This window comes from Somniosus microcephalus, chromosome 4, assembly GCF_052327205.1.
Source record: "Somniosus microcephalus isolate GS21.2 chromosome 4, FLI_Smic_1.0, whole genome shotgun sequence".
Taxonomy (NCBI): domain Eukaryota; kingdom Metazoa; phylum Chordata; class Chondrichthyes; order Squaliformes; family Somniosidae; genus Somniosus; species Somniosus microcephalus.
Window position 1 is genome coordinate 289,058,261 of NC_140990.1, and position 123,423 is coordinate 289,181,683.

Genomic DNA, 123,423 nt, shown 5'->3' on the forward strand with positions numbered 1-123,423 from the left:
GGCAGCCTTTTATACTGCAGGAGGAGTGCCCTTTAATTTGCGCCCCCCGCGCCCCGCATCGACTGAGCACCGTTCCACTCTAACAGTCGCTAGGGGCGCCAGGCGCACAATGGGGCGTCGCGACTGAATTTCCGGTTTGGGGCGCACAAAGGGCGTTGCACGAGGAAATGATGTCATGATCTGCGCGCACAGCTGAGCACGCGCAAAGACTTTGCGCCGCCGCTAAATCTTGAGTGAAGTTGGGGCGAGGCGCAGATCGCGCTGCGCCTGGCCGCTAGCCGCCTAGCGCCCGACATCTACTCCTCCTAAGGCGCTACCAGCTGGCGCAACCAACTGAATTTCTAGGCCTAGATTTCCTAAATAAATGCAAGTTCTTTCTTTTTTTCTTGAAAGAATTCTAAAATTGATTTGCTGAATCACATTTATGAATACAACTCAAAAGCATCCTGCATATATAGTGGTCTATTATTTAAAATTATAACATTTTTCCCACAGCTTTATTGTTTTTAAGGACTTTACAGTAAGGTAAGTTTATTTTTAGACCCGATTTCTTAAAAAATTATTTTTTTCAAAAATTTGATTAATTGTTTAAAATAGTTTTTAAAAGTTATTTATAGTTTATTTAATTATTGGGATGTTTTTTAAAATTTTATTTAAAGTTAAACTAGTCTTTTGGGCGCCCGTACTTTTCATGAGTTTGACAGTTCTTACTATCAAACTCATGAATGAAGTTTCCCCTCCCCTGATTGGCTGCACAGTGCTCACCTGATCCCAGCCGGCACATCGAACTAACTACGCCGCTGGACCAGGTAAGCACAGCGCGCCGACAGCTGAACCGGGCCAGTGACAGGAATTCCAAGCAGGCCCAGGCTTCCGATGTCGGCGTGCCGGGTGAGTGCACATCGGGGGCTTGCACGCGCGGCAAGCCCCCGAACCTAATTTCTGGGCCATAAACTACACCTACAGTGGAAAAGATCTCACTCCAATCCATCTTTGTCTTCACATGAATTTCAAGTTAATGTAGGCAATGCATTTACTTATTACCCTACTCAGCTCCCAGAACCCCTTAAAAATATGAATGGCATTAATTAGAGGAGATTATTATTATTCATATGGTAATGTGTAAATTATACTTTTCAGTACAATGTCTTAAGTGTTGACTTTTGTGTATTTTCCAACTGAAGATCCATTACGTTAGGACTGACAATGTATTTTTTGCATTGTTACTGTTTCCATATATTTGACACAAAAAGTTTTTTTTAATAGTTGCTTCAGTTTTGAAATTATTTACAAATAGCCACATGACACAGAAAACATTAAAATGACATATTTTGAGGAGATTAACGCATTCTTTTTTGCACAGTCAATTTGCCCCTGGGGTTACCATTAATAACGTAAAAGCAATAATAGAGCTGTTTAATTATTAACTCAACATTCTGCTTTAGGTGTTGTTCATATCTTCACTCTCATCCATTAGAGAATAGTGTGAAGTAGTGGAAGGATTTGCAGGCTGATTAATAGTCTGACAAGCCATAACATGAACACTCCTTCCATGGCCATAATGCTCTTGACAGCAGCCATTAGGGTGGTTAGCCATATATGGCAGATGGGGTTTATGGGCTCCCACAACCCATAGAATGAGGAGGAGGCCACCCACTCGACATGCGTATCTCACTGGATGTCATCCCAGAATTCAGAGCCAGACCTCCTGTCTACTCACAAGGATTTTCTGGAGCAGGGTACAGACCCTGAACCCTCTGACACAGAGGCAGGAATGCTACCATTAAGCCAAAATGCACAGAGATAACTTTGGCCTAGAAATTGGGTATAGCCCCACTTGAGGCGTTAGAACTGGCGCTGCGCAAAGTTTATAGCCAGACGAAACTTATCACTGCCTGGCGCGATATTGGGTTGCATCGCCCCCAAAGGTGATTGAGGCGCAAATTCAGACGTTGCACGGGCCTCCTAAGGCGCAAAACTTCCAGTGCTACCCAATATCGGCGTGGACGGGCGCAGCGCAGGTGATCTCAATTACCGATAACCACGAGACTTCCAGGCGCCGGCCGGCTCTTAAAGGGGTGGGTCAGTCAGCCTCAGCTTCCACACTCATCGCCCTGTAGGCCTCAGAATCGGCGCACGCCCTTCTCTGGTGCAAATAATTTGGTCAAGATGGAGAAGGTGAGACAGAGAGCAGAGCGCTTCAGCACTGAGGCTCTGGAGCAGTTGGTGGCCGCAGTGGAGCGCAGCCGAGATGTTCTCTATCCTGACAATGGCAGGAGGCCGAATCAAAAGGACTACCGCCAAGCTTGGAGGGATGTTTGTCAGAGGGTCAACTCCAGCAGCATGGCGACCAGGAGCCCTGTTCAGTGCAGGAAGAAATTCAACGACCTCACTCGGGTCGTGAGGGTGAGTGGTGTTTATGCAAACTTCTGATTCCCTCCATCTGCACCTGACTTCATAGCTACAGGGTGCGCGATGCCCCAATGGCCATGTGTCAGCAAGCACCCATGGCCCTTTCTGGGCACACACATGCACATTTGACTCAAGGCATCATGTAAGGGCTCTTGCACCATGGGGGGCATGAGATGATCACTCAGAGAATCATGTAAGGGCTCTTGCACCATGGGGTGTTGTAACCGTGTGTTAATGGAGACACGGAATGCAGGAGTTGGTTTACAGGTGTTTACTGAACAAAGTCTGGAGGTGAACTAAAAGATACAGGGCTAGATTTTCAGTCGCTTGCGCCAGCAGTTAGCGCCTTAAGAGAAGTGATTTCCGGGCGCTATGCGTGTAGCGCCCGGGCGCAGCGCAGTTTGCGCCCCGCCCCAAATTAAGTTGCCCGTTAGCGCCGGCGCAAAGTTTAGCGCCCGCCCGGATGCGCGCGCAGAAAATGACGTCACATCCTCGTGCAACGCCCTTTGGCCGCCCCGATTGCAAACTTCAGTCGGACCGCCCCATTGTGCGGCGGGCGGCCGGAGCGTTTGGAAAAAGGAACACAACACAACCAGCGCGGGCCCCGGGGGGTGCTAATTAAAGGGAACGTCCTCTCCAGTATAAAGGCCATCCTTTTTTCAGAAAACAGTCTTGTGCAACGCATTTCTGGAGACACAACAAGGAGGATAGCTAACTGGTTTCAAGCAGCAAGAGCCAGGTATTTTTGGACTCAGGCAATAGCGCTGCAAGTGGCCATTTGGAAATTAGACTGTTTGCCAGGATTTGATGGGGGCTGCATGGGGTGCCAACGCGCAGCTGCAGCGCCATGTCCGTAGGGCTCGCAGACGCATTGTGAGAGGGGCAGCCCTGGCGAGAGGCAGAGGGGGCTACAGGCGTCGGCCACGTAGGCCTTACCCAGTCAGGCTATACCGCCAGCAGCGCTCCTACCTAAACATGAGTGCCGCGCGATGTGTTAGAAGGCTCCGATTCCGAAAGGAGGTGATTGCAGAGATCTGCCACCTGCTTCGCCGAGATCTGCGGCCAAAGCTCAGGTGCAGGACGTCTCTGTCGGTGGAAGTGAAGGTGACGGTGGCATTGAACTTCTATGCCACCGGCTCCTTCCAATACGCTGCTGGGGACATAGCAAACATCTCCCAGTATGGCGCGCATCGCTGCATCCGCCACGTGACCGAAGCACTGTTCAGAAGGAGAAGCCAATTCATCTCCTTCCCCATGGCCCTCGAGAGCCAGCATCAGCGCGCATTGGGATTTGCCAGACTCGGGGAATTCCCCTTGGTGCAGGGCGCCATTGACTGTACGCATGTGGCTTTGCGGGCCCCTCTGGAGCATGGCGAGCAGTATCGCAACAGGAAGGGCTACCATTCTTTGAATGTGCAGCTGGTATGTGACCACAAGCAGCGCATCATGGCAGTCAATGCCAGCTTCCCAGGCAGCAGCCACGATGCCTTTATCCTGCGGCAGAGTACTGTGCATGACATGTTCCAGGCACAGCCTTCCCCAAGAGGATGGCTCATCGGGGACAAAGGCTATCCTTTGTGCACCTGGCTCATGACCCCGCTCCGCGCGCCCAGGACCGCTGCTGAAGAGGCCTACAACGAGAGCCATCAAACCACCCGCAACATCATCGAGCTAACTATTGGGGTCCTCAAGCAGCGGTTCCGCTGCCTTGATCGCTCCGGAGGAGCTCTCCAGTATTCGCCGGACCGGGTCTCCCAATTTGTGGTGGTTTGCTGCATGCTACACAACCTGGCTATCCGCAGGACTCAGGCACTGCCACCTGATGTTGGACCAGCACCTCAGGAGGAGGAGCAGGAGGAGCATGAGGAGGAGGAGGAGGAGGAGCAGGAGTACGTTCCCAGGAGGGAGCGACCAGGGCCAAGGGCCACACGACGCCACCTTATTACACGGTACTTCTAAGCCCCCTGTCAGGGAATGGCCAGGGGCCGTGAGGGAAGATGAATGCAGCCGCTCCGCAAGCCCTCAGCCGGCGAAGCCAACAAACACTAAGAAGAACAACCATGGAGACTGCATGAATAAAGATAATTTTTTATTGCACAAAAATGAAAAGCCCTTCCCACATGAATCCCCAAAAACAATAAACGGGCCCCACAAAAAGCCCAACAAACGACTCACTCCCACAAACTGGGGAGGAGCCACTCCACCTTTATTCAAACCGGGCCTCAACGTCGGCCTAACGCAAAAAATAAGCCCTCCAAAAGCACAACCATGGGCAAAATAAAGATGGCCACCGCCATATTAAAGGAAAGCTGCCCACACCCTCTACTGAGTGGCCCGCGAGGGCGAGACCTTGGCCAGCATTTTGCCTCCCCTGCCCTGCCTGCTGCTCCTTCGCAAGCTCTGCCCAGTGGCTGCTGCGAGGCTGGGGGAAGGCGCCTGAGGCTCAGATGCCCTTCCGCCAGATGCCGCTGGGGGGCGGCCTACACGGCATTTGGGCCTCGAGGGGCCGTCTGCTGAGTGGCGCACCTGAGCCTGGCCACCATCAGCTGCAGCCGCTTGCCGTTGACGCCCCAGAGGGGGAATGGCGGCGACGGATGGCGCAATGTGGGCCAGCTGGCGTCTGGGATGCGCTGGCTGGTGCTGTGGCGCGGTGGCACTCGGCCGGGCCCGCACTGCAGGATCCGCAGCAATCAGCCGACGGGCGGCTTGCTGGGATGGTCCAGCGCGGCGCCTGCCCTGGCGATGCCTGCCTGAGACAGCGCGTGTGGCAGCAGTGAGTGGCCCTGTGGTCCTGGTGTGCGCGCGCATCACATCCGCCAGGGTCTTGACGGCATCAGTCAGCATGCGGCCACTCGCGGCAGTTGCTGCCCCGAACTCGCGCACACTGGTCGCCAGCGACTCGATGGCCTCAGGCATGCGCCCCACCACGCTCATGAGCTCCGTGTGGCGCCGGTCCGAGTCGTCGGCCATCTTATCCAGCTTCCGCACCTCCTCCGAAGTGAAGGTGTCCGGACTGGAGTCGCGACTCTCCCGCTGGGGAGGAGGGGGCCGAACTAGGGGACCCTTGCCGCGTTGGTGACGGCGAGTGTGCCGAGCAGCAGCACTCCCCTCTGATCCTTCCCCCCTTTGGGGGGAAGGCCGCGGGCCACGCGCACGGCTGCTGGGTGGCTGGACGCCACTGGTCCCAGAAGCTGCATTGCCCTGCGACAGTTCCTCCAGGCACTCGTCCAGTGAGGAGGTGTCAAGCATTTCCTCCTCTCCTGCGGGACGTAACTGTTCCCCCGAAGGTCCGGCTTGCTCCTCCTCCTCCTCCTGGTCGGAGGTGCTGTCACTGGCAGCTTCAGGGTCCTGGTCGTCACCAGCTGAAAGCAGGAATGCACAAGAGTAGCTTCAGAGTGAGGAGACGGCGTCAGCGAGGGAGTTAGGACTGGTGGGATTCAGCGCATTGGTGGGACAGTGGCAAAGGAGGTAGCTCGGATGGGCCAGTGCGACGCGAGAGGGCCAAAAGGCGAGGTCCTTACCATTGCCGGGCAGTGGAGGGTCGGATACACCGCACGCTGTGGGGACAATCACACGGGCTCCCATGAGCACACACACGCGCTCCTCCAGCCGAGTGAGCTTCTGCAGCTTGGCGCGGCCACCCCTGGCACGGGCCTGGTGATTAAACGCTACTTTAGCCTGCAAGAGAAAGGACGGGCTGTAAGTGCGCAGTGAAGCCCTGATGTAGTGTGCACTGCCTCCCATGGTGGAATAGCTTGGACAGAGTGAAGCCCTGATGTACTGTGCACTGCCTCCCATGGTGGAATAGCTTGGCCAAAGTGTAGAGTGCCGAATGGCCATTTGATGCTCATGACTGTCCCAATGCTGCTGGCTGAGGGCTGGCCAATAGGACTTTCAGGTCCCTTTGGCCATCATGTCAGGTGTACATGCAAGAATGAGGAGGAGACTGGAAAGGCTACTCACCTTCACAATCCTGGTCAGATCGTTGTATTTCTTACGGCATTGTTTGTGGGTCCTGGGGGCCTCGCCGGTGAACGTCACCCTCTGGGCGATCTGCTTCCAGGCTTTGGTGTAGTCATGGTGGGTTGGATTCCTCCCACTCTCTGGAAACAAGATCTTGCGCCTCACCTCCAGAGCTGTGACCATTATGTCCAGATCACCCTCTGAGAAGCGCAGGGCACGCTGACGGGCCTTCTCTGGCGTTGCCATGACTCCCTGGGGCTGAGCAGCAGTGTTGAGGCCTCTTTGCAAGGCTGCAGTGTGCAGGGCGTGGCAGCAGACCAATTCGTCCCTTCCCCCTTTAAGAGCTGGTCGGCACCACGGGGTCTGCTGTCAGTGCAAAAATGACCGCACCCGTGCTGTGCCCCGCCTGGGCGCTATCCCTCTGGACCGCCGGCTTAGCGCCTAAAGGTAGGAGTGGAACGCCTCTTTTAGCGCTCCACCACTCTCTTAGGGCGAAGCCACTGAATTTCCGGCAACGGGGCGCTACTTTGGGGCGGGCGCTAACTTCGGGCGGGCGCTAAGGTTAGCGCCCCAAAACTGTCTATACTGAAAATCTAGCCCACAAGACATTATACAGGCTTATATAGCCCGAGTGGCCATTACCGGCATTACAGTACACAGGGGCTCTTAAAGGCACATACACCACAATTCCTCCCCTTTTAGACAACCAGTACATAACATTTTAAGTAATCATTAACTAACATGTTTACAAGAACAATAATCTACACATTTGCTGCAGGTAATCAATTATAAGTCAGTCTCTCTGGAGGCTTCCTGACTCGGTCCGGATAACGCCTCGGTGGTGTAGTAGTTTTTGGTGGTGTAGTGGGTTCTTTTGGCAAGGTCGATTCGGCTTGAATGCCAGTGTCGGGTTCATCTGGTTCCAGTATCACCAGATCGGAGGTAGATACTATGGGTATCTCTGCTTCATCATTAGGCGTATAGAGTTGTGGTGTAGGTTGTCCCTTTTCGGATGACTCTATGATCTGGTCAGCATGGCGCCTTATTATGCTTTCTCCAATGTCCACGGTATACATCAGCGGTCCTAGTCGTGTGCAAATAGTTCCAGGCTGCCATTTCTCGGTACGGTAGTCCCGGGCCAAAACTTGTTGACCTATCTGGAAGGTTCTAGTTGGCCTTTCATTCATGCCTTGAAATTGCTGGTTCTCCACGTCCCTTCTGATGTTTGGCTTGATCAAATCCAGCCGGCATCTTAGGCTTCTATTGAAAAACATCATGGCGAGAGTTTGGTTTGTAACCACATGTGTTGCATTCCTGTATGCAAACAAGAAGTTATCTACCTTATGCTGTAGATTTATGTCTTCATTACCCATGGCCTTTATGGCCTTCTTGAAGGTCTGGACAAACCTTTCAGCCAATCCATTGGTGGCGGGATGGTATGGGGCGGACGTGTAGTGCTTAACACCATTGTTTTTTAAGAACTTCCTGAATTCTTCGGACACAAATTGCGGTCCATTATCAGAACAGATCTGTTCAGGCAGCCCATTCCTGGCAAATATGGTCCTTAATACTGTGATGGTTTTTTCCGTGGTGGTGGAGGACATCTTTATTACCTCCGGCCACTTGGAGTGTGCATCAACCGCGATTAAGAACATTGAGTCCATAAATGGACCAGCAAAGTCGATGTGTACCCTTTGCCATGGAGATGAGGGCCACTCCCATGGATGTAGAGGGGCTTGTGGTGGAGCGTTTTGGACCTTCTGGCATCCTAGTCAGCTCTTGGTCATTTCTTCGATGTCTCCATCGATACCTGGCCACCACACAAACACTCTGGCTAGGTTCTTCATTTTCACTCCACCCAGATGCCCCTCGTGAAGCTCCTTTAGCACTTTATCCTGGAGTTTGGGTGGAATCACCACTCTGGATCCACACATCAAGGTTCCTCGGCATACTGACAGCTGTTCTCTTCTTTGCGAGAATGCTGGCAACAGTGGTTCGCCATGTGCTGGGCGGCGGGCTGGGGCTCGATCGGCTGGCTCTGCAGCGGGGCCGAGCAGTGAAGGCGGAGGCAAACAGAGACAGAGGGTGGAGCACTCGGGAGATGGCCAGCGCTGCAAAGCAGGTCGGCGTTCGGACCAAGCAGAGGGAGGGAAAAGTCCCAGAGAGTCCGGCGGGAACGAGTCTCCAACTATTAAAAATATCTGTATAAATAAAAACCACGGAGAACAGCGTTGTCAGCAGCGGCAGCGGCGGGAAAGCGCGGGAGGCGCCATTTTTTCTCGGCAGGGAAGAAAGGAAAGCGCGGGAGGCGCCATTTTTTTTCAGCATGCCTAAGACTGGCAATATTACTGCTTTCGATAGTGATGTGGAGGATTGGACCACATATGTGGAAAGAGTGGAGGTATATTGCACAGCAAATGAAATAGAGGATGATAAAAAGGAATCGGTACTTCTAAATCTAATGGGCGCAAGGACATACGGGCTGTTACGAAACTTAATCACTCCAGCCAAACCGATGGACAAGAATTTTAAGCAGATTGTTGATACCCTACAGGAGCACTTAAACCCAACACCGCTGCTGATAGCGGAACGATTCAAATTCTTTAAGAGGAATCAGCACAAGAATGAAAGTAATGCTGATTACCTCACTGAATTAAGGAAGCTATCAAAGCACTGCCAATTCGGGGCAGGACTGGCAGATTCTCTTCGAGACAAATTCGTCTGTGGTCTCCTAAGTGAAGAAACACAGAAAAGGCTACTTTCTGAGAAAGATTTGACACTGGACAAGGCTTTCAGTGTGGCTGTATCATACGAAGCAGCAGCAAGAGGAGCTGCAGAGATACAGCAAAAGCCACAGGACTTCGGCACCCATGAAATGACACAGGGTTTCGAGAGATGTTATCGCTGCGGCAGATCCACCCATGACCAGAGGGACTGCTGGTTCAAGGACAAAGCATGCAGGCAATGCGGAAAGATGGGACACATTGCACGTGTATGCCGATCTGGAAACAAAAAATCCACTGACAGAAAAAAAATCAATAAGGAAAAGTACAGAAAGGTACAAATGGTGACGGACAGTAGCTCCGAAGACCAGAAGAGCGATAGCGACTCCGGAAACAAGAGACTAAGCTGTCTCAAATTACATAATGTAATTGCCAAAGAAGATTACCAGACCATTTGGGTTACCCTCACGATAGCGGGGTCCCCAGTTAAAATAGAGCTAGATACAGGATCAGCTCTGACCGTCATAAGTCGATGGGATTACGAGCGACTATTTCCGCATATACCTTTGAAAGACACATCCATTATCTTGAAAACATATACGGGCAGAAAGTATACCCCAGAGGGAAAATAAGGGTGCCTGTTGTATACAACGGCAAGGAAATACAGAAGTTGTGTTTATACGTTCTGCAAGATGGTGGTCCACCGCTGTTGGGACGTGAATGGATCAGGAAGATACGTTTAGACTGGCACTCCATTCAGGCACTGACGGTGACCAGTAAGAAAAAAAATGATGACGCCATACCTGAACGATTAAAAGACATCTTGGCCAACGCCAAAGAAGTGTTTCAACAGGAACTAGGAACCTTGAAAGGCGTCACCGCCTCAATAAAAGTGAAAGATGCGGCAATTCCCAAGTTTTTTAAGGCAAGGCCGGTGCCATACGCAATTCGTCCAGCAGTCAAGGCAGAGCTGGCGAATTTGGAAAAGGCAGGCGTCAAAAGGACTACTGCCAAGCTTGGAGGGATGTTTGTCAGAGGGTCAACTCCAGCAGCATGGTGACCAAGAGCCCTGTTCAGTGCAGGAAGAAATTCAACGACCTCACTCGGGTCGTGAGGGTGAGTGGTGTTTATGCAAACTTCTGATTCCCTCCATCTGCACCTGACTTCATAGCTACAGGGTGCGCGATGCCCCAATGGCCATGTGTCAGCAAGCACGCATGGCCCTTTCTGGGCACACACATGCACATTTGACTCAAGGCATCATGTAAGGGCTCTTGCACCATGGGGGGCATGAGATGATCACTCAGGGCATCATGTAAGGGCTCTTGCACCATGGGGGGCATGTGATGATCACTCAGGGCATCATGTAAGGGCTCTTGCACCATGGGGGGGCATGAGATGATCACTCAGGGCATCATGTAACAGAACTTCCCCTTCTTTCCCCTGCAGTCCAAGCTGGCGACGATTCACAAGGACCAGCTTCGAACTGGTGGACGACCTCCACAAGTGGTCACTCTGACGGATCTCAAGGAGAGAGCGCACCAGATTCTTGGAGGACATCTGAGTGGTCCTGTTACCACTGCAGCTGCCGACCCCATTGTCGACAGCGATGGTAAGGATCTCACCTTTTTCAGCTGTCTCCTTCCACTTGGTCCCCCCGCCAGCATGCTTTCTCACTGTGGAGCCATGTCAGAGCCTTGCCGCAATCTGGCATGCCTTGCTGCCAACCTGTCCTTTTGCTAAAGTCACTCTTCCACCTCCCTGCTTTCAGATGCTGCATCACCAGCTCGGGATCCGGGCCCTGAAGCTGCCAGTGCCAGTGCCTCCAGAGGCAAGGATCAGGAGGAAGCCGCACCATCCATTCCAGCCGCAGGGGAGCCAACACATCTGCAGACTGGGGATAGTAGCTCCCTGGAGGGGAGGGGGGGTGCTCTGATGAGGAGCCAGTTGCCGGAACAAGCAGCCTGCATCAACGCAAGGGGGGTAGGCAAGTTCGGGCACCGGCTCCCCGGAGGGCGAGGCAGGGAGCGATGACTGCTGCACAGAGTGCAGAGGAGGTGCGTAGCCTGGCTGAAATGTGCACCCAGGCCCGGCTCAGGCACACTGAGCTTATGGCTGCAGTGGGGAGGATGCCTCAGTCGATAGAAACACTGGCAAAGCTGGACTTTGGCGCTGCAATGGAGAGGACTGTCCAGGGCTTCGGGGCAGCAATGGAGAGGACTGTCCAGGGCTTCGAGGCCACTATGGAAAGGACTGTTCAGAGATTTGGACAATCCCTGGAAAGGTCTGTCCAGGGCTTGTCCGAGGCAGTGGAACGGACTGCTCCGGCCTTGTCCGAAGCAATGGAGAGAACTGTCCAGGGCTTCTCCGAAGCACTGGCACCTGCCACACAGGTCCTCACTGCTGCCACGCAGTCACTTGCTGGCCTCGTCCAGACCCAGATTGAGGCAACGCGAACTCTCACTGCTGCCACCCTATCTGCATCAGCTAGGATCACCCCGGGCCCTTCCAGTACCACACGAGGCCAGGAATCAGTGGAGCAGTCGCTTGTGGTGGTAGAGCCGAGCCGGTCCCCTCCGAGAGCCAGTGTGTCGTCCGACCATGGTGCAGGTGTCCTCTCTCGGCAGGTGACCATTGCTCATGCCACCGCTGGTACGTCTGCAGTGCAGCTGCCACCACCTGCAGTGCACACTGCTTCCAGCCATGGCCAGATCAAGCAGCCAGCCTCCGCACCCTCCAAGCCCAGAGGTCATCTAGGCTGTCCCTCAGGGGCTTCTGCGCTTGCAGACAGGCATCAGGCGTCCCCCATCCTTGACGCCGCCACTGGGGTTCAACTACGGAGGAGCAGCAGGGAGGGAAGGGGCCAACCGCGAAAGAGAAGTTGGTCACCATCAAGGGGCCAGCAGTAGAGGGAGGTGCTGAGATGTTTCTTTCCCCAAATTCAAGGACGCCCTCACCTGTTCTGATTGTTGGTGATGGTTTGTTTAGTTTTGCGGCTTTGCCAGAGAGTTAACTGTTATTTTGTTAGTTATGGTTTCTGTTGACATGACGTTGTTATGCTGGAAGGAAGCACTTTGTTGAAAATAAAGATTTTTTTAAATTTACAATGGTACTCGTAACTATTTACACTCATGGTGGCCTTCATAGGCTTTGAACGATCAGAAGTGCGCAGGACGAATGAGACCCATCATTCCGTCAGAGGGTCCTCGAACCGAGTCCTTATGAGCCTCTGACGGACGGCCCTTCCAGTTTCAGGAGCCCTCCCATCTTCCTCCTCCTCGTCCGCATGCTCCTCCTCCTCCTCCTCATCCGCCTGCTCTTCCTCCTCCTCCTCCTCCTCCTCCTCCGCCTGCTCTGCTGGACCTTGAGGGGCAGCTGGCATTGGCTGGGTTCGTCGAATGGCCAAGTTGTGGAGCATGCAGCAGACGACAACGATGCGACCCACTTGCTCCGGCGAGTACTGCAGGGCTCCCCCCGAATGGTCTAGACAGCGGAAACGCTGTTTGAGCACACCAATAGTGTGCTCCACAATGTTCCTGGTCGCCTGATGGCTGCTGTTGTAAAGCTCTTCTGCCGGGGTGGCGGGCAAATGGAGTGGGGTCATGAGCCATGGGCAGAGAGGATAACCCTTGTCGCCAAGAAGCCAGCCTCGTGGGTGAGCCGGCCCCTCAAAAAGGTCAGAAACTGAGGTCTGCCGCAGGATGAACGCATCGTGGCTGCTCCCAGGGAATTGCGCGTTGACTGCCATGATCATCTGGCGGTGGTCACAGACCAGCTGGACATTGAGGGAGTGGAACCCCTTGCGGTTGCGGAACTCCTCAGGATTCAGTAATGGCGCCCGCAAAGCCACGTGTGTGCAATCAATTTGCCCCCTGCACCATGGGGAAGTCCGCAATAGCAGCGAAGCCCTGCGCGCGCTCCGCCTGCTTCTCCAGGGTCAGAGGGAAGGTGATTAATTGACGCCTTCTTCTATAGAGGGCAACTGTCACTTGCCGGATGCAACAATGCACTGCAAATTGAGATATATTCGCTATGTCCCCAGTGGCTGACTGAAAGGATTCGGTGGCGTAAAAGTTGAGGGCAACAGTCACTTTGACGGCCACCGACAGAGAGGTCCTGCACCGTAGACACGGCTGCAGATCCTCAGCAAGCAGGTGGCACAGCTCAGTCACAACCTCCTTACCAAATCGGAGCCTTCGCAGACACTGCTCCTCCGACATGGTAAGGTATGACACCTGCTGCCTGAAAACCCTCGCAGCGTATCTTCGGAGTGGCCGACCTCCATTGCCCCTCCTCCTTCTGGCCAATCCCGGCCCTCTCTCCCGCCATCTCTGTGCCCCTTCAAAGTGTCCGGCCATGAGGACGTTCCCCTCCAAAGCAGCTCCCATTGCTATGCCAGACGGGCAACACGCTGTAATGTCTAGCGCTCCAACTGCTCCGGACAGGGCTGAAGTTCCCAAGTATTCGAAGGCTAAATCCGATAAATCCTGTGCAACAGTAGCTCACCAACTCTCTCCAGCAATGATCAGAATGAACAGGCCAAGTGGCTGCAGCTTTTATACTAGAGCTGTCCCCTTTAAATAGCGCCCCCCGACTCCGAGAAGGGCCTGGGAACATTCTGTGGTGTATGTAACCTGTTCCACCTTAAGAGAATTTAAGCCTGTTCCACCTTAAGAGATATACTACTTTCTCTGGCTGCTGTATACGTAATACCGGTGGTGACCACCGGTATATAAGTACCGTGTAGTGATATTGCTGTTAGTATAGCCCTGACCTCCAACTAGTAAAGACCTGTTGAAACGTTATTCTTGTAGTCTGTGTCAGTAATTAATCTTAAATACAACTAGAACACACAGACTTAACAGTGGTGACGAGTCCGATTCTTACCCTGCGGCACGTCCACAGAACGGGCGTCGAAGAGAGGCATCCACCCTCATCACCCTGCTGGAAGACACGTCGCGCGGCAGGCATCGAGAACCCGGAGTGCAGAAGATATCCTGAACTCGAAGCCTCCATCAGCGGCAGTCAGCTATCTTCCTTCTACCTCGGTGGTGGGTAAGCCGGTCAGCGATGCGAGCAGAAAGTCGGCCGCGTTGGCTGTACAGACGGGGAGGGAAGACGGAGGAATAAGGGCGGGGACATCAATCGCGGCTGGTGATAAGGGCCGGGCCGCATTCGGGCCAAAAAGGCGCAGCGTCTGGGGCGACTGAAGGCGCGAGAGCCGCGGTGAAGGCGAACGCAGCCGGTGCTAATAACTGGGCTGCAAGAAGGGCTGCGAGGCGCGACATCGGGGAAGCGCGAATGCCCGAGGGAGCCGCGGTGAAGCGGAGACAGCGTCGGGGGAGTTACTAACCGCTGGGAAAGGGGAGCAGCAGCGGCACGCCAAACGCCATTGCAGCCAGCGGGTGAAGAAGGCAAGCGCGGGAAAGACCGCCAAGCGCGGGAAACCGCCATTTTGTAGGCGGAGGACGAAGACAAGAGCGGGAAGCCGCCATCTTGGAAAAAGGGAAATCACTAAAAAAAAAGTGCAAAATGCACCTCCGATCGCACCGCTACACCCATGGGAATGGCCTTCAGCCCCATGGCAACGCGTACATATTGACTTTGCTGGTCCATTCATGGACTCCATGTTCCTAATTGCGGTGGACGCACATTCCAAATGGCCAGAAGTGATCAAGATGAATACCACTACTTCAGAAAAGACAATTGCGGTGTTAAGAACAATATTCGCAAGGAACGGATTGCCAGAACAGATATGTTCGGACAACGGACCACAGTTCGTGTCGGAAGAATTCCAAAAATTCTTAAAGAAGAATGGGGTGAAACATTATACCTCTGCCCCATATCATCCGGCGACAAACGGGTTGGCCGAGAGATTTGTCCAAACATTCAAAAAGGCAATAAAGGCCATGAACGATGATCAGATTCCGCTACAACACAAGGTGGACAATTTCCTAATGGCATATCGAAACGCCGCTCATGCAGTGACTAACCAAAGTCCTGCCATGATGTTTTATAACAGGAGGTTGCGGTCCAGGTTGGACTTGCTAAAACCAAATGTGCGGAGGGAAGTGGAAAACAAACAGTTCCGGCATATTAATAACAAGACCACTTGAAGTTTCGACGTAGGACAACCAGTGTTGGCAAGGGACTATGGAAACGAAAAATGGCAGTCCGGAACAATTCGGGCCAGACAAGGACCTCTGATGTACACAGTAGATATTGGTAACAATGTGATAAGGCGTATTGCGGATCAACTGGTAGAATCGAGAGCAAGGGTCGAACCCATGGTTGCGACAGAGACAACTGTGGAAGACGTTAATGAACCTGAAGCATCTACCTCGGCAGGGAATGTACCTGATGATGATGTCCAATACATAGGAAACCAACTAGAGGAGTCACCTCAGCAACAAGAATCAGAGACCACTGAAAGGCGTTATCCAACCCGAATCAGAAGGCCTCCTGAGAGACTGAACCTTTGAACTGTTTATACCTGAAGTTATATATGTATATATGTTATTATGTTATGTTAAATGGGGATACGACTGTTAAGCTAAAAAGGGAGGATTGTGGTGTATGTAACCTGTTCCACCTTAAGAGAATTTAAGCCTGTTCCACCTTAAGAGATGTACTACTTTCTCTGGCTGCTGTATACGTAATACCGGTGGTGACCACCGGTATATAAGTACCGTGTAGTGATATTGCTGTTAGTATAGCCCTGACCTCCAACTAGTAAAGACCTGTTGAAACGTTATTCTTGTAGTCTGTGTCAGTAATTAATCTTAAATACAACTAGAACACACAGACTTAACACATTCCTTCGAACTGTCACTAATAGCGCCAGGCAGAAAGGTTCCGGGCGCCACCGAATATCCGGCCAAAAGGGCGTTGCACACTGAAATGACGTCATGATCTGCCTGCGCACGCGGGCGCGCGCTAACAGTTAGCGCAGGCGCTAAATGGATAGTCAATATGGGAGTTGTCGCGATCCTCATTGCGCCCGCCCGAACATTGGGTAGCGCCCCAAATCTCGAGCTCATTAGGCGCTAATCGCTGGCGCAACCAACCGAATTTCTAGGCCTTTGGCCTAGAAATTCAGTCGCGTTTGCGCCCACTTATTGGCTATAGAGTGGTTTGCGCCGGAAGTTTTTTAGCGCCCGAAATTCAGTTGGTCCCTAACATCGGCGTTAGCCGGTAGCGCTACGCCGGCACCGATGACGTCATCGGTGTGCGCAGCGCCCCGGTTCCAATGCTATTCCGTGCCGATGGCCAAATTCAGTTGCGGCCGCCTCGCCCGTAGCGGCCGCAAACAGTGTTTGAAAAACGGTGCCTTGCAGCTCCGAGAGGCCGGCGCATAAAGGTGGAGGGGCGGCCGGCCACTTTCCCGGCGGCCGCCTGGCCGCACCTCCCTCCCTGGACTCCTGCACCACCCCCCCGCGGCATTGGTGTCTGACTCCCGCGAGCCCGGCACTTCTCCGTGGTGCCGGGCTCATTTGCCGGGGGAATCCAGCGGCGATCTCACGGCTGCAGGCAGCTCCTCCTTAAGAGAAGGAGGAGGCCTGCAGTACCCCAGCCTGCCGCACCGCATCGGGTGCCGCAGCGGCAGCTGGACGCCTGAAACTGACTTTCATCGCCCCAAACGAGGCTGCCAAACCCTGCAATAGCGCCCGCCTCCGTCTTGGGGCGGCGCAACTGAATTTCAGGCGGGCGCTACGGGAATCCGGGCGAGCGCAAAATTTCGGGCACTAAAGACCTGGCGCGGCAATACCGAATTTTTAGCCCTTTGTCTTTTATTCAATGATCAGTTCTGCTGAAAAGCATGACGTACGTCAGCGCACAAGACAGAAGCAGTCTACTTAGCCAGATTGTTGCTGTGCATAAACCTCTGCCAGCTTTCTTATATTACTATGCAAGCACAAAGGTTTATTTATTAGTGTATACCAAAAGAAACACATACTTTGACCTTATTAATTCTGAGCCTTAGTAGTAAATTATGACATAGAAATTAGGGGTTTCGCGCCGGCCGTTAAGGCCTGTTTTGATTAAAAAATGGCGGCCGACTCGCTTCTGCCCACTTCCGGTGGGACCTGTGGTGGCCTCCATTTTTGGCAGGATGGCAGCGCTGTTGTTGTCAGCGCTCGCTGGAGAAATGGAAATGAGGAAAATCGTGCCGTCAATGAGTGTGCAACGCTCATTTGACGCACGATCTGCCATTTTCAACATCGCCGCTCCACTTACCGCCCTTTCTTAACCTCGACCAGCTGACCAAGCGTTCAGCAGCAGGAAGGAGCCTCCAGCAGCGCTACTTAAAGGGATCATCAACAACAACTTGCAGCTGACATGGTTTCTCAGTTTGACTGGCTCTGTCTAAGTTTCTGCAACTCTTGCAGCTTTCTAAACTTGTTTAAAGTTGCTGCGGTCACAGGGAGTGTTGCCGCAAGTGGAGGACACCTTGATTCTCATTTAAAGGCATCTGCTCACACCACTTGCTCACAGTCATGGGGGCTCTCCTTGCAGTCCCCCTCATGTTCGAGTATCTTTGGGAGAGGGAGCGGAAGCAGCGAAGAAGAGGAGAAGATGCTTGCTGAGGGAGTAGGAGGAGGGGTAGGAGGGCTCTCAACAGGAAGCCTTAACCACCTAGGGCGTTTCGAGAGCACTTCTATTACCTCCACTTAAGTGAGGAGCAGTGTATTAGGAGGCTCCGCTTCACCAAGGAGGTGGTCTCAGAACTCTGCAAGAGTAAGAGAAGTGTGTCAGTGAGTGTAGTGCAATGTGTTTGGGTGATGTGCCTGCCATAGTTGAATAGCTCTCAGTGTGCAATGTGTGAGATGTGGATATGAGTGTTGCAGCATTGGTAAGGTTGTGAGGGTGAAGTGAAGCCTGATTGTGAGGTCTGAGTGGTGATAGCTAGAGATTGTTGGTTGGTGAGTCATGGGGGTGTGGTGCATTGAGCAGTGTGTGAGGCTTGTGGTGCAGATATTTGCTGAAGCCTTCACTCACCTTGACCTGCTGTGTGAGGTCATTAAACTTTTTCGACATCAGATCCAGGTCCTTGGGACCACACTGCTGGCCATGACGGAGTCAGCTATCTCCTCCCACAGCCTTCTGCAAATGGCCTTGGATGGCCTCCTGACACCCTGCGGGTACAGGACAGCCCACCTTCATTGCACGGCCAGGACCAAGGCATCCAGTGCAGCATCTGAAAACCTTCTTGCTCGCTCCCTTGGTTGCTGTGCAATGGCTTGCTCTACAATGACAATGAGGTGCTTCTGAAACAAAGCACCTCCCCTTTAAGAAGTGCAGAGATCCTAGCCCAAACATTACTGGCCATTAGACTGCACCCAATATTGGCCCCCGCTGTTGAGCGCTAAGCCAATCAACAGCGCGTTTAGCGCTGAGATCAGCGCTCCAATCATTTTAATGAGCAGGCAGCACAAATTTTGTACGCTGCCTGCACCACTTTGAACAGGTGCCGGCAAATAGCACTGGCCTGTGACACAGCCAGTTTTCGGGCCATATCCAATTTCTAGGCCAAAGCCTTTAACATTTAGACTTGAATGCACCCACAGTGAACAACTGTTAGATATGTTAATGTTTAACAGAGGAATCCCTTTCTTAAGGATCCCTGGACTACCTGAAAAGTACAGCTGCAAAAAGTATGAAAAAGTAGCTTTAAAAGCTGCCCTTGTATGAAATAACTCTGTAGCCGAGAGACATTCCATTGATTCCAGTGAGCAGCACAGGTGTTGGGACATAAGACTAGTTACTGAAACATCACATGCTTCAGTTCCCATGCCTGAGAAATGATAACTCCAATTTGGATGCCAGCTAAAAGCAAGTTAATTTTTAATTAACTTTTTGAAATTAAAAGATGTTCCATAAGAACATAAAAAATAAGAGGAGGAGTAGGCCATATGGTCCATCGAGCCTGCTTTGCCATTCAATACGATCATGGCTGAACTTCTACATCTACTCCACTTTCCCGCCCTATCCCCACGCCCCTTGATTCCTTTAGTGCCCAAAAATCTATCGATCTCAGTCTTGAATATAATCATCGACTGAGCATCCACAGCCCTCTGGGGTAGAGAATTCCAAAGATTCACAACCCTCTGAGTAAAGAAATTTCTCCTCATCTCAGTCCTAAATGGCTGACCCCCTAGTTCCAGACTCTCAAGCCAGGGGAAACAGCCTCTCAGCGTCTACCCTATCAATCCCTCTAAGAATTTTATACGTTTCAATGAGATCACCTCTCATTCTTCTAAACTCCAGAGAATATAGGCGTATTTCACTCAATCTCTCCTCATAGGACAGCCCTCTCATCCCATGAATCAATCTAGTGAACCTTCATTGCACCCCCTCTAAGGCAAATATATCCTTCCTTAGGTAAGGAGACCAAAACTGTACACAATACTCCAGGTGTGGTCTCACCAAAGCCCTGTATAATTGCAGCAAGACTTCCTTACTCTTATACACCAATCCCTTTGCAATAAAGGCTAACATACCATTTGCTTGCTGTCCTGCATGTTAATTTTCTGTGATTCATGTACAAGGACTGGGTGACCGCTTTGCGGAACACCTCCATTTAGTCCGCAAGCGTGACCCCGAGTTTCCAGTTGCCTGTCACTTTAATTCTCCACTCCACTCCCACTCTGACCTCTCTGTCCTCGGCCTCTTACACTGTTCCAATGAAACTCAATGTAAGCTCGAGGAACAGCACCTCATCTTTTGATTAGGCACTTTACAGCCTTCTGGACTCAACATCGAGTTCAACAATTTCAGACCATAACCTCTGCCCCTATTTTTTTCAGGTGGCAGCTGTTGATGATTCTGATATACCCACTTACACCTCTTCTGTGCAGGAATTGTGTAGGAAAAGGTGTAAGGCTGGAAGAGGTTGCAAACATATGGAGTGAAGCAATGGAGTGATTTCAAGAAAAGATGAGGATCTTAAATTTAATGCATTGAACGATTGGGAGCCACTGTAAATCAGTGAAAATGGAGTGATAGGCAAATGGTAGCTAAGGAGAGATGATAGGAAGGTGAGTTTACATTTGAGGTGAATTGTCAACACCTGCCTTTACCCAACCACTAGTGTCTACAGACCAAGGTACAGCTAGCTAGAAATGTCTGATGAGAACAGTCTTTATCACTTATTTTGCACCAGGGAGCCAGACACCAAATTATGCCATCTACTTGAAGGTTCCGTGATAAGAATGGCTCTGGCAGTGCTGTCAAGATGGCCACACAATTGGACTTTTATGCTTTTTCATTCATTCAAGCAAATTTCTCAATTAACAATGCACAGTGTACAGAACAGGTGCTCAGGCAAACTCCTTCATCACTTTCCCCAGTATTTTTCCCATATTTACATATTTTTTTCAAGTGTTAGCCTTGGCTCAGTGGTAGCAGTCGCGCCTCTGAGACAGACGGTTGTGGGTTCAGGTCCCAGTCCAGAGGCTGACATTTCAGTGCAGTACTGAGGGAGTGCTGCAGTGTTAGAGGTGCCATCTTTCGGTTGAGACATTAAACGGAGGCCCCTCATGGCACAATTTGAAGAAGAGCAGGGGAGTTCTCCTTGTGTCCTGGCCAACATTTTCCCTTAACCAACACTTAAAAACAGATGATCTGGTAATTTATTTCATTGCTGTTTGTGCGACCTTGCTGTGTGCAAATTGACTGCCACATTTCTTACATTTCAACAGTGACTACACTTCAGAAGTACGTCATTGGCTGTAAAGTGCTTTGGGATTGCAGTCATGAAAGGCACTATATAAATGCAAGTCTTGCTTTTTTACATAGCAGGTTTCCTCAATGTATAAGCCTTGATCCTAATCCCACAGCCTTTTTGAAAAGGAAAGAGTTAATTCCAAGAACGTACAGCTGGTCTGCAACCTTTTGCACAAATTATGCATACGCATCATCTTGGTAACAGTCATGACAGCTTCATTTTACATCAATCTGTGGTGCCACCATTAATTAACAGACTAGAAAGGCTTTATGGATGGCTCCTTGGAAACCAAGGATATTCGCTCCAGTCCTGACTCATTACTCCCTTGAGATAGTCATGAACAAAAGCTGAGCAATATAATTACATTTATCTGACCACGAGGATCATGGTGGAACAAGCCATCAGAATGTTAAAGAAAGGCTCTCGGCGCAAAATTGGGATCAGTAGCACCCAGGCTGCAGGTGCCGCTTGGGTACCAAAATGGCATCGGATGCACGCGCGCACACTTGTGGGGCACTTGTGATGCCAGTGGTGCCATTAGGAACTCAACGCTCCAGCCAACACCCTCGCTTAAGCTCGCACAGCTGAACATGCGTTCACAGCAGGAAGGACCCCCCCACCAGTGCTATTTAAAGGAATCATCAACTACTTACACGTTAGTTGCTGGTTGATTTCTTCTGGCTGTTGCTATGATTCTACAAGTATTTGGTGCTTTCTATAGTTGTTTCAAGTTGAAAAGTCTACAGGGAGTGGTCTGGCAGGTGCCGAAGGACTTCGTCCTGACTTCAAGGCTTCTGCACAGACCACTTACTGCCAGACATGGGTGCACTAGTAGGCATTCCCCTTGGAATACAGCATGATTTGGAGAATGAACAGAGGCCACACAGAGCAGGACAAGCTGCTGAAGAGGGAGGAGGGAGAGAAAAGCTCTCAGCAGGAGGCCATATCCACCCAGGGTGTTCAGGGGGCAGTTATCCTAGGATCCTCAGCGAGGAACAATGTGCGAGATGTCTGCGCTTCAGTAAGGGCGTCCTCACTGAAATATGCCACCTGCAGCAGCCACAACTAAAACCTCAGAGCAGGGCAAGGACCGCATTGCCAGGAGCTGTTAAGGTGGCCGTGGCCGTGCACTTCTTTGCGTTTGGCTCCTTCCAGGTTGGAGCTGGAGAGATATGCAAGGTCTCACAGTTTGCCGTCCACGGTTATGTAAGGGAGGTCACTGAGGCTCTCGATTCAAAGAGAGCTCATTACATTTCATTCTCTCTTGCCAGAGACAAGCAGGTGGAGCGAGCATGCGGCTTTGCTAGGATTGCAGGCCTCCTCATGGTGTAGGGTGCTGTTGACTGCACGGACATTGATTTGTGAGTGCCACATGACAACTCTGCCCTATACCAGAACTGAAAGGTATTCCACTCCCTCAACGTCCAGCTGGTGTTGGAGGACGCATAGGCAACGCATCATGCAGGTCAATGTCTGGTATCCTGGTAGCAGTCATGATGCCTTCATTCTGCGACAGTCCGCTGCGCAGCTGCATTTGAGCCACCATGGCAAACCAAAACGTGGCTACTAGGCGACAAGGGCTATCCGCCGACGACATGGCTCATGACTCCAGTGCGCAACTCACACACACGTGCACAGCATGCATACGATGAAAGCCGTGCTCCCACACAAAATGTGATAAAGCAGACCATTGGCGTGTTGAAACAATGCTTGGACCATTCTGGAGGAGCCCTGCAGTACTCGGCAGAGCGGGTGTCAAGATTCCTGGTGGTCTACTGCATGCTGCACAAACTCGTCATCATGAGGACACAGCCCTTGCCACCAGCTATATGGCGAGCAGCTAAGCAGCAGGAGTAGGAGGAGGAAGAGGAGCAGGAGGAAGAGGAAGAGGAGAACGAGGAAAGGAGGAGGCAACCTAGACAGCCCCTTTCTGACGGGCTGTCCATGAAGCACTCATCGAGTGCAATACCAGTAACCACAGCCCCAATTCCACATTCACCAACAGTTCCACACCTTACCTTCCCTCTGCCACTGACCATCACGGTGCAACAATGGCCACAATGCAAAAATAAAAGCCACCACAAAATGAACATTCCAAACCAAATTTATGAATCAAATCATGCCATATTGCATACAAAAGTCAACTAATCACCCTTGTGCATTCCCTTAGTGCCTGTCTTCCATGTGCCTTTGCCAGTCCTAGTTCTCCTATGCAGTGCAACCCTGTGACATAGAAACATAGAAGATAGGAGCAGGAGTAGGCCATTCGGCCCTTCGAGCCCGCTCTGCCATTCAATGAGATCATGGCTGATCATCCAAATTCAGTACCCTGTCCCTGCCTTCTCCCCATATCCCTTGATCTCTTTAGCCTTAAGAAATACATCCAACTCTTTCTTGAATATACTTAATGAGCTGGCCTCCACCGCCCTCTGTGGCAGAGAATTCCACAGGTTCGCCACTCTCTGGGTGAAGAAATTCCTCCTCATTTCAGTCCTAAATGGCTTACCCCTTATCCTTAGACTATGACCCCTTGTTCTGGACTCCCCGGCCATCAGAAAAATCCTTCCTGCATCTAGTCTGTCCAGGCCTGACAGAATTTTATAGGTTTCGATGAGATCCCCTCTCAATCTTCTAAAATCCAGTGAGTATAAGCCCAATCGACACAATCTCTCCTCATACGTCATTCCTGCCATCCCAGGTATCAGCCTGGTGAATCTTCGCTGCACTCCTTCCATGGCAAAAACGTCCTTCCTCAGGTAAGGCGACCAAAACTGCACACAATACTCAAGGTGTGGTTTCACCAAGGCCCTGTACAACTGTAGCAAGACATCCTTGTTCTTGTACTCGAACCCTCTTGCTACGAAGGCCAACACACCATTTGCCTTCTTAACCGCCTGCTGCACCTGCATGCTTACCTTCAGCGACTGGTGCACAAGAACACCCAGGTCTCTTTGCACTTCCCCTTCTCCCAATCTATTGCCATTCAAATAATAATCTGCCTTCCTGTTTTTGCCACCAATGTGGATAACCTCACATTTATCCACATTATAGTGCATTTGCCATTTTTCTGCCCAATCACCCAACCTGTCCAAATCGTACTGGAGTTTCACGACATCCTCCTCACAGCATACCCTCCCACCCAGCTTTGTGTCGTCTGCAAATTTGGAGATATTACATCCAATTCCCTCGTCCAGATCATTAATATATATTGTGAACAGCTGGGGTCCTAGGACCGATCCTTGCGGTACCCCACTAGTCACTGCCTGCCACTCGGAAAACGACCCGTTTATTCCAACTCTTTGCTTTCTGCAGTGACTGCAATATGGCTGATGGAAGGCTGCTGACTTTCAGTGGAGGAGACTGCAAATGGCCTTGGAGGACAACATCGAGCAGCTCTGGGCCTAGAAGACTCGGCTACGGACTGCACCATCTCGGCATGGGCGGCAGCAGTCTGGGCTAGCTGGCTGACAGGTAACAGCAAGAGCACTGGTGGTGTGGCAGGGGTGGGAGGACGAATGTTGTCTTCCTGACAGCAGGTTCGTGCTGTTGGAGGAGAGATTGCTGGACTGCTGTAACACCCTACAAGCCCCTTTGCCCACAGTAACCCACAGCCATGATGACAGCAGTCTGAGCTTCCACTGCAGCACTCAGACGTTGGGTGGCTGCTGCTTGTGTTGCAATGGAAGCTGCGACATCAGCCATCAGACGCTGCATCATGGTTGGATCCACAAGTGTGAGAACGGAGTTGGCCACCACTTCCACGCTGGAAAGGATGGGCTCCAAGCTCTGCACAAAGCCCTGTGCCAAGTTGGTGCTGGACACCTCCATGCCCCTTGATATTGACGCAGGATTTCTGGCAGGCTTCCCAATGCACCAAGCATTTCATTGTGCATACCCATCCTCCTTCTTCAGTAGCCTGCTCCATCGAAGTTGTCATCTGAATCCTCTGCAGCTGAACCCATCTGCGACCTCGCCCTCCAGCCCTGGCTGCAGACCATTCAGGCCCTGTGTCTCATCGTGTGCAGATCCCGCCTCTAATCTATCCTCTAAGATACGCGCAGTGTCAATATCTGAGCTGGTGGCTATGAGTGTGAAATCAAGTGTCTTCATCATCACTCTCTTCTTGGTGTTCCTCCACTGCCTGGCCAGGTTGCCCCTCTTGGGAGTCTGAAAGAAAAAAGGCACCAGGGTAAGGTTATGGTGTTGGGGGGGGGGGGAGCAAGAGCTGCATGCTTACACCATCTGCAGCTTGTAAATCAGAAGAGATTGTGGGATGAGGGGTAAGTAGGATGTGAGAAGGAGGATTGTGTATGAAGATATCGCCATCTTCGATGGTTTCAGCCACAGCCTCAGCAATGGCCATCCCAATCATGGCCAGCACCATCTCCTCCATGGGGTTAGGACATGCAGCCGCGCATGTCCCCCTCTTGTTAGCTCCTGCTGCCTCCAGTTATGCACCACCTTGTCCTGCAAGAGAGAGGAAAGTGTGTCAGTGAGTGTCATGCAATCTGTTTGGCAGATGTGGCTGTCATGGTTGAGTAGCTGGCAGTGTGTGCAAGCTGTGAGATGTGGGTGTGAGGCTTGCAGCAATGCTAAGTGTGTGAGGGTGAAATGAAGCTTATGAATGCTAGGTATGAGGCCTGATTGATAAAGTTTGTTGGTAGGTGAGTGATGGGGGTGTGGTGATTTGAGCAGTGGCTGAGGCTACTGGTGCAGTTGGTAGGATATGGCATTTGAAGATGCATTCACTGACCTTGACCACTCGTGTGAGGTCATTGAACTTCTTGCAGCACTTCATCTAGGTCCCCAGGGCATGACTCCTGGTATTGAGCTCCATGGCTATCTGCTCCCACTGCCTTTTGACCGTGTGTCTCGAGGGCCTCCTTCCCCCCTGTGGATACACAGCATCTCTCTTCCTTTCCACCTCCACCACCAAGACCACCAGTGCAGCATTCGAGAACCTTGGAGCCTACTCTCTCCCCTGTTGTGCCATTCCTCACTCTTTCCCTGGTCAGAATCTCTTCAACTACAATTCCCAGCACCTGCTTATGTTCTTATGTTCTGCTCCAGCTACAATGCACCTCCCATCTAAGACATGCAGGCTAGCTTTAAGCAGTGCAGGCTAGCTTTAACTGGTGCTAGCCTCTCACGATATTGGCCACCTGCTGATGTGTCCAGCCAATGAACAGTGCGGTTAGCGCTGGCTGTATGCAGGAATCATTTAAATGAACAGGCAGCACAAAGTTGATCTGCTGCCTGCATTGCAATCAATGGCACGGATTAATTGTGCATCATGATCCCAGTGCCCGTTTTCAGGGGCTATACAATTTAGCCCCCACTGATGTTTAGAAAGATCTCATGCCTGCTATCAGGGTGGTGGGCATTCATGTTCATAATTTGTTCAAAAGGTCACAAACCACTGGGGAAAATGGCAGAAGATTGGGAGAACGCCCATGTCAATTCACAGCCTTACTTTCCTTTGTTGTGCAACCAAAATGCTCCTGGTTTACATCCACCAATTGATACGCTTATCAATTACTCCATAAAAGGCGATGAATTAGGAAAGTAATGAAAAGGTTTTTATTAACTAAAGAACAGAGCATGCCTCTCGTGGACGACCGGTTCCAAGAAGGAAGTGGGTTGCCGGGCAGCCACCTTTATACCAGGTCATGTAGGCGGAGTCAGCTGAGGTATGCATAGGTACACAGTGAGTAGCAGGAGGTAACAATGTGCAATAACGATAACGGTAGTGAACGACAGTGAAAACAATAACAGTGGTTTACCACATTCACCCCTTGTTTAAAATTGAGTCCGGCGGGGTGAAGTGTACTAAGAGTTCCTGTAGGTAAGTCTATCAGGGGGCCTTGTATGCCGTCCTGATCGTCGTAGCAGCGGCGGCGGTGCTGCAGTATCCAACGTCGAATCTGGTGTCTGAGTGGTCGACGAAGGGTCCTGTGGCTCCGGCATGCTGTCTGCAGGGGTTGGGTTGGGAGAAGTGGTGGATAATAACGGTGGTGGTTCAGGGGCGCCCGAGGGTGCGAGGTCTCGTATGGAGACCGTGTCCTCCCGCCCGTCTGGGTATGCCACGTAGGCATACTGGGGGTTGGTGTGTAGGAGGTTCACCCTCTCGACCAGGGGGTCCATTTTATGGGTCCTCACGTGCCTCCGCAGTAGGACGGGCCCAGGAGAAGTCAGCCATGTCAGTAGCGAGGTTCCCGATGTGGACTTCCTGGGGAAAACGAACATTTGCTCATGAGGGGTGGCATTAGTGGCAGTACAAAGCAGTGACCGGATGGAGTGGAGCGCCGCAGGGAGGGCCTCCTGCCAGCGAGAGGTCGGAAGGCCCTTAGATTTTAAGGCTAAGAGGACGGCCTTCCAAACCGTCGCGTTCTCTCTTTCCACCTGGCCGTTCCCCCGGGGGTTGTAGCTGGTGGTCCTGCTCGTAGCAATACCTCTCGCGAGCAGGTACTGACGAAGTTCGTCGCTCATGAAGGATGAGCCCCGGTCGCTATGTATATAGCTAGGGAACCCGAACAAGGCGAAGAGGTCATTCAGACATTTGATGACCGTGGTACTGGTCATGTCTGGGCAAGGGATGGCGAACGGGAAACGGGAGTACTCATCAACAATGTTGAGGAAGTACACATTGCGGTCAGAGGAAGGGAGGGGCCCCTTAAAGTCGATGCTCAAGCGCTCGAAGGGGCAAGTGGCCTTGATCAGGCTTGCTCTGTCTGGCCTATAAAAATGCGGTTTGCATTCGGCACAGATTTGGCAGTTCCTGGTCATAGTCCTGACCTCCTCGACGGAGTAGGGCAGGTTGCGGGACTTAATGAAGTGGCAGAATCTGGTGACTCCGGGGTGGCAGAGGTCATTGTGGAGGGTCCGCAGTCTATCAACTTGCGCGTTGGCGCACGTACCTTGTGATAGAGCATCTGGGGGCTCATTGAGTTTCCCGGGCCGGTACAAGATATCGTAATTGTAGGTGGAGAGTTCAATTCTCCACCTCAAGATCTTGTCGTTCTTGATTTTGCCCCTCTGCTTATTATTGAACATAAAAGCAACTGAACGCTGGTCAGTGAGAAGGGTAAATCGTTTTCCGGCCAGGTAATGCCTCCAGTGTCGCACCGCTTCCACAATAGCCTGGGCCTCCTTTTCGACAGAGGAGTGTCGAATCTCGGGGCCCTGGAGGGTCCTTGAGAAAAAGGCCACGGGTCTCCCCGCCTGGTTAAGGGTTGCAGCTAGGGCGAAGTCGGACGCATCGCTCTCCACTTGGAAAGGGATGGACTCATCCACTGCGTGCATTATGGCCTTCGCAATATCACTCTTGATAAGAGTGAAGGCTGCACCCGCCTCTGGTGTCAGGGGGAAGGAGGTGGACTTGATGAGGGGTCTGGCTTTGTCTGCATAATTGGGCACCCACTGAGCGTAGTAAGAGAAAAACCCCAGGCATCTCTTCAGTGCTTTTTGGCAGTGGGGGAGGGGGAGCTCCATAAGGGGGCGCATTCTGTCGGGGTCGGGCCCAATGACTCCGTTCTCCACTACGCAGCCGAGGATGGCAAGGCGCTTGGTGCGAAACATACATTTCTCCTTATTGTATGTTAGATTCAGCCGCTGGGCCGTACGGAGGAATTTCGCTAGATTAACGTCATGGTCCTGCTGGTCGTGGCCGCAGATGGTGACGTTATCCAGATAGGGAAAGGTGGCCTGCAGCGCGTTCTGGTCGACCATCCGGTCCATCTCCCTTTGGAAGACCGAAACCCCGTTGGTGACGCCGAAAGGAACCCTAAGGAAGTGGTAGAGGCGGCCGTTTGCCTCGAAGGCAGTATACTGGCGGTCCTCGTGGCGGATAGGGAGTTGGTGGTATGCTGACTTAAGGTCAATGGTGGAGAATACCCTGTATTGCGCAATCTGATTGACCATATCAGATATGCGGGGAAGGGGGTATGCGTCCAGCTGGGTGTACCGGTTTATGGTTTGGCTGTAGTCAATGACCAGGCGGCGTTTATCGGCGGTCTTAACGACTACAACCTGGGCTCGCCAGGGGCTGGTGCTCCCTTCGATAATGCCCTCCTTCAGGAGCCACTCCACCTCAGCGCTAATAAAAGCTCTGTCCCCGGCGCTGTACCGCCTGCTCTTGGTAGCGATGGGTTTACAGTCGCGGGTGAGGTTAGCGAACAGGGGTGGGGGGGGACTTTGAGTGTGGAAAGACTGCAAGTGGTGCGCGGCGGGTGATTTAAAAACTGTTGGTTGCAGACTGTGAGTGGGGGGAGGGGTCCACCGTATGCCAATGTGACACTTTTGAGGTGGCACTGAAAATCCAACCCTAGCAGAACGGCAGCGCAAAGACGGGGCAGGACAAGAAGTTTAAAATTTTTATATTCGGTGCCCCTAACCGAAAGGGTCACCACACAGTAGCCGCCGACGTCCGTTGAATGGGACTTGGACGCCATAGAAATCCGATGGCGCGTTGGCAGGACCGTGAGGGAGTGGCTACGCACCGTGTCGGGGTGAATAAAACTCTCCGTGCTCCCGCTGTCAAACAGGCAAGTAGTGGCGCGGCCGTTTACCGTAATGTCCATCATGGACCTGGACAGATGATGAGGGAGAGCTTGATCCAGCGTAACGGAGGCCAGTGTATGGCTGAGTGAGCCGATATGGTCGTCAGACGAGACGGTGGTCGAGTCCGGAGACAAAATGGCGGTTGAGTGCGGCGGGCAAAATGGCGGCGGCCATGATTCCGATCCCCACGCGGCCGGATGTGCACAAAATGGTGAAGAAGATGGCTGCCCCCACGGTTCACACGCGGCGCTGCTGGCGTTCGTGGGTTTCCCTCTGCAGACGTTGGCGTAATGGCCTTTCTTCCCGCAGCCAGAGCAGGTAGCGGTCTTCGCCGGGCAGCGCGCTCTAGGGTGTTTTAACTGGCCACAGAAGTAGCATTTTTGGGCCTGGTTACGGGACATCGTTGCAGTAGTTGGTACCGGGGGCGGCGGTCCCAGTTGATTTCGGGACATTGCTGCAGTAGTTGGTACCGGGGACGGCGGTCCCATGTCCCAAGGTCGCGATGGCCATGGCGCGGCACCGTTACGTGAGTATGCTTCGAGGTTTCGGTGGGCCACATCTAGTGAGAGCGCGAGGGCTACGGCCGTCTTCAGGTCGAGCTCCTTGCTTTCGAGCAGTCTCTGCCGGGAGTAGTCGGACTGGAGGTCCTTAACGAAGGCATCACAGATAAGTCCCTCCGCGTGCGCCGCAGCCGTTACGGCCTTACAGTCGCAGTCCCTGCAGAGTGTCTGTAACGCCCGTAAAAATGTCTCTACCGATTCCCCCGGTTGCTGCCTGCGGGATCCCAGGAGGTGTCTGGCGTAAATCGTATTCACTGGGCGCTTGTATTGTCCTTTTAGCAGGTCGAGAGCCGCCGTGTACGTAGTAGCGTCCCGGATGAGTGTATATACTTGAGGGCTCACCTGGGCGGTCAGAACTTTTAATTTGTTCTCCTCCGATGTCACGGCGGAGGCTTCTAGGAAGGATTCAAAGCAGCTCAGCCAGTGTTCGAAATTGGTAGCTGAACCCGCCGCTTGAGGGTCGAGGTCCAGGCATGCTGGTCTGAGGGCTCGCAGCAACGCCTGCTGTTGTTGCTGCTCAGTTCCGGACATTTTACTTTTAGTTAATAAAATTGATACGCTTATCAATTACTCCATAAAAGGCGATGAATTAGGAAAGTAATGAAAAGGTTTTTATTAACTAAAGAACAGAGCATGCCTCTCGTGGACGACCGGTTCCAAGAAGGAAGTGGGTTGCCGGGCAGCCACCTTTATACCAGGTCATGTAGGCGGAGTCAGCTGAGGCATGCATAGGTACACAGTGAGTAGCAGGAGGTAACAATGTGCAATAACGATAACGGTAGTGAACGACAGTGAAAACAATAACAGTGATTTACCACACCAATGCCATACAATTTTAGATAACCTGAGATACTGAACATTTCCTCTGCTGTGTAGCGACTGTGATTATGTCCCATCACTAACAGTCAAACACATGCGTAACTGCCAATTCTGTATTCAATACAGGTCAACCCATCAGCTACAACAGCCCCCTCTATTTTTAAATTTAGAACTGATATAAGGAAATTCTTCTTCACATAAAGAGTGATGAACGTGTGAAATAAACTTCAAGATAGAATAGTAGATGCAATAATTGGATGCTACAATTTGGTGTGGGGGTGGGGTGGGGGGGGGTGGCGGGTAGTGTGATGAGCGATGTGGTTATCCATGCCCTGCCTATCTTAAGGAATGAACAAATCTCTAAGATGTGCTAAATGGCCTTTGTCATCTGTAATTAGCTGGTGACCTTGTAAACAAAAATGCCTTAAGGGTTATATCTGTGGACTACATTAAATAGCATTGTTAGGCTACTTATGAATACAGAACTAAATGACTTTTTACGAGTTTAAACATGTATCCCCTAGTTCTACTGTCGGAGTTTAATTTAAAGAAATACTGCAGATTGATTTTTTTCTATATCATTAACAGTCTTAGATACCTCTATAAGATCTCCTCTCAGGTGCCTCTTTTCTCGGTGAAAAGCCCAAGTTTCTCCAATCTTTACTCATAACTCAGACCTTTGACCCTGGGGATCAGAGGGGATATTCTCTGCACTTCCTCCAGTGTGAATGTCTATTGGGAGCAAAACTGGACGCAATATTCAAGGTGCAGTCTGATGAGTGCACGATAAAGCTTGATCTCAGGCAGATATTCCCATCCTGTTTCAAGATCACTTTGACTGCGCCTTTAATTTCGAAGTTCTGAAGCTCTTATTCTACTCACTGGTGGAGTTCCTGTTTTGCCTTCTTGGGCTGCCAACTCGCCATCGCCCATTTTGCACTTTTGCTGAAGACCAATTTCACCCCCAGTAAGTTTTGATTCAGTTTATATTTTTCTGTTTCAGTTGATGATTTCCCTGCTACATTCCATATTATCATAGAATCAGAGAGCAATACAGCACAGAAGGAGGCCATTCGGCGCATCGTGCCTGTACTGACTCTTTGGTAGAGCTCTCCAATTAGTGCCACTCCCCTGGTCTTTCCCCATAGCCCTGCAAATTTTTTCCCTTCAATTCCCTTTTGAAAGTAACTATTAAATCTGCTTCCACCACACTTTCAGGCAGTTTCTCCTTAATTACACTATCAAAACTGTTCATGATTTTGAACACTTCTATCAAATCTCCTTTTAACCTTCTTCTCTGTTCTAAGGAGAACAACCCCAGCTTCTCCAATCTCACCACATAACTGTGCCAATCTCCACCACATAACAAGTACCTTGTAAATTCTTGTAAATCCCTTCTGCAACCTCTCCAAAGCCTTGACATCCTTCCTAAAGTATGGTGCCCAGAATTAAACACAAATTGGGGGAAGAATTCGTTAGCGACCATAATTCAAGCGCTTCACTTCCTTCTTAGTGCGCTAACCCCGAATACCGGGGTGGTGCGTTCTGCAGCGCTACGCACTGGGCCACGTAGCGTTGCCGTATGGACGGCTCTTCCCTCATTAAAGGGGAGGGCCCAAGCCCACAAATCTACGGGACCCTACTTGGACCACCGGGGAGCGGGTTGCCGGGCCAGCAGCCCGGCACTCAAGGGGAGTGCCAGGCTGCCAGATGGGTGTTTTTGTGACTGGAAGGCTGTTTCCAGTCGGGTTCCGCAGGGCTCAGTACTAGGTTCCTTGCTTTTTGTGGTATATATCAATGATCTAGACTTGAATATAGGGGGTATGATTAAGAAGTTTGCAGATGATACTAAAATCGGCTGTGTGGTTGATACTGAAGAAGGAAGCTGTAGACTGCAGGAAGATATCAATAAATTGGTCAGGTGGGCAGAACAGTGGCAAATGGAATTCAATCCAGAGAAGTGTGAGGTAATGCATTTGGGGAGGGCTAACAAGGAAAGGGAATACACATTAAATGGCAGGACACTGAGTAGTGTAGAGGAACAAAGGGACCTTGGAGTGCATGTCCACAGATCCCTGAAGGTAGCAGGCCAAGTAGATAAGGTGGTTAAGAAGGCATACGGAATGCTTGCCTTTATTAGGCATGGCATAGAATACAAGAGCAGGGGGGTTATGCTTCAACTGTATAAAACACTAGTTAGGCCTCAGCTAGAGTACTGCGTGCAGTTCTGATCACCACATTACAGGAAAGATGTGATTGCACTAGAGAGGGTATAGAGGAGATTTACAAGGATGTTGCCAGGAGTAGAGAATCTTAGCTATGAGGAAAGACTGGATAGGCTGGGTTTGTTTTCTTTGGAACAGAGGAGGCTGTGTAAGATTTGCAAAATTTCTGCATTTCCCCCAAAGGCTGTTATTAATAAACGGGACCCTGCGTGGACTTTTTAAATCAAAAAGGGTACCCAAAATGGCGTCCGTGCCTCGTGGCAGCAAGCCTGTGAGATTTTAAAATGGACTCTGCAACACAGACAGCGTGTGGAGAAATCGAAACCAAAGCTGCCGGCTTCTGTGAAGAGAGACTTTGTATTTTGGAACCAGACAGGAATCTGAATTATGCATTAGACCAAATTGGAGACAAATCTAAATTCAGTTTAGGCCTATAGTTAATGCCATCTAGCAGTCTGCATATATTATCGGAAACAGATTAACCGAGCCATCGAGGCCGGACAGGCCCATCAAGGAACTTTCAGGACAATACAAGTCAATTATCGGGCCGGTAGATGCGATTACCGGCCATCCAAAACCAGTTAATATGGATTGCTACCATTATTTAAAATAGCCCGCCAAGATTAAAACAAAGAACTAACCTGATTTGGCATGCAGATAAGGGTTTTCGACGAAGGTATAATTGAAGGCCCCCTCGGGTAGCAAGAAGTTCAAGTTTTCAGTCGGGTGTTCGTGTTCGGTGTTGGTTGGTGTGCTGGTGCTGCTCTTCGGCCCCTCACCCTCATGGCTGCCACTCTTCCCCCGTCCCGCGCTTACCCCCTGGCCTTTGCCCGTGCCCTTTTCCCACACCACCTGGAACTAGCCCCGGCACCGGGTCGGGCGAACACGGACAATTCAGGCCAGGCCAGGCGGGAGGGGAGGAGGGAAGACCACCAGAGGGAAGGCCACCTGAAGAAGACCAACTGAGGAGATGAACTGAGGGGAGGCTTCGAATTATCAGGCCTTCAGCCTCGGCCGACCTTCGAATAACTGCACACCAACTCAATCTGGCGGCTGTCAACGAAGAATCATCCCTGCAAGGTAAAGTACCCGAACAGAGACTTTAACTTTGGGGTACTCGAACCTGGACAACGCCCTTGCAGCGCCTGGAGGCCACGTGATGACGGCAGGCTCCAGAGAGCACCAAGAGCGAACCCCGAACCCAACCACTGTTTTGAGTCTAACAAACCTTTTGATTGGTGAGCATGAAGTTCTGACCCCTCATAGCTTAATCTAGTTAGGTATAGGGGGTGTGATAAGGATAAAGGGGTTTGTTAAGATAGTTGTTTTCCCTCGATGTGCCGTGTGTTCCCCATTCCCTGTATAAGTATATAGTTATTATTATTCTTTTGCATTTGTATTTTTGCCTGTAGAAGTGTACACCAGTAATTTTTCCCATAAGATTGTATCAAGTTTTTCCTCTTCAATAAAATCTCGGTTTTTGTTTACATCCAACCACCTGTCTACTCGAGTCTTCTCTGTACCATTGCCTTGTACCTAAGTCCGGTGTCTAGAACCCAGGGGTGTGGGAGCGATTCGAACCGCTCACAAAACAGTCAGGGGCACAACTGACTGGGCGTACGTACGCGCCAAACAACACCACCACACAGGCCACCCCCTACAGCTGAGGGGAGACCTTATTGAGGTGTATAAAATTATGAGAGGCATAGATAAAGTGGATAGAAAGAACCTATTTCCCTTAGCAGAGGGGTCAAAAACCAGGGGGCACTGATTTAAAGTAATTGGTGGAAGGTTTAGAGGGGATTTGAGGGGAAATTTCTTCACCCAGAGGGTTGTGGGGGCCTGGAACTCACTGCCTGAAAGGGTGGTAGAGGCAGAAACCCTAACCACATTTAAAAAGTACTTGGATGTGCACTTGGGATGCTGTAACCTGCAAGGCGACGGACCAAGAGCTGGGAAGTGGGATTAGGCTGGATAGCTCTTTGTTGGCCAGCACGGACATGATGGGCTGAAATGGCCTCCTTCCGTGCTGTAACTTTCTATGATTCTATGATTCTAGGATTGCGGCACGGACCCCGCGTTGAAAGACGCAACGGGCTGCGACAATAAGTCGGACGATTTTTTTTTCCCTGCCCGCCACCTCCCCTTTACTTACTGTCACGCGAGCCTCCTGCCACTCCATTCCCGCCCCCTGAATCGGCCGCTGTCATCGCCCGCCGCAGATTCAGGGGGCACGGGCCAATTTTGCAGGAGGGGCGAAAACAGGGAGCTGCACACGGTGATGACATCATCATCGCCTGCACAGTGGAGCGTGGCGCTACCAGTTACCGCCGCCGCTAAACTCCCACTGAATTTAACGAGTCGTTAGCGGCGCTGCGCCTGGGTGATAAGTTGTTTGTGCCCCTTTAGCGCCCCCGGAGGCGCTAACGGGAGGCGCAAATGCACTGAATTTCTAACCCAATACTTCAGCTGAGGCCTAAAGAGTATTTTATAAAGGTTTAGCATAACTTGCTTGCTTTTGTACTCTATGTCTCTATTTATGAAGCCAAGGATCCCATCAGCTTTTTTAACAGCCTTCTCAGCTTGTCCGGCCATCTTCAAAGATTTGTGTGCATACACCCCCAGGTCTCTCTGTTCCTGCACCCCCTTTAAAATTGTATAATTTAGTTTATTTTGCCTCTCCTCATTCTTCCTACTGAAATGTATCACTTCATACTTCTCTGCATTAAATTTCACCTGCCATGTGTCTGCCCGTTTCACCAGTCTGTCTATATCCTCCTAAAGTCTCTTACTATCCTCCTCATTGTTTAGTACATTTCTGAGTTTCGTGCCATCTGCGAACTTTGAAATGGTGCCCTGTATATCCAAGTCCAGATCATTAATATATATCAAAAAGAGCAGTGGTCCTAATACCGACCCCTGGGGAACACCATTGTATGCTTCCCTCCAGTCTGAAAAACAACCGTTCACCACTATCTGCTTTCTGTCCATTGGCCAATTTCGTATCCACGCTGACACTGCCCCTTTAATCCCATGGGCTTTAATTTTGTTAACAAGGTTATTATGTCACACATTATCAAACGCCTTTTGAAAGTCTATACACTTAACCGTACTATCCTCATCAACCCTCTCAGTTACTGCATCAAAGAACTCAATCAAGTTAGTCAAACACCATTTGCCTTTAAAAAATCTGTGCTGACTTTCATTTATTAGTCCATATACTTTTCCAAGTGTTAATTAATTTTGTCCTGAATTATTGTCTCTAAAAGCTTCCCCACCACTGACGTTAGACTGACTGGCCTGTAACTGCCAGGTTTATCCCTCTCCCCGTTTTTGAACAGGGGTGTAACATTTGCAATCCTCCAGTCAGCTGGCTCCTCTCCCATATCTAAGAAAAAAGAAAGACTTGCATTTCTATAGCGCCTTTCATGACCAACGGATGTCCCAAAGCACTTTACAGCCAATGAAGTACTTTTTGACATGTAGTCACTCTTGTAATGTAGGAAACGTAGCAGCCAATTTGTGCACAGCAAGATCCCACAAACAGCAATGTGATAATGACCAGATAATCTGTTTTTAGTGATGTTGTTGAGGGATAAATATTGGCTAGGACACAGCGCTTCCGATGAATGAGAAAGCAGATGGCATTTGGGATCAACAACCACATCATTACAGACAGCTCGCAGCCCCTATGACCGGCCAAAGCTCCAGTAAGAAACATGACCAAATTCATAACGTTGAAATAAACATTTATTATTCTGCATAACTCTGTCTTATTAAACACAACCAATAACAAACAAACACAACAATTTATGAGCAAACAGAACTGGCTCTTAGCACACGGAAGTACTTCTTACCAAACTGAACAATATATTTACAAACACATTCAACTTTGGTACACACACTCCCCCCATTTGCTCTAAAAATTTTATTTACTGGGCCTTCCTCAATGATCTCCCTCCCCTTTGCAATTCCCCCCTCCCAACCCTACTGCTCCTCCGTAATGTGGCCCCAGTGGCTGCAGCAAGACTGGTGGAAGGCTGCTGAATCTCGGAGCCAGAGACTGTAGATAGCCTTGCAGGACGCCCTCGACCAGCTCTGGGCCTGGAGGGCCCGGCTGCAGACTGCACCAACTCTGCATGGGTGGCAGCAGTCTGGGATGGCTGGATTACAGGCTGCGGCAAGTGCAATGGCGGAGTGGCAGTGGTGGGAGCAGGAATTCTGTCATCCTGAGAGAGGACAACACCTTCCTGCTCGACCAACACACTGCCACTCCCCCGAGCAGAACCACATCATCCGGAGCAATCTGCTCGAGCACAGATTGCTGGCCTGCTGCGGCACCATGAGATCCCCAGTGGACAGTGGTCGACCCAGCAACGATGGCAACAGTCAGTGCTTGTGTGGCATCAATCTAAGACTGCATCAGAGCAGTCTAAGATTGGATAGCACCAACCAATGGCTCGATTACAGCACTAAGCAGTTGCGTTGCCTCAGCTTGGGCTGCAGTTGATGCTGCCACCTCACCCATTACACGCAGCATGGGGTCTGGGTCCCCTCGGTCTCACTGCAAGTCAACGATCCTCTGCAAAGTGGCAAGGATGGGCTTGAGGGTATGCGCACAGATGACAGCAGTGCTGGCGGTGGACTCCTCCACGCTCCTAGCCAGTACATCCATGCTCTCGGGCACCCTTACCATTGCACCCATGAGCTCAGTGTGCATGCTCCTTGCCTGTATGTTCATCGCCTCGACATCATGGTCCTCATCTGAGTCCTGTGCAGCAGAACTCGTGCGCACACTCACCCCGAGCTTCCCTTTCCCCATGGCATTGCTGCAGCCCGCTGGGTCCCGCAGCTTCACCTACATCAGAGCCAATTCCTCCACTCCCCTCCAGCGACCACATGGCCCCAGTATCCGATGTCTCGCCCTCGGGAGATACAGGCAGTGAGGCTCCGGCTTGATGTTCCTCCTCCTCTCCCGCGTCACTGGCACTGGGAGGCTGAGGGACAGGCTGTTCAGATGGTGGCTCACTATCTGAAAACAGGAAGGCACAAGAGTGGGTTTAACATGAGGGGAGGGGGGCAGGAAGGGAGTAAGGAATGGAGACAGTATATTAGATGGGAAGTGGGAAGGGCTCGTGTTGTGAGGGGGAAGTGGTATGAAAGAGGAGGAAGAGGTGATGAACATACTGTTGCTGTCCCCAAGGGGGTCGACCTCTCTGATTGCCACAGCGCCCATGACATAGCTCGCAATGATGCTGTGCATTCACTCCTCCAGCTGTGTGCGGGGGTGCAGCTCCACCTGACCTCCTCCCGTGCGTAGCTGCTCCCTCCTGTTATAAGCAAACTTCGGCTGCAAGAAAAAGTACAGCGTGTGAGTGAGTGTGCTTTGGCAGATGTGCCTGCCATAGTTGAATAGCTGTTAATGTCTGAAAAGTGTGAGATATGGATGTGACTTTTAGTAGATGGGCATAGTTGGTGGGTGAGTGTTGGGGATTTGGCAGTTTATACCGTGTGTGCACAGAGTGAGGTTGAGATGGTGGGATGTCGAGGTATTTCAAGCATATACTCACCCTGACCACCCAAGTGAGGTCGTTGAACTTCTTGCGGCACTGGGTGTGAGTCCTTTGGACCAGGCTTCTGGACGAGATGTACTGGGCCACCTCCCTCCAAATCCTTGTGAACTCCCGGGGCAGTGGTCCCCTACCAGTGTCTGGGAACAGCACTGCCCGTCGGCGTTCCACAGCCACAACCAGAGCCTCCAATGCCTTGTCGCTGAGCTGGCGAGCTGTCTCCCTGGGCCTCTGAGCAGCCATGATATTCCTGGTTGAAGAATTGCACGTCCTTGCAGGCCCAGGTCACAAGCAGCAATGATCAGGGTGAGGCTGTGCAGCATGATGGACCCTCCCTTTAAGAACTGGAAGGTGCCAGTCTGTCTGAGTACTTGTAATTGACAGCACCGGAGCTTGAGTAGCGCTCTAAGGTAGCGCCCCGTCCCCCACATTAACGCCCTAAGAGAAGTGTGTAGCGCTTGATTTAGCGCTCCAGTCAACTACAGGGGCGCTGGAGACTAATTTTGTGGTTGCCAGTGCTAATTTGCGCCGGGCGCGAAAGTTTGCAGCCAGCCAATGTTAGCGCCCCAAAATGGTCGTTACCGAATTTTTCCCCCTATAACTTTAGTCATCCAGGAAGCTCTAGCTTTGGAAGCCCTTCCTTTCCCCCTTATGGGAAAGTGTCTATTCTGTGCTCGAACCATCTCCTCTTTATTGACCTTCCATTGTTCAATTATTGTTTTGCCTACCAATTTTTGATTCTAGTCCAGCTGGGCCAGATCCCTTTTCTACTCACTGAAATTAGTCCTCCTTTAGTTTGGTATTTTTATGGTTGACTGTTCCTTGTCCTTTTCCATAACTATTCTAAACTGTTCCCCAAATACTCGCCCATTGAAACATGCTCTACTTACCCCGCTTCATTCCCCAGAACTAGATCCAGCACTGCTTCCTTTCTCATTAGGCTGGAAACACACTGATTAAGAAAGTTCTCTTGTACATTTCTCAGGAATTCCTCCCACTTTTTGCCTTTTACATTGTCACTATCCCAGTCTATATTAGGTTAATTGAAGACCCTATTATCACTTATTCTATAGTTCTTGCATCTCTCTGTAATTTGCCTGAAAATTTGCTCCTCTATCTCCTTCCCACTATTTGGTGGCCTACAGTATATACACCCAGTACCGCAACAGCGCCTCCATTCTTCCTTAATTCTAACCAAATAGGTTCTGTTTGACCCCTCAACTACATCATCCCTTTCCAGTGCTAGAATAGTTTATTTGATCAATACTGCCACCCCCTCCCCCAACCCCTCCAGCTCCTTTTATTCCTTCCCTATCTTTTGTGATTATCTTGTAACCAGGAATATAAAGTTCCCAATTCTCCCCTTCTTTGAGCCAGGTCTCTGTTATTGCCACTGTATTGTAGTCCCATGTGGCGACGTGTGCCTGCAGCTCCCCTCTCTGTTTTCCTGCATAAAGTATCTATATTCTTATATTCCAATCCATATTTTAGGAAATTATCTAGAGCTGTTCATATCTCTCTCTGTATTCTTAATTTTAATTAAACACTTAATAAATGTAACATTTGTTTCTTGAATTTTGAAGTGTGAACATGAGTTGAATATGCCACTTTAAGTATTTAGGGCACAAGTTTGCTTTTTTTTTACCAGTAGAAAACTATCATAATTAAAATACTTTCCTTGCTTGTGCTTTCAGTTACAAGTGCGTATGTTCTCTCTGCTTCTATATTGTACTTTGCACTTTAACGATTGGTTTCCAGTTAGTGAAAGTTTACTTGAGCTGTGATTGGCTACTGCGCCAGTATACCTCTCAAAGGAAGGTGGGATTAAATAGAGCGAGCCATTGGTCTGCATCCAGAGAGCAACAGTCACACAGTGTCTGATTTTACCATTGAACTGCTTGGCTGTACAAGAATGAAGATAGACTTACACAGCCACATCCTGCCCAAGGAATGGCCCAATCTGAAGCAGGTAACACTCTCGTATTGGTTTCTATTTTTGAGAAATATTGAACAGTAAAGATCATGTTGAACAACAGGGTAAACAAAATCCTGAAAGTAAAGAGACATAAATACATAAAGAAAGTAAAGCACTGAGAGGCCTCTATATGAAACCTAGAGGCACCTAAAATGTGTAGATAAACACGGAATAGACTTTGGGCGAACCTGAGTTTAACTGTTAGTATCACTGGTAGTGACAAAGTATAGGTAACAGATGGATAGAACCACTCTTGGGTTAAATAAAGATTCTCAATCTGGTAATGATTTGCTCAAATCAGATATTAGCGAGGCAATATAATGGCAGTGTGCACTGAAACTTAACCAACCTTGATGTAGTAGTATTCGTGTGTGAGAGTGAGAGAGAGAAAAAATAGTATTGTGCAGGTAATAAGAGTTTATCATAATGTTGAATCCACGTGACAGTGGAACAGGATAATGCAGAAGATATTGGCTGAAATTGAGACAAGGCCAAAATTCTAGAAGTATGCATTGGCATTGTGCTGAAAGCAGGGAATGATATCAAACAGTCAAGATTCACTGCACTCCAAAGAGAACCGCCAATTATTGAATATGCAATCAAGAACACTTGAACAATGCACATGCACAATGATGTTAACACCTATATTCACAATTCAAAATGCATCTTTGAGTACACTGCAGCCGATTTTCCATTCCTGATCTTCACAAACATATTGAGGTCGATATTAACCCTCCCCTCCACAACCCCCCAACAATAGGCGGCAAGAGTCGGGGGTTAAAAATGTTAAATCGTGAAACGTGACCCCAACCCGTCACATACATGCCTAACGCCATTTTTACGGCAATGGGTTGTGTGGGGTGTCTGTGTCCCGCTCTCGAGAGGCAGGGCAATTAATTAGAATATTTAAATCAGGCTCCCACAGTGCAGTTGGGAACCTGTATTAAATTTAACGCTGGCCGCCTGGGTTTTCCAGGACTCGGGAAACCCGGCAGCTAAATGGAGGCAGGCCAACCAGATCAAGCAGGTAAGTGCTTTTTATAGCACTGGTTGTGAGGCAGGAAGAGCAGGAGTGTTCCCCCCGGTCCCTCAAGCAAACCTTCCGCTGATCACGGCCTCTCTTCGCTACCAGGATCGGCCGACTGCCCCTCTCCAAACCCGTGACCTTTGGCTCCCTCCCTCCCGATTGCCATGCTACGAGCCACCCACCACCACCCCCACCCCACTCCACCATGCCCCGAACTTTCCCTCCCTCCCTCCCTCCTCACCGCCGTGCTCCGAGCACCCTCACCATGCCCCAAGCTTTTCTAATTGCCGGGGATTGTCACCAATCGTCCACGACTGCGGCTTTCTACCGCTTTCTTTCCCGCCCGGCAGCCAGCCAGTCTGTCAATCTGGTCGGCTTCTGGGCAGGAAGCAGAAAAAAAATGATAATGAGGTCCTGCTGTTAAATTCAGCAGAACCGCCACATTCCTGGGATTTCCGGGATCCCCTACCCCTCGGCTACCATGCTCCCTCGTTCCCTCATGCCAACCCTTAAATATTGGAGCCATTGAGTGCACAGGGAGCACTTAATTTTATCCAAAAGAAGCCAATGTAGACCATTTGTTGTTTCGCAGTCTAGTTTATATCTCTTAGCTGTTGGTAATCTCTGTGTATAGATAAGAAATATATTTATTCAGGGCTTATCTGTACACTTTCACACTTTCCCTCAACAATTATGTCAAAAATATGTCATTAAGCTTCCAATTCTATGGAGATAAAAATCGAAACAAAACAGGTACTAAAATTTTGCATGAGAAAAAGCTATTTAAAAAAAAATAGAACACACAGAATTCTAACTTGCTTGTTTACTTACTGGCATTTCTAATGTTCACATTATCAATAATGCTTGCTATTAATATGCTTCAAAGCATAAGATTTATATTGTCATGGTATTTGAATGTTAATTTGACAGCCCACAAGACCCAATACAAAAAATGTTTTTTTTTACATATGTAAGTAGCCATAAAAACAAAAAAAATCCATAATATTTATTAAACGACATCGAACATTCTTTAGCTAGAGCTAGAATTGTCATGGAATGTCTTTTGACATTAAACATTCCACAATGGAAATATCACTTTTTGATATCATACGTAAATACTCTGTTAGCCTCCCTTAATGTCATATAAGTAGATTAACCATTGGGAACAAGGATTAATTTCACCACCTGCTGACAAAAATACGAATACATTTAAAATGAGAGAAGGTGGCTCAGCAAGTCTGCACAAAACCAATATCCCATCAATGATTGCGGAATTCCTGAACAGGGGGTGTTCAGTTTTTCAGGAATTCAGTCCTTCACCTCTGAAATGCATATTAACTCCGTGAGGGAAAGTCAGGCCCATTCAGAAGAGATATTGGCGGTGTGGCCACAACACCCACCCAAGGCCACAGTAAGGAGGCCCGAACCAGCTTTAGGTTCAGACCTCATTTAAATTTTCCGGCGAGCTGTGGGCACCAAACTCAACGGTGTGATGCCGTGGAAAATCATCCGGCTTTTGCATGTAGCCAGCCAGTAGGTAGGATGCCAAATAGAATGAGAGAGAGATTTATATTAGATATATATAATGACCAGTGGTGCAAACCTTGATCCCTGGGAAATACCATTGTTTTCATTTCTTCAGCCTGAAAAACATCCATCAATAATGAATCTGTGTTTTTTATCCTTTAACCAACTTTCTATCAATGTTGCCGCATTCTATTAATACCTGTGCATTAACTTGAACACAAAATCTAGAATCATAGAATCATAGAATGGTTACAGCACAGAAGGAGGCCATTCAGCCCGTCGAGCCCATGCCGGCTCCCTGCAAGAGCACTTCAGCTAATCCCACTCCCCCGTCCTTTCCCCGTAGCCCTGCAAATTTTTTTCTTTCAGGTACTTATCAAATTCCCTTTTGAAAGTCACGGTTGAGTCTGCCTCCACCACACTTTCAGGCAGTGCATTCCAGATCCTAACCACTCGCTGCGTAAAAATGTTTTTCCTCATGTTGCCTTTGGTTCTTCTGCCAATCACCTTGAATCTGTGTCCTCTGGTTCTTGACCCTTCTGCCAATGGGAATAGTTTCTCTCTATCTACTCTGTCTAAACCCCTCATGATTTTCAATACCTCTATCAAACCTCCTCTCAACCTTCTCTGCTCTAAGGAGAACAACCCCAGCTTATCCACATAACTGAACTCCCTCATTCCTGGAATCATTCTCGTAAATATTTTCTGCACCCTAAGGCCTTCACATTCTTCCTAAAGTGCGGCGCCCAGAATTGGACACAATACTCCAGTTGAGGCCGAACCAGTGTTTTATAAAGGTTCATCATAACTTCCTTGCTTTTGTACTCTATTTATGAAGCCCAGTATCCCATATGCTTTTTTAACCGCTTTCTCAACCTGCCCCGCCACTTTCAACGATTTGTGCACATATGCCCCCAGGTCTCTCTGTTCATGCACCCCCTTTAGAATTGTACCCTTTAGTTTATATTGCTTCTCCTCATTCTTCCTAGCAAAATGTATCTCTTCACACTTTTCTGCGTTAAAATTCATCTGCTACGTGTCCGCCCATTCTACCAGCCTGTCTATGTCCTCTTGAAGTCTATCACTATCCTCCTCACTGTTCACTATACTTCCAAGTTTTGTGTCATCTGCAAATTTTGAAAATGTGCCCTGTACACCCAAGTCCAAGTCATTAATATATATCAAGAAAAGCAGTGATCCTAGTACTGACCCCTGGGGAACACCACTGTATACCTTCCTCCGGTCCGAAAAACAACCATTCACCACTACTCTCTGTTTCCTGTCACTTAGCCAATTTCATATCCATGCTGCCATTGTCCCTTTTATTCCATACTGGCAAGTCTATTATGTGGCATTTTATCAAATGCCTTTTGGAAGTCCATATACACCACGTCAACCGCATTGCCCTCATCAACCCTCTCTGTTACCTGATCAAAAAACTCGATCAAGTTAGTTAAACACAATTTGCCTTTAACAAATCCATGCTGGCTTTCCTTAATTAATCCACACTTGTCCAAGTGACTGTTAACTTTGTCCCTGATTATAGTTTCTAAACGCTTCCCCACTACCAAGGTTAAACTGACTGGTCAAGGGTGGGACCAACAAGCCCAGGGAACCCTGGATGTCAAGGGATATACAAGAATGGATTAGGAAAAAAAGGGAGGCTTTTGGCAGATACAAAGGACTAAAAACAGTGCAAGCCCCAGGGGAGTATAGAAAGTGCTGGGGGTACTTAAAACGGAAATTAGGAGAGCGAAGAGGGGGCATGAAAAATCACTGGCAGGCAAAATAAAGGAAAATCCCAAGGTGTTTTATAAGTATATTAAGGGCAAGAGGATAACCAGGGAAAGATTAGGGCCCATTAGGGACCAAAGTGGCAATCTGTGTGTAGAGCCGGAAGATGTGGGTGAGGTTTTAAATGAATATTTTGCATCTGTGTTCACTATGGAGAAGGACGATGTAGGCATAGAAATCAGGCAGGGGAATTGTGATATACTTGAACAAATTAGTATTGAGAGGGAGGAGGTACTAGTGGTTTTAGCGGGCTTAAAAGTGGATAAATCCCCAGGCCCAGACGAGATGTATCCCAGGCTGCTGTGTGAGGCAAGGGAGGAGATTGCAGGGGCTCTGACACAAATTTTCAGAACCTCTCTGGCCACAGTGGAGGTGCCAGAGGACTGGAGGACAGCTAACATAGTACCATTATTCAAGATGGGTAGTAGGGATAAACCAGGGAATTACAGGCCCGTGAGCCTAACATCAGTGGTAGGGAAATTATTGGAAAAAATTCTGAGAGACAGAATTAGTCTCCACTTGGAGAGACAAGGATTAATCAAGGATAGTCAGCATGGCTTTGTCAGGGGGAGATCATGTCTGACCAATTTGATTGAATTTTTCGAGGGGGTGACTAGGTGTGTGGATGAGGGTAGTGCAGTTGATGTAGTCTACATGGACTTCAGTAAGGCTTTTGACATCATCCCGCATGGGAGACTGGCCAAGAAGGTAAGAGCCCATGGGATCCAAGGCAATTTGGCACATTGGATCCAAAATTGGCTTAGTGGCAGGAGGCAGAGGGTGATGGTCGAAGGTTGTTTTTGTGACTGGAAGCCTGTGTACAGTGGTGTACCGCAGGGATCAGTGCTGGGTCCTTTGCTGTTTGTAGTGTACATTAATGATTTAGATATGAATGTGGGAGGTATGATCAGTAAGTTCGCAGATGACACGGAAATTGGTGGAGTGGTAAATAGCGAGGAGGGAAGCCTCAGGCTACAGGACGATATAGACAGGTTGGTCAGATGGGCAGAACAGTGGCAAATGGAATTTAACCCTGAAAAGTGCGAGGTGATGCATTTTGGGAGGACTAACAAGGCAAGGGAATACACAATGAATGGTAGGACCCTAGGAAGGACAGAGGATCAGAGGGACCTTGGTGTGCATGTACATAGATCCCTGAAGGCAGCAGGACAGGTAGATAAGGTGGTTAAAACGGCATATGGGATACTTGCATTCATTAGCCGAGGCATAGAATATAAGAGCTGTACAAAACGCTAGTTAGGCCACAGCTGGAATACTGTGTGCAGTTCGCCACACTGTAGGAAGGATGTAATTGCATTGGAGAGGGTGCAGAGGAGATTCACCGGGATGTTACCTGGGCTGGAGCGCTTCAGCTATGAAGACAGACTGGACAGGCTGGGGTTGTTTTCCTTAGAGCAGAGAAGGCTGAGGGGGGACCTGATTGAGGTGTACAAAGTTATGAGGGGCATAGATTGGGTAGATAAAAAGGAACTTTTCCCCTTAGTAGAGGGGTCAATAACCAGGGGGCATAGTTTCAAGGTAAGGGGCAGGAGGTTTAGAGCAGATTTGAGGAAAAACTTTTTCACCCAGAGGGTGGTTCGAATCTGGAACTCACTGCCTGAAAGGGTGGTAGAGGCAGGAGCCCTCACAACATTCAAGAAGCATTTAGATGAGCACTTGAAACGCCATAGCATACAAGGCTACAGACCAAGTACTGGAAAATGGGATTAAAATAGATAGGGCTTGATGGCCGGTGCGGACACGATGGGCTGAAGGGTCTCTTTCTTTGCTGTATAACTCTATGGGCAGGATTTCCATTGGGCCGTGGAGGCGGGATTGGAGGCATGTGGGGGGGTTAAAATCCCGAAATCGGGGGTCCCGAACCCATCCCACCCCCAACCCGCCTCCATGCCAGTTTCAAAGGAGGCGGGTACCTGCCCCGCACTGGGACCCACCTCCCCGAGGCAGGAAGGGGATTAGTGCCAATGAACTGCCTGTTAACAGGTAGTTAACAGGCAGTTTTTAGCCTAATCCCTATTTTTAATGTTGAAGTGTGGGATTCCCGACGGCTCCAAACCACGCCAAGTTAGAGGAGGCGGACCGTCGGGATGAAAGACTTGGAGGGGTCGAGATGTCCGGTGTTCGGGTGAGTGATGGGTGCATGAGTGCAGAGGTAAGTGTGTTTGGTGTGTGTAAAGTGTTTAAATAAGTTTCACATACCTTTACTTACCTTTACAGCCTTCCTTCCTTCAGGTCTCGGGAGTCCCTCATCTCACCGGCACAGAAAGCAGAATGGCTGCGAGCTGTCAAAAATTGTAGCATTCAGCTTTCTGTTCCGGGGAGATTTCGAAATCATCCTGAGAGGAAGGAATTAACTTAGAATACAGATTGTCAGTGTTTGACAGCTTCAAACAGCTTTGAAACGCTGATATTTCATCTGTCAAAAGGTCTTGACAGAGGAAATATCAATCTGTGATGTCACCTGTTGCCGGGTGGCCCCTAATTGGCCTGCTGAGCCCGCTGGATAGGCTCAAGAAGGTCAATCAAGTCTAAATCGTGTGGGTTGGCTAGAACTCGATGGGGGCGGGACTACAACCCTGAAAGTTGTAGTCCCGCCTCCTACCCGACTCCTCAATGAAAATCCAGCCCTATGACTCTATGCGGGGGATTTTAACTCCGGTGCAGGATGGTGTCGTGTTATCCGAATTTCGTGTTTCCCACACGAATCTAAATGGATGTGGGAGATTGATGCAATTTTAAATTAAGTGGCCAATTGATTTCCAACATGTGGGAAGCCTTTGCAAATGGGTTTTTCATGACTGAAAGTCCCCTCTGATGACGTCATCATTGCTGCTGCATTTAAGGTCCACAGCAAGCCTTGCTTCTTCTGCAGACTGCCAAGCTTCTTGACTGTGAAGTGTAAGGGAGCTGCAGCAAATATGACAAGCGGGAGGGCCAGATCAGCTCCTCGCTTTGACGAAGTGGCACTGCAGGCATTAGTGGATGGGGCTAGGGCCAACAGGGAGGTGCTCTTCCCTTCATCGGGGAGGAAGAGGCCTCCCACTCAGACCAAGGCAGTGTGGATGCAAGTGGCTGAGGAGGTCAACCCCTTGCGAGTCACCTGCAGAACCTGGATACAGTGTAGGAAAAGATTTCATGACCTTCAGCACACTGGAAAAGTGAGTATGAATTTCCCATCACCCTCAATCTGATCCCCATTGCCTTTCCTCACCAGCACTCAGCTTTAGCAATCTCTTCCTCCACATCCCACTTGACACTGACATCCATGCATCCTTACCCATTCCCTCTCTCTCTATGCTCACATTCACATAACTATTTGACCATGCAGCCCTCACACTCCCTATCACTCTGATGCTTTGAACACAACTGACAACACACAGGGAGGGCCCTTGGTCTTGCAACCTCACTCCATCTTTGTCTCCTTCTAAGTATCTGTGCTATGCAATCTCTACACTCACTCCTTCATTCTCACTCAACCTCCACTTGTCTCCCTCATTGCAGGAAAAGAGAACTCACAACAAAAGAGAACGAGCCAGGGCAGGAGGAGGGACAGCCTCAATAGCCCACCTGACCCCCTGGGAGGAGGCCATCCTGGAAATTATGGGAATAGAGGATGATTCGCGCGTGGGGGACAGACAGACGGGTGTAACACAGTAAGCTGGTGACAGAAAAATTTCCCATCCCTCTTTGACATTGCATGAGTCGCTGATAATGATTGTGAAGCAGTAACAGATGGACTTATGAGCATCTGCAAATAGCTATGTGCATGCAGCCTTTGCATCACATCTCTGACTCTTTCCTTTACTCCCCCACAGGACCATCACAAGCATCCGTCCCCCCCTAGCCAGGAAGAAGAGGCTGAGCAGCTAGACTCCTCAGAGGAAGCTGCAACCTCTGAGGGTGCAGCGTCAGCAGAATTCAGCTCACCCAGCACCAGCGCAGACACTCACACCTCGGTGGGACTTTCGGGACAGCAGCAAGTCGACCCTCTGCCTCTGAGTCCATCCATACGATCAGAGGTGATGGAATTCCAGGCACAGATGCAGGAGTCTCTGGCAGGTTTTGTCTCTAGGGTTGCTGTGAGTGTGGAGCGAATGGAGTAGTCCATAGCGAACATGAGCAGAGCCTTTGTGGAGTCATTGGCGCATGAACGCATCACCACGGAAAGGATGGCTGCCTCCGTGGATAGGATTGCTACCTCCGTGGTAAGGCTGGCTACCGTAGAGGAGAGGATGGCTATGGTAGAGGAGAGGATGGCTATGGCCATGGGGGAGCTTAGTCGCCAGGGTATGGAAAACATGGTCATTGTTCAGAATAGAATGACATCTCTTGAGGAGCGATGGGCATCTATTGAACAGAGAAACCAGACCTTCATGGAAGTCCTTCTGAGCAGGACTGCCATTGCAGATATGGGTCTCCATGGCCCCCCTGATGTGCAGCAAGGTACTCTCCAGCCACTTGCAGGTGTAATAATATCAGCAAATAGTGATGATATTTGTCTGTGTTTGATTACTTATGCCTTACAGCATATTTGTCTGTGTTTTTGATTGCTTGTGCCTGAGCAGCAGAGGTCATGTGACACAGACAAGCAGGCTGACAGTTTTACTTTCAGTTTCATTCTAGATGCATCACAGCATGGTGTGTTCTGTAAAGGCTGTTAAAAAGAGTTGAATATACTTTAGATTAAAAAGACATCTCTTTCATAAATGAGTCGTTATTGAACCCACAAAGAAATCAATACATGATGTCAGAAGTGGCTGAAAGAGAAAAAATCTGAAGTTACCAACTCGATGGGACAGTGAAAGGAGTTGTGGCAAGTAAGCGAAATCAGCTCTCCACATATTAGCAAGCCAGAAGAGAACATCGTTGCTTACCATTAGAGAATAGCTAACGAAGTGAAAAATGGAAGGTTTACACCCACCGGCGACGCTTCAATTGACAGGTAATGTGGCTGAAAATTGGAGGAGATTCAAACAACGTGTAGGGTTGTATTTATCAGCAATTGGAGCTGACGAGAAAAGCGATAAACAGCAATCGTCCATGTTCTTACATGTAGTGGGTGATGCAGCGCTGGAGGTGTATAATAATTTCATATTTGCCGTTGATGGAGACAAAATGAAGCTAGATAAAATAATGGAACAGTTTGAGGCCTATTGCATACCTAAACGCAACGTAACCTTTGAGAGGCACAAATTTTTCACATGTGTACAGAAAATCGGCGAGACTATTGATCAGTATGTGACTGAACTGAGAAACCGAAGCAAATCGTGTGAATTTGGGGGACTCACAGACTCGCTGATAAAAGACAGACTGGTGTGTGGTATTCCAGATAATGGTCTAAGGGAAAGACTGCTAAGAGAGCAAGATCTAGACCTGGGAAAAGCCATAGCACTGTGTAGGGCTACAGAGACTGTGAAGTTGCAGGCAAAGGAGCTGTTCAGTGACAGTAGCTGCAACATGGATGCAGTGAGAAAGAACGGATACAAACCGTTTAACAAAGAGGGCGCCAATGTGAAAAAAGAGACGTGGCCAGCAAACGAAAATGAAAGGGACAATCGGAAGTCATGTAATCGATGCGGTACACAGCATCCACCAAGAAAGTGTCCAGCATATGGTAAAACATGCAATAGATGCAACAAAAACAACCATTATGCCCGTTGCTGTAAGAACCAAGCGCAACAAAGCAAGGTCCATACAGTAGATGAAAGCGAGATAGAGGAATTCAATGTAGATGTTGTGTCTGAAAACAAAAAAGAAGAAAGAGACTGGATGTTGACACTAAAAGTGAATGACACACACATTCCATTTAAATTGGATACTGGAGCACAAGTTAATGTGATATCAGAGACCGATTTTAAGAGAATTAGACCCAGACCAAAGTTACATGGAATACAAGTGAAAGTGACCGGATACTCAGGTACTGATATACCAGTGAAAGGAAAATGCATTGTCAAAGTAACACACAAGGACAGAGAGCACACGCTAGCATTAATCGTGGTGCCAAAGGATGTGCAAGCCATACTAGGTTTAAAAGCCTGTGAGAGACTGAACCTGGTAAAGAGAGTCCTCGTTGTGGAAAGTGAAAGAGAGACAGTCTATGATGAACTGAATGTTGCGTACACACCAGGTAAGCTGATGTATACAGCAGACACGTTGTCCAGAGCTGTTGACCCAGGAGAGCCCGCAAACACAGTGAAAAGACTGAAGTACAAGGCAAAAGACAGTGGAACTGACTTCGACCAGAGCATGCTTGTATACCGCACAACGCCGCTCGAGTGTGGTATGTCACCAGCCCAACTCCTGATGGGACGTCGGCTAAGGTCAATCCTACCCATCCCGGAGAACCTCCTGAAAACAAAAGAGGGGGAGAAAGTGAGGAAGTTCAAAGAACAACCTGATCACACAGCTGAGAACCAATCATCTGAGGCAACAACTCAGATTCAAGGACAATCAATCAGAAAATCCTCAAGACACGTGAAGCCTCCTGAGAGACTCATTGAGCAAATTTAAGGACTATTGTTATAGAAGGAAGTAATGTTATCTTATTCTTTCTTCAAGTTCTAGTGTATTGACATATTTCATGTGAACACACAAAGCAAGGGTAAAAAACCTTGATCATGATAATGATAATGTAAGTTCATTAAATGTTGTTAGTTAAAAGTAAAATACTTTTGTTTTAAGAAAGGGAGATGTAATGATATCAGCAAATAGTGATGATATTTGTCTGTGTTTGATTACTTATGCCTTACAGCATATTTGTCTGTGTTTTTGATTGCTTGTGCCTGAGCAGCAGAGGTCATGTGACACAGACAAGCAGGCTGACAGTTTTACTTTCAGTTTCATTCTAGATGCATCACAGCATGGTGTGTTTTGTAAAGGCTGTTAAAAAGAGTTGAATATACTTTAGATTAAAAAGACATCTCTTTCATAAATGAGTCGTTATTGAACCCACAAAGAAATCAATACAGCAGGCGCTGAGGGGGACCTGACCCATGAGAGGGATGTTGGTGGCAGACCTCAAGGAAGTGGGGGCTCCTCTCCAAGCGTTCACACTTCCATGCCACTGCAGAGCCCCTGGTTAAAGCCCCACCGGAGTCCACATCCAAGTGAGATAGACGTCTCAATCCCTGCACAGCTGCAGGAGCAGCAGAGTGTTGACGAGCCCTCACAGGCTCGCAACCCCAGAGGACGCCCGCCAAAGGTGTCGAAACAGGAGCAGCAGGAAAGTGAGCAAGGGGCCTCCACATCTGTTGAAGCCACAGGGGAGGCACTACATAGGAGCACGCGTAACAGGAAAATTCTGCACAAATAGTCACAAGGGTAGTCACTTGGGTGCAATTTTGTGTTTATTGTAAAAATGCCATCATGTCGTTATTGAACATAAAAATTCTGATGGCAAATGTTGCAGTTGTGGCGTCTGTCATTTCGCTATTGGGACTTCCACGTTGAGGCTTTAGGAATACTTGCAACTGTCAGTATGCTGGTCAGAGTGCTAGGAATCCTCTGGTTCTTGGCCATTGTCAAAGCTCTGGTAAGAAGCAGCGAGGCAAAAGTGTTTGATTGACTAAGCTAAGCAAATCTGGCCAGGATGAATGCGTTCCTTGCATCCCAGGCAGCAATGTTCTCGCGTAATGCTGCCGCTGGTTGATGGGCCTCTGCAGGATGTTCATTTTCACACTCCTCCTCCTGCTCCTCCTCATCTGAGGAGGATATGTGAGGAGCCACTTGGTCCTCAGGAATCTGCAAGCCACGACGCTGTGCCATGTTGTGAAGTGCACAGCAAACCATGATGATTCTGGAGACCCTGGCTGCTGAGTACTGTAGGGCTCCACCTGATCTATCCAGGCATCTGAAGTGCATCTTCAGCAAACCGATGGTTTGCTCGATAATGGGTCTGGTGGAAATGTGGCTGGAGTTGTAGTGCTCCTCAGCTCCGTTGGCTGGCCTCCTCAACGGTGTCATTAGCCACGTCCTCAGGGGATAGCCCTTGTCTCCAAGTAACCATCCGTTAAGTTGGCCTGGCAGACTGAATAGCGGAGGCACACTAGACTGGCGCAGTATGAAGGAGTCATGGCAACTGCCAGGGTACATGGCACAAACATGCAAAATTTCCTCCTTGTGGTCACACACCAGCTGAACGTTGAGGGAGTGGAAGCCCTTGCGGTTGACAAAAATACCTGGATTGTAATGGGGTGCCTTAAGGGCCACATGTGTGCAGTCAATGACGCCCTGAACCCTTGGAAAGCCTGCCAGATTAGCTAATCCAACCGCTCGCGCCGTGACACTTGCTCGATCCTTGGAGAAAAGGATGTGATTGTGCGCGAGGGCAAAGAGGGCATCGGTTACCTGCGTGATGCAAGTGTGTGCGGCCTCCTGGGAGATACCGCTGATGTCTGCTGCTGATCCCTGGAATGAGCCTGAGGCAAAAAAGTTGATTGCGGTGGTGACTTTGATGGCCACTGGTAATGCTTGTCCACCTGGTCCTCTGGGCTGCAGGTTTTGCTGTAGCATTGCGCAGATGTCAATCACTACCTCTCGCGAAATTCAGAGCCGCCTTTGGCACTGCTGCTCAGACATGTTGAGGTAGCTGACCCTGCGCCTGCAGACCCTGTTTGGGGGGTATCGCCTGCGCCGACGGGCTTCCAGGCGCTGGCCCCTTCTGGCCTGTGCAGCTTCAGGTGGGTGAACAGCAGCCTGGCGCTCCTGCTGCTGCTGCTGTTGCTGGTGCTGCTGTTGTTCCTGGTTCTGCTGCTGCTGCGGCTGGTGCTCGAGCTCCTCTAATGCCCAGATGCGAAGGAAATAAATGGCTCCCATGCTTCTGGTATATGCCTCCATTGAGGAAGCGCTGAGTGAAGGTGGCGAGAGGCGTTTCCCAGGAGGTCACACTGGAGATGGGTATGAGGCTCCAACCTTCCACAGGTGTGGTTAAGCCTTCTAAAAGTTGCCCCAGACCTGAGACCACTAAGTCCTGCTACCTGCAAATCATGGCTGATCAAATCTCCTCTTTAATGGTTGACCTGCAGTTGATAGTCAGCAATCCAATAGTTCTCCTGCCAGGTTTCACATTCGTGTTTCCCACCAGGTGTGTTTCACGTGGGAAAAGGGTTAAATTTGCAAGGGCCTTTCAAAATAGGATTATAGAGGCCATTTAGTGGTTGTTAAGGGCCTTAACGACCAGTCCCACCTGTTGGATACGGGACGGAGTCGGGACCATCAGACACGGCTGAGTTAAAATTGCTCGGAGTCGGGAACCAGGCCGGGGGGGTCCCGCTCCCGCCCACCAGTTTTTGCGATTTTAACCCCCCGCATGCCTCCAAGCCCGCCTCCACAGCTCAATGAAAATCGAGGCCTGTAGTTGCTGGGTTTATCCTTACGCCTTTTTTTGAACAAGGGTGTAACATTTACAATTCTCTAGTCCTCTGGCACTACCTCCATATCCAAGGAGGATTGGAAGATTATGGAGAGTACTTACATGATTTCCTCCTTAACCTCCCTCAGCATCCTAGGATGCATCCCATCCGGTCCTGGTGACTTATCAACTTTAAATGCAGCCAGCCTTTCTAGTACTTCCTCTTTATCAATTTTTACCCCATCCAGTATCTCCACTACCTCCTCTTTCACTATGACTTTGGCAGCATCTTCTTCCTTGGTGCAGACAGATGCAAAGTACTCGTTTAATACCTCAGCCATGCCCTCTGCCTCCATGCGTAGGTCTCCTTTTTGGTCCCTAATCAGCCCCACCCCTCCTCTTACTACCTGTTTATTATTTATATGCCTATAGAAGACTTTTGAATTCCCTTTTATGTTAGCTGCCAATCTATTCTCATAATCTCTTTGCCCCTCTTATTTTCCTTTTCAGTTCCCCTCTTAATTTTCTATATTTAGCCTGATTCTCACTTGTATTCCCAACCTGACATCTGTCATACACGCTATTTTTCTGCTTCTTCTTCCTTTCTATCTGTTTCGTCATCCAGGGAGTTCTGGCTTTAGTTGCCCTACTTTTCCCCTGCGTGGGAATGTACCTTGACTGTACCCAAACCATCTCCTCTTTATAGGCAGCCCATTGTTCGATTACAGTTTTGCCTGCCAATCTTTGATTCCAACTTATCCGGGCCAGATCCATTCTCAACCCACTGAAATTTGCCTACCTCCAATTAAGTATTTTTACTCTAGATTGCTCCCTGTCCTTTTCCATAGTTAATCTAAACCTTATGATACTATGATCACTTTTCCCGAAATGTTCCCCTACTGTCACTTGCTCCACTTGACCCACCTCATTCCCCAGAACCAGATCCAGTAATGCCTCCTTCTTTGTTGGGCTGGAAACATACTGATCAAGAAAGTTCTCCTGAAAACACTTTAGAAATTCTTCCCCATCTCTGCCCTTTATACTATTATTATCCCAGTCTATATTAAGATAACTGAAGTCCTCCATTATTACTACTCTATAGTTCTTGCACCTCTGTAATTTCCCTGCAAATTTGCTCCTCTATATCTTTCCCACTAGTTGGTGGCCTATAGAATACACCTAGTAGTGTAATGGCACCTATATTGTTTCTTAACTCTAACCAAATAGATTCTGTCCTTGACCCCTCCAGGACATCCTCTCACTCCAGCACTAATCTAGGCTAACACTTCAGTGCAGTACTGAGGGATGCTGCAATGTAAAAGATGCCGTGTTTTGGATGAGATGTTAAACCAAAATCCTTGTTAGGAGGAAGTAAAAAAAATCCCATGGCACTAATGTAAGAAGAACAAGAGAGTTCTCCCAAATAAAAACAGAAAATGCTGAAAACACTCAGCAGGTCACGCAGCGTCTGTGGTGAGAGAAACAGAGTTAATGGCCCTGATTTTTACAGGGACGATGTGCAGGAGTGCGATAGCGTGGGGGATAATGGAACAAGTAAAGAAACAAAAGATGGTCCAGAGGAGGTGTAAATGCTTACAATAAAATAGCAGAGTGCGAGGGAAATATGAAGAATCTGACAAGGAGGAAAATGCTCCCGTGGCCCGGGAATGTGGCGGAGAAAGGTGGATAGACCCCAGGGGTGCTGACCACTCTGCTGGCCATATTCTGATGGGGGATCCCCACCCCAAGCACCAGCACACACCTCCTCCACTCCCACTGGCTCTGCTGCAGCAATCCTCTATTACCAGCTCCTGCTGTCCTTGAGAAAATGGGGCCGGTGGTTAAGATCTAAAGTTGTGAAACTCAATGTTGAGGCAGGAAGGCTGTAAAGCGGCTGTGCTTGCCATGTTTGCCTACAAAACTGCAGTGAACAACAGTAAACTCCACTTCAAGGGTAATTAATTAGCTGCAAAGTACTTTGGAGCATTCTAAGGATGTGAAAGGTGCTATATTAAAGCAAGTTATTTCTATCTGTACATGTACAATTAACAACACTTTTCCTTTTTGCCAGAGATATGGATATGAAGGTTGGGTTCAACTTCACCATCACTGCAAGGTATGGTTATTCAAATTCTAAAGTGCAAAGGATAGTTGATTTTAAGTCAATTAAAGGTTTGAAAAAGGCAAAATAAAGAAATGTAGCTTGACTTTGGTTCACTCTGTAATGTCTATAATAGTGTTAAAACAAATTCGATTGTGCTTTCTTATTTAATTGCCATAATGTTCTGTATAATTTTTTACTTATATTTCTCAATTGTCTTGCCGTTCTGTATGATACTGCTGACTGCTGCCATGTTTCTGCCTCTATCAAGAAGGTGTTAAAGAGTCTGGTCTACAGATTTCTCCATGACTACCACTAATGTTGCTCCATGGCTAGCCAGCAGTTAGTAAATTCAGCTGGAGATAAAGCTCCAATGGAAATCCACACTGAGTTCATTTTGAGTAGGCACAGGACAGCCAGCCAGGCGATTTCTCTATTCCTGATCACCCAAATCCTATTAGCGATAGTACTCTACAGACTATTAACTCCTAAATTAAAATGTGCTGTTTATAAAAAGGGTGAAGCAAAAATGATGAAAGATGGCAACGTTTTCAGAGTGGTACAAGAAAACTGCTGGGATCCACAAGTACGGATTCAAGAAATGGATCAATCAGGTAAATGGAGATCCATTATGCTGATAAATTCTCCAAACTCATCCATCTAGATGATAAACAGTGGTTCAGTCGTCAAACTGTATCTTTAGGGTTTATTGTGAATAGTATTTTAAAGGGTGCTGAATTGGGAATAGAAGCTATGACATTCTCCAGAAGACAGCTCTCCAGCTCAATAACCATTGCAAATTTACAGTCTTACTCATCTGTTATTACTGCAGGTAAGATACTTGCTTCTGATCTCTGGAATTCAAGTTTTAGTGCTCCCTAACACTGAAACCTATTAAATGATGGATGAGTTTATAATTTCTCAGTTAGTTCACCAGCAGGTACATGCTGCAGGAGTGGGGAGTGGGGGGGGGGGGGCGGTTAGGAAGTGTCTAGTCATGATGTTCCAGCCATCATGACTGTCGGTCTTTTCCTGCCAGTCATTTTCGTATGTTCGTGTATTTGTATTCCACTGAATGCTTTGATAGTAGGGGGTTAGTACCACCCAATAGGGGCCCAGGTTCCTTGAAATGTTTTGTTAATTAGCTGATCTTGCCTGAGGCAGTGTTCCTAAGATAAGTAAGGGAAAAAATGAGCCAGAGTTTTTACTCCTAATTTCTATCTGGTGGCCCTGTTGGAAAGTCAGTGTATACAAATGTTGAATGAGGGTTAGATGAGCTCCCCTGTGGCAGCCTCAGGAGTGAACATCCTGCTAACATTTAGGGGGTGATTTTAACTCAGGTGCGGGATGGTGTCGTGTTATCCGAATTTCGTGTTTCCCACACGAATCTAAATGGATGTGGGAGATTGATGCAATTTTAACTCAATTGGCCAATTGATTTCCATCGTGTGGGAAGCCTTTGCAAATGGGTTTTTCATGACTGAAAGTCCCCTCCGATGACGTCAGCATTGCTGCTGCATTTAAGGTCCGCAGCAAGCCTTGCTTCTTCTGCAGACTGCCAAGCTTCTTGACTGTGCAGTGTGAGGGAGCTGCAGCAAATATGACAAGCTCCTCGCTTTGACGAGGTGGCACTGCAGGCATTAGTGGATGGGGCTAGGGCCAATGGGGAGGTGCTCTTCCCTTCATCAGGGAGGAAGAGGCCTCCCACTCAGACCAAGGCAGTGTGGATGCAAGTGGCTGAGGAGGTCAACCCCTTGCGAGTCACCCGCAGAACCTGGATACAGTGTAGGAAAAGATTTCATGACCTTCAGCACACTGGAAAAGTGAGTATGAATTTCCCATCACCCTCAATCTGATCCCCATTGTATTTCCTCACCAGCACTCAGCTTTAGCAATCTCTTCCTCCACATCCCACTTGACACTGACATCCATGCACCCTTACCCATTCCCTCTCTCTCTATGCTCACATTCACATAACTATTCGACCATGCAGCCCTCACACTCCCTATCACTCTGATGCTTTGAACACAACTGACAACACACAGGGAGGGCCCTTGGTCTTGCAACCTCACTCCATCTTTGTCTCCTTCTAAGTATCTATGCGATGCAATCTCTACACTCACTCCTTCATTCTCACTCAACCTCCACTTGCCTCCCTCATTGCAGGAAAAGAGAGCTCACAACATAAGAGAGCAAGCCAGGACAGGAGACGGGACAGCCTCAATAGTCCACCTGACCCCCTGGGAGGAGGCCGTCCTGGAAATAATGGGAATACAGGATGATTCGCGCGTGGGGGATGGACAGACGGGTGTAACACAGCAAGCTGTTGACAAAAAAGTTTCCCATCTCTCTGTTTGACATTACATGAGTCGCTGATAATGACTGTGAAGCTGTAACAGATGGACTTATGAGCATCTGCAAAAAGCTATGTGCATGTAGCCTTGGCATCACATCTCGGACTCTTTCCTTTACTCCCCCACAGGACCATCACAAGCATCCGTCCCCCCTAGCCAGGAAGAAGAGGCTGAGCAGCCAGACTCCTCAGAGGAAGCTGCAACCTCTAAGGGCACAGCGTCAGCAGAATTCAGCGCACCCAGCACCAGCGCAGACACTCACACCTCGGTGGGACTTTTGGGACATAGAGTAGTGTTGTCACCTTGTCTGGTGTATCACAGCTCACAAGTGAGCATCAGCAGATTGTGGAGACAGGGACAGCAGTGGAGAGTCCTAGTCGGAGGGCGCAGGACTCTGCCAGCTCGGCTCAGCAGCATGTCGACCCTCTGCCTCTGGGTCCATCCATAAGATCAGAGGTGATGGAACTCCAGGCACAGATGCAGGAGTCTCTGGCAGGTTTTGTCTCTAGGGTTGCTGCGAGTGTGGTGCGAATGGAGGAGTCCATAGCGAACATGAGCAGAGCCTTTGTGGAGTCATTGGCGCATGAACGCATCACCACGGAAAGGATGGCAACCTCCGTGGAAAGGATGGCTACTGTAGAGGAGAGGATGGCTACGGTAGAGGAGAGGATGACTACGGTAGAGGAGAGGATGACTACGGCCATGGAGGAGCTTAGTCGCCAGGGTATGGAAAACATGGTCATTGTTCAGATTAGAATGACATCTCTTGAGGAGCGATGGGCATCTATTGAACAGAGAAACCAGACCTTCATGGAAGTCCTTCTGAATAGGACTGCCATTGCAGATCTGGGTCCCCATGGCTCCCCTGATGTGCAGCAAGGTGCTCTCCAGCTACTTCCAGGCGCCGGCCCCTTCTGGCCTGTGCAGCTTCAGGTGGGTGAGCAGCAGCCTGGCGCTCCTGCTGCTGATGTTGCTGGTGCTGCTGTTGTTCCTGGTTCTGCTGCTGCTGCGGCTGGTGCTCATACTCCTCTAATGCCCAGATGGGAAGTAAATAAATGGCTCCCAAGCTTCTGGTATATGTCTCTGTTGAGGAAGCGCTAAGTGAAGGTGGTGAGAGGGGTTTCCCAGGAGGTCACACTGGAGATGGGTGTGAGGCTCCAAACTTCCACAGGTGTGGTTAAGCCTTCTAAAAGTTGCCCCAGACCTGAGACCACTAAGTCCTGCCACCTGCAAATCATGGCTGATCAAATCTCTTTAATGGTTGACCTGCAGTTGATAGTCAGCAATCTAATAGTGCTCCTGCCAGGTTTCACATTCGTGCTTCCCACCAGGCATGTTTCATGTGCAAAAAGGGTTAAATTCACAAGGGCCTTTCAAAATAGGATTATAGAGGTCATTTAGTGGTTGTTAAGGGCCTTAATGACCAGTCCCGCCTGTTGGATGCGGGACGGAGTCGGGACCATCAGACACGACTGAGTTAAAATTGCTCGGAGTCGGGAACCAGGCGAGGGGGGTCCCACCCACCAGTTTTTGCGATATTAACCCCCCCCCGCCCCGCACGCCTCCAAGCCCACCACCACGGCTCAATGAAAATCGAGCCCTTAATGTATAGCATCACACGGGAATGATGGCCACTTAGGCAAGGAACCAAGGGGCTGCATAAGTCTTCATCTTAGGGAAACAAGTGGTAAGGGAACAAAATTAAACCAAAATGAGGCCAAAAGTAGTATTACATTAAAACTAGTATTAGGTTAAAAGAAGAGCTTTATAATGTTGCCAAGAATAGTAGTAAGCCTAGGGATTGGGAGAGCTTTAGCAACCAGCAAAGGGTGACCAAAACATTGATAAAAAGGGACAAAATAGAATATGGGAGTAAACTAGCAAGAAATAAAAAAACAGGTTGTAAGAGCTTCTACAAGTACATAAAAAGGAAGAGAGTAGCGAAAGTAAACGTTGGTCCCTTAGAAGCTGAGACAAGAGAAATTATAATGGGAAATAGGAAATGGCAGAGACTTTAAACAAATATTTTGTATCTGTCTTCACAGTAGAAGACACAAAAAGCATACCAAAAATAATGGGGAACCAACGGGCTAATAAGAGTGAGGAACTTAAAGTAATTAATATCAGTAGAGAAAAAGTACTAGAGAAACTAATGGGACTAAAAGCCAGCAAATCCCCAGGATCTGATGGCCGACATCCTAGGGTTCTAAAAGAGGTGGCTGCAGAGATAATGGATGCATTGGTTTTGATCTTCTAAAATTCCATAGATTCTAGAATGTTCCCAGCAGTTTGGAAGGTAGCAAATGTAACCCCGCTATTCAAGAAAGGAGGGAAAGAGAAAACAGGGAACCACAAGCCAGTTAGCCTGACATCAGTTGTCGGGAAAATGCTGGAATCCATTATTAAGGAAGTGGTAACAGGGCATTTAGAAAATCATAATATGATTAAGCAGATTCAGCATGGCTTTATGAAAGGGAAATCATATTTAACAAATTTATTATAGTTTTTTGAGGATGTAACTAGACGGGTAGATAAAGGGGAACCAATGGATGTAGTATATTTGGATTTCCAAAAGGCATTCGATACGGTGCCACATAAAAGTTTGCTTTGCAAGATAAGGGCTTATGGGGTTAGGGGTAGTATATTAGCATAGGTAGAGGATTGGTTAATGGACAGAAAATAGAGAGTAGGGATAAACGGGTCATTTTCCAGTTGGCAGGCTGTAACTAGTGGGGTGCCGCAAGGATCAGTACTTGGAACTCAGCTATTTACAATCTATATTAATGACTTAGATGAAGAAATCGAGTGCAATATAGCCAAATTTGCTGATGATACAAAGTTAGGTGGGAAAGTAAGCTGTGAGGAGGACACAATGAGCCTGTAAAGGGATATAGAGAGGTTAAGTGTGTGGGCAATAAGGTGGCAGATGAAGAATAATGTGGGGAAATGTGAGGTTATTCACTTTGGTAGGAAGAATAGAAAAACAGAATATTTTTTAAATGGTGAGAAACTATTAAATGTTGGTGTTCAGAGAGATTTAGGTTTCCTCGTACAGAAAACACAGGAAGTTAGCATGCAGGTACAGCAAGCAATTAAGAAGGCAAATGGCATGTTGGCCTTTATTGCAAGGGGGTTGGAGTACAAGAGTAAGGAAGTCTTACTACAATTGTACAGGACTTTGGTGAGACCACACCTGGAGTACTGTGCCCAGTTTTGGTCTCCTTATCTGAGAAAGGACATATATGCCTTAGAGGCGGTGCAACGAAGGCTCACTAGATTGATCCCTGGGATGAGAGGGCTGTCCTATGATGAGAGATTGTGTAGAATGGGCCTGTACTCTCTGGAGTTTAGAAGAATGAGAGGTGATCTCATTGAAATATATAAGATTCTGAGGGGGATTGACAGGGTAGATGCTGAGAGGTTGTTTCCTCTGGCAGGAGTGTCTAGAACTAGGGGGCATAGTCTCAGGATAAGGGGTCGGCCATTTAAGACTTAGATGAGGAGGAATTTCTTCACTCAGAGGGTTGTGAATCTTCAGCATTCTCTACCTGAAAGGGCTGTGGATGCTCAGTTGTTGAGTATATTCAAGGCTGAGATAGATAGATTTCTGGACTCGAGGGGAATCAAGGAATATGGGGATGGAGGGAAAGTGGAGTTGAGGTCGAAGATCAGCCATGATCTTACTGAATTGCGGAGCAGGCTCGAAGGACCGTAAGGCCTACTCCTGTTCCTAGTTCTTATGTTCTTATATTCTTATGAAAGTCCTTGGGGCTGACTTTCTAGTTATATGTGCCAGCATACACCAACCAGTGACCTCTGCTCCTGACACAATCAGGCTACGCAGGGTCAGAGGGAGGTCACCTTATTTAAATATTGCCAACAGGCATCCATAAAACTGCCTCAGGCTAGATCAGCTAATTAACAAAACATTTCTAGGAGCAAACCTGGGCCAATCTTGTCTGTACTAACCCCCTACTATCAAAGTATTCTGTGGAATATGAATATCCATACCATGAATCTTAGGTGTCCACCTGACCGGGAAGGTCAGTACTTGCGGTGGAGTCTGGCCACTCCTGACAGGCACCGAGCTCCCCAAATAGTGACTTCTGCAAAACCCCATTAGAAGGGGCTGTGAAATACAAAAATACTCTCACCTTTTCTTCAGGGGTCAAGCCCATGACCTCGGACTAGATTCCCAGGTAGGCCCACTTGTGTCCCTCCAACAGCTGAAGTATTTCTTCATTCGCCCACTGTAACAGTCACCACTCTTCTGCCAAGACACAGCCCAGCCTGGATACTCCCTTCCTCCCAGCCATACCTCCTCTGATGCAGGTGACCCTGTTTGGGCACTAACTAAGGTTCTGCCCAAAACTAAGCTCCCACAGAAACTGGCGAAGAAGACCAAGGCCTGGAATATCTGGTCCCAGCCTTACTCCTGGCCCTTCCACCACAGGAATTATGACAGGACAGCACCGGAAGGCCCATGGAAATTTAGGGCCAATATAAAAAGCTTTCAACGTAATCTAACCTGCTAGAGATAATTCTGCATGAACACTAGAGTAAACATAAAATATTGTCTTTATTTATTGAATCAAATTTGACTTGAAAAGGTAGATAAAAGTATTTTGAGGTAAAATCTTCACAGAGCATCAGACATGGAAGGGGTAGAGTCCATGGTAGGGTAGATTGAATACAGTCTGTGAAAGGAGCAGACTTGATGGACTGAATGATCATTTCTCATTCCAGGCATCTTTCTCATGTTCTTATTTAATTTATAAAGAAAGATATATAATTTTCCAATTATTTACCTTGTCATTTATACCTAGATCTTATATAACACCAATAAATTGTACTTTTTTTAATACATTTCACTCTTACAAAGTAATATTTTCTGAGTGGTCTCTGATGGGGACCAACCCATAATATCCCCCCACAAACAATTCCTACTTTATTAGTGGGTTGACTGTTACGTATTAAAAAATATCCTGCAAAGTATTGATCTTTATTCCCAATGTACCATTGTCTGCTCTGCACACTTAGCCTGATACTAAGGCTATTTTTGATTTCAGTTCCCAAGCACAGTAAAAGAACAAGAGAATCCTTATCCTATAATAGTAGGCAAGATCATCCAGCAATTGTTTGACAGGTGTCTCATCTTCAAGAAAAATATTTGGTAAACCCTTTTACAAATCTGATGGAATAAGAATGACAAATCAAAATGCATCATCGAATCACTGGCACACGATGTTATATCATAATAAAAGTGTCCCATCATCCTTCATGTTCTTCCTCTTGAAGCTAAAACAAAAGTTTGCCAAATAAATTTTGATGGAGACGTTGGCTCTGTACATTTGCAGCACTGTTGGATTGTTGTGAGATGTGTCAATAATGCATTTATTATTTAAATTGTTTTGCAGGATAGTTGAATTCAGCTGAATTAGATAGACCTGTAACAATGGAATAGTTGCCACTTGTGGTGGCTTCATAATCAAAATAATAATGGATTACATGTAGAAACATAAAATTGAATTGAAATAGAAATAAAGAAACATTTTTATAAGTAAAATCATTTTATTTTACAGGTGTAACTGTGCAGGCTCTTTCTACTGTTCCTGTTATGTTCAATTACTGGGTAAGTTTGTGTACCCGAAGGAAATATGTGAGTACAGCAGTTCCGGTTACAGAGATTAATATCTATTTGTCTTCTGTTCCTGCAAAGGAAAGTACCTCATAACAAATTGGACTTATTTCCTGCTTGGCAGTGTTCACGGTAGGGATTTCTCTGAATGTTATCCCTTGCCAAACCAATACTTCTGACAGTAATAAAAATTAAAATGTTGAAACCATAAAGTATCATGTCATATATAAAGGGAAGGCCTGTTTGGAACTCTATGTAAAAAATAACAAGAAATGCATACTGTAGAAAATTAAATGTGATGCAAGGCATGTTATAATCAAGTCTTCAGGGTCTCTAATACAGTTATGATAAATTATATTGTATGATATAGAATAAATTCACTGATCCTCCACTCCCAGCAGGGAAGCCACACTTAAAAGTAGCATGAGTCGGAGAAAGTGCTACAACACTGTAGTGCTGATATGTCGTGGTATCACAGCAAAAAAAGTCTCTCTCTGCTTCCTCACCTTTTTGTTGATACTCTCCATTTTTCTTTGTCTATCTTGTTTATTGCTCTCCACCTTCATTTCTGTTCTCTCTTATTTTCCTTTGTCACTTTTATTTCTCACTTTCTTCATTCATTTCTGTTTCTCTCTTCTCCTTCACTTCTGTCTATTTGCTCTCCTTCTTCCCTTCGATGTTTCTCTTTGCCCTCAACTTTTGTTTCTTACTGCGTACCTCATTTTTATCTCTCTCTTCTCTATTTTTGTTTCTCACCTCCCTCGCTTTGGTCTCTGTCTCTTAATTCACTTTAAGAAAGAACTTGCAGTTACATAGTGCCTTTCATGACCTCAGTATGTAACAAGCCCAACAAGGGAGGGGCGGTTCCGGACTTAGCTTTAGGGAATGAAGCTGGGCAGGTAGAAGGCGTATCAGTGGGGGAGCATTTTGGTGCTAGTGACCATAATGCAATTAGATTTAAGGTAGTTATGGAAAAGGACAAGGATAGACCAGGAATAAAAATTCTAAATTGGAGAAAAGCAAATTTTGCTAAGCTCAGATGGGATTTAGCCATAGTGGACTGGAAACAGCTACTTGAAGGTAAATCAGTGTCAGAGCAGTGGGAGGCATTCAAGGAGGAGATCCGGAGGGTTCAGACCAAATATGTGCCCTTAAAGAAAAAAGGTGTGACTAACAAACCTAGAACCCCCTGGATGTCTAGAGACATACAGGGTTGGATAAAGAAAAAAAGGGAGGCATATGACAGGTACCGAGGGCTAAATACTGCAGAATCTTTAGAGGAGTACAGAAAGTGCATGGGTGCAATTAAAAAGGATATTAGGAAAGCAAAGAGAGAGCATGAAAAATTCTTGGCAAGTAAAATCAAGGAAAACCCAAAGATGTTTTATAAATATATTAAGAGTAAGAGGATAACTAAAGAAAGGGTAGGGTCTATTAGAGAGCATGCGGGTAATTTGTGTGTAGAGGCGGGAGACGTCAGCAGGGTTCTTAATGAATACTTTGCGCCTGTTTTCACAAAGGAGAGGGGCAAAGCAGACATTGCTATCAGGGAGGAGGAGTGTGAAATATTAGATGAAATAAACATAGTGAGAGAGGAAGTATTACGGGGTTTAGCAGCTTTAAAAGTAGATAAATCCCCAGGCCCGGATGAAATGTATCCCAGGCTGTTAAGCGAAGCAATAGAGGATATAGCAGAGGCCCTGACCATCATTTTCCAATCCTCCCTGGCTTCAGGTGTGATGCCAGAGGACTGAAGGACTGCTAATGTGGTACCCTTGTTTAAAAAGGGAGAAAAGGATAGACTGAGTAATTACAGGCCAGTCAGCCTAACCTTGGTGGTGGGAAAATTATTGGAAAGAATTCTGAAGGACAAAATAAATCTTCATTTAGAAAGACACAGATTAATCAAGGATAGTCAGCACAGATTTGTTAAGGGAAGGTCGTGTCTGACAAACTTGATTGAATTTTTTGAGGAGTTAACAAGGAGGGTAGATGAGGGTAGTACATTTGATGCAGTGTATATTGGCTTTAGCAAGGCTTTTGATAAGGTTCCACATGGCAGACTGGTTACGAAGTTAAAAGCCCATGGGATCCAGGGCAAAGTGTTAAGTTGGATTTAAAACTGGCTCGGAGGTAGAAAGCAGAGGCTAATGGTTGATGGGTGTTTTTGTGTACTGGAAGGCTGTTTCCAGTGGAGTTCCGCAGGGCTCAGTACTAGGTCCCTTGCTTTTTGTGGTATATATCAATGATCTAGACTTGAATAGACTTGGGCGGCATGGTGGCATAGTGGTTAGCACTGTTGCCTCACAGCGCCAGGGACCCGGGTTCAAATCCGGCCTCGGGTGACTGTCTGTGTGGAGTTTGCACATTCTCCCCGTGTTTGTGTGGGTTTCCTCCGGGTGCTCCGGTTTCCTCCCACAGTCCAAAGATGTGTGGGTTAGGTTGATTGGCCATGATAAAAATTGGCCCTTAGTGTTAGGGGGATTAAATACGTGGGGTTACGGGGATAGGGCTTGGGTGGGATGGCTGTCGGTGTAGAGGCTGGGTGCTAGGGTTTGGATGATCAGCCATGATCTCGTTGAATGGTGGAGCAGGCTCGAAGGGCCAAATGGCCTACTCCTGCTCCTATCTTCTATGTTTCTATGAATATAGGGGGTATGATTAAGAAGTTTGCAGATGATACTAAAATCAGCTGTGTGGTTGATACTGAAGAAGGAAGCTTTAGACTGCAGGAAGATATCAATAAATTGGTCAGCTGGGCAGAACAGTGGCAAATGGAATTCAATCCGGAGAAGTGTGAGGTAATGCATTTGGGGAGGGCTAATAAGGAAAGGGAATACACATTAAATGGTAGGACACTGAGTAGTGTAGAGGAACAAAGGGACCTTGGAGTGCATGTCCACAGATCCCTGAAGGTAGCAGGCCAAGTAGATAAGGTGGTTAAGAAGGCATACGGAATGCTTGCCTTTATTAGCCATGGCATAGAATGCAAGAGATGGGGGGTTATGCTTCAACTGTATAAAACACTAGTTAGGCCTCAGCTAGAGTACTGCGTGCAGTTCTGGTCACCACATTGCAGTAGAGAGGGTACAGAGGAGATTTACAAGGATGTTGCCAGGAGTAGAGAATCTTAGCTATGAGGAAAGACTGGATAGGCTGGGTTTGTTTTCCTTGGAACAGAGGAGGCTGAGGGGAGACCTTATTGAGGTGTATAAAATTATGAGGGGCCTAGATAAAGTGGATAGAAAGGACCTATTTCCCTTATTTAAAGTAATTGGTGGAAGGTTTAGAGGAGATTTGAGGGGAAATTTCTTCACCCAGAGGGTTGTGGGGGTCTGGAACTCACTGCCTGAAAGGGTGGTAGAGGCAGGAACCCTAACCACATTTAAAAAGTACTTGGATGTGCACTTGGGATGCTGTAACCTGCAAGGCTACGGACCAAGAGCTGGGAAGTGGGATTAGGCTGGATAGCTCTTTGTTGGCCGGCACGGACGCGATGGGCCGAAATGGCCTCCTTCCGTGCTGTAACCTTCTATGATTCTCTGATTCTAGAATGTCCTAAAGCAATTCACAGCCAATGAAGTGTAGTCCATGTTGTAATGTAGGGAAACTTTGGTCTTTAGCGCCTTCCTGTGGTCTCTGTTCCTACTCACTTTGTTCTGTCTCTCTATCATCACTTGTTTCTCAGTCTCCTAATTCACTTTTATCCATTTCTCCCTCACTGTTCTCTTTCTCTGCACTTTTCTCCTTTTGCTGCTTCAATAGTTTTTCTTTCATGCTGCAGCAGGGGGAAGATGAGGGAGCCAAAAGGGTCTCTGAATCAGATAAGAAAGCAGGGCGTTAAAATAGAGAGGGAACGGGATGGTTCCAATAAAGCACTAGAAAGGAATGATTCAAACAAAAAGCAGACTGTAAAAAAAAAAGCACCAGAGAGACAGACTTCAAACAAAAAGCACCACAAGAAAGAAGCATGATAGAGTCCAGCCAGTTGGACAGGACTGTCCTGACAACAACAACAACAAAAGCAGTGACTTGAATGTATATAGTGCCTTTAATGTAGTAAAATGTTCCAAGGCACTTCACAGGAGCGTTTATCAAACACAATTTGACACAGAGCCACATAAGGAGATATTAGGACAGGTGACAAAAAGCTTGGTCAAAGAGGTAGGTTTTAAGGAGTGTCTTAAAGGAGGAGAGAGTGATAGAGAAGCGGAGAGGTTTAGGGAGAGAATTTCAGAGATTAGGGCCTAGGTAGCTGAAGGCACAGCCGCCAAAGGTGGAGCAATTAAAATTGGGGATGCGCGAAAGGCCAGAATTGGAGGAGCACAGAAATCACGGAGGGTTGTAGGGTTGGAGGAGGTTACATAGGGAGGGGTGAGCCCATGGACTGACTTGAAAACAAGGATGAGATTTTTAAAATCGAGGCATTTCTGAATCGGGAGCCAATGTAGGTCAGTGAGCACAAGGGGTGATGGGTGAACAGGACTTAGTGCGAGTTAGGATACGGGTAGCAGAGTTTTGCATTACCTCAAGTTGACGGAGAATGCAAGGTAGGAGGTGTAGTGTATGTACCCGTCTATCTTTAAGGGAACTATTGAATGTAACCGTTCACCTTTAAGGGAACTACTTTAGGTGTGGCACTATTTGTTTGGCTTCTGTATACTGTAATACCGATAGTGACCACACCAGTATATAAGTGTTGTGCCAGGAGTTATTGGGCAGATTCGCCCGGACCTTCGAATAGTAAAGACCTGTTTTGTTTGTTACTTCTGAAGTCTGTGTATTTATTAACTGCACAACCCACAGACTTTACAGTGGCGACGAGTCCGATCGTACCCTGCGGCAAGATTACCAAAGCAAGAAGAGCGTCGAAGAGAGGCAACCGCCCTCGTCGTGCTGCTGGAAGAAAACACGAGGCTGCAGCAGGAGAAAGGTGGAAGACTTTAGCAACAAAAGCTTCCATTAGCAACAGGCACTGACTACCCTTCTACCACGGTGCGGAGTGAGCCGATCAGCAGGGAACAAGGCGGCCGAAGAGACTGTGAGTAGGGGAAGGTGTAGAAGTATCCGGAGGATAAGGGCAGAGCACTCGACCTCGGTCGAGGGGGAGCTGTGCCGGCCAAAAGTCGGGTCCAACGGCGTCGGGTGACAACCGGACCGCGATCGGCGGGAAAAATCCGGGCAGCGACCGCAGCCACGAAGCGCTGAGCCTGCGAGTAGGCGCGGGAAGAGAAACCCAGCCGCAGCCGGGGAGGGAAACACCGGTCTGCGAGAGGGCTGGGGAGGTGAACGGGAACCGTGCGGGTGAGAGCCGGGTGCGGAGAGAGAGACTGCGAGGAGCCAGTCCAGCGGCTGAGCTGTTCTCCACCAACGGGGTACTCAGAGCCGGCAAAACCGAACGTGCGGGAGTGGGTGAGAGACACAGCCGAAAACGGGGTGAGAGACTGCGCGAGAGCCAGTCCAGCGGCTGAACTGTTCTCCACCAACGGGGTACCCAGGGCCGGTAGCACCGAACGTGCGGGTGAGAGAGCGACAGAGCCGGGTACGGAGAGAGAGACTGTGCGAGAGCCAGTCCAGCGGCTGAACTGTCCTCCGTTAACGGGGTGTACCCAGCGCCGGTTGGGCCGTGCGGGCGGGAGGAAAAGACATAGCCGAGTAAGGGGAGCTGTGCGGAAGCCAGCCAGCGGCTGAACCTGTCCGCTGTGGGGGAAGCGTACCCCTTCCACCGGGAAGAAACGCGGGAAGCCGCCATTAGGCGGAGAAGACGCCAGAAACGGGGAACCGCCATTGAAGTGGGCGGGGCGAGAAAGGAAGAGCGGGAAACCGCCATTTTCGCGGGAAAACCGCCATCTTGATTGACATACCGCCATTGAAGTGGGCGGGGAGAGAAGGAAAGAGCGGGAAACCGCCGATTTCGCGGGAAAACCGCCATCTTAGAAACAAACAAATAAATAAGAATACTTAAAGAAATACTGGTGCTGCTCCCAAGGGAAGAAAAATGCCTAAGCGAGGGAATATTAACGACTTTAATTCGGAAATAGAAGACTGGGCCACGTACGTGGAATGCATAGAGATCTATTGCGAAGCCAACAAAATAGAGGAAGACGACAAGGCGATAACATTGCTAAACTCGATGGGGGCAAAAACATACGGGCTCTTGAAGCATCTAATAGCACCAAATAAACCAGCGGATCAGACCTTCGAAGAGATTGTGGCTGTGCTGAAGGACCATTTGAACCCCACACCGCTGATGCTGGCTGAACGATTCAAATTCTACGCAAGAACGCAGAAGAAAGACGAAAGCAATGCGGAATACTTGGTCGAACTGCGTAGGCTAGCGAAATACTGCCAGTTCGGAGGGAATCTGACAGAAGCGCTGCGGGACAAGTTCGTATGCGGATTGTCCAAAGAAGGGACGCAGAAGCGACTACTGGAAGAGAACGACCTCACACTGGACAGGGCTGTCCTTATAGCTGCATCGCACGAAGCCGCAACGAAAGGAACGGCGGAAATGCAACTAAAGGCGGCAGCACTTGGGGTGGACCAAATTACTTCAAGCACAACAAAATGCTACCGTTGTGGGAAGACCACGCATAACCAGAATCAATGCTGGTTTAAGAACCAAGAGTCTAGGAAATGTGGCAAACTGGGTCACATCGCGAAGGTATGCCGGTCCGGGAAAAAGACCAATAATCAAAGGAAGCCACCACAAGAAAAGTACAACAAGGTACACAAGGTGGCTGAGAAGAGTTCAGACGAACAGAATTCAGACTCAGACCCAAACAACCAGGAGCTGGGTAGGCTGAGAATCCACAATGTGGGTAAAGAAACGGATCTACAGGCCATCTGGGTCATACTAAAAATAGCTGGAGTCCAAGTAAGAATGGAGCTGGACACTGGATCAGCTCTATCAGTCATCAACCGAAGGGACTACCACCGGCTATTCTCTCACATACCTTTAAGAAATACCAAGTTCGTATTACAGGCATACACGGGGCATAACGTATACCCCGTGGGGAAAATAAGAGTCAAGGTGAGAGATAGGGGTAAAGAACACCCAAGAATGAACTTGTACGTATTACCTGAGGGAGGACCACCACTTCTAGGACGGGAGTGGATTAAGAAAATAGACATGGAATGGCATTACCTAAAAGCCATAATGAGGGAGGACTCGGTGCAAGCTATTAGCTCAGATTCTGAAATGGATGATGATAAGACCAAGTCGAATATGGAAGACAAGGCTAAAAGGGACTTGCCGACGATGGGAAAGAAAATGAAGACATGCAGAAGGACTTATGGTACCAAGAAGAATAAAGCTGCAGAGCAGAACTCCAGGTTGACAGAGAATTCTGAGCCTGTTCAAGCAAAGGATTCATCCATGACGGAAGAACACCGAGCTCGGACGCAAACTTATGTCAAAGCATGACAACAATTAGAACAGTTGAGTGACCGTCTCGTACAAGAGATGAAAAATATGGAAAGGTTCTGGGACACCGAATGGGAGAACCTGGAAAGACTACAGAGACAGCTAGCTCATGCAGAGAGCGACCATAGAGCCATCGTGGTCAAATACCAATCACATTCCCCTGATGCTGTTCAGGAACTAGAATATTTACAGAATGAACCAAAGGAAGAGGAATCTTCAGGGAGCCAGGATTTTATTCCAGTTCTTCTCTACGACTCCTTACAAGCAGAGTGTGAGAAGTTGAAAGAACAGTATGAACAGGCCCAGGCTACAATTCTGGAGGGGGTTAACTCGGCAGCCTCCGAAAAGCTAGTTTCAGTAGAAGCATATGAACAACTAAAGGTTGAACATGAGCAAGAAGTCCAAAGGCTGCAGGAAATTCTTGATGAGCTCAAGGCCAAGACAGACTCATCGGTAGGAGATCCATCCATAGATGAGAAATTAGAGGTGAAAATCATGGCAGAGCATGAAAGACAGGATGTCCAAGAACTTATAAAAACATTGAAGGACACCCAAGACAAATATGAGGCGGCAATGACCGAGGTTCAACAACTTGAAGAACAGATTCAACTGGAAATCCTTTCAGTGGAAGAACAGGACACTGTAAGAATGGTCCCTGAACATGAACTAGAGAGCATCAGGGCGCAACTTTTCCGAGCGCTGAAAGCCAAAGTTCAAGAGGAACGTAAGGTGGAAGTATTGGAGAAAGAGGTGGAGGAAATGGAGAAGACTCTGATCCACCGTGTTCCCAGGGAAGAGTTAACGGTCAGCCAACTCCTTCATATGCTGAAGGACAAGACTCTGCAAGGGGAACAATCTGAACACGAGCTTCAATCTTCAGGGGGAACAAGTTCGGAGCTCTCAAAAGTCACGGAGATAGCTGAGGTGGCAACACAAATTTTACAAGGATGCCAAAAGTACGTTGAATCACGTCAAGGTGAACAGAAGAATGTGGAAACCGTTACTTCAGTAGAAGGGTTAAATAGCCTGATAACGCAATTACCGATGGAAAGGAAGGTATTGAACTCACAAATGAGGTCCGTCGTGAAGGAATGGCAGATAACCCAGGAAGAGCGGGATGAATATGAATGCATGAAGAAGGCTTTTCAAGAAAGATGTTTAGGGAAGGAACCACCGTCAGCTAACGTCCAGACGGGTGAGGAGGAAGAAGAAGTCTCTCTCGCTGGCCTAACTCAGGACGAACCCGAATATTACCATGACCTGTTGAGTGACACTGAATATTACAAGGATGTGGTCTGCCCAGCTTGTGATGAGAACTCTCAAAGTGCTGAAATCCGGAGGAAGCACTTAAGGTCTAAGGAACATAGAGAGTTGGTGGCGCTACAGCTGGCAGCCGAGAAAGGAGCTCCGAGAGTTTCAAAAAGGCAGAAAAGAAAAAGAAGAAGCAGAAGATAATAACTGTCTAAAATATTAGCACTTCTACCATTCCAGGCGGGACATTACGAAAGGAGCTAAATTAGTTGAAAAACTGGAAAACATCAAGACAGCCAGTTGGTTGTAAAAGTCCGCACTGCTGGTTCAACAGGACGAAGGTTCAAGCTGTTACGTCAAGAAAAAGGCTATGGAGGAGTCACGCTAGCCAGGTAATCCGGCTACACCAAAGAAATGTTGTTCGGAACGAGTCAAGATCAGAGACTGAATCTATGAACTGTTTCCGCAGAGACTGAACCTGTGAACTGTTTCCACCGAGATTATATTTGTAAATTGTTTTATATGACATTGACTCCACCGAGATTATATCTGTAATTTGTTTTATAGGAAGTTGAAGATATGTATGTTTAACGGGGACTCTGTAAGTAATAAGCTAAAAAGGGAGGATTGTAGTGTATGTACCCGTCTATCTTTAAGGGAACTATTGAATGTAACCGTTCACCTTTAAGGGAACTACTTTAGGTGTGGCACTATTTGTTTGGCTTCTGTATACTGTAATACCGATAGTGACCACACCAGTATATAAGTGTTGTGCCAGGAGTTATTGGGCAGATTCGCCCGGACCTTCGAATAGTAAAGACCTGTTTTGTTTGTTACTTCTGAAGTCTGTGTATTTATTAACTGCACAACCCACAGACTTTACAGGAGGCTAGCCAGGAGAGCATTGGAATAGTTGAGTCTATAGGTAACAAAGGCATGGATGAGGTTTTCAGCAGCAGATAAGCTGAGGCAGGTGCGATTGTATAGGACAATGGAGCAACCCACTACCTGACCAACCCAGGCAGTGGGTTGCTCCAGTGTCCTGTTCGATCATTACCGATTAGAATCAGTGCTCATTTAATACATAGAATTTACAGCACAGAAACAGGCCATTTGGCCCAACATGTCTATGCCGGCATTTATGCCTCCTCCCACCGTACTTCATCTCACCCTATCAAAATAATCTTCTATTCCTTCCTCCCTCATGTACTTAACTAGCTTCCCCTTAAATGCATCTGTGCTATTCACCTCAACCACTCCATGTGGTAGCGAGTTCCACATTCTCACCACTCTCTGAGTAAAGAAGTTTCTATTACGTCCGTGAATGATTGAGACACGGACAGCAGGAGTTGAACAAAACAAGTCTTTACTGCTGGAAGTCAATAGTGAAACTGAAACAACAAAGGCTCACTAGCGCCTTTTATACAGGGGTGGTCACTGCCGGTACTGCAGTCTGAGACCAGTTATTCTCTTAAAGGTACATACACAACAATTCCTCCCCTTTTAGATAAACAGTACATAACATTCATTTAACAACTAAATGATAACTAATTACAATCACCATTACGGTTGCTAGATACATTGGTTAAGTTTAAGCAATTATAAGTTCAGTCTTTGAGGAGGCTTCCTGATTCTGTCTGGATAATGCCTCTTTGGGGTATCAGGTTCTTCTGGCAATGTTGAGTCGGGATCAATGTCGTTGTTTGGTTCATCTGCTTCCAATATTACCGGTTCTGCGGTAGCTGCAATTGGTACGTCGATTTCATTACCAGGTGTATCAGATCGTGGTGTGGAGTTGACGTTTTCCAGTGACTCTAGAATCTGGTCAGCATGGCATCTTACAATGCTCTCTCCAACGTCCACGGTATACATGAGAGGTCCTTGCCGTGTACAAATTGTTCCTGGCTGCCATTTCTCAGTGCGGTAGTCCTGGGCCAAAACTGGTTGACCTATCTTAAAACTCCTGGTCGGCCTTTCATTCATATTCTGAAACTGCCTGTTCTCCACATCTCTTCGGATGTTTGGCTTAACCAAATCCAAGCGGCATCGTAGTCTTCGATTGAAGAACATCATGGCTGGAGTTTGGTTGGTAACCGCATGTGTCGCATTCCGGTAGGCAAACAAGAAGTTGTCCACCTTGTGTTGTAGGGGTATATCTTCATTACACATTGCCTTGATAGCCTTCTTGAATGTTTGGACAAACCTCTCGGCCAATCCATTAGTGGCTGGATGATATGGGGCAGATGTGTAATGCTTAACACCATTGTTCTTTAAGAACCTCCGGAACTCTTCAGACACAAACTGTGGTCCATTGTCAGAGCAAATCTGTTCAGGCAGCCCATTCCTGGCGAATATGGTTCGTAAAACTGTGATAGTTTTTTCCGTGGTGGTTGAGGACATTTTTATTACCTCTGGCCACTTTGAATGTGCATCCACCGCAATTAAAAACATCGAGTCCATGAAGGGACCAGCAAAATCAATGTGCACCCTTTGCCATGGAGATGAGGGCCACTCCCATGGATGCAGAGGAGCTTGTGGTGGGGCGTTTTGGACCTTCTGGCATCCTGCACAGCTCTTGGTCACCTCTTCGATTTCTCTATCGATTCCCGGCCACCACACAAACGCTCTGGCTAAGTTCTTCATTTTTACCCCACCCAGATGACCCTCATGAAGCTCATTGAGCACTCTATCCGTCAACTTAGGTGGAATTACTACTCTGGATCCACACATCAAGGTTCCTCTGCACACTGACAGCTGTTCTCTTCTCGGCGAGAATGCTGGCAGCAGTGGTTCGCCATGTGCTGGCCATCCCTTCACCATTAAATCATAGACCCGTGATAGTGTCGGGTCATTACGTGTTTCCTTTTCTATGTTTGCATTCGTCACAGGGAGACATTTGACTATGGTCGAGTGGAATAACTCCATTGGATCCACTGCAAGGTCTTCTTCTTCCACCGTCGGCAACGGTAGGCGTGACAATCCATCAGCATTTCCATGCTGTTTAGTTCCTTTGTACTCGATGTCATATTGGTGTGCCCCTAGGAAAAGGGACCATCTCTGCAGCCGTTGTGCTGTCATTATCGGTACACCCTTCTGAGGGTTGAAAATGGAGACAAGAGGTTGATGATCGGTTAGTAGAGTAAATTTTTGACCGTGCAGGTAGTGATTGAACTTCTTGACCCCCCACACTAGGCTGAGGGCCTCTCTGTCAATCTGGGCGTAGTTACGCTCGGCAGAAGTTAACGAGCATGACGCAAAAGCTATCGGCCTCTCTAAACCATCAAGGAATTTATGTGACAGTACCGCCCCAATGCCATAGGGAGACGCATCACACGCCAGTCTGATCGGCAGTGCTGGGTTGTAGTGAGCCAATACTTCCCTTGAAGTGATTAAGTCCTTACTCTTCTGGAAAGCCCGCTTACAATCATTGCTCCATTCCCATGCTACTCCCGTTCGTAGCAGGGCGTTCAGTGGGTGCAGAATTGTCGACAAATTCGGCAAAAACTTATGGTAGTAATTCACCAATCCGAGGAATGACCTCAGTTGCGACACATTTTCAGGCGCTGGGGCCTTAACAACCGCTTCAATTTTGTCAGGGGACTTATGTAACCCCTCTTCATCAATCACGTGGCCACAATACGATATCTGTTTCTTAAAAAACTCGCACTTGGGGCGGTTGGCTCGCAGCCCATGTTCCCGTAGTCTAGTGAGCACCTGTTCTAGGTTGTTAAGGTGTTCCCTGTCATCTTCACCTGTCACAAGGATGTCGTCCAAGTAACACTGAGTCCCCGGAATCCCTTGCAGGACTTGTTCCATCGCTCTTTGCCATATCGCCGGAGCCGATGCTACTCCGAATACCAATCGATGATACTGGTAAAGACCTTTGTGAGTGTTTATCGTGAGGTACTTCCTAGAGGACTCTTCAACCTTCATCTGCAAATATGCTTGTGCTAGGTCAATTTTTGTAAAACGCTTCCCTCCAGACAGTGAGGCGAAGATGTCTTCTATCCTTGGAAGAGGATATTGTACTGTGTGAAGGACTGGGTTCACCGTCACCTTGAAATTCCCACAGATGCAAATCTTCCTTGGCTCCCCGGACTTATTACTTAACGTTTTCTTCATGACAGGAATGATGGGTGTCGCCCACTCGCTCCAGTCGACCTTAGACAACACGCCTGCCTTCTCCAGATTCTCCAGCTCTGCCTCGACGGCTGGGCGAATTGCATATGGTACCGGTCTTGCTTTGAAAAACTTGGGAACTGCATTCTCTTCTATTTTTATCGAGGCGGTTACGCCTTTAAGCGTGCCCAGTTCTTGTTGAAATACCTCTTTGGCGTTAGCTAAGATTGTTGACAATCGTCCAGGAGTGACGTCTTCATCTTTTTTACCGTCCACCGTCATTGCATGAATGGAGTGCCAATCTAAGTTTATCTTCCTGATCCATTCCCGTCCCAATAACGGTGGTCCACCATTTGGCAGTATGTAGAGATACAATTTCCGTATTTTCTTGCCATTGTATTCGACAGGCACCCTTATTTTTCCTCTGGGGTATACTTTTTGCCCCGTATACGTCGTCAAGACGATGGATGTCTCACTCAAGGGTATGTGTGAAAATAGCCGCTCGTAGTCTCGTCGATTCATGACGGTTAGCGCTGATCCTGTATCCAATTCCATTTTAACTTGGGACCCTGCTATCGTGAGGGTGACCCAAATGGTTCAGTGATCCTCTTTTGCGATTACATTGTGAAGTTTGAGACAGCTTAGTCTCCTGTTCCCGGATTCACTATCGCTCATCTGGTCTTTGGAACTACTGTCCGTCATCTTTTGTACTTTCTTGTACGGTTCCTTAGTAGCCTTTTTGTTGTCGCTGGTCTTCTTCCCAGACCTGCAAACTCGTGCAATGTGTCCCATCTTCCCGCATTGCCTGCATATTTTGTCTTTGGACCAGCAGTCCTTCTGGTCATGGTTAGTTCTGCCGCAGCGATAACATTTTGCAAATCCCCGTGTCATTTCGTGTGTGCCGTATTCCTGTGGTTTTTGTTGAATTTCTGCAGCTCCCCTGGCTGCTGCTTCATACGATACTGCCACGCTGAAAGCCTTATCTAGCGTCAGCTCTTTCTCTGAGAGTAACTTCTTCTGTGTTCCTTCACTCAGGAGTCCACAGACAAATTTGTCCCGTAGGGTATCTGCCAGTCCTGCTCTGAACTGGCAGTGCTTTGATAGCTTGCGCAGTTCCGTCAGGTACTCAGCATTGCTCTCATCTTTATGCTGAGTTCTCCTGTGGAATTTAAATCTTTCTGCTATCAACAGCGGTGCAGGGTTTAGGTGTTCCTGTAGGACAGCAACAATTTCGTTAAAACTCTTCGCCTTCGGTTTGGCTGAAGTAATCAAGTCCCGCAATAGGCCGTACGTTCTAGCGCCCATTACATTTAGCAATATCGATGCCTTTTTCTCCTCAGCTATTTCGTTTGCCTCGAAATATACCTCGACTCTTTCCACATACGTGGTCCAGTCCTCTATTGTATTAGCAAAAGCAGTGATCCAGCCAGTCTTCGGCATCTTGCAAATCTAAAATGGCACCTCCCGCGCTTTGCCTTCTTCCCCGATTTAACAAAATGGCGCCTCCCGCGCTTTGCCTTCTTCCCCGCTGTTGTTAGCGCTGCTTTCCGCAGTTCCCGTTGCAACCTGCAGCTCCTCGTGGTTTCTTGCGCATTTAATATTTCTTTTTTTATTATTTTCCCGTCGTGGAACAACCCTGTGGGACTCTTGCCTCCCTCTTCGTGGGTCTATACGCAGCCCGGCTTCGTAGCACCGGCCGCGCCCTGTGTGCTCCACCCTCTCTCTCTCTCTTCTTCCCGACAACGCTGCTCGGCCCCGTTGCAAACCACCCGCTCGAGTTCGCGACCGCCGCAGCCCAGGAAGGATCAGTGCACTACCTGCCACCAGCCCGATTAGCTGAAGCACCATCGACAGGAACCAGGCCCCGCTTCCGACAGCCTCTCCAGCAATCTTCAACTCCGCAAACACAGGGGCGGATGCCTACGGTCGACGCCCGTCTCTACTGCCTCTTACTTTCTTTTCTTTCTGGCCTCGACCTCTGCTCACTTCGCTGTAGGAATGGATCCCAGGAGGTGGTGCAGACTGTAGGTAGGTTCGTATCTGCTCGTCGCCAATATTACGTCCGTGAATGATTGAGACACGGACAGCAGGAGTTGAACAAAACAAGTCTTTACTGCTGGAAGTCAATAGTGAAACTGAAACAACAAAGGCTCACTAGCGCCTTTTATACAGGGGTGGTCACTGCCGGTACTGCAGTCTGAGACCAGTTATTCTCTTAAAGGTACATACACAACAGTTTCTCCTGAATTCCTTGTGGATTTATTAGTGACTATCTTATATTTATGGCACCACAAGTGGAACTATCTTCTCAACATCTATCCTATCGAAACCCTTCATAATTTTAAAGACCTCTATCAGATCACCTCTCAATGTTCACTTTTCTAGAGAAAAAAGCTCCAGCCTGTTCTATATTAACAATTTGGAGGAAGGGACCGAGTGCAACATATCCTGTTGCGTCCGTGTATAATAAGACATAGACTACGGAGAATGGTACAACAGGTGTTTACTCAACGTGGCTCACACTGCAACTGATCTGTATAGATTATTACTCAGAGCTATATACAGGTGTGGTCACTGCCGGTACTGCAGTATACATGAGCTGTTAAACATAGTTCCCCCCTTAAAGGTATATACATTACAATTCCTCCCCTTTTAGATTAACAGTACCATAACACTCATTTAACAATTAAATATCAAACTAATTACAATTAACACTTTTAACATGCAACATTAGCTGAAAATAGTCTATTTATATATTCAGTCTTTGGGGAGGCTTCCTGATCCTTTCTGGATAGCGCCTTTCCCGACTGTCTTGCTCTTGGTGCGGAGGCGATTCTGGCCCCCTGTCGTCGATTGGTTCATCAGCTTCCGATGCTACTGTTTCTGGGGTAGATGCGACCTGTACGTCGGGTTCATCACCAGGTACGTATGGGCGAGGCATGGGGTTGACTTGTTCCTGTGACTCTAGGATCTGGTCAGCATGGCCTCTCATGATCCTCTCCCCAACGTCCACTGTGTACATTAGTGGGTCCTGCCGTGTGCATATCGTTCCTGGCTGCCATTTTTCTGTTCGGTAGTCGTGGGCCAAGACTGGTTGCCCTACATTGAAGCTCCTTGTTGGCTTCTCATGGATGTGCTGGAATTGCTTACTCTCAACATCTCTTCATACGTTTGGTCTGAGTAAATCCAGGTGAGATCTTAACCTTCGGTTAAAGAACATCATGGCTGGGGCCTGGTTGGTGACTGCATGTGTCGCATTCCGGTAGGCGAACAGGAAATTGTCCACCTTGTGCTGCAGCAGAATGTTGTCATTGTACATCGCCTTTATTACCTTCTTAAAGGTTTGTACGAACCTCTCAGCCAATCCATTTGTGGCTGGATGATACGGGGCGGATGTGTAATGCCTTACCCCATTCTTTTTCAAGAACCTCCGGAACTCTTCGGACATAAACTGTGGTCCGTTGTCGGAGCAAATCTGTTCTGGCAAGCCATTCCTGGCAAAAATGGTCCGTAGGACTGCAATAGTTTTCTCCGTGGTGGTGGAGGACATTTTGATGTCCTCAGGCCATTTCGAGTGCGCATCCACGGCTATTAAAAACATTGAGTCCATGAATGGACCAGCAAAATCAATATGCACCCATTGCCATGGAGATGAGGGCCACTCCCATGGGTGTAGAGGGGCCTGTGGTGGTGCATGTAATGATCAATAACATGTCATTCTATAGTCGACACTAGGTGGAGCCGTAGAGCTGTGTAGAGCTGTATATAAGACTGCACTACCCAGCTGTATATATATATATTAAGACTACATTACCCATGAGGCACTAGGCTACCCACAAGGCAACAGTCAAGATGGAAGCCTCTACAGATACTGTACCAGTCCACATGTGCTCAATAAAGTAACTAGCAAAAGCTAGCTGTGTTCATAATAAGAATGTCTATTTATTAATGAACATAAGATGGTACCAGGGTGGTGAAGATCTGCTGAAAATTGTGAAAAGCGACATGGAGAATTTGAAGCCACTAGAGTGTTTGAAACTCACAGGAAACATCGACTACAACTGGCAGACTTTTAAACAACAATTCGAACTCTACATTGCAGCCTTCAGATTCGGTACGAAGCCAGATGCAAGGAAGGTAGCGTTGCTGCTTACAGTTGCAGGCCCACAGGCGATAGAGGTATTTCGTACATTTGTATTTAATCCAGTGGAGAACAGAGAAAAATTAGAAGATGTGCTAAAAAAATTTGATGCACATTGCTCTCCCAAAAAGAATGAGACCTATGAAAGATACATCTTCTGTTCTCGGACACAGCAGCAAAATGAGACTTTTGATAGCTTTATAACTGATCTGAAACTGAAAGCACAGACATGTAATTTCTCTGAGCTCAAAGCATCCATGATTCGTGACCAGATTGTGTTTGGTATTCATGATAAAAAAGTCAGGGAACGTCTGTTGAGAGAAACCGAACTAAATTTGGAAAATGCGGTGAAAATATGCCAAGCCAGCGAGCTAGCTCGAAAGCACGTGAAGACTTTCAGTGAAATCAATAATGATGCGATTGTAACGAGTGATAATGCTGCTGTCGGTGTTGTGTCCTATAAGGGGAAGAAACATGGGCAGAACAGAAATGAAAAGCAATCGGAGGATGGAATTTTTAATTGTAAACGCTGTGGTTACAAACACCAGTTAAGACAACACCCAACGTTTGGAAAAATGTGCACAAAGTGTAATGGAAAGAATCACTTTGCCAAACAATGCTTTTCAAAAGTACAAACTAAGAAAGGGCAACGAGTTAATGTAATTGAGGACACTGATTTAAGTGAGACATTTTTTGTAGGAATGGTGTCATGTGACAATATCAAAAAGGATACAGAAAATGTGCAGCCCTCAGAAATGGACAATGCTGAACATAAAGTTAATGCAGTAAAAGAGGACAAATGGATGATCCCACTGCAGGTAAATGGAGCATTAGTTACCTTGAAACTAGACACTGGGGCAAAAGCAAACTTAATCAGTATGAGTGACATTAACAATATGAAAGAAAAGCCCAAAATACAGAAAAAGTCAGTACTACTGAAGGATTATAATGGACAGAAAATAGATAGCTTAGGTGTATGCAGACTTAAAGTGACAGTCAAAGACAAAGTGCATCATCTCATGTTTTCTGTTGTGGCTGAAAGGTTTGATTCACTACTGGGTGACAAAGCTTGTGAGGACTTAGAACTGGTCAAAAGAGTCTACCGTATAAACTGTGCCATAAGCAGACCAGATGACTCGGTGGATTCTGTAGTGAATAATTTCCAGGATGTGTTCAAAGGATTTGGAGTTCTACCATTCACTTACAAGATCCAGCTAAAGCAGAATGCTCAGCCAGTGGTACATGCTCCACGAAGAGTTCCAGCACCCCTGCGTGACCGGCTCAAGAATGAGCTGGACAGAATGACCACACTAGGAGTCATCAGGAAAGTCGAAGAGCCAACAGACTGGGTTAACTCCATGGTATGTGTAAAGAAAAAGAACAATGATCTAAGAATATGCATGGATCCAAAGGACTTAAATGCAAACATAAAACGTGAACACTACCAGATTCCCAAGCGAGAAGAAATCACCAGTGAAATGTCAGGTGCCAGATACTTTACAAAGCTTGATGCCTCACAAGGATTTTGGCAACTAAAACTGGATGAAGAGAGCACCAAATACTGTACCTTCAACACACCACTTGGCAGGTATTGTTTCCTCAGAATGCCTTTCGGGATAATATCTGCATCTGAAATCTTTCATAGAGCGATGGAACACATAATTGAAGGTCTGGAAGGAGTTCGGGTCTATGTTGATGACATCATCATCTGGGGCTCCACACTGAAAGAACACAACGAGAGACTGACTAAAGTGCTACAGAGCATATGCCGGAATGGACTGAAGCTCAACAAAGCCAAGTGTCAGTTTGGCGTCCAGGAAGTCACTTTCCTAGGAGATAATCTATCTGGTAAAGGAATAGAGCCAGATATGGAAAAAGTAAACGCCATACTCAAAATGCCCCGACCCACTGACAAAAAAGGAGTGCTACGCATCATGGGGATGATAAACTTCATTGGAAAGTTCATTCCTAACTTGTCAGCCAAGACAGCCTGTCTGTGAGACCTGCTACATAAAACAAATGAGTTCGCATGGACAGAAAGACATGAACAAGAGTGGATAAACCTCAAAACAGTGCTGACAACCACACCTGTACTCACCTTCTTTGACCCAACAAAAAGAATCAAAGTGTCAACGGATGCATCAAAAGATGGCCTAGGTGCGGTCTTGCTACAAGCAGAGGGTGAAGATTGGAAGCCTGTTGCGTATGCCTCCAGGTCTATGACTGATACTGAGTGTCGATACACCCAGATTGAAAAGGAATGTCTAGGCTTGGTAGTTGGACTAGAAAAGTGTCATGGCTACATATATGGACTTCCCACCTTCACAGTTGAGACAGACCACAGCCCTCTGGTTGCCATCATAAAAAAGAACCTGAATGAGATGTCTCCAAGGATTCAACGACTCATGATGAAGCTGCAAAGATATGACTTTGAACTGATCTACACACCAGGCAAATACATAGTGTTAGCAGATGCACTATCCCGAGCACCCACAATGAGTCATGTGAGCTCTACTGAAGAAGACGTGGATGTTCATGTGAGTATGGTCACTGCTGCGCTGCCCGTGTCAGACACAAAATCAAAGCAAATAGCAGAAGAAACAGTAAAAGATACAGTATTACAAACAGTAATAGAGAACATTCATCATGGTTGGCCAAAAGGTTCCTGTCCAAAATATTTTCACAGAAGGTCAGAATTGAGTGTCGCAAGTGGACTATTACTAAAACAGAACAGAATAGTCATTCCACAGGCTCTACATCAAGACATGCTCAAAAGGATTCATGAGGGACACCTCGGAATTGAAAAATGCAAAAGGCGAGCAAGAGACACTGTTTATTGGCCTGGCATAAATAAGGACATTGAGAACATGATAGGCAAATGTGAGACATGTCAGAAACACCAAAACAAACAAGCAAAGGAACCAATGATAGTAGCTGACATACCAACAGCAGCATGGCAAAAGGTTGGTATGGACCTTTTTCATTTAAATGGTAAAGACTATCTAATAGTGATTGACTACTATTCTAACTATCCTGAGATGGCGCTGCTCTCAAGCACCACAGCAAGCAGTGTCATAATGCATGTGAAATCCATCACCGCCAGAACAATCTCATGAAGACACATCAGACTTACCCGTGTTGAGAAGATCCACACATGAAGTAAAAGAGCCTGATAGACTTAATCTTTGAGTACAATGTAAAGCTTTGAAAATGTGTTGACTGTTTTGAAAATGTTTATGTTTATAGAGCACTAACAAAAGTGTTACTGATATTATCTTTATCGTTTTCTTGAAAGTTGATTGATATTGATTTTGTTAAACCTCAAAGAAAGGGGGATGTAATGATCAATAACATGTCATTCTATAGTGGACACTAGGTGGAGCCGTAGAGCTGTGTAGAGCTGTATATAAGACTACACTACCCAGCTGTATATATATATTAAGACTACATTACCCATGAGGCATTAGGCTACCCACAAGGCAACAGTCAAGATGGAAGCCTCTACAGATACTGTACCAGTCCAAATATGCTCAATAAAGTAACTAGCAAAAGCTAGCTGTGTTCATAATAAGAATGTCTATTTATTAATGAACATAAGAGTGCATTTTGGACTTTCTGGCATCCTGAGCAGCTCTTGGTCAGGTCCTCGATTTGTTTATCGATTCCCGGCCACCACACATAAGCCCTGGCTAGGCTTTTCATTTTTACCCCTCCCAGATGACCCTCATGAAGCTCATTGAGCACTCTATCCCTTAACTTGGGTGGAATTACCACTCGGGATCCACACATCAAGGTCCCCCGGCACACTGACAGCTGTTATCTCCTTGTCAAGAATGCTGGCAACAGTGAGTCGCCATGTGCTGGCCATCCCTTCACCGTCAAATTATATACCCGAGACAGTGTCGGGTCATTTCGGGTTTCCTTTTCGATACAAGCGTTAGTTACCGGTAGGTATTCAACTATAGTCAAATGGAATATTTCGACAGGATCTACTGCTGGTGCTTCCTCCGCAGCAGGCAGTGGCAGGCGTGATAGCCCATCAGCATTTCCATGCTGTTTCGTGCCCTTATATTCAATCTCATAGTGGTGCGCCCCTAGAAAAAGTGACCATCTTTGTAGTCGTTGCGCACTCATCACCGGAACACCCTTGTTCGGATTAAAAATGGAGACAAGAGGCTGGTGATCAGTCAGCAAGGTGAATTTCTGCCCGTGCAGATAGTGATTGAACTTTTTCACTCCCCACACTAGGCTGAGGGTCTCCCTGTCAATCTGGCCGTAGTTACGCTTGGCTGAGGTTAGTGATCGTGACGCAAAGGCTATTGGCCTCTCAGAGCCGTCCGAGAATTTGTGCGACAGCACCGCTCCAATGCCGTAGGGTGACACATCACATGCCAACCGAATTGGTAATGCCGGGTTGTAATGGGCCAATACCTCTTTCGATGTGATTAGTGTTTTGCTCTTCTGGAAAGCTCGTCTACATTCATCACTCCACTTCCATGGCACCCCAGTTTGCAGTAGGGTGTTCAGTGGGTGTAGTATTGTAGACAAATTTGGCAAGAACTTATGGTAGTAGTTTACCAGCCCGAGGAACGACCTCAGTTGTGACACATTTTCCGGTGCTGGAGCCTTGACTACTGCCTCAATCTTCTCTGGGGACTTATGTAACCCCTCTTTATCAATAACGTGGCCACAATACGAGATCTGTTTTCTAAAAAACTCGCATTTGGGGCGGTTAGCTCGGAGCCCATATTCCTGCAATCTAGTGAGCACCTGCTCCAGGTTGGCAAGGTGATCACTGTCATTTTCGCCCGTGACCAGGATGTCGCCCAAATAACACTGGGTCCCTGGGATCCCTTGCAGGACTTGTTCCATTGCCCTCTGCCAAATAGCCGGAGCTGATGCTACCCCGAATACCAGCCGGTTCTATTGGTAGAGACCTTTATGGGTGTTGATTGTGAGGTATTTTTTTGATGCTTCTTCTACCTCCATTTGCAGATATGCCTGGGCCAGATCAATCTTAGTGAAGCGTTTCCCTCCAGATAGCGAGGCGAAAATATCTTCAATCCGCAGAAGTGGATATTGTACGGTGTGAAGGACCGGGTTTACTGTTACCTTAAAGTCCCCACAGATGCGAACCTTCCTTGGTTCCCCAGGCGTGCTGCTCAACGACTTTTTCATCACAGGGACGATGGGTGTAGCCCACTCGCTCCAGTCTACCTTGGACAGTACACCTGAACATTCCAGACTCTCCAGCTCTGCTTCGACGGCTGGGCGGATCGCATAAGGTACCAGTCTGGCCTTAAAAAATGTTGGGCTTGCGTTTTCTTCAATTTTAATCATCGCTGTCATGCCTTTTAGTGTTCCGAGTCCTTGCTGGAACACTTCTTTCGCGTCAGTTAGGATCTTTGACAGTCGCCCAGGTGTGACGTCGTCATCCTTTTTGTCAGCCACAGTCAGTGCCTGTATGGAATGCCAATCTTGTTGTATTTTCCGGATCCATTCACGTCCCAGTAATGGTGGTCCTCCATCTTGCAATACATACAGGTCTAGCTTTGGTGTTTCCTTACCGTTATATATAACAGTCACCCTTATTTTTCCTTTGGGGTAGGCTTTTTGCCCCGTGTACGTCTTCAAAATAATTTTTGTGTCTCTCAAGGGTATGTGTGAGAATAGCCGCTCGTAGTCCCGTCGGTTTATGACTGTTAGGGCTGATCCTGTGTCCAATTCCATCTTTACCTGGACTCCTGCTAACTTGAGAGTGACCCAAATGGTTCAGTGATCCTCCGTTGTGATCACATTATGTAGTTTCAGGCAACTCAGTTCCCTGCTTTCGGAGTCGTTATCACTCTTTTGTTCGTCTGAACTATTCTCCGTCATCTTATGTACCTTCTTGTACTTTCCTTTGGTAGGTTTCTTATTGCTGGTTGTCTTTCCCGACCTGCAGACTCGTGCTATGTGTCCTACTTTTCCACACTGTCTGCACACTTTGTCTTTGAACCAGCAATCATTCTGGTCGTGTGTTGTTCTGCCGCAGCGATAGCACTTCTCTGTTCCATATGACATTTCGTTTGTGCCATATTCTTGCAGTCTCTGTTGTATCTCTGCAGCGCCCCGTGCTGCTGCTTCATATGATACCGCAATGCTGAAAGCCTTTTCCAGCATAAGGTCCTTTTCAGATAAAAGCCGTTTCTGGGTTCCTTCACTTTGAAGCCCACACACAAACTTGTCCCTTAAGGGATCTGCCAGTCCCGCTCCAAACTGGCAGTGTTTCGATAGTTTGCGCAGTTCTGTTACATAATCAGCATTGCTTTCATCCTTATGCTGGTTCCGTTTGTGAAACTTGAATCTTTCTTCTATCAGCAGCGGTGTGGGGTTTAAATGTTCCTTTAGTATCGTTACTATGTCTTCAAAACTCTTTTCCATTGGCTTCGTTGGGGTTACTAGATTTTGTAATAAACCATACGTCTTTGCACCCATTAAATTTAACAATACCGACGCTTTCTTGTCATCGGACACCTCATTTGCCTTGCAGTACACTTCTATTCGTTCGACATATGTAGTCCAATCTTCGACTTCATTGTCAAATGCGGTGATACTGCCACTCTTCGGCATTTTGGGTGTGGTTTAAAATGGCGTCTCCCAATGGCTTAAAATGGCATCTCCCACGCTTTCCTTCTTCCCCCGCTGCTGCCAACGCCGCTCCCGGCGGTTCTCGTGGCAATGGCGGCGCCCTGTAGGTTTCGCGCGCTTCTCCTGCGCTGCTGCCAACGCCGCTCTCGGCGGTCCTCGTGGCAATGGCGGCGCCTCATGGGTTTCTGCGCATCTCTCTCTCCCTCTCCGACGCTGCTCGGCCCCTGAACACCGGCTGCACCCTGTGCGCTCTGCCCTCTCTCTCTCTCCCCCGTCGACGCTGCTCGGCCCTTTGCTGTGCCGCTCGGTCGGGCTCTAGCCCGCCGCTGTCCGGGAAGGGTCTGCGCACTACCTGTTGCCAGCCCGTTTCACTGGACCACCTCGACTGGAAAGCCAAGCCTGGCTCTCGACAGCCTCCCCCGCAATTCTCGAGTTTCTGCTGGATAACTGGGCGGTTGCCCGTGGTCGACGCCCGAGTCTCTGGCCTTGACCTCCAATCCACTGATCTCCAGGAACGAATACCCGGGAGGTGATGCAGAGTTGCAGGTAGGTTCAAACCTGCCTCATCGCCAATGTTGCGTCCGTTTATAATAAGACACAGACTGCGGAGAACGGTACAACAGGTGTTTACTCAACGTGGCTCACACTGCAACTGATCTGTAAAGTTTACTACTCAGTGCTATATACAGGTGTGGTCACTGTATGTACTGCAGTATACATGAGCTGTAAAAGATAGTTCCCCCCTTAAAGGTATATACATTACATATCCAAGTTTGCCGACGATACAAAGATGGGAGGGAAAGCAATGAGTAAGGAGGACATAAAAAACCTGCAAACGGACATAGGCAGGCTAAGTGAGTGGGCAGAGATTTGGCAGATGCAATATAATGTTGGAAAGTGTGAGGTTATGCACTTTGGCAGAAAAAATCAAAGAGCAAGTTATTATCTAAATGGAGAGAAACTGCAAAGTGCTACAGTACAAAGGGATCTGGGGGTCCTGGTGCATGAAACACAAAAAGTTAGTATGCAGGTGCAGCAGGTGATCAGGAAGGCCAATGGAATCTTGGCTTTTATTGCAAGGGGGATGGAGTATAAAAACAGGGAAGTCTTGCTGCAGTTATACAGGGTATTGGTGAGGCCACACCTGGACTACTGCGTGCAGTTTTTGTTTCCATATTTAAGAAAAGATATACTTGCTCTCGAGGCGGTTCAGAGAAGGTTCACTCGGTTGATTCCGGAGATGAGGGGGTTGACGTATGAGGAAAGGTTGAGTAGGTTGGGACTCTACTCATTGGAGTTCAGAAGAATGAGAGGCGATCTTATTGAAACATATAAGATTGTGAGGGGGCTTGATCGGGTGGATGCGGGGAGGATGTTTCCACTGATGGGTGAGACTAGAACTAGGGGGCATAATCTAAGAATAAGGGGCTGCCCTTTCAAAACTGAGATGAGGAGAAATTTCTTCACTCAGAGGGTAGTAAATCTATGGAATTTGCTACCCCAGAGAGCTGTGGAAGCTGCAACATTAAATAAATTTAAAATGGAGATAGACAGTTTCCTAGCAGATAAGGGAATTAGGGGTTACGGGGAGAGGGCAGGGAAGTGGACGTGAGTCTGGATTCGGATCAGCCATGATCCTATTGAATGGCGGAGCAGGCCCGAGGGGCCGTATGGCCTACTCCTTCTCCTACTTCTTATGTTCAGTCATTCTCGATAGTTGTTATAACATATCATATGTAAATTGTAAAGGTCCTGTGTTACTTTCATTGAATAAATGTGTATTTAATGCTGTGATTCCCAATAAAAAGTAACTACAGGATTGGTGATATAATTTTAGATTTATCAAATCAAAGATTTGGCAATTTAGACACCCCAACAAACAATGTAGCACAATATATTTGTACACATTTTATTACAATAGTAGAAAAATATATGTATTAGTCCTCAGCATTTGTGGAACTTCATGGCTTCTCTTATTTTAACTTTCACAGAGAATAATTCAACAGAAGTATCAAATTACATTCTCTTAGAAAACTCTGCCACTATGTGATAAATGTCAGACTGTAATTTTTGGGTTTTTTTGGCAGGCAAAACCCAAGGACACTCTGGACCTGTGCCATATTTTAAATGATGACCTTGCAGCCACAGTGCGTAAACACCCAAAGAGATTCACTGGTCTTGGTACACTGCCCATGCAGGACCCAGAACTTGCTGTTCAGGAAATGCATCGTTGCGTGAAACAGTTAGGATTTCCTGGAATACAAATTGGCTCCCATATCAATGATTGGGATCTGAATTGCCCAGAACTTTACCCAGTGTATGCTGTAAGCCTGAACATATTTTCAAATTATTTACATGTTGTCAGATTTCTAAAAAAAATGTTGAAAGTGCCATATGCAGAATTAATTTAGAAATATATGAGCAATAAATGCATAGAGGGGAAAAACCTGAGTTTAATAAATGCATTGCACTACTTTATAGATTCATGACCTTGCTAACCATTTGTTAACAAAAGTTGATTCTAATGCCACCACCTGTAGTAATATATTGGCATCATTTACAAAACAAAACTTTCCTCCATTCACCAATTTTAGTGAAAAGCTAGATGTGAGTAAAATTGTTGTTTCCCATTTTATAGTCACATCTATTTCACTAGAATTACAGAATTGAGGAAAATATACTGCGAATGCATTAAAAGGTCTCTGCTTTTGCTCATCTACTTTAGTAGAGTATATCTTGAGGGAAAAGCTCGAGTTTCAGTTCAGAGATGTAAAATTTGTAGCTGTGGCTCAGGCTGAAGGCAAGATATACTCCTGAGGGAGAGAAAAATCAGAGAACAAGTTAACTTACACCACTCTCAAATACCTCTTAACCAGCTCAATACAGACATAATGAGGTCTGGCAAAATTCAAATTTCCATGAGTTTATGCCTTGATTTAGTAAGCATGGCAGATGTGGACACATATTTCACTTAATCTACAATTGAAGTGGAGAGTAAATTAAGTACCTCTGCATCTAGTGCTAACCAATATCTTAAACATAAGTTACTGGAATGGCTTCATAGAAGTGGAACACTGTTTCCTACATTGCAACAGTGACTACACTTCAAAAGTACTTCATTGGCTGTAAAGCGCTTTGGGACATCCTGAGGTCATGAAAGGCGCTATATAAATGCAAGTCGTTCTTTTCTTTAATAAGAACAGAAAATGCTGGAAACATTCAGCAGGTCAGGCAGCATCCGTGGAAAGAGAAACAGAGTTAACGTGCAGACCTGAAACGTTAACTCTGTTTCTCTCTCCACGGATGCTGCCTGACCTGCTGAGTGTTTCCAGTATTTTCTGTTGTTATTTCAGATTTCCATCATCCGCAGTATTTTGCTATTGTGTCGTTCTTTTATTTCTTTGCTGCAGCGATCATGTTGGACTTGGCAGGGTATAAAATTGTATGTCAGGTGCATAAGTGAAAGGTATGTGCCAGAACATTGGTCTGGAATTTGCAGTCGCTGTCCACCTCAAAAAAAGCTGCCCACAAAGATCTCTGTGGCATGAATTTTAGCTCTCCCAACCTTTGTTGCCAAATCAAGCAAATCCTATGGGCAGGATTTTCATTAGGCCAAGGAGGTGGGATTGGAGGCGTGTGTGGGGTTAAAATCATGAAATCGGGGGGCACGAACCCATCCCACCCCCAACCCGCCTCCATGCCAGTTTCAAAGGAGGCGGATACCCGACCTGTGCTGGGACCCGCCTCCCCGAGGCGTGAAGGGGATTAGTGCCAATTAACTGCCTGTTAACAGGTAGTTAACAGGCAGTTTTTAGCCTAATCCCTATTTTTATTCCTGAAGGGCCCATTACCATCTCATCTGGCTTCTAATACCTTTTATTGTCTCCTTTTCTTCTTTTGTTCGATCGCAGCTTTGCCTTCGATCTTTTTATTTTCTTTCCAGTTTTGAAGTAGGGTTTCAACCCGAAACGTCAACTCACATTTCTCTCCACGGATGTTGCCTGACCTGCTGAGTTTTTCCAGCATTCTCTGTTGTTATTTTGGATTTCCAGCATCTGCAGTATTTTGCTATCGTACTGAGTTAGGTGATCACAGCCGGAGTGGCAGTGGGAATGCTGCAGTTGGCCTCAAGCCCCTGGGTTAGGAAAGGGGAAAACAGCCAGACTTTGCCCCCTGAGCTGGTAATACCTGCTGGAAGTGTGCATGTTCAATAAGGCCAGAGTCAAGTTCAACAGTGATGCCCCCATGTGCTTGAATAGTGTACTGATATTCACTGTTAAGAACATAAGAACATAAGAACATAATAAATAGGAGCAGGAGTAGGCCATACGGCCCCTCGGGCCTGCTCCGCCATTCAATAGGATCATGGCTGATCTGAATCTAGACTCACGTCCACTTCCCTGCCCTCTCCCCGTAACCCCGAATTCCCTTATCTGCTAGGAAAATGTCTATCTCCATTTTAAATTTATTTAATGTTGCAGCTTCCACAGCTCTCTGGGGTAGCAAATTCCATAGATTTACTACCCTCTGAGTGAAGAAGTTTCTCCTCATCTCAGTTTTGAAAGGGCAGCCCCTTATTCTAAGATTATGCCCCCTAGTTCTAATCTCACCCATCAGTGGAAACATAAGAACATAAGAACATAAGAAATAGGAGCAGGAGTAGGCCAATCGGCCCCTCGAGCCTGCTCCGCCATTCAATAAGATCATGGCTGATCTGATCCTAACCGCCAATCCACTATCACAGAACCATCTCCTGACTCTAACAGAATTAGACACACGAAATAGGAGCAGGATCAGGCTACACGGCCCCTGGGCCCGCTCCGCTACCCACAGGGCCATGACCGATCCGAACCTAGACTCATGTCCAAATTCCTGCCCGCTCCCCGTAACCCTTAATTCCCTTTACTTCTAGGAAACTGTCTATTTCTGTTTTAAATTTATGTAATGATGTAGCTTCTACAGTTTTTTGGGGCAGCATATTCCATGGACCTGCCACCCTCTGAGTGAAGTAGTTCCTCCTCATCTCAGTTTTGAAAGAGCAGCCCCTTATTCTAAGACTATGCCCCCTAGTTCTAGTTTCACCCATCATCGGGAACATCTTCCCCGCATCCACCCGATCCAACCCCTTCACAATCTTATATGTTTCAATAAGATCGCCTCTCATTCTTCTGAACTCCAATGGGTAGAGTCCCAATCTACTCAACCTCTCCTCATATGTCCATCCCCTCATCCCCGGGATTAACCGAGTGAACCTTCTTTGTACTGACTCGAGAGCAAGTATGTCCTTTCTTAAGTATGGACACCAAAACTGTACGCAGTATTCCAGGTGCGGTCTCACCAATACCTTGTACAACTGAAGCAATACCTCCCTATTTTTATATTCTATCCCCCTAGCAATGAAAGCCAACATTCCATTGGCCTTCTTAATCACTTGCTGCACCTGCATACTAACCTTTTGAGTTTCGTGCACCAGGACCCCCAGATCCCTTTGTACTTCAGTACTTTCCAGTTTCTTGCCATTAAGATAATAACTTGCTCTACGATTTTTCCTGCCAAAGTGCATAACCTCACACTTTCCAGTATTGTATTCCATCTGCCAAATCTCTGCCCACTTACTTAGCCTGTCTATGTCCCCTTGCAGGTTTTTTATGTCCTCCTCACTCACTACTTTCCCTCCCATCTTAGTATCATCTGCAAACTTTGATATGTTACACTCAGTCCCCTCCTCCAAATCATTAATATAGATTGTAAAGAGTTGGGGACCCAGCACTGACCCTTGCGGAACACCACTAGTTACTGATTGCCAGTCTGAGAATGAACCATTTATCCCAACTCTCTGCCTTCTGTTAGATAGCCAATCCTCTATCCATGCCAGAATATTACCCCCAATCCCGTGGTTTTTTTTTATCTTAAGCAATAATCTTTTGTGTGGCACCTTGTCAAATGCCTTTTGGAAGTCTAAATATACTACGTCCACTGGTTCCCCTTTATCCACCCTATATGTTACTTCCTCAAAGAACTCCAGCAAATTTGTCAAACATGACTACCCCTTCATAAAACCATGCTGACTTTGTCCTATTAAATTATGATTGTCCAAATGTCCTGTTACTGTCTCCTTAATAATGGACTCCAAAATTTTACCTACCACAGATGTTAGGCTAACCGGTCTATAGTTTCTAGCCTTCTGTCTACTGCCCTTTTTAAATAAGGGTGTTACATTAGCAGTTTTCCAGTCTGCCGGGACCTTTGCCGAGTCCAGGGAGTTTTGGAAAATTATTACCAATGCATCCACAATCCCTACCGCCACTTCCCTCAAGACCCTAGGATGTAAGCCATCAGGTCCAGGGGATTTATCCGCCTTGAGTCCCATTATTTTACCGAGTACCACTTCCTTAGTGATTTTGATCGTGTTTAGCTCCTCCCCCCCCCTTTAGCCCCCTGTTTGTCCAGTGTTGGGATATTCTTAGTGTCTTCTACTGTAAAGACTGATATAAAATATTCATTCAGTGTTTTTGCCATCTCCATATTTCCCACCATTAATTTCCCGGTCTCATCCTCTAAGGGACCAACATTTACTTTAGCCACCCTTTTTCTTTTTATATAACTATAAAAACTCTTACTATCTGTTTTTATATTTTTTGCTAATTTACTTTCATAATCTATCTTCCCTTTCTTAATCAATCTTTTTGTTATTTTTTGCTGTCTTTTAAAGTTTTCCCAATCCTCTATCCTCCCACTAGATTTGGCTACCTTATATGCCCTTGTTTTTAGTCGAACACTATCCTTAATTTCTTTACTTAGCCACGGATGGCTGTCTTTTCTTTTACACCCTTTTCTTCTCAGTGGAATATATATTTTTTGGAAGTTGTAAAATAACTCCTTAAATGTACACCACTGATCATGTATCGTTTTACCCTTTAATCTATTTTCCCAATCCACTCTACTCAATTCCGCTCTCATACCTTCATAGTCTCCTTTATTCAAGCTTAGCACGCTTGTTTGAGATCCAACCTTCTCACCCTCTAATTGAATATGGAATTCAACCATGTTATGGTCACTCATTCCAAGGGGATCCTTTACTAGGACATTTTTAATTAATCCTGTCTCGTTACACATCCTCACCGCATCCACCCGATCAAGCCCCCTCACAATCTTATATGTTTCGATAAGATCGCCTCTCATTCTTCTGAACTCCAATGAGTAGAGTCCCAACCTACTCAACCTTTCCTCACACATGAAGATTAGCTACTTGAGCCATGTATTGGAGAGCAACTAAGAAGGTACCCAGCAAAGAGGGGGAAGGGAGGGGGAAACAGAACAAAGAATGACATTAGCAGCCTAGAAGATGGTATGCCTGTATGAGAAATGTGAAAATAAATTTGATATGGGTCAAATAAGTTTTTTTTTAAGTGCAGATTTATTGATGAAACTATGCTTTTTTTTACATCTTCTCAGTTAATTTATGGTGCTGGCATTTCCTAACCAGCACATTGATAAATTAGAGCTTGCCAGCTGTCTTCTGATCAGCTAGTTATGTGTATAATGTAAAGTTTCCTATCATTGTCACTACTGAGAAGACACGTTGGAGACAAATCTTCTGTTCACACTATGCTGTATCCCAAAATATAGTTAGGAATTATTACTGGGCAAACAGTATCAGATTGCCAAGTGAACAATTTTGCCCTATACATGGAACTGATTAAATGGCCAAATTATGTATCATTGTTTGAGATTTCATTATTAATTGCGAGACTCAGCACTTCTCATTGCTTTACTTTTAAGGCTGCAGAAAAGTTAAAATGTGCCATATTTGTACACCCTTGGGATATGAAGACGGATGGGAGGATGTCCAAGTACTGGCTTCCATGGCTTGTAGGTTAGTATTAATACAGAGATCTGCACAGGAGCCCCAGCATATTGCACCACAGGTTAAGGTTCAAGCCTGTAATCCTCTGAGTTGAGCTCCTAATCTCAAGCATGCTACTGTGGAGAGCTCCAAGGATTGGCCAGGTACTTCCCCAAGGAGAGGGAGGGAAAATTAGAGGGAGGGTCATGCAGGCCACACTCAGATTATATGTGGCACAGGAATACTCAGGAAATGGAGGAAAAAGGAGTCTCACTTTCAACAACATGGTATTGATCATAGTCAAAAATAAGAAAATAAATGATGGGGTGAAATTCATCTTGGATGGTAGTGCAAAATAGGTTATTGCGCATCGGCAGACCGTTTCACACTCTGCCCGATAATCCTGTAAAGAAAATCGGACGGAGTGTAAAACGAATTGTTGAGGCGCTACCGCTCGTTTTGTGCCACTCCCGGACCTTGAACTCTCCTGCTCCATTCCTGGCAGTGGCAAAACCACCAACAAACTAGCTGCTGCACGATGGCTTGTTCCTGATCTCTCTTTGTCTCTCATTCAAAATCATGTGCAGAGCCGCCTTGACACTTGGATTACATTTAATGGAATTTTACAACAAAAAGAGAAAAAAAAATCGAACTGCTATCAATTATTATTTTCTCATTCTGTAATCTTCCCACACTGAGCACATTCAGAATCTCAAAACAGTAGCTCAAGGTTCGTTAGCTTTCAGCAGGATTGGAGATCGCACTCAGCTCTTTGCGTCAAGAAAATTGCCCGAAAAAGTTGTAAAAGGGATTGTGTCTTGACTGTAGTGTATGTAACCGTCTACCTTTAAGAGACTATTGTATGTAACCGTTCACCTTTAAGAGAACTATTTTAGGTGTGGCACTACTTGTTTGGCTTCTGTATACGGTAATACCGACGGTGACCACACCGGTATATAAGTGCTGTGGCATGATTTATAGGGCAGATTCGCCCTGACCTTCGAATAGTAAAGTCCTGTTGTATGTTACTCCTGAAGTCTGTGTCGTAATTAACTGCACAACCCACAGACTTTACAGTGGCGACGAGTCCGATCGTACCCTGCGGCAACAATATTTTCAAAGCAACGAAAGAGCGTCGAAAAGAGGCAACCGCCCTCGTCATTCGGCTGGGAGAAAACTCAAGACTGCAGCAATAGAAAGGAGGAAGACTTTAGCGACAAAAACTTCCATCAGCAACAGGCACTGACTGTCCCTTCTGCCACGGTGACTGTGAGTAAGGGAAAGTGAAAAGAATAGCCGGAGGATAAGGGCTGGGCACTCGACCACGGTCGAGGGGGAAAAGGAGCCGGACAAAAAGTCGGGTCCAACGGCGTCGTGAGAGACCGCGACCGGCGGGAAAAGCCGGGCGGTGACCGAAGCCACGAAGCGCTGCGACCGGGAGCGTAGGCGCGGGAAGAGAGAAACTCAGCCGCAGCCGGGGAGAGAAGCACCGGACTGCGAGAGGGCTGGGAGGCGCGATTGGGGTCCGAGCGAGCGGGAGAGGCAGAGCCGACCAAGAGAGACTGCGCGAGAGCCAGTCCAGCGGCTGAACTGTCCTCCGTCAACGGGGTGTACCCAGCGCCGGTAGAGCCGAGCGAGCGGGAGAGAGACAGAGCCGAGCAAAGGGAACTGTGCGAGAGCCAGTCCAGCGGCTGAACTGTCCTCCGTCAACGGGGTGTACCCAGCGCCGGTAGAGCCGAGCGAGCGGGAGAGAGACAGAGCCGAGCAAGGGGAACTGTGCGAGAGCCAGCCCAGCGGCTGAACCTGTTCGCCATCAACGGGGTACCCAGAGCCGGTCGCCCTGCCATAAAATTAAAAAAAAAAAGGGAAAGCCTTGAAGCCGACGCGCAGGCTGTGAACCTGAAAGCCAGCGGCCGTCGCCCGTGGGGAAAGTGTACCCCTCCCGCCAGGGAAGAAACGCGGGAAGCCGCCATTAGGCGGGGAAGAAGACAGAAGCGGGAAACCGCCATTGAAGTGGGCGGGGAGAGAAGATAAGAGCGGGAAACCGCCATTTTCGCGGGAAAACCGCCATCTTAGGAAAAAAAAAGAAATAATAATTTAAAGAAATACTTGTGTTGTTCCCAAAGAGAGGAAGATGCCTAAGCATGGTAACATCAACGATTTTAATTCGGAGATAGAAGACTGGGCCACGTACGTGGAACGCATTGAGATCTATTGTGAGGCCAACAAAATAGAAGAAGACGACAAAGCTATAACCTTGCTAAACTCGATGGGCGCAAAGACATACGGGCTCTTGAAGCATCTACTATCACCAGCTAAACCGACGGATCAGACTTTCGATGAGATAGTGGCTGTTCTGAAGGATCACTTGAACCCCACACCGTTGATGTTGGCTGAACGATTCAAATTCTATGCGAGAACGCAACGGAAAGACGAAAGCAACGCGGAATACTTGGTCGAACTGCGTAGACTAGCGAAATACTGCCAGTTTGAAGGGAATCTGACAGAGGCATTGCGAGACAAGTTCGTATGCGGACTGTCCAAGGAAGGGACGCAAAAGCGATTACTCGAAGAGAACGACCTTACACTTGACAGGGCTGTCCTTATAGCAGCATCGCACGAAGCCGCAGCAAAAGGAACTGCGGAAATGCAGCTAAAGGCAGCGGCACTCGGTGTGGACCAAATTACCTCGAGTATAACAAAATGCTATCGCTGTGGGAAGACAACACACGATCAGAACCAATGCTGGTTTAAGAACCAGGAATGTAGGAAATGTGGCAAACTGGGTCACATCGCTAAGGTATGCCGGTCAGGGAAGAAGACCAACAACCAAAGGAAGCCATCACAGGAAAAGTACAACAAGGTACACAAGGTGGCTGAGAAGAGTTCAGACGAACAGAATTCAGACTCAGACCCAAACGGCCAGGAGCTGGGTAGTCTGAGAATTCATAATGTGAGTAAGGAAGCTGACCTACAAACTATCTGGGTCATGCTAAAAATAGCTGGAATCCAAGTGAAAATGGAGTTGGACACTGGATCAGCTGTATCAGTCATAAATCGAAGGGATTACCACCGGCTCTTCTCACATATACCCTTAAGAGATACCAAGTTCGTATTGCAGACATACACGGGGCATAAAGTATACCCCATGGGAAAGATAAGAGTCAAGGTGAGAGATAGGGGTAAAGAACACCCAAGAATGAACTTATACATACTACCTGAGGGAGGACCACCACTTCTAGGACGGGAGTGGATCAAGAAAATAGACATGGAATGGCACTACCTACAAGCAATGACGAGTGAGGACTCGGTGCAGACAAGCAGCTCAGACTCTGAGCCGGAAGACGATAAGTCCAGCCCAAGTATGAAAAACAAGGTTAACATGAACTCACTGACTAAGGTTGGAAAAACGATGGCGTGTATAAAGACAGAGAATTTTGAGTCTGTTCAAGTTACAGACATATGCATTACGGAGGAACACCGGGCTCGAACTCAACGTTATCTCAAAGTACGACAACAATTAGAACAATTGAGTTACCGTCTCGTACAAGAGATGAAAACAATGAAAAAGTTCTATGACACCGAATGGGAGAGTCTGGAAAGACAACAGAACCTGCTGGCTCAAGCAGAGAGCGACCATAGAGCCATCGTGACCAATTACCGATCACATCTCCCTTATGATGTTCAGGAGTTAGAATATTTGCATGATCTAGAGATACAGCATAAAGGCAACCCACGCTACACTGAGGATTTTGTTCTGCAATTGGAGACGGAGCTAGTGCAGGCAAGGTTAAGAGAAGCTGAATCGCAGTGTGCACTTAAAGAGATGCAGAAAAAAATCTTGGGCATAGAAAAGAGAAACGCTTCTCTACCTGATGAGAATAATGTGGCCATGTTGCAAGAGGAGCTTATAGGGGCGAAACTGAAAGAAGCTAAGCAAAGGATGTTGGAACTTGAAACACAGAACCAAATCAGCAGTAACCAGCTAGGTCGAACAGAGAAGGAGTGCAATGGTCTACAGGAGAAAGTGCAATATCTCTCAGCCCAGAATAAGGGACTACTCACTCAGTTAAATGAAAGTAAAGGGAAAATGGCTGAGATAGACTGCAAGAATAAAGAAGATTTGATGGCAGTGAGACTTCGAGAGGCAGATAGCATAGCAGCCTTGGCTGAACTCCAACAGAAAATTGCGAAAGAAGCAATTGAAGAGGAATCTTCAGGAAGCCAGGATTTTATTCCAGTTCTTCTCTACGACTCCTCCTTACAAGCAGAGTGTGAGAAGTTGAAAGAACAGTATGAACAGGCCCAGGCTACAATTCTGGAGGGGGCTAACTCGGCAACCTCCGAAAAGCTAGTTTCAGTAGAAGCATATGAGCAACTAAAGGTTGAACATGAGCAAGAAGTCCAAAGGCTGCAGGAAATTCTTGATGAGCTCAAGGCCAAGACAGACTCATCGGTAGAAGTTCCATCCATAGATGAGAAATTAGAGGTGAAAGACATGGCAGAACATGAAAGGCAAGATGTCCAAGAACTCAGAAAATTATTGAAGGAAACCCAAGACAAATATGAGGCGGCAATGACCGAGGTTCAACAACTTGAAGAACAGAGTCAACTGGGAATCCTTTCAGTGGAAGAAAAGGAAACTGTAAGAAACACAGAGACTGTAAGACATGAGCTAGAGAGCATCATGGCACAAGAGCTAGACAGCATCATGGCACAACTTCTCCGAGCGCTGAAAGCCAAAGTCCAAGAGGAAAAGAAGGTAAAAGCATTGGAGGAAAAGGTGGATGAAATGGAGAAGACTCTGATTCACAGTGTTCCCGTGGAAGAGTTAACGGTCAGCCAACTCCTTCATATGTTGAGGGACAAGACTCTGCAATGGGAACAATCTGAACACAAGCTTCAATCTTCAGAGGGAAGGAGTTCGGAGCTCTCAAAAGTTACGGATATAGCTGAGGGTGCAACACGGATTTTACTGGGATGCCAAAAGTACGCTGAATCACGTCAATGGGAACAACAGAATGTTGAAACAGATGCTCCAGTAGAAGGATTGAATAGCCCGATCAATCAATCTCCGATGGAAGGGGAAGTATTGAAGTCATTAGTGAAGGATTTGCAGGAAACCCAGGAAGAGTGGGATGAATATGAACGCATAAAGAAGTCTCTTCAGGAAAGTTGTCTAGGGAGGGAACAACAGTCGGCTAACGTCCAGTTGGGTAAGGAAGAAGTAGCAGGCCCTCTCGCTAGACTAGCTCAGGATGACACCGAATATTACCATGACCTGTTGAGTGACACGGAATATTACGAGGACTTGGTCTGCCCAGCTTGTGATGAAAACTCCCAAAGTGCAGAAATCAGGATGAAGCACTTAAAGTCTAAGGAACATAGGGAGATGGTGGCGCTACAGCTGGCAGCTGATAAGGGAGCCCCAAGAGTCTCCAAGAAGCAAAAAAGGAAAAGACGAAGCCGAAGATGATAACCATCTAAATCATTATCACTTCTAATGGGAAAGTAGGGAAAAATTACTAAGGCAGTCCAGCTGTTTGTAAAAGTCAGCACGGCTGGTTCAGCAGGACGGAAGTTCAAGCTGTTACGTCAAGGGAAAGACTATTGGATGAGTCATGCTAGCAAGGTGAACCGGCTACACCACAGAGATGTTGTTCGGACCGAGTCAAGACCAGAGACTGAATCTGTGAACTGTTCCCACAGAGACTGAACCTGTGAACTGTTTTCCGCAGAGACTATATCTGTAAATTGTTTTACATGAAGTTGAATATATGTTATGTTTAATGGGGAATACGTATGTTGTAAGCTAAAAAGGGAGGATTGTAGTGTATGTAACCGTCTACCTTTAAGAGACTATTGTATGTAACCGTTCACCTTTAAGAGAACTATTTTAGGTGTGGCACTACTTGTTTGGCTTCTGTATACGGTAATACCGACAGTGACCACACCGGTATATAAGTGCAGTGGCATGATTTATAGGGCAGATTCGCCCTGACCTTCGAATAGTAAAGTCCTGTTGTATGTTACTCCTGAAGTCTGTGTCGTAATTAACTGCACAACCCACAGACTTTACATTGACGAGTGCGACTAGAATCAATTACTTTATTTTCTCAAGTAAAAGCAAAACTCTGTTAAGTTAAGCCCCAGATATCTACAAGCATTAGCCGGGATTTTCTGCTTCGGTAGTTTGTCAACTTGAAGTCGGCAGAGTAGCCATTGCTGATCCCAGTGAATTTTCCAGGGTTAACCTAATTAGAATCATTTTGGCAGGCTCCCAGTAGGATTCCCACTTGTCAGGGGGAAAACACAGCCTCCTTAAAGTGCCTGCCTTGGCTCGGTGGTAGCACTCTGGCTGCTGAGTCAGAAGGTTGTGGGATCAAGCCCCACTCCAGAGCCTTAAGCACATAATCCTGGCTGATGCTCCAGTGCAGGACTGCATTGTTCAGAAGAGCTGTCTTTTGGATGAGACATTAAACCGAGGCCCCATTTGCTCTCTGGGTGAACATAAAAGATCCCATAGCACTTTTCAAAGAAGAGCAGATAAGTTCTCTCAGTGTCCTGGCCAATATTTATCCCTAACCAACATCACAAAAAGATTATCTTGTTATTTAACGCATTGCTGTTAGTGGGATGTTGCTGTTCATAAATTGGCTGCCACATTTCCCTACATTACAACAGCATTGTGGATAGAAATACGCTTCAAAAAAATAAGTACCTTGTTCGCTGTGAAGCACTTTGGGACGTTCTGCGGTTGTGAAAGGCACTATACAAATGCAAGTTATTTCTTTCTCTCAAACGCTGCCTAAAGGAAAAATACTGATTAAGTCCTCCTTTTGGCATGGATACCAACAGGTCGGATGTTGCAAGTGTGCATGCTGGCTTCTCCTGGCTTCCATCTTTTTCTTCTCCATGCACTGATCATCCTCTTTCTCAAAGCACAGTAACAATGGAATCCCAGAGGAAACTCCATTATTTCACTATGCACAGCTCCCTTTAAGCCCTCAGCGAGTTTCAGAAAACTTTTATCTGTTAATGATCAGAACTGTAGCTTCAAAGTAGTGGAAGTGACTCCCAGCCAAATCAATGTTGCAGAATTGCATTTGTGTGGCTTTTCACCTTCTTCCCACCTGCAGGGCACCACACAGGCTGAGTATCACCAACTTTAAGTGGTGGTTATTTTACGGGGTGGTAAATGGGTGGAAACGCAGGGAAATCTCGGGGACACTTGACCACACCCCTCTTGCTTCTTTAAAGGCTGTAGGATGTGATTCCAAGGGGCAGATTAAGATCATAGGAGGGAAATTGCAGCAAACATTTTTAGGGGCAGACTTTCAGTGGAAGGCCTCCCCACTCCATTTAACTTGCCAGACTGCCTGTACATCACCTGAAATGGGCAGTTATTTTAAGGAAAATTCAGGCAAATGTGTTATTACATAAAATATATACAGGAGTATTGTAGCTAGTAATACACATGCTGATATTTTCCAAACAATGCAAAGAGCTTTCTCATTTGCTATGGAAATGTTTCATACAAAAGATGCCCCATGGCTATTGAAGTGGTGCAATACTTTATGAGTGAAATAGACCACATAAAACTCCAGTGCTGATATTAGAAATTGTGTTTTCTTCGTTTTGACCCTCATCTGTATGAATAAAGTATCATGTCTGTAGCCATGGCATGGAAACTTGTACAACTGAAGTGCTGAGAGATGTCACTCAACACTATTACAAATTAAGTCTTAGAGATGGAATTTGCTCCCACAACAAAAGCAAAGAAGCTGACTTGGTCCCATGATACAGTCTGATGAGTGTATTGATGTGGTGTGTTACCAAGATTTGTATTTATGGTATCACACCCAGCACAAGACTACTTTATTTTTAGGGAAATCAATATTGTTATATTGTACTCAGCAGATTGAGTGGAAAGGTGATGAACACTATAGTGAAAGCAATGCCTGTGTGCATACAGAATGAATGTCCACAGGCTAAGGATTTGTCTAAATATAGTATTAAAGGTGAATCCACTTCACAAGCAAACCTTGACACTCAGGTTATCACATAAAATGATTGCCAAAGCAAATGTCATATATAGTTCATTTTAGAAGGAAAAAGCTATGCACTGCAATAGCCTTTATCTGTTGAATAAAGATGAATAAAATGTTTTATTTTTCCCAAAATTCAATTCAATTTAATTCAGCCTCCCCAGATGGCATAAACACCATAAACTTAGAAAGGTGTGATTGGGGTACAAATTTCAGCACCCATTTTATAGATTGAGTAACCTGCAATGTGGAACTATTTATTAATTTCATTATTCTTTAGGTATGCCTGCTGAAACAACCACAGCAATGTGTAGCATGCTGTTCGGTGGAATCTTTGAAAAATTTCCCAAATTGAAAGTCTGTTTTGCCCATGGAGGTAAGAACTACACTTTAGAATGTCAAAGAAAATGCCAATGGGGGTGAAATTGGTCAACGCCAGTAGCGCAAAACGGGCAGAAAGTGAATCGTCAGCCCGTTTTACACCATGTCAGGTTTCATTTTTTATTCATGTCAATAGGCTGCCAATTTGCGATGAGCCCATTTTGCACTACTGGCGTTAACTAATTTCATCCCCCAATGACATTCTGTTGCTATATTTTAATTTTTTTTAAAATCTGTTTTCAGGATGTGGGCAACACTGGCAAGGCCATATATCTTGCCCATCCCTAGTTGCCCTGAGAAGGTGGTGGTGGGTCTTTTTCTTGAGCGATTATTTGTACAATTGAGTATACAAAAAATCACTCAAGTTGGCCACTTCAGAAGGGAATGAGAGTCAACCATATGTAGAAAGGGCATAACCAATACAATTACAGCCCTCTGGCAACATAACGTACCATTATCTGGGCAGGTGGAGAGGAATATGGGATGGGGCCCATAATTCTTTGTTCTTCTCCCACAGGACAGAGAGCACTGTATAAATCATTGACATCCATCCCTTTCTGCTAATTACCTCATCCCCAGGACCTGGGGTGAGGTCAGCAGTAGGGTTGACTTTTTTTTTAACAGGGGATGTCCTGCCATGCTGTAACCCTGGGGGTGCAGCAGCACAACCGGAATGGTCAGGCTCATATCTCTAAACATCTGCCAGTTATAACCACGAGTCATACCAATAAATGTACTGTTAAAATTACAAGCAGAAATGAAAAGAGATTTTTTTTTCCCTTTACACTACAACTGTAGTGTTGGTATGAAGCAGAAAATACAGCCTGAATCTGGAGTCAGGGCCTAATCTTACATCAGAGATAAGTGGAATGAGAATCCTTGGATGAGGTCATCTCACTCCACTTTGCTTTGAAGTCAGTTCAGGCCTTAACACCCGATTTACTATACACAAGTTTAGTGTTGGAGTGAAGCCAAAACCACTTTACATTGACACTGAACCTATCTGAATGCACTGACATGGCAAAACAACAGGGTGCAGCTGAAGACAACTTTAACAAGGATAGATGCCTCACAAACTTCACCTTGGCAGTAACTGCAGACACAGAAAGACTTGGTAAAATTGTACAGTTTTGCCCCAACACAGATTTCCCATAACTTAATGTGTGCTCCAAGAGACCAAGTTCCAGGCTGGAACAATTTCTGTTAGACGGTGTTCCATAAAGCAGGAGAGTGGTTGTGAAACCTTATTGCATATATTCCAAGTCGTCTTATAAGAGCCCATTTTTAAATGTGTGCTATCAACCAGAAGCCTCACCCACGGGCTGCACATATTGGGAAACGGCAGGTGCACTACCCACAATTTCCTGTCCATGAAAATGAATGAATGGAAAACCGTCGAGAGCACACCTGTGATTTCCTGATATGCACAGCAAGCAGGCCAGCCTCCCTGCCTGTAACTGGTATTTATCAAATCGGCCCTATAGATTCAGGTCTTGTATGTAGCTTGGATGTGTCCTACAGATGGTCAAGGATGAATTTCTGATGTGTACCAAGTCCTTAACTTCGATTGAGTCTCTTTGTATAAATAGAACATCCACGCAGACAGCTACAAAAATTAAAACTAACTAAACTGGTAAAATCAATATTTTTCCATAAATGTGTTGCATTTCCTGGTTTCTTTTTGTGAGTCTAATATTTTCAAGGTGGAAAAGTTGTTACATTTGTGCAAGTGGAAGCTACATGCAGATTCATTACTGTATCAAATGATAGGAATTGTGACCAAACTAATACAAGGAATGTATTAAGTTTGGTCACTAAACATTTATTTTTTCAACATTTCAGTTATGCATTGGCACCATGAAGACTGGCTACTTCAATTAATCATTTGATAGCATCTTAGCATCAAAGTCAAAACTAAAACATAATTCTATTTTAGTAAAATAGCATGCTATGAATTAAAAATGCTTGTTGTTCTGTGCGTGCCTGTCAATCTATTTTATAATAGTTATCACTAAAAATGTATACAGTCATTTATCCAACATTTTAAAAGCAGCAAGAGTACATCAATATTAAAACAGTTATATTTTTGCACAACTGTAAAAAAAAAGCAAGAAAGTTGTCTTAATACTTTTCCCCTTTAGGTGGCGCTTTCCCTTATACCATTGGTAGGATTGAACATGGATTTAACGTCCGTCCTGATTTGTGTGCCATAGACAACAAGACAAACCCTCGAAAGCACCTGGGCCACTTTTACACGGATTCGTTAGTACATGATCCACTTGCACTAAAGCTGTTGGTGGAGGTGATCGGGAAAGTGAGTTGGACACTTTTATCACATTTTCCCATATATCTTTGTCAGTAAATGTGATATCTTTGATTTCACAGATCACAGCCCTAACGGAAGGTTAATCTGTACACTGAATAACAAATAACAATGTGTTAAAATGTCTTACCTGTAAAAAGTGTTTATAGCTGATCACAATAAATGTTACTATGCTTAGGACAAGGTGATGCTGGGGACAGATTATCCTTTCCCACTGGGAGAATTGAAACCAGGAAAACTTATTGAATCTATGGAAGAATTCAACAATGAACTTAAAGTAAGAGTAATGTTAAGATCTACATAATTCAAAGTTTTGCATGTGTATTATTATGATATTGCATGTCTGCATCAATTATGATTAGTTCATGCTAACCACAATGGCATTACAGACCAATCAGATAATTGGAAAAGAGAAACTAATTTTTGGCCATCATGATAATTCCCTGTTCTCCTCTCTGTTAATCTTCCACCCTGGGCATTTTATTCACCCGACTCAGGCTCTGTTCACTCCTGAACCTCGAATCTGCTCTCTCCAAGCCCATCCTGAATGCTCCTTTCCTCACATTCGTTTTAGGAGTGGCCTCTCACTCTATACAGGTCCCACTCTGTCCACTCTCCACTCGCCTGGCTCCACTTCCCAAATTGGGACCATAGCAGGGTGCTGCTGCAGACTGGAAGCTCGAGTTTTAGGTAGGCAGACAGGCATGACAAATCAACTGATAAGCCAACCACAGCCCTTGTCATTGAATTTATAGAGTGTCTTTCAGAAATGGATCAAAATGTTTCACATACAATTATTTTGAAGTTCAGGGACTATTTTATGCAGGTAAACCCAACAGTAATTTTGCACACAGCAAGATCCCACAAATAGAAATGAAATGAATGACTAGTTAACCTGTTTTGGTTGGTTTGAGAGAGACTACAACTCAGGAGAATGCCCTGCCGTTATTCAAATAGTGCTATAGAATCTTCAACAATCACCTGAAACACCAGGATAAACAGGCAGGGCCTTGGTTTAAAAGGTAGCACATTTGACAATGTAGTAGTCCCTCAGCACTGCACTAAAGTATCAGCCTAGATTATGTTCTCAAATCTGGAGTGGGATTTGAACCCACCACCTTCTAATCAGAGGAGAGTGATACCAACTCAGCCAAGCTGAAGCACTGGGGGGAATGTTAACCCCAAAAAACCGATGGGCCGGGGTCGGGTGGGAGGTTAAAGTGTTAAAAAACGGAATCCCACCCCAACCCACCTCCAACACACCCACTTCCACTTTTAAGAGGCGGGATGGGGGCACGGGCAGCCAACCTGCTCCCAGGAGGCGGGTCGCCCATTTAAATATTATAATCAGATTGGTGTGCCTCAGATTTAAAAATCATTACAAATTTAACTCAGACCTCGGGGAATGCGCCAGTTAAAGTAAGGTGCGGACTACTGGTTTCAGGAGGTAAGTGCCTTACTTAACTCCTGGATCCAGCGTCCCTACATCATCCACCGCACCCCCCGCCCCCCCCCCCGCGATCGGAGATCCCCCACGAGGCCTCCAATCCCCTCCACCAGGCCTCCGAACCCCCACCACACCCCAGCCTCCGATCACCTTCCCAAACTCCTCCCCCCCCCCCCACTGATGCTCATCCAGCTGGCCATGATACTCCGGCCCCAATCCTTCCCCCACCCCCTGCCCCCTCCCGATGCTCCGGCCCCGATCCTTCCGCCACCCCTCGCCCCCTCCCCCCCACCCGATGCTCTGGCCCCGATCCTTTCCCCACCCCTGCCCCCACCCCCCCACCCAATGGTCCGGCCCCGATCCTTCCCTCTACCCCCGCCCCCTACCCCCCACTCGATGCTCTGGCCCTGATCCTTCCCCACGCCCCCCCCCAGGACCTCCTCCAGCCCCTGACTACCACACGGCCCCCACCTGATCCCTGCCTCCCTCCTCTCTGCGGCCTATTGCTACAAGCCTACACCGCCGCAGCCAGCCAGCCTCTCCATCTAGTTGGCTGTGGGTGGGAAACAGGTTTGAAATGCAAATCAGGCCCAGCCACGAAATTCGGCAGGGCCCACGGGAAACCTGTTCTCCTGGGCTTCCCAACCACTTTAACAACATAAGAGTTAGAAGCAGGAGTAGGCCATAAGGCCCCTTGAGCCTGCTCCACAATTCAGTAAGATCATGGCTGATCTTCAACCTCAACTTCACTTTCCCGCCCGATCTCCATATCCCTTGATTCCCCTAGAGTCCAAAAATCTATCAATCTCAGCCTTGAATATACTCAACAATTCATCATCCACAGCCCTCTGGGGTAGAAAATTCCAAAGATTCACAACCCTCTGAGTGAAGAAATTCATCCTCATCTCAGTCTTAAATGGCCAACCCCTTATCCTGAGACTATGCCCCCTAGTTCTAAACTCTCCAGCCAGGGGAAACAGCCTCTCAGCAGCTACCTTGTCAATCCCCTTCAGAATCTTATATGTTTCAATGAGATCACCTCTCATTCTTCTAAACTCCAGAGAGTATAGGGCCAATCTACTCAATCTCTCCTCATAGGACAACCCTTTCATCCCAGGGATCAATCTAGTGAACCTTTGTTGCACCACTTCCAAGGCAGGTATGTCCTTCCTCAGATAAGGAGACCAAAACTGTGCACAATACTCCAGGTGTGGTCTCACCAAGGCCCTGTACAATTGTAGTAAGACTTCCTTACTCTTGTACTCCAACCCCCTTGCAATAAAGGCCAACATGCCATTTGCCTTCCTAATTGCTTGCTGTACCTACATACTCATTTTCTGTGTTTCCTGTACAAGGACACCTAAATCTCTCTGAACAATAATTTTTTTTCATTCATTCCTGGGACGTGGGTGTCGCTGGCAAAGCCAGCATTCATTGCCCATCCCTAATTGCACTTGCAAAGGTGGTGGTGAGCTGCCTCCTTGACCACTGTAATCAGTGTGGTGAAGGTACTGTTAGGGAGGGAGTTCCAGGATTTTGACCCAGTGACGATGAAGGAACGGTGATATATTTCCAAGTCGGGATGGTGTGTAACCTTTAGGGGAACTTGCAGGTGATGGTGTTCCCATGCGCCTGCCTCCCTTGTCCTTCTAGGTGGTAGAGGTCGTGGGTTTGGGAGGTGCTGTTAAAGAAGCCTTGCGAGTTGCTGCAGTGCATCTTGTAGATGGTACACACTGCAGACATGGTGCGCCAATGGTGGAGGGAGTGAATGTTTAAGCTGGTGAATGGGGTGCCAATCAAGCAGGCTGCTTTGTCCTGGATGGTGTTGAGCTTCTTGAGTGTTGGTGGAGCTGCACTCATCGAGGCAAATGGAAAGTATTCCATTACACTCCTTACTTGTGCCTTGTAGATGGTGGAAAGGCTTTGGGGAGTCAGGAGGTGAGACACTCGCCGCAGAATACCCAGCCTCTGACCTGCTCTTGTAGCCACAGTATTTATATGCCTGATCCAGTTAAGTTTCTGGTCAATGGTGACCCCCAGGATGTTGATGGTGGGGGATTCGGTGATGGTAATGTCAAGCTGCGGCGGTTAGACTCACTCTTATTGGAGATAATCATTGCCTGGCACTTGCGTGGCACAAATGTTACCTGCCACTTATGAGCCCAAGCCTGGATGTCGTCCAGGTCTTGCTGCATGCGACCATGGACTGCTTCATTATCTGAGGAGTTGCGAATGGAACTAATCACTGTGCAATGATCAGCGAACATCCCCACTTCTGATCTTATGATGGCAGGAAAGTCATTGATAAAGCAGCTGTAGATGGTTGGGCCTAGGACACTGCCCTGAGGATCTCCTGCAGCGATGTCCTGAGGCTGAGATGATTGACCTTCAACAACCACAACCAGCTTCCTTTGTGCTAGGTATGACTCCAGCCAGTGGAGAGTTTTCCCCCTGATTCCCATTGACTTCAGCTTTACTAGGGCTCCTTGATGCCACACTCGGTCAAATGCTGCCTTGATGTCAGGGGCAGTCACTCTCACCTCACCTTTAGAATTCAGCTCTTTTGTCCATGTTTGGACCAAAGCTGTAATGAGGTCTGGAGCCGAGTGGTCCTGGCGGAACCCAAACTGAGCATCGGTGAGCAGATTATTGGTGAGTAAGTGTTGCTTGATAGCACTGTCGACAACACCTTTGCTGATGATTGAAGTTAGGCTGATGGGGCGGTAATTGGCTGGATTGGATTTATCCTGCTTTTCGTGGAAAGGACATACCTGGGCAGTTTTCCACATTGTCAGGTAGATGCCAGTGTTGTAGCTGTACTGGAACAGCTTGGCCAGAGGTGCGGCTAGTTCTGGAGCACAAATCTTCAGCACGACAGCCGGGATGTTGTCGAGGCCCATAGCCTTTGCTGTATCCAGTGCACTCAGCTGTTTCTTGATATCACGGTGGAGTGAATCTAATTGGCTGAAGACTGGCTTCTGTGATGGTGGGGACCTCAGGAGGCGGCCGATATGAATCATCTAATTGGCCCTTCTGGCTGAAGATGGTTGCAAACGCTTCAGCCTTTTCGTTTGGGGATATTCATGTAGCCTCCTCCTCCCATTAGTTGTTTAATTGTCCACCACCCTTCACGACTGGATGTGACAGGACTGCTGAGCTTTGATCTGATCCGTTGGTTGTGGGATCGCTTAGCTCTGGCTATAGCATGTTGCTTCTGCTGTTTAGCATGCATGTAGTCCTGTGTTACAGCTTCCCCAGGTTGGCACCTCATTTTTAGGTACAACTTGTGCTGCTCCTGGAATGCTCTTCTGCACTCTTTAATGAACCAGGGTTGGTCCCCTGGCTTGATGGTAATGGAAGAGCGAGGAATATGCCGACCCATAAGGTTACAGGTTGCGGTGGAATACAATGCTGCTGCTGCTGATGGCCCACAGCGCCTCATGGATGCCCACAAGGACTGTTCAGTGGTCACTGCTACCAATGCTGTCATGGACAGATGCATCTGCGACAGGTAGATTGGTGAGGACGGGGTCAAGTAGGTTTTTCCCTCATGTTGGTTCTCTCACCACCTGCCACAGGTCCAGTCTGGCAGCTATGCCCTTCAGGACTCTGCCAGCTTGGTGCTACTGAGCCACTCTTGGTGATGGACATTGAAGTCCCCCACCCAGAGTACATTCTGTGCCCCTGCTACCATCAGTGCTTCTTCCAAGTGGTGTTCAACATGCAGGAGTACTGATTCATCAGCTGAGGGAGGGCGGTAGGTGGTAATCAGCAGGAGGTTTCCTTGCCCATGCTTGACCTGAAGCCATGAGACTTCATGGGGTCTGAAGTCAATGTTGTGGACTCCCAGGGCCACTCCCTCCTGAACTGTATACCACTGTGCCACCACCTCTGGTGGATCTGTCCTGCCGTTGGGACAAGACATACCCAGGGATGGTGATGGAGGAGTCTAGGACATTGGCTGAAAGGAATGATTCTGTGAATATGGCTATGTCAGGGTATTGCTTGGCTAGTCTGTGGGACAGCTCTCCTAATTTTGGCACAAGTCCCCAGATGTTAGTGAGGAGGACATTGCAGGGTCGACTGGGCTGAGTGTGCCGTTGTCATGTTTGAAGCCAATGCCTAGGTCGATGCCGGATGGTCCATCTGTTTTTTTTTGCTTTTCATAGTGGTTTGTTACAACTGAGTAACTTGCTAGGCCATTTCAGAGGGCAGACCACATTGCTGTTGGTCTAGAGTCACATATAGGCCAGACCAGGTAAGGACAGCAGATTTCCTTCCCTAAAGGACATTAGTGAACCAGATGGGTTCTTAGTGACAATCTGATAGTTTCATGGTCACCATTACTGATACCAGCTTTTTATTCCAGATGTATTTAACTGAAGTTAAATTCCCCAGAGGCCGTGGTGGGATTTGAATTTACGTCTCTGGCTCATTAGTCCAGGCCTCTGGATTACTAGTCCACTATGCTGCCGTTTCCTCAATTTAATAGTTTCTCACCATTTATAAAATATTCTGTTTTTCTATTCTTCCTACCAAAGTGAATAACCGCACATTTCCTCACGTTATACTCCATCTGCCACCTTATTGCCCACTCACTTAACCTCTCTATATCTCTTTGCAAGCTCTTCTCAGCTGTCCTCCTCACAGCTTACTTTCTCACCTAGCATTGTATCATCAGCAAACTTAGATACATTGCATTTGGTCCCTTCATCTAAGTCATTAATATAGATTGTAAATAGCTGAGGCCCAAGCACTGATCCTTGCGGTACCCCACTAGTTACAGACTGCCAACCCGAAAATGACCTGTTTATCCCTACTCTCTGTTTTCTGTCCATTAACCAATCCTCTATCCATGCTAATATATATATTACCCCCAACTCCATGGGCCCTTATCTTGTGTAGCAACCTTCTATGTGGCACCCCATCAAATGTCTTTTGGAAATCCAAATATACTACATTCATTGGTTCCCCTTTATCTACCCTGCTAGTTACATCCTCAAAAAATTCTGATAAATTTGTTTATGACAATTAAGTATGTTCCCCTTCAAACACTGGTTGAGTACATACAGTTGCATTCGTTGGAAGGAAATTTTGAATGAAACCTTTTTAAGATGTCAGTATACCAAGAGTTTCAGATAAAGTTGCTGCTGCAGCTTGTGCCCTGCTACAGAATGGCATGAATAGGAAACATTGAATAGGCTGTTGTAAGGTAGTCTGAAAGTTTGGTTTCGGATACACGGCACCTTTCCAGGCCAAACCCTGGCACCTCTGCCTCACCCAGTGCCTCCCAGCCCAGGCCACAACCATGCTGCTCCTTCCTGACCCGAGTCTCCTCTCCCCACACCCTTTCAGCCTAGGCTCTAACTTCTAGTTACTCCTATACCTTTGTGTGTTGCAGAGCCTCACAAATAGCCTCTTCCTGACCAACCCCAGGCTTTCCTCACCTCCAATCAGATCCTTCCCTTTGCCTCCTTTCTGCTTCAGCCCCTTGGGCCCTGCACCAATCTGTTCCATTTCTGTATATTTTGGTTCTCATTTTGCCACCTAACTTTTTTTTTAAATAAGATACAAATTAAGTAAATAAATAAAGGAAATAAACTTACAGGAGAGGAGGCAAAGGAAAAGATAAGCTTACAGAAAAAGCATGACAAGGCTAATATGATAAGGCAGGATCTGGCCAAATTGGACTGGGAGCAGCTACTTATAGGAAAATCCGCATCAAAACAGTGGGAGACTTTCAGAAGGGAAATAGAGAGAGTACAACGCCAACATGTTCCTGTAAAGGTCAAGGGTGGGACCAACAAGCAAAGGGAACCTTGGATGACAAGGGATATACAAAAATGCATTAGAAATAAAAGGGGGGCTTTTGGCAGTTACAAAAGACTAAAGACGGAAGAAGCCCTAGAGGAGTATAAAAAATGCAGGGGCATACTTAAAAAAGAAATTAGGAGGGCGAGGAGGGGCCATGAAATAACACTGGCGAGCAAAATAAAGGAAAATCCTAAGATGTTTTATAAGTATATTAAGGGCAAGAGGATAACCAGGGAAAGGGTAGGGCCCATTAGGGACCAAAGTGGCAATCTGTGTGTAGAGCCAGATGATGTAGGCGGGGTTTTAAATGAATTTTTTGCATCTGTGTTCACTATGGAGAAAGACGATGCAGACATAGAAATCGGGCAAGGGGGCTGTGACATACTTGAACATATTAGCATCGAGAGGGAGGAGGTGCTAGCGGTTTTAGCAGGCCAAAAAGTGGATAAATCCCCAGGCCCAGACGAGATGTATCCCAGGCTGCTGTGGGAGGCAAAGGAGGAGATTGCAGGGGCTCTGACACAAATTTTCAGAACCTCTCTGGCCACAGGGGATGTACCAGAGGACTGGAGAACAGCTAACGTAGTACCATTATTCAAGAAGGGTAGCAGGGATAAACCAGGGAATTACAGGCCAGTGAGCCTAACATCTGTGGTAGGGAAATTATTGGAAAAAATTCTGAGGGACAAAATTAGTCTCCACTTGGAGAGGCAAGGATTAATCGGGGATAGTCAGCATGGCTTTGTCAAGGGTAAATCATGTCTGACAAATCTGATTGAATTTTTCGAGGGGGTGACTAGGGGGGTGGATGAGGGAAATGCTGTGGCTGTGGTGTACATGGACTTCAGTAAAGCTTTTGACAAAGTCCCGCATAGGAGACTGGTCAAGAAGGTAAGAGCCCATGGGATCCAGGGTGCCTTGGCGCGTTGGATCATAAACTGGCTGAGTGGCAGGAGGCAGAGGGTGATGGTCGAAGGTTGCTTTTGTGACTGGAAGCCTGTGTCCAGTGGGGTACCTCAGGGATCGGTGCTGGGTCCCTTGTTGTTTGTGATCTACATAAATGATTTGGATGAGAATGTAAAAGGTATGATCAGTAAGTTCGCAGATGACACGAAAATTGGTGGGGTGGTAAATTGTGAGGAGGAAAGCCTCAGGCTACAGGACGATATAAACGGGTTGGTCAGATGGGCGGAAAAGTGGCAAATGGAATTTAACCCTGAAAAGTGCGAGGTGATGCATTTTGGACGGACAAATAAGGCAAGGGAATACACAATGAGTGGTAGGACCCTAGGAAGTACAGAGGGTCAGAGGGACCTTGGTGTACATGTACATAGATCCCTGAAGGCAGCGGAACAGGTAGATAAGGTGGTTAAAAAGGCATATGGGATACTTGCCTTCATTAGCCGAGGCATAGAATATAAGAGCAGGGAGGTTATGATGGAGCTGTACAAAACGCTGGTGAGGCCACAGCTGGAGTACTGTGTGCAGTTCTGGTCGCCTCACTATAGGAAGGATGTGATTGCTTTGGAGAGGGTGCAGAGAAGATTCACCAGGATGTTACCTGGGATGGAGCGCCTCAGCTATGAAGAGAGGCTGGACAGGCTGGGGTTGTTTTCCTTGGAGCAAAGAAGGCTGAGGGGGGACCTGATTGAGGTGTACAAAATGATGAGGGGCATAGATAGGGTAGACAAAGAGGAACTTTTCCCCTTAGTAGGGGGGTCAATAACAAGGGGGCATAGATTCAGGGTAAGGGGCAGGAGATTTAGAGGGGATTTGAGGAGGAACTTTTTCACCCAGAGGGTGGTTGGAATGTGGAACTCAATGCCTGAAAGGGTGGTAGAGGCAGGAACCCTCACAACATTCAAGAAGCATTTGGATGAGCACTTGAAATGCCATTGCATACAAGGCTATGGACCAAATGCTGGAAAATGGGATTAGACTGGACAGGGATGGATGGGCGGCGCAGACACGATGGGCCGAAGGGCCTCTTTCTGTGCTGTAAAACTCTATGACTCTATGAGAAAGTGTGAGGAAAAGAGCTGTAGACAAGCAGGGAGGTACAGAGAAAGTGTGTAAAAGACAAATAGAGAGAGGGAAATAGAAAGAATTGCTTTTATTTTTGTCCGTGATTACCACTATAGAGTATGATTATAAAATTGTTACCTTATTTTAAAGCCAAGGAAAAATATTCTGTCTACATATTGTCAATGCTGGAATTCTTTCAGATATTTCATAAAATGGTTTCACTTGTTTTACAGGATAAGCTCCTCGCCAAAAATGCACTGGAGTTTCTTGGCCTTGAAAAGAAACAGTTTGATTGATGCAATAGCTATTTAATATACTTCATTGTTCCTCAATTAAGAAATGCCTGTACTATTTGGGACACAGCTGGGTCTGGAACTTGATTGATAAACATCTTCCCAAAGGCAACATCTGTACTTCAGCTTATTATCATGGGATAAATTGACTACTGTTTTGAAATTAACACTTAACACTGTTTATTGTAACAGTTTACAGTGACACAGCTCTGGCTTGTATTAAGTTGACCAACAGAAGCAGCCTTCCTAAATCCTTAAATCTTCAACATTAATTGCAAATGCTTAATAATAGTTCACTGCAAATAAGAAATAAGGCAGCAAAACATCAGTAAGAACAATTACATTAAACATCGTACATCTGCATGCCCTTCTTGTCTGCATCAGTTGGCTTTCTGTTGTCACACTTTTTTGTTAACTTTTTCCCGTTATAATTTCCTATGTCCACATTTATAATAAAAACTGCCTGTGTAAACTTGTTTCATCTTTTGGATGAGACGTTAAACCATGGCCCCATCTGTCCTCTCAGGTGGACTTAAAAGATACCATGGCACTAGTTTGAAGAAGAGCAGGGTAGTTCTCCCCAGTGTCCTAACCAATATTTATCCCTCAACATCACTAAAACAGATTATCTGGTCATTATCACATTGCTGTTTGTGGGACCTTGTTGTGTGCAAATTGGTTGCAGCAATTCCTTCATTACAAGTGACTACACTTCAAATGTACTTCATTGGCTGTAAAGCGCTTTGGGATGTTCTGAGGTATTGCAAGGCGCTATATAAATGCAAATTCTTTCTTTTTTTAACTGCATCCTCCTGCCAATGGCGGTGCTGTAGCACTTCAGTTTTGCATTCCCCAGCTCCTCAATCTGTACTGAAGGAAAACTCCTACACGCCCAACAAATTCTACTTCTCTGCTTCCCAATATAAAGTACACGTGTTTAAACTTAGAAAAGTTTATTATGAATAATCTCACACTTTCATCGTCTCCTAACCTGTCTCTTCACAAAGAGTCATTTCCTTAAATGTTATGAAGTTGTGATGATTGAATAGTAATAAAATATTTTGCAATGTATTGTAGAGGGGATTTGTAGATAGACTGAGGACAAAACAGCAGGGATAGAAACCAACTTCAGGAAACCCAAAATACAGACAATTTCACTCAGCACAACATTAGCCTTTCAGAAGTACTTTTAGGCTGTGACTTGTAATTAACAATATTAATTTTAAAGCAATCATTTTAAAGTGATGTGATTCCAGATGCACATTGACACATGTCCAGCAGTGTTACTCAGGGGTCAGGTGCCATCTGACTCCCAAGCACACCGAAACTTTGAAGTGTGAGAGTCTCCATGCCAACTTGAAGGTAGTGTAACACCTCTTAGGCTTTGCACTGGCCATAGCATAATTCCAGTCTGGAGTGAAACTATGCTTTAAAAGTGCCTCGGCAGTCTTTTAGGCAATTTGGAATTTTTAAACTCAATATAAACTGTTTTTATTATACTAGAAATACATTAAAATACATAGAAGTTACAACACGGAAACAGATTATTCGGCACAACCAGTTTGTGGTGGTGTTTACCCTCCATACCAGCAAATAGTTCTAATCACATTTACCTACCCTGTTCCCATATTCCTCCAACCCCTTCTCCTTTGTCCACCAATCCAATCTAATCTTGAGTGTTGACATAGTTGCTGCCTCAACCACTAATCTTGGAAATGAATTCCACAGACTCTAACTCTGTGTAAAGACGTTACTGCTGCCCCCTATTCTAAATCTCTTACATTTAATCATGTACCTATAGCCCCTCGTTCTTGACCCTTCAACTACTGGAAACTGTCTGCTTCTATCTACCCTGTCCTTTCATAATTTTAAACACTTTTATCGTATCGTCTTTCTTTGTATTTGTATTTCCTCATATCAGCAAGCATCCTAATGAATCTGCATTGTACCCTCTCTAAAGCCTCAATTTCCTTCCTAGAGTGTGAGTCCTGTTCTCATAACAATAGCCAGCAGCAGAATCCCGCACATGCATCCAGGCACACTGCACTAAATTCTTTGTCACTGAGCTCAATGAATGCTACGTTGAGTTCCCCTGGCAGTGTAACTTGGGTCTCTCGGCTGTGCAACATATTATATAGATACTGGTCAGTACAAATCATCTGCATTATAATAGCTGTTGTCAACATTCAAGATTAGATTAGCTTGTGATTTAACACTTTAGCAAAAGCTTTAAGTCATTTCCAAAGCTGACAATTGAATACTTGGTTTTAATTATTCTCATGGCAAATAGCGGAGAGGTTCTGTATTACACTATTTAACATTTAATCAAGTCACAAGTTTTAAAGTAAACCTACTGACAAAAAACATGTGAAGTATTAAAAAGTATTTATTTAATATATTTGCCCAGAATATATTATAATGAATAAATATATATTAAGTATAAACATTCTACCTTTATTTTATAATTGCTGTGCACTATTATTCATGACTTGCATGTGTGTTCACAACATTCCTTTTCCATTCTCCAACCATGCTAAAACCGCATTCATATTTTTAAATATGCTCTGTGCCACATTAGCACAACCATGGCACTTGTGAATAGGAAACTCTCTTTTAACCGGCAAAATTCAGGAGTAGGTTCAGGTAAGTTTTACTTCATATTAGTGGCAGTTCCTGGATCTGTGGCTGTGTAACTGGGGTTCGTGCACTTGTTGCTAAGCAACAGGGACGCTTGGTCTGTGGCCAGAGTTCATGCACATGTTGCTAAGCAACAGAGAAGCCTGGATTTGTTGCTGTGTACGGAGCTCTCGTACCTTTTAACTATACCTCTCTGTAATCCGGACTTTTTGATAAACCGGCACCACGCCAGTCCCGTTGGTGCCGGATAATAAAGAGTTTCCTGTAGAACTATTACACAGATGTACATCTGAGTTACTGTACCAACGGAAACAGAATCCATTTTAAAAGAAAATATATATATTTTCAACTGGAATAGGCAATAATACTGTTAGTCAGTTCTGCATGTACATTAATATTCTGTTTTGCAGTCAAACAGTAAAAGAAAGTTGTATGAGGATCTCCATCCCTTCGGGGTATCTGTATAGGAATGAAAACAATAATACAATAAGATGTCAATTCCAAGTAGCAATGTTGGTCTTACGGTCTGACATTCCACCTGTGGATTCATCCCTCTCGTTATATATTCCTACCAGCTTTTTTCATTAAAATTATCAACAGGAGGAATTTCACCCCCAAGTTATCCCATCCTGTAATGTATTCCCCCATTTGTATTCAAAACCAACTCTTTTACTAAAATTAGTGACAAAGAGTTTCACCCCTAGTTTTCAGAAGTTCTTGTTAGTATGTATTTCACATTTAATTTAAACTTTCAAATTCTCATTGCTTGAGATAAAAAGTATTTACTAATTAACTCAAATGAGAACTTGCCAATATTTTCCTTCATGTATTTTGTTTTGTGAACCATGAGTCAGTAGCAAATTGTGCAGTTTAATTGTTTATGCTTTCAACTGAAATAGGACAGATCAACTGAAATCTGTCCATGCTTGTGTTATTTCAATAGAAATATGAATAAAAGATTTACATTTTGAAATATTTGTATTCTATTTATATTGCTGTGTCTGTGCACTTTGAAAACACCATCTCACTGTGGATATGGAGGTGCCAATACAACAAACTAAGAGCTATTTTCATTAATAACTATGTGGTTTTGTGCACTAGTTTTTATTTTTCTATTCATAACTGTAATCTAATTCATCCCAAATACCATCCCTGCCTAACACATTGAGGGAGCACCATCACCACAAGGACTGCTAGCGATTCAAGAAGGAGGCCCACCACCTACTCAGGGCAAGTAGGAATGGGCAATAAATGTGTCCTTGGCAGAGTTGCCGACATTGCAAGAACAAATAAAGGGGGGGAGGGGGTAGAGTTTCCACTTTGGGCACAATTGGCGATTCCGGTGCAAATTTTGCCCAAAATTGCGCCCGTTTTGAAAAGTGTTTCTCCCCCCACCCGCCGAGTTTCCGCTCAAACTCATTTGCATATTGGCAAATGCAAAATCTGCCATGAACCAGCCCAATCGGGCAGCATTTTAAAACATAATTTAAAAAAAATTTGCTTTACAAAAAATTCCTCAATATATTTAAGAATGGTAACTTGGTAAAGTTTGATTAATACAGCAAAAAATAGATTTATCACCAAAAAATAAGCATTCTGAATTACAGTGTCAATGCACCTGTGAGTAACCTGATTTTAAATTACTGAAATTAACTTTTAAAAAACGTATAAAACTATTTTCTAGTTAGATTCGATTACAGTAGTCAGTTCCTTAGTAAATTTTTAAAAATCATTCAAAACCTTTCAAAACTTATCTGTTACTGTTCTTGCGCCCAAAAGATCCAGCTGAATTTTTGGAGCTCCCTCAGAGGCTTGCAAACGAGCGCAATTAGTGGAAACTCCCAATGGTGATTAATTTTCCGTGGTCAGTTTTGTGGGCAGGGCCTGTTTCTAGCGGGATTTTTTTAAACTGGCACAAAAGATCTCAGAAACTCGATTTGCACTGAACGCAATTTACACTTAAAATTCTATTATCATTTGCACCAGTTACTCCAATATCGGGCGAATTGCGCCGAAAAAAACAGCGCAATCAAGCGGAAACCTTTTTGAAAATTGAAATTGGGGCAATTTGTTTGGGGATGAATATAGTAGCACGGCCAGAGGATTGGTTAATGGACAGAAAACAGAGAGTAGGGATAAACAGATCTTTTTCAGGTTGGCAGGCTGTTATTAGTGGGGTGCCGCAAGGATCAGTACGATAGCAAAATACTGCAGATGCTGGAAATCCGAAATAACAACAGAAAATGCTGGAAAAGCTCAGCAGGCCAGGCAACATCCGTGGAGAGAAAATAGAGTTGACGTTTCGGGTCTAACCCTTTTTCAAAACTGGAAAGGAAATGAAATAGATCGAAAAGGCAGGGCTGGGAGGGAACAAAAGAAGTGAAGAGACATTAAGAGGTATTCAAAACGAGACGAGATGGTGATAGGACTAGTGGAGACAAAAGACGGCTCCAGATTAGGTGTGAAATGCGCTGGCAGAATGAGAGACAGCTGCCATGTGGGAGAGAAAAAAAAAAGAGGGGGGAGGGAAAGGGCCAAAACAAAGATGTGGATAAAATATAAGCAAAAATGTAATGGGGGCCGAGGTTATGATCTGAAATTGTTGAACTCAATGTTAAGTCCAGAAGGCTGTAGAGTGCCTAATGAGGTGCTGTTCCTCGAGTTTACGTTGAGCCTCTGTGGAACAATGCAAGAGCCCGAGTACAGTGAGGTCTGAGTGGGAATGGGGCGGTGAATTAAAGTGACAGGCGACCGGAAGCTCGGGGTCCCCCTTACGGACTGAACGGAGGTGTTCTGCAAAGCGGTCACCCAATCTGCGTTTGGTCTCCCCAATGTAGAGGAGATCACATCGTGAGCAGCGAATACAGTATACTAGATTGCAAGAAGTACAAGTAAATCGCTGTTTCACCTGGAAGGGGTGTTTGGGGCCCTGGACAGTGGGAAGGGGGGAGGTATAAGGGCAGGCGAAATTAATGGGACAGAAAGCCAATAAATCCCCTGGACCTGATGGACTACATCCTAGGGTTTTGAAAGAGGCAGCTATAGAGATCGTGGAGGCATTGGTTGTCATTTTCCAAAATTCCATAGATTCTAGAATGGTTCCCACGGATTGGAAGGTAGCAAACATAACCCCACTATTTAAGAAAGGAGGGAGGGAGAAAACGGAGAACTATAGACAGTTAGCCTGACAGCAGTAGTACGGAAAATGCTAGAATCTATTATTAAGGACGTGGTAACAGGGCACTTAGAAAATAATAATAGGATTGGGCAGAATCAACATGGATTTATGAAAGGGAAATCGTGTTTGACGAATGTTAGTTTTTTGAGATTGTAACTAGCAGCATAGACAAGGGGGAAGCAGTGGATGTGGTGTATTTGGATTTTCAGAAGGAATTCGATAAGATGCCACACAAGAGGTTATTAAACAAAATGAGGGCTCATGGGATTGGGGGTAATATACTAGCATAGATTGAGGATTGGTCAAAGGACAGAAAACAGAGAGTAGGAATAAACGGGTCATTTTCGGGTTGGCAGGCTGTAACTTGTGCGGTACCGCAAGGATCAGTGCTTGGGCCTCACAGTCTACATCAATGATTTGGATGTGGGGACCAAATGTCATATATCCAAGTTTACTGATGATACAAAGCTGGATGGGAATGTAAGTTGGGAGGAGGATGCAAAGAGGCTTCAAGTGGATTTAGACAACCCAAGTGAATGGGCAAGAACATGGCAAATGGAATATAATGTGGAGAAATGTGAAGTTATCCACTTTGGTAGGAAAAATAGAAAAGCAGAGTATTTTTTAAATGTGAGAGATTGGGAAATGTTTTTCAGAGGGACATGGGTGTCCTTGTACACGAATCACTGAAAGTTAACATGCAGCTACAGCAAGCAATTAGGAAAGCAAATGGTATGTTGGCCTTTATTACAAGAGGATTTGAGTATAAGAGTAAAGACATCTTACTGCAATTATATAGGGTGCTGGTGAGGCCACACCTGGAGTATTGTGTACAGTTTTGGTCTCCTTACCTAAGGAAAGATATACTTGCCATAAAGTGCAACGAAGGTTCACCAGACTGATTCCTGGGATGGGGGGATTGTCCTATGAGGAGAGATTGAGTAGACTAGGCCTATATTCTCTAGAGTTTAGAAGAATGAGAGGTGATCTCATTGAAACATACAAAGTTCTTACAGGGCTTGACAGGGTAGATGCAGGGAGGATGTTTCCCCTGGTTGGGGAGTCTAGAACCAGGGGTCAGTCTCAGAATAAGGGGTCGGCCATTTAGAACTGAGATGAGGAGAAATTTCTTCACTGAGGGTGGTGAATCTTTGGAATTCTCTATCCCAGAGGGCTGTGGAGCCTCAGTCGTTAAGTATATTCAAGACAGAGATCGATAGATTTTTGGATATTAAGGGAATCAAGGGATATGGGGATAGTGCAGGAAAGTGGAATTAAGGTAGAAGATCAGCCATGATCTTATTGAATGGCGGAGCAGGCTCGAAGGGCCAAATGGCCTACTCCTGCTCTTATTTCTTTTTTTTTTATTCGTTTATGGGATCTGGGCGTCGCTGGCAAGGCCAGCATTTATTGCCCATCCCTAGTTGCCCTTGAGAAGGTGGTAGTGAGCTGCCTTCTTGAACTGCTGCAGTCCGTGTGGTGATGGTACGCCCACAGTGTTGTTAGGTAGGGAGTTCCA

At 46.8% G+C, this 123,423-nt stretch overlaps 1 protein-coding gene across 1 annotated transcript; it reads left to right on the forward strand.

Annotated features, from left to right (window-relative positions):
- Window positions 1–40,428: 40,428 nt before the first annotated feature.
- On the forward strand, window positions 40,429–119,699 carry acmsd (aminocarboxymuconate semialdehyde decarboxylase). Its single transcript, XM_085986604.1, has 10 exons — window positions 40,429–40,528; window positions 56,324–56,368; window positions 56,871–56,967; window positions 64,290–64,339; window positions 90,000–90,236; window positions 95,695–95,788; window positions 104,087–104,182; window positions 106,329–106,501; window positions 106,689–106,787; window positions 116,030–119,699. The coding sequence occupies exons 1-10, from the start codon at window positions 40,472–40,474 to the stop codon at window positions 116,090–116,092; spliced, it is 1,011 nt and encodes a 336-aa protein (XP_085842730.1). The 5' UTR covers window positions 40,429–40,471; the 3' UTR covers window positions 116,093–119,699.
- The last annotated feature ends 3,724 nt before the right edge of the window (window positions 119,700–123,423 follow it).

Bases quoted from the DNA above. Each gene is read 5' to 3' on its own strand.
- acmsd (XM_085986604.1), top strand. From the start codon at position 40,472: ATGAAGATAGACTTACACAGCCACATCCTGCCCAAGGAATGGCCCAAT. The intron at 40,529-56,323 runs GTAACACTCTCG...CCTTTTTGCCAG, and splicing joins AATGGCCCAATCTGAAGCAG to AGATATGGATATGAAGGTTG. The intron at 56,369-56,870 runs GTATGGTTATTC...GTTTATAAAAAG, and splicing joins AACTTCACCATCACTGCAAG to GGTGAAGCAAAAATGATGAA.